This window comes from Haliotis cracherodii, unplaced genomic scaffold (genome assembly GCF_022045235.1).
Source record: "Haliotis cracherodii isolate W230 unplaced genomic scaffold, xgHalCrac1.p SCAF_7, whole genome shotgun sequence".
Lineage (NCBI taxonomy): Eukaryota > Metazoa > Mollusca > Gastropoda > Lepetellida > Haliotidae > Haliotis > Haliotis cracherodii.
This window is the reverse complement of record NW_027266330.1, coordinates 62,453,773-62,558,181: the sequence shown is the minus strand read 5'-3', so window position 1 is coordinate 62,558,181 and position 104,409 is coordinate 62,453,773. Positions and strand designations below refer to the sequence as shown.

Here is a 104,409-nt window from a genome sequence, read left to right as displayed (position 1 = left end):
GACTGATATCATGCCGGATGATGAAGGAATGACGGGGTATATTAACAATCTATGAAAAATGGCAACGCATGAAAAGGTGACTGTGATTTCTTATCACCATGATACAAATAAATATATGATCCTAATAATGAATTGCCAGGCTCCATTACGCAAAGCAAGAATATTTCTACAGCTTTCGTAACTCCAAGGACAATATTAACAACGCTTTGCTTCTATATCTCCCGCAGCCTCTTTTTCATCTGTTGTATCGTATCTCAGTTCCGTGTCTCAGTTCTATATCTCAGTTCCGTGTCTGTTCATTCATCATGCTCCTGCTATTACCAAGGCCAGAGCAGTGTATTTTCGTATTGTATATTTAGACCTACCTTACATTTTAGAAAAGTACAATAAGAGTTGAAAACATAAAAAGAATCTTCATTTAATAGAAATGTGAATATATTTACCATCATTGTGTTTGTATTTTTCACTTTATAATAATAATAATAATAATAATACAATCAACCCAAAATGTTTTATTATGCCTCCTGTCTTCAAAGGAGTGAGTGAGTGAGTGAGTGAGTGAGAGAGCGCTTCCAAGGATATGTTTCTCACCTTAACAAGACGTGCGATACAGAGTGCTCTGTCATTTCTTCATTTGTGTTTTGATTGTAGCTTTCCTCCTATGTGTCGTGATATATTACAATGGGTAAGGAATAGGTCGGCGGGGAAAAATGTTTGTTGTAATCAAGACTAAGACGAGTAATAAATAGACACTTGTCCCAGCCCTGCTTGAAAGTCAATATTTTGCAGTTACCATGGTAACACATCATGGATGAAAGTTGTCATGGTAACACATCTCCACTGAATTTCATTGAATCAAATAAATTTCAAACAGAACTTAAAGTCAATGTAATATCAGTTTGGTAACCACCGTTACATGTCAGATCTCTGCTCATCGAGGAACACATTTCATAATGTCATTATGTGTATTGATAACATACAAGGAACGCTTGAAAATTAAACACGTATATCAGACATAAGTTTTACAAAGTAATGGTAAATTTAAACATATTGATTTAGGTTTTCTGTATTTTTTTCACTGTAAGGAAATTTCTAAAAAGATAATGTCATTTGGTTCTTGTTTGACAATTCGCAATTTGTATGAACAAAATCTTTCCAAAACATTATTAGGACTATTTCATTAATGTAAATTATTTCAACTTAACAAGAAATTGTTGTTTTACATATTGCACATAAAAAACAAGAAAGCCCGGGAGCTATGACAAAAGCACCGTATTTGTTGTATTCAATGCTCTACTCATGAAAAAAACTTATTATATTCATTACACACCATGACATCATAAAGTACTGAAAACTAAGAGAAAATTGCACATTGTTTCAACAATTCAACCACATTAAAACAAAACACACCTCTGACAAAACCAAAAGCTGATTCAAACAGTTCCTAAAGACAGTTCCTAAACTCTTGTGAAGATTTATTTAGTCTCTTGTTACTTCTAATAACCTGGCAAAGACTTGATCTTTTTCGTTCCTGGGTTTGGCCATACTCTAATTGTATTTGCATATGTTGTCCTACAGAGTACTTACCAAAGGAGCTGTGTTTTTACACTTAACTGAGTCTTAAAAAACACTTGTTTTTTGTATCTGTGTCTTAATGAGGGTAGCTTGAAAGTCCTAGAGGAATAAGAAATCAATCGATTTGTCACCTGAACAAAAATATAATACACACGTTAAGCTACTTGTCTGATAGAAAAATGGAAACAGAATATATTACACAAAGTCTTAACATAACAATGCAACACAAACTTTCAACAAGTTTACAATTGAGAGTATTTTTCATTGCACACAAGAACCCTGTTTTCCTAAACAATATATACCCCTACCTATACAACCAAGCATAAGGATTTTGACATATGTTTTACTGTCGATATAAAAATTAATAATTATAATACTGATTATATTTTTTTACACAAATTTCCATTTAAAAGTTTGTCATCCGTAATGACACCAAATGCCAGGCCCCACGTGTGACATTGTCTCAAACTATCACTTACATTTAGTGACTATCCACTACACCAAATACTGGCACGACACGCCTTACCGATTACTGATAATATGAATCCCTATAATAAAATACCCCGGTATACACTGGCCGATCCAGAAAGGAGGGAGAGGGTGTCCGCCCCCCCTAACATGATAACCTATGTTTTCGTTCACTTCACCTCACGTTTGTTCCATTGCCTTTTTAAAAATCCTCCCTCTGCTACAAATATGAGTATGAAATCGTCACAGCCACTTGGGATTCTGCTGCAGGCACAACCCCATCTGTGTGTATCAGGGTGTAGCCACCAAGTATTGTCTACGTGGTATACACCTGACTTACAAGGATTGTACAGTGATAGCAGCCATTCTAAATTATCTTAATTTACATTGAAGAGATTCCTAGTTACTAATATCACGCTCCACAGTGAATCAATCAGTTCAGTTTACACTCCTAAGACCCACATTTCAGTCACATCACTGCGTTTGAGATTAATGTGGGAGGAAAGCCCAAAGTGATGCAGGTCGTAGATGTCGGTTACCGCTTTGATGAAACCCACAATGATCATGATCAGGGAGAATCCTGGCTCGACAAAGGTACACAACTCTGCACAGCGAATTGCAGCTCAAAGACCACTGGGCTTGCAAGCAAATCTCATGCTCTATAGAATTCAACTTGACAATATCTTTCATCACAATCAATGTTGCATCGCTAGTCTTGTATCATATAGTCACATATATATCATATAGTCACATATATATCATATCATATATATCATTTCATATATCACATCATATCATGGATCATACCATCTTTGTATGTCATACCATACAGCTCTTGTAGTACATCAACATGTGATAATTACGCCAAGCTTGTATCAGAGCAGGAAAATTAACACATCATCTTGCCTGTGATATTAATTCATAACTTCAATCTAAACCAACATTTCCGACAGAAATTTTAACATTGAGACATGAGAAAAGTGTAGGTGTATTACAAAGTGAAATCATTGTGGTGGGGAATAGGGCACAAGTATTGTATATCACTCTCAAAGACGCTACCCTTGAATCGCAATATGTATCATATAACTCCACTCTCTCCTCTGTAACTACCACAAGCAGCTACGGCCAGAAGCACCATCATATAACTCCACCCTCTCCTCTGTAACTACCACAAACAGCTACGGCCAGAAGCACCATCATATGGCTAGTTCACAACATCCACAACGCCTAGCTACGGTCTACATCCTCACACCGACAACTGACAACACCTAGTGCAACCACAGCCGAACTGACATCGAAGACCAACCAGCTTCTTTACCCTTTCATAAACATCCACCACATCTCTGCCAAGGCATATTTCATATCCCAGCTGTTTATATTTGCAGACATTCCAACAATTAAACAGACATAGATTTAGAGAGCAGATGGTAATGAAATTTACTGCTTATTTATTTACTTGCTTAATCTGTGTCTAAAAGGTTAAATACTTGGTCCTTTTGCATCCCTTTCAAACCTTTAAGTTTTGCTTGCAGACACGTCTTGCGACGGGGATGCACACTGGCAGTTTAACTTTAGTCCTGTTTGAGAGCTTGATTGCTACATCATTTAATGTCTACTCAAGACCTCATCATCGACCATACCATCTTGTTGTGTAAGACTCACTCTGTGATTGTCACCCCACATAATGTCCTGCTGTCATTGAACAGCTCTTCTAGCAGACATATGGTTCATTATCTGTGTCATTCATGGGCTGGCTGGATGTTTGAGACAAATGATCCCATCGGATGGATGTCTCATTGGCTGGCTGGCTGGCTGGATGTTTGAGACACATGGTTGCTATCACACACTATGTCCCATTCATTGTGTCCCAAGGCCGTTCCTAATTACCAAATGTAAGTTGTAGAGACATGATCCTGTTGCCTTATTCTGTCTGGCACTGTCAAAGTCTATTTCTATGACACATGGTCTCTTGGTTAAACATGCTTTCTTTGGCTGTCCACAACACATGACAAAAATGGTCAATTCTATGTCTAAGACACACAGGGTGGGTGCTATTGGCTGATTCTGTCTAAACAGACAAGACACCATTTCTATGTCTAAGACACACAGGGTGGGTGCTATTGGCTGATTCTATGTCTAAAACACACATGACACCAGTTCTATGTCTAAGACACACATGACGCCATTGGCTGATTCTATGTCTAAGACACACATGACACCAGTTCTATGTCTAAGACACACATGACGCCATTGGCTGATTCTATGTCTAAGACACACATGACGCCATTGGCTGATTCTATGTCTAAGACACACGACGCCATTGGCTGATTCTATGTCAAAGACCCACTCCAACCCATTGATTATCTCTAACCCTATGAGAAACATGATTCTATTGGCTGTCTCCAAGGAGACCATAACCATGGTAACATGCACGACATCTCTGTATCCAACAGCAACACTTGTGTGTCAGCACCTGGTTCTAGAGACACGTCTGTACTTTCACTGAAAGTCACACGTCAACATAGCTGATCCCCTTTCAAAAGTCTGTATTTCAGAGAGACATCACATGATCCATGTGAAGCCTGAGACGTCCTGTTTACACACACAGAAAGTAGGCCATGTCACCGTGACGCTCACTTGAAACCATACACCTCCACCACTTTACAGGTGAAATCCTGCTTTTCACACAGCGGGTCGTTGTCAAAGGTGTCACACTTTTCTGTACGACAATGTACCAGGTTTTCATCGAGTTGGATAGCTTCACCTTGGCTGAAAAGACAAATAACAGGCATGGCAACAACTTGTGCTTTAATGTTGTCAGAGCTAGGTTGAAAAAATATAAGCAAGTAGCTTCATTACTCATTTCAAAATTATATCTATAAATCAAATAATAAGAAATAATAGGTATGTTGACATTGTATGCTGACATTGTATGCTGACATTCTATGTTGACATTGTATGCTGACATTGTATGTTGACATTGTATGTTGTTGACATTGTATGCTGACATTGTATGTTGACATTGTATGCTGATATTGTATGTTGACATTGTATGCTGACATTGTATGCTGACATTGTACGCTGATATTGTATGCTGACATTGTATGCTGACATTGTATGCTGACATTGTATGCTGACATTGTATGTTGACATTGTATGTTGTTGACATTGTATGTTGACATTGTATGCTGACATTGTATGTTGACATTGTATGCTGACATTGTATGCTGACATTGTATGTTGACATTGTATGCTGACATTGTATGCTGACATTGTATGTTGACATTGTATGCTGACATTGTATGTTGACATTTGCCTAAAAAATATGTGTAGGAAAATAACCCAAATAAAATCATACATACTCATGTATCCATCACTATAATGTTAATATAGATTTGTACGTTTGTTGTAGGGCTGTGACAGATACGTGAGTACCCTATAAACAGGTTGGGTATAGATGGGCTCGAGTCAGTTTTCAAGTACCTAAGAAAGGGAGATAACTCTACATGAAACTTGTTGACAAGGACACAGAACTCTCCTAAGCAGTGAACCCAGCCACAGCAGGCCGAGGAAACGGAAGAGAAATGTTCAAGCATGTTCGTCTAAGGCGCCTCGATTCGCTGTGCAGAGTTGTGTCCCTTGGGCACGCCAGAAAACTATGATTGTCGGTTCAAATCCCGCTTCCCCATGATTATGTTTCTAGGTTTGTCAGCTCTATACCCGTGCTCGTGGGTTTCACCAAAGTGGTAAAGGTCTGAGACCTGCATCACCTCGGGCTTTCCTCCAACATTAAGCTGTCATGCCGTGATATAACTGGAATACTGTTAAAAGCGGCGATGAACCCAACTCACTCACTCACTAACTTTGACCTTGATACACGAGAACTTCAAACAGCCCAATAGATATGAAAAACAGATCATTCCTGGTCAAAGTAAACACAAAACTCACTTGGCAACTTTTGAACAGAAACCAGTGCACAATGCTAACGAGAGTTCTATGTCCTTGACAACAAGTTCATTTAGAGTTATCTCCCTTCCATGAGTACTCAAGTCCTTGCAAACGGACTTGAGTCCATCAATACCCGACCCTTTATTATTGGGTACTCTAGTGACCGTCAAAGCCCTATACATAAGCACCTGATCCATTTGGTTACCTCATATTCTAACCCATTCCACTGAAGATTCCGGGGTAGAATAGGTCTTCAGCAACCCATGCTTGCCGTAAAAGGCAACTATGCTTGTCGTAAAAGGCGACTTACGTTATCGGGTGGTCAGGCAGCTGACTTGGTTGATACATGTCATCGATCCCAATTTCGTGGATTGATGCTCATGATGTCAATCACTGGATTGTCGGGTCCAGACTTGATTATTTTACAGACCGCCGTCATATAGCTGGAATATTGCTGAGTGCGGCGTTAAACAACAAACAAAACTAACCCAGTCCACACAGGGTCACATCTTATAGCCAGTGAGAGTGGTAAAGACTTACCCGCCACCAATGGTCAGGATAGAGGTGTCACCGGCCAGGAACATGTTTGCTGTGTTGGGGATATCTTCATACAAGAGTCCCACCCAATCATACTTTAACTTGATCGGGTACAGTGTGAAGATGAACGTCTCGCCGGTGCCAAAGTATGAGAGATTCTTCTCCTTTGACTTCCTCTGCTGCCATGAAGCTGAACAGAAGGCGCCAAACACCTGCAAACAGAGAAAACGACGATGAACAGAAGGTGTCGAACACCTGCAAACAGAGAAAACGACGATGAACAGAAGGCGCCAAACACCTGCAAACAGAGAAAACGATGATGAACAGAAGGTGTCGAACACCTGCAAACAGAGAAAACGACGATGAACAGAAGGCGCCAAACACCTGCAAACAGAGAAAACGACGATGAACAGAAGGTGTCGAACACCTGCAAACAGAGAAAACGACGATGAACAGAAGGCGCCGAACACCTGCAAACAGAGAAAACGACGATGAACAGAAGGCGCCAAACACCTGCAAACAGAGAAAACAACGATGAACAGAAGGCGCCAAACACCTGCAAACAGAGAAAACGACGATGAACAGAAGGCGCCAAACACCTGCAAACAGAGAAAACGACGATGAACAGAAGGTGTCGAACACCTGCAAACAGAGAAAACGACAATGAACAGAAGGCGCCGAACACCTGCAAACAGAGAAACCGACGATGAACAGAAGATGCCGAACACCTGCAAACAGAGAAACGACGATGAACAGAAGGCGCCGAACACCTGCAAACAGAGAAACGACGATGAACAGAAGGCGCCAAACACCTGCAAACAGAGAAAACGACAATGAACAGAAGGCGCCGAACACCTGCAAACAGAGAAACCGACGATGAACAGAAGATGCTGAACACCTGCAAACAGAGAAACGACGATGAACAGAAGGCGCCGAACACCTGCAAACAGAGAAACGACGATGAACAGAAGGCGCCAAACACCTGCAAACAGAGAAACGACGATGAACAGAAGGCGCCGAACACCTGCAAACAGAGAAAACGACGATGAACAGAAGGCGCCAAACACCTGCAAACAGAGAAAAAGACAATGAACAGAAGGCGCCAAACACCTGCAAACAGAGAAAACGACGATGAACAGAAGGCGCCAAACACCTGCAAACAGAGAAAACGACGATGAACAGAAGGCGCCAAACACCTGCAAACAGAGAAAAAGACGATGAACAGAAGGCGCCGAACACCTGCAAAAAGAGAAAACGACGATGAACAGAAGGCGCCAAACACCTGCAAAAAGAGAAAACGACGATGAAACAGAAGGCGCCAAACACCTGCAAAAAGAGAAAACGACGATGAACAGAAGGCGCCGAACACCTGCAAAAAGAGAAAACGACGATGAACAGAAGATGCCATATCTTTGTACATCTCAACACCAGCCCTCTATCTGGCGACCAGTTTTGTGCCATTGTTGTCACCTTCATTATACCTTGGAAGCAATGCGGTACTGATGTTACAAGACATAATCTGTGAACAAACAATGGCATTTAGAAAGTGGTCAAATGTAACAAATGTTACATATGGGATAACACTTTTCTGAGTAAAGTACAGGTTCTCATACTTTTTGGGGTTGAATCCTGTCCTGGACTCGAACCTACACTGCCAGAGTGGCAGGATTCAACCCCAAAAAGTATGAGAACCTGTACTTTACTCAGAAAAGTGTTATCCCATATGTAACATTTGTTACATTTGACCACTTTCTAAATGCCATTGTTTGTTCATAGCTTTAGGCCATGGGAGCAGTGCCAATTTACACTTGTCAGGGGGCTACACAGAGTACTGATCTGGACTACCAGTTGTCAGACTTTCATTTTGTGGAAGCCTCGGTGGCTGAGTGGGTTGGATCGCTGACTTTGTGTGCTGGCGATTAGGTGCCCCACTCTGGCAGTGTGGGTTCGAATCCCGGGCGGGACTCAACCTCAAAAATGACAAGAATCTATACTTTACTCAGAAAGTGTTATCCCAGACGTAACATTTGTTACATGACGTAATCTGTTTTTATCAGATCCTGTCACAATAACATCATACAAATGCTGAAGTATATATGGATCAGGGCCCCATTCCACAACGACAATTGTAAGCCTTATTATTAAGTGTGGGAATGACGATTATCTCAGTCCTTTGATCGTTTCATGGAACCAGACAATCCAGTGACTGACATGAGTATCGACCTTTGCAACTGAGATACGATGACATGCATCAAACAAGTCAGCAAGCCTGACCACCCGATCTCGTTAGTATGGGAATGACGATCATATTCGTGGAACCAGACAATCCAGTGACTGACACCATAAACATCAATCCTCGCAATTGGGATACGATGACATGCATCAACCAAGTCAGTAAGCCTGACCACCCGATCCCGTTAGTAGGGGAATGACGATCATATTCGTGGAACCAGACAATCAAGTGATTGACATCATGAGCATCGATCCACGCAATTGGGATACATTGACATGCATCAACCAAGTCAGCAAGTCTGACCACCCAATCCTAGTAGTCATGTCTAACGACTGTCGGGCTGGTCTTACATATTTATGCACAACATTTTCTGTGGTGAATACGTAAGCTTGCACAGAAAATAACAAATATTGCTTTGCAGATAATATGTTTGTTTTCATGTTTTTAGTTCAGGGGAACTGTATTTAAACAATACTTTTATTAAAAGTATCACCTAAATTGCAGATTATTTTCAAACGCTACAACATTGGAATATATTAACCTGATTCACATCTATCATGAAACAGCTGATTAAAACATGCTAAACTAATGTGCAACAATGCCAGGCCCTTGTGGGCTTATACAGAAAATCAATATCACCAGCCCCCAACTGTTGCAAGTAGTGGCGCAGGCTAAAGAGACATGTTTTTTACTGACCCAGCACAAAATGATTATTTCACAGAATATGTGTGGTATTGATTTGTTGGGGCGGCAGAAATGTATTAACCTGTTGCTCTTGCTGACCTATTTGATGTTCAATGTAAGACCCAAATTACAGACACTTAGCTTTCCATACAACATAAATGTCATACATGGAGTCCCAGTCGGAGATCTGTATTCACCCTGATACACACCAGCAGCCCAAACTTCTAGTGTCAGAAATAAACATAAAATATTTAAAAGCTATACTGACTCAAAGTCACATGACCAAAGGCTGTTAATTTTATCAGCCTCATGCCAGGACTTTTTTTGGGTGGTGAGGGTGAGGACGGGGATGGGAGCGGCAGGGTGGAGAGGGTGAGGACGGGGATGGGAGCGGTAGGGTGGTGAGGGTGGGGATGGGGATGGGAGCGGCAGGGTGGTGAGGGTGAGGACGGGGATGGGGATGGGAGCGGCAGGGTGGTGAGGGTGAGGATGGGGATGGGAGCGGCAGGGTGGTGAGGGTGAGGACGGGGATGGGGATGGGAGCGGCAGGGTGGTGACGGTGAGGACAGGGATGGGAGCGGCAGGGTGGTGAGGGTGAGGACGGGGATGGGAGCGGCAGGGTGGAGAGGGTGAGGACGGGGATGGGAGTGGCAGGGTGGTGAGGGTGAGGACGGGGATGGGAGCGGCAGGGTGGTGAGGGTGAGGGTGAGGACGGGGATGGGAGCAGCAGGGTGGTGAGGGTGAGGACGGGGATGGGAGCGGCAGGGTGGTGAGGGTGAGGACGGAGATGGGAGCTGCAGGGTGGTGAGGGTGAGGACGGTGACGGGAGTGGCAGGGTTGAGAGGGTGAGGACGGAGATGGGAGCGGCAGGGTGGTGAGGGTGAGGACGGGGACGGGGATGGGAGCAGCAGGGTGGTGAGGGTGAGGACGGGGATGGGAGCAGCAGGGTGGTGAGGGTGAGGACGGGGATGGGGATGGGAGCGGCAGGGTGGAGAGGGTAAGGATGGGGATGGGAGCAGCAGGGTGGTGAGGGTGAGGACGGGGATGGGGATGGGAGCGGCAGGGTGGAGAGGGTAAGGATGGGGATGGGAGCAGCAGGGTGGTGAGGGTGAGGACGGGGATGGGGATGGGAGCGGCAGGGTGGAGAGGGTAAGGATGGGGATGGGAGCGGCAGGGTGGTGAGGGTGAGGACGGGGATGACAGCGGCAAGGTGGAGAGGGTTGAGCTTGGGGTTTTTGACCCAAAAACTCAGGTCAGTAAGTTAAAAAAAATGTAAAACAAAAATATTTCCAATCATTTTTTCATTTTCCCAAAATGTTATGGAATCGTCCATTTGATATTCGGAGGGGGGCTCAGATTTTGTATCGAGATTAAAGAACTGTCGGAAACGCTAGACAAATGCTTTTCTGGCTTTATTTCATAAATACAAATCAGGCTATCATGGCTATAGCATATATCAAATTAATGCAATTCTACCTAATCGAGTCTGCCCTAACTGACACTGGGATTAGCCTCAAAATGTACTTTTACAGGTAAAATGATGATAAACTTAGAAAATATCCGTGTGTTGTCATGCATGTATGAAATGGTTTAAAGCCTGGTATGATTACCTGACACCTGTCCCGAGGTGATGACCTCACACCAGCCATGCATTCTCATATATACAATGTCACCTGAATTGGGGGTGGTCTCAAAATATTGCTGTTATTGTACTATATTGATATACATATATGCGTTGACAGTGCAGCAATTAAGATATGTACTGCATTATATTCGCTTGGAATAATTATGGAATAGTTAAAAGCTATGAAACGAGAGTATTGGAAGGCTGGGGATTTTGAATCAAGAAATATTTGTTGACATTCTATTTCAAAACACGATCTTCAGCCTTTGCCATACCTTGGGTGTAATTCTAGCTAGGGCTGTGATGATACCCTTTGACATGTGAGAGTTTGACTGTTGTGTTATGCCTTGCCACGCTCCCTGTACAGTTAGCCTAGATAAACTCAATAGGGTTGAGCTCACAATGTCTGACGGGCGTATGCAAGACAACGCAACCTCTTGTACCGCCAGGACATCTGTCTTTACAGTGCTCTTATTCAGGCGAATATTTTCCATGAGCTCAACTTTCGTTTTGGTTGGTCTGAAGTCGACATAGCAAGATGTGAGATATTTCTGCATGGTCGCCTTCAGACTACTCATGGTTGGCAAGTCCTGCACGTTATGATAACGAGCGGTATCCATGACAATGACCCTGGGGTACCAACTAGTCTATGAACACATCACCAGTCATAGCCTCATGATAATCACCAGTTTTCTTTTAAGCCTTGAAAAATAGCCATCAATAAGCCACAGATAACTGGTTCCGATAACCTGTGGCACGATAACCTTTACCTGATGGTTCCATGGGTGCTTTTTGTCCATCTGACGGTAGCCACCTGTAGTCTGTGGAATGATTCTTATTCACCCCGGGTTCATTAAGGACTGAGATAGTCATGAATAGTGCGGAGATCATGGGACCTATTGGACAACATCAGCCACGTGCAGTGTATCAAAATCCCATCTCTCTAGTGGAGTCCGGGAAACACAAATTGTGTCTTTAATTTCCTCCCGAATTCTACTACAGTGCATGTTGGCACCGTTGTGACCCATCCTTTCAAGATGTCTGCTTGTACACGTAACAACATGATAGTTTCTTAAACAACTGTTTCCAGTGATGGGAATAAAAATAACAAACAGCAGATATTGTTGGGTACAGGGTATTCATTGCCGTTTACCAAACTGACATTTAAAAGACTACTTTGAGTGATTTTGCAATTCATCATTCTCATTTGGAGCCAAAGGGAGTGTACCCGTTATTTCAATAGCAGCACTCTGTGAAAAATTCTATCCTTTTTTAACGGGCAAAACACATTTTTCTAGTATTTCCGACAGCACCTTAGGTGTTTTGCAGCTAAAGCTATGAACCCAATATTTTTTTACTTAAAACTATGAGCCTGAATTTTTATTAAAGAAAAACACACCTGGCAATATCTTTTCTGTTGAACAGTCTGAAGCATACTTATTATTTTTTGAGTCCCCTACAGAATATCAAAATGATTGATCCCTGAGGAGGAAGGAAACCAAAAAAGTATGGGCTGAAATTTTAACAAATTTTCAACTGGTTTTCAATCGATTACTCTAACCAATTGATAAATACAGATTTAGCAAAGTAAATAAGGTGGGTTTTCTCAAACATTTTACTAATTTAGGCAGAATAAAAAAAAACTGCTTTTTTTCATATTTCATTTTATGGGAGACAGCAAATTCTAAAACAAAGATATCAAAAAAATTATGGCTTTAATAGTTTTTGTGTAAATCTCACCTCATTCTCTGTGTTGCGTATAAAGAAGAGTGTCTGTTGCCTGGACTCAATCTTGCTGTAGACAGTTCGTAGACTGGTGCCATGCTCATCCGATGTGAACAGCAGCTCCGGCACACACACCGCCAGCCGCGCGGGCAACCAGCTCCATACGGTGTGCAACTGCAACAACACAGTCCTAGTTGAACATCGACATCGACTGTGAAACCTCTAGACAGTAGCTAGCCCAGCAACATAGTCGGGATTAACAATTTTCTGGATTAATAAATTTCACAATATATAAATCATGGGCAGAGTACTATTCCTTTAACCATAAAAGGGCGTTCCTTTAAGGATTGTTTGGAAGGTAACCAGAATATCTGGGTTTGAGATTATTGCGTTTCTCTGTAGGTTCCCAGTCAATATTGATCCCAGCAATATTCAAGCTATATGACAGGGATTCGAACCTTGGCCTTCACATTAACCACTTGGCTATACCACGACAATAGATTATGTCCTCAGATAGACCACACAAACTCAGGCAGTACTTGGAGTCGTTAGGCAGTACTTGGAGTCGTTAGGCAGTACTTGGGAGTCGTTAGGCAGTACTTGGGATACGTTAGGCAGTACTTGTAGTCGTTAGGCAATTCGTACAAACATGGTGCCTGATCCAAGAAGGTTTTTGCTAGAGGGGGAGCAGTCAGTATTGGGTTGAGAGGGAGCATTCATTTAACACATACTGTTAGTCTCCAGCAGATCAGACAAGGTGATAAGGATGTCATACAAAATGCATCAATGTGCGTCAAACTTCCGCAACATTCAATGTTCAAGTTGTAGAACAGGAAGACAAGAAAGTTCAAATGAATACACCATGTTAAACATATTAAAGAACAGAATATAGGAAACATTTTGATTGGTCAACATGCAAACTTGTAGACATCTACAAGAATCAAAATAAACACTGACACACAAGACTGATTAATACCACATCAGCATATACTTTACCATACAGCTACACAAACAATACTTTGTGGTAATATTTGCAATTTCTTATTTTGCCATGTTCATGTCACACATACTGCATAGAAACAAATAATGATGGATTCAAAAAGAGTGTGTGTGTGTGTCTGTGTCTGCTTGTACTAGTCACAATTAATGCGTGTTATATAGTGCTAGCCCACTGAGATACCATGCCGCAGTTTAACATGGATACCCTACTCAGACACAGTATACTGACGCCAACCAACCACACCTTGTCTTTCAGAAGCTGAATCATTTCAGAAAGCTGAGATCTGATTGGCTCAGGAACCCATGCATTCTTCATGAGAACTGGGTGGGTAAAGTTAACAATGGGATCACCCAACACAACCTTCTATCTAACCAGGTATCTTCAGCTATCATATGAGAGTAAAGGGACCAATTTTACAATCACTAACGAGGCACTACAAGTTATCTTTACAGGAAGTGAGTGAGCGAGTATGCATTTACACTGCTGTAAGCAATATTCCAGCAATATCACAGCAGGGAACGCCAGACACTTCACATATTGTGCCCATTTGGGGAATCAAACCCAGGTCTTAGGCGTGACAAGCAAATGCTTTAACCACTAGGCTACCTCACCACCCCTTATCTGAAGAGATATGTAGCAAGAGAAACTACTATATGTACAGAACGTTTCCTCTGGCTTCTTTCTCCGAGGTAACGCTATGTGTTGCTGCAACAATATTCCATGCCATAGCATGCCTCTTCAAGGTACCGTATTCGACGTAATAAGCGCCCAGGGTGCTCTCAAAATTAGAAATAGGGAGCTCTTATTAGAATATTATTTTGTTGGAAAAAAAACAGTTGAAAGATAAATTTTGTGTTTTATCATGTTTATGGTGACAGCCTGAAATGTTTATGTACGACAGATATATTTTTCTAGCATTTAATTGCCCATAATTAAGGATGCATATAACACACGAGTGCTTATTATAGGTATTATAAATAAGTCTTGTGTACATTGATCAATTGGAAGGGGTGCTAATTAGGATTGTTTACTAGCCAATATATCAGCAAATAACGCCATGGGAGCTTATTACAGTGGGGCGCTTATTACGTCGAAGACAGTACTCGTTTCAAAATACCAGTCAACAAATCTGAACTGAAGTACACAATTTAATCCCATTATTATACTGTCTGGTTATAAAAACGTGTTCATTGTATATCTTGACTTATGTTCATTGATGTTTGTAATATATTTTATTAATTTTATTCAAAATTTCATTCAACATTGTTAACATTAATTTCGGAAAAATCGTGTGTGAAGTGATCAGTAGAATGCACAACTCATCGTTCTTTACAGCAAACACGGTCAGATTACCACTATTGACCCTTGAAATGAACCTTAGTTGCCATACATATATCATAAATGCCATACTTTGACTCGTGAAAGGACATATTTGTGGCAATTTGGCTATTGTGTCAACATAACATTTCCGAAAACAAAATACATGAAGAGAAGGAAGTCCCTATGGTGACTCGTCAAGTTGTTCCATACGAAAAAATATCCTGCAATAGCAATCACCTGTCCCAAAGTGCTACTCTAATGGTTCTTATAATTTCAAATATATTTTGTAAAAGCTGCAAGTAAAATAACATGACATTGCAATATACTATTCCTGATAAAATAATAATTTCAGACACAATTTCTTCCAACCATTGCATCAAAATTCTTTGAAGTTGTATCACTGGGTATTCCAATAATATCACAGCGTGTCAGCTTAATGTGGGAGGAAAGCTCAAAGTGATGCAGGTCTTAGACATTTACCACTTCGGTGAAACCCACGGGCACGGGTATGGTGCTGACAAACCCAGAAACATAATCGGGGTAAACCGGGATTCGAACTGACAATCATAGGTTTCTGGCGCGCCCAAGGGATGCAACACTGCACAGCGAATCGAGGCGCCTTAGATGACTGGGCCACCCGTGCTCCCACAGCAAAATGGTTGGTTGGTTATATATTCCAGCTATATGACGGCGGTCTGTAAATAATCGAGTCTGGACCAGACAATCCAGTGATTGATATCATGAGCATCGATCCACAGAATTGGGATTGATGACATGCATCAACCAAGTCAGTGAACCTGACCACCCGATCCCATTAGTCGCCTTTTACGACAAGCATAGTCGCCTTTTACGGCAAGCATGGGTTGCTGAAGACCTATTCTAACCCGGAATCTTCACGGGTCTCACAGCAAAATGAGACAAGTTTACCTTCCATAACGAAAACAGCTGTGTGAGTGATGTAAAATATTTTTAGAGACAGTCAGTGGCCCCCATAATTCTATAAAATAAACCTAGCTACACAAACACGCTAATTATGCACCAATAAAAAAATGATAGCAAGAAAACCATGAGGCCGCAGCCTTGGCAGAACAATGAGTATGAGATCAGTAAAAGTTGGAAAGAAGTGGTGCCTTTTGACAAAAATATAAACAAAACTAAAACTTTTCACATCACAGAAAAAAACCAATCGCTGTGCATGAAGAAAACAAACTGAAAAGGTAGCAGAAGCAAGATGTCCGCCAATGACGTGCCCATGCTACATTGACAGAGTTGTTTCCCCTGATACTCACTTCTTCCTGAGTGATAATGCTACTTTTGAAATTTGGGAAAACGTGAATCCCGAGAGACCTGGACCTACCCCGAGAAGTGGAGGGCTGCTTGTAACAGAAGTGAGTGAGTGAGTGAGTGAGTGAGTTAGGTTTAAGGCTGCTTTGAACAGTTTCTCAGTTTTATCACAGCGAGTACGCTTACTTTGGCTGGAAAGCCCAAAATTTGACAGGTCTAATAGTCTGACCAGTGGACTACATATCATGGTTGTCTCCCTTAGTCCTGCCAGGATGCGTTGATCATAGATTAGAATACCAGATTCATTCTGATTGGGATCAATGGCTTGTCAGAATTATATCCATTCTGACATGTTTGAGGGGAGTTAAAAGTCACGTCAGCAATATCTCAGCCATATTGTGAATTGACATGTTGGAACTTGAACTAGAGATGGTCCAATCTTCAAAAATTGAAACAAATCCAAAACTGAAATTCAACATCCAGGGGGAGAATCTCAGATTTGAACCTTTGATCAGAGGTTTCTTGCCTACCTAAGCAGCGTTAGAAATTGGCACTAGTCCTGTAGTCCTTGACAATCTGCCCAATAGTTAAGGCATCATAAGGACTAGTAGAAATTGGCACTAGTCCTGTAGTCCTTGCCAATCTGCCCAATAGTTAAGGCATATAAGGACTAGTGGAAATTTGCCATTTTTAATGGTTTTGCTATATGTAATCATTATAAGGACTAGTGGACTAAAAATGTTAGTTTTACCCCTACTAAGTGGCGTAACTCTTAGAGTGATTTGCGGTACTTTAAACAAATACGCCACCAGTGCTCCTTGTGCCAATTTGAAAACAGAAATGACATTGTCTGAACAGACTGGGTTTCACATCCCCCTACCAGACAAATGAAGAGTTTTTAATTACCTGATTAAAATCAATCTTTTCGGAATGGACAGCTTCTGTTTCTGAGACTAGATAATTTCCAACAGCTATATAATATTCATTTATAGTCATTATTTATGCACAATCTCAAGCGGGTACAGAGTTTCATACACTGGTTTAATAATTTCACATTGCAAATTTGGCACACACACAAATCTTCCAACTACTCACCATATCGGGCGTGAGAACACTTGACCCTTTCATATGCTGCATGATGATTGGTCCACTAAATGACCTTGACATTGGTACTCCAATGGAGTGGGTGGAAGCCCGTCTCATCATAAGGTCGTTCTTGGCAGAATGGATGTGAATTCTGCTGTTTATGTACATCTCGTGTTTCAACTCCAAACGTTTGATTTCCTTCCGAGACAAACCACGTATGCCAAAGGCAATCTGAATCATGAACATTTGAAGAATATGTATTGCATGAAGAGGTTTCTCATCTTATCTATCATCACATGTTATCTGCCACTCAGTGTATATCATCACGTTATCTGCCACTCAGTGTATATCATCACGTTATCTGCCACTCAGTGTATATCATCACATGCTATCTGCCACTCAGTGTATATCATCACATGTTATCTGCCACTCAGTGTATATCATCACGTTATCTGCCACTCAGTGTATATCATCACATGTTATCTGCCACTCAGTGTATATCATCACGTTATCTGCCACTCAGTGTATATCATCACGTTATCTGCCACTCAGTGTATATCATCACATGCTATCTGCCACTCAGTGTATATCATCACATGCTATCTGCCACTCAGTGTATATCATCACGTTATCTGCCACTCAGTGTATATCATCACATGCTATCTGCCACTCAGTGTATATCATCACGTTATCTGCCACTCAGTGTATATCATCACATATTATCACTCAGTGTATATCATCACATGTTATCTGCCACCCAGTGTATATCATCACATGTTATCTACCACTCAGTGTATATCATCACATGTTATCATCCACTCATTGCATATCATAATGTTATTGTCCACTCAGTGCATATCATCAGATGTTATCTGCCACTCAGTGTATATCATCATGTTATCAACCACTCAGTGTATATCATCACGTTATCTTCCACTCAGCGTATAACATCACATGTTATCTACCACTCAGTGTATATCATCACGTTATCTACCACTCAGTGTATGTCATCAGATGTTATCTACCACTCAGTGTATATCATCACATGTTATCTTCCACTCAGTGTATGTCATCAGATGTTATCTACCCCTCAGTGTATGTCATCACATGTTATCTTCCACTCAGCGTATAACATCACATTATCTACCACTCAGTGTATATCATCACGTTATCTACTACTCAGTGTATATCATCACATGTTATCTACATTTCAGAATATATCATCACATGTTATCTACCACTCAGAATATATCATCACATACTATCTACCACTAAGTGCATATCATCACATGTTATCATTCACTCAGAATATATCATCAGATGTTATCTACCACTCAGAATATATCATCATGCTATCTACTACTCGGTGCATATCTCACCTTCAAGAATTTAGTGAGATCCACTGGCATCTTCTCACAGAATCGGCTGATGTTGTTTGAGATGTTGACGCTGACAGGTTCTCCGTTTGAGGCAGCTCGCTTACCTGCAGCATGAACACCAAGAGCATCACCCATCTGATCACTGGTATCATCACATGTTAGTATTCTTACCACAGAGAACTTTCCAGATCAGAAACCCAAACAATCCCCAACAGGGAGGGAGTCAGTACCACATCATCTAGAAATAATTATTTCTGGGAGTGAGACACATCCTCATTAATCCAGGGTATTATATCTTTATTCTTTCATGATAAAGACCCTGGAGCCATTGGCTACATAGTTTCCTGCTGAAACGTAATCAAGAGTATAATGGTACAAGCTGGAGAAGGACCGTCAGAAACGAATGGGTCTATCCTCACTGTTCCCGTTTACCGGTAATTACCAGTTTTGGCTTGGACCGGTAACCCCTGTGGACGGCAAATACAGTATCTTATAAATCTTTGTTGTTGAACAAAACATTGGCGAGATTCATATATATATATATCATGACATATATAAAGCATATTTTTCAAACAAAGTCAGGTTGTCTGTTTCCATCAGGGTTTCCCCTTGTCTATTTTTTGTGCAAGTAAAATATATATTTGTAGCGACTCGAAATATTCAAAAAAAGAGAGAGAAAATTGTGACTGAACTTTGTGTGAATGACAAATAGATTTGACTAAGTTACTTCATAGATGCATTGAATTTTCATACAGTTTTTTATTGGTAATTTTTAGCTGCCAGTTTCGCCCGCATACAGTATGAGGACGGCTAGGACCGCTCTGTACAGTGTGCAGCTCACCTGAGTATTTGGCGTACAGTATGAGGACAGCTAGGACCGCTCTGTACAGTGTGCAGCTCACCTGAGTATTTGGCGTACAGTATGAGGACGGCTAGGACCGCTCTGTACAGTGTGCAGCTCACCTGAGTATTTGGCGTACAGTATGAGGACGGCTAGGACCGCTCTGTACAGTGTGCAGCTCACCTGAGTATTTGGCGTACAGTATGAGGACAGCTAGGACCGCTCTGTACAGTGTGCAGCTCACCTGAGTATTTGGCGTACAGTATGAGGACGGCTAGGACCGCTCTGTACAGGACCTTTACACCTTCCACCAGGAAGCAGTCCGTTATCTTCACCTGAAACACAGATCCCAAGTTGACAAACAGAATATTACCCTCATCAGTAGCAACATCCAGTAACTGACTTTAAGATATTTGCCCATGTGCACTTTTGTGATTCTCAAACCTGATGGGTCCGTCAAAGAGATATGCCGTCAAATTGCTACAATGGTGGGAACAATGCGATATGGCATCATCCATTGCTCATGACTTCAAAAATATTCATGATGTCATGTGAAAAAATCAGGACAACAGGCTGACTTTAGTGAAGGTTCTCTGCAGGACTGACATTTCATACAATTTTCGTTCTACAAATGACAATCAGTAATACATTTAACCAACTGGGATTTACAGCTTATCCATCCCGTGTGAAGGAAAGGTGTATCTCCAGCATCAAAGGCTCAGGAATGTCCGGCACCAAAGGTTCAGGAATGTCCGGCACCAAAGGCTCAGGAATGTCCGGCACTAAAGGCTCAGGAATGTCAGACACCAAAGACTCAGGAATGTCAGACACCAAAGGCTCAGGAATGTCCGGCACCAAAGGCTCAGGAATGTCCGGCACCAAAGGCTCAGGAATGTCCGGCACTAAAGGCTCAGGAATGTCCGGCACCAAAGGCTCAGGAATGTCCGGCACCAAAGGCTCAGGAATATCCGGCACTAAAGGCTCAGGAATGTCAGACACCAAAGACTCAGGAATGTCAGACACCAAAGACTCAGGAATGTCCGGCACCAAAGGCTCAGGAATGTCTGACACCAAAGGCTCAGGAATGTCCGGCACCAAAGGCTCAGGAATGTCCGGCACCAAAGGCTCAGGAATGTCTGGCACCAAAGGTTCAGGAATGTCCGGCACCAAAGGCTCAGGAATGTCTAGCACCAAAGGCTCAGGAATGTCCAGCACCAAAGGCTCAGGAATGTCTGACACCAAAGGCTCAGGAATGTCCGGCACCAAAGGCTCAGGAATGTCTGGCACCAAAGGCTCAGGATTTACTCCTTTCACCCATACAGAGGAGATGTTCAAATAATTCCCTGTGGCCAGCTGGTTATTTTCTAAATATCTGTCCCATGCCCACTCGTACTACTCTGCCACATGATCAAAGAAGGCATCCTTCCTGCATGTGGATATTTTCCCAAAGTGGGCCCATGTTTATCATTATCAAGAGTGAGTGAGTGAGTGAGTGAGTGAGTGAGTGAGTGAGTGAGTGAGTGAGAGTGAGTGAGTATGGCTTGCTCCACCATTCAGAAATATTCCAGCAATATCACGGCGGGGGACACCAGAAATGGCATCCCATGTTGCACTCATGTGGGGAATTGAACCCCCGTTGTTAGCATGACGAGCTTACGTTGTAACCAGTAGACTACCCTACTGCCCCATTATTAACATGGTGCTGTGACAAACAAGTCCCTGCCAAACAAACACAATCCATACACAATAAAGTCAGAGCCGTAGTCCCCCTGAACAGCCCAGGGCATCCACAGAGGGTTTAAACAATTCACATCAAACGAAATAAAATAAACAAAACAAAACATATCAACCAATTAATAAAATAAAACGACAAGTTCCTTTTCACCTGTTTTCCAAGAGGAATATAATACAAATTGTCAAAATTATGATTAAAATCATGAATAATTATCCAGATCATAAGACATGTTCAAATACTAACCCCACTACTCACATCAAATAACTACCAGTATCAATAACCCAGGTAACTAGACATGATCAATATTCATATCAATTAACAAATTCATCATTCCAAACTATCCACATCAATCATCCAGATAATTAGAAAGAACCGATACTAATTAATCCACTACCCACAACGTCCACAATCTAACTGAGACGGCGACAGTATTTCTATATATATATATCCTCCAGACAAGTGGATAAAGTACAAGGCTCTTAAGTCCTTTAATCTCAGACAAATATGTGCCCATCAGGAGGTGAGCACTGCCTCCTCGATCATGCCGCTGCCTGACACAGCGAGGTGGCGGGATGTCGACGTGTTGTGGTCAGCTAGACATGCCTAAACAAACGCTTCTCTGCAGGAAGAAGATTCTCATTGCCAGCCATCTCAACACATGCCCTGTTGCTCAATGACCCTTGTACAAACAGACTCACGTTTTTATGCTTGAAAATTCTTTTTATCTTATGCATATTTTGGTATCAAAAGAGACATGATGTGTCTTTGAAAAAAATAGATGTTTGAAACTTGAGTCATAAGTGTCTATCTTTGTCTGAAAGAATATTTCTGGTACTAGAAACGTAGAAACTAGAAACATTAGCAATACAATATATCCACATTTGCTGCACAAGAACATTATGCACTAGAGTCCTTTTGTGTAGGGATCGGTATTGCAGGTTTAAAATGTATCACAACATTTTGCGATGCACAAGGCCATATTGTGATAAGCATCATGATATATTGTATTATTATAATCTTTGAATTCAGCAGCAATCTGACACATTTAGGTAGGACTTGAAGCTCATAAATGGAACAAGACAAAGATGCCGGTACAACATGATGTTTACTCAGTCAATAAATACGCAGCCATCTTGGGGTCCTGAATGCATGCTGCGGAGCACCTAAGTCATTTGGCAAAAAAATAACATTAAAAAATTGCTATTTGACATCACCCAATATATCAAGCATGAAATAATGATACTGTATAATGTATCAGGGAAAGAATGAACCTCAATTTACCGATAACTGATATTACCACACACATTTACTTATGTGTATCTCAAACTTGGACATAATTTTTTTTTTATTTGTTCAGGACAGATAATCCTCATTGTTTATTCTCAACATGTTTGCATGGTGTGTTCCATCAATCTTGAGGAAATACACCACAGCCCCAGCAAACATTTGCGCTGTACATGAATCCCCAAATACAATACAAAACATATAATGCGCCGTGCGTCACTTTTTTTTTAAATTGAATATCTAAATGAATGTATAGTGTCCTTGTCTACCCATTGTACCCTGATACCTGAACTCCCCAACTTGACGACGTCTTAAATTGGACACATTTTTTTTAGAGGGAAGTGTCCAGTGAGTTGTTCCCCATAGATGTACCTGGGCAGCACAGATGAACGCAATGGCCGAACGATCGCACCAAAAAGTGGAAGAAATAACACAATCCTTCTTGGGATATAAGGTGCACTTGTGCATGTTGTGAGAATACCAAACTAAATCCGCTTGTACATAAAAATGGAGCTGCCCGACATTGACTCGGTCGGATTGGTTTCAGGGAGTCATCATTATTTAAATACAGGTACAAGCTTGTACAATTTATTGACATCCTGAAAAAGGAGGTAATTTTCATTTTATGTTGCATAAGAGTCTATATTACTGGTGGGAGACATAAAAATTCCTGTAGATCCACCACAGTGACAGGTGGAGTGTAGGTGCTACCGATATAAGGGAATGGAAGGTCCCTGTAGATCCACCACTGTGACAGGTGGAGTGTAGGTGCTACCCATATAAGGGAAGGGAAGGTCCCTGTAGATCCACCACAGTGACAGGGGGAGTGTAGGTGCTACCTACTAGGTAAGGGAAGGGCAGGTCCCTGTAGATCCACCACAGTGACAACGGAGTGGGGGTTGCTACCTACCAGGTAAGGGAAGGGCAGGTCCCTGTAGATCCACCACAGTGACAGGTGGAGTGTAGGTGCTACCTACCAGGTAAGGGAAGGGCAGGTCCCTGTAGATCCACCACAGTGACAGGGGGAGTGGGGGTGCTACCGATGTAAGGGAAGGGCACGTCCCTGTAGATCCACCACAGTGACAGGGGGAGTGGGGGTGCTACCGATGTAAGGGAAGGGCAGGTCCCTGTAGATCCACCACTGTGACAGGGGGAGTGGGGGTGCTACCGATGTAAGGGAAGGGCAGGTCCCTGTAGATCCACCACAGTGACAGGTGGAGTGGGGGTTGCTACCTACCAGGTAAGGGAAGGGCAGGTCCCTGTAGATCCACCACAGTGACAGGTGGAGTGGGGGTTGCTACCTACCAGGTAAGAGAAGGGCAGGTCCCTGTAGATCCACCACAACCAGTTCTCAAACACAGCCTCCGTGTTGCTGCTCTGTCTCACGATGTGAACATAAGCCGATTTCTGAATTGAATCAAAAGATTTCTTTACTACATCTTAATATATATATTGAACAGTGAGTGAGTGGGGTTTAACGTTGCTTTGAACAGTATTCCATGACCATGCCAGCTTCATGTGGGAAGAAACCAGGAAATGCAAAGCAATACATCAGATTTACTGTCTAACAGCTGAGCAATTCTTAAAAATGTGTGATGTTATTCATTCTTATAATAAAATATAAATATTTGAAATTCAAGCAAGGCAACATAAGCATGTCACTGTATAAGAGCCTCTCCTCTATGGGCCCTGTCATCAATACTAGCACCTCCACAAAGCTCAAACATTAGTTAACCTATTTAACATGAATTATAAAAAAAATTAAAATTAAACTTGGGAACTACTGACATGTCCTGCAGACTTGGGGCCAGATATCAGCCTCTGAGCAGGTCTAGATAAACTTCTGCCTTGGTGCAGACCTGGGACCAAATATCAGCCTCTGAGCAAGTCTAGAAAAAGCCTTCCTTGGTGCAGACTTGGGCCAAACATCAGCCTCTGAGCAGGTCTAGAAAATCCCCTGCCTTGGTGCAGACTTGGGGCAAATATCAGCCTCTGAGCAGGTCTAGATAGAGCCTGATTTGGTGCAGACTTGGGGCCAAATATCAGCCTCTGAGCAGGTCTAGATAGAGCCTGATTTGGTGCAGACTTGGGGCCAAATATCAGCCTCTGAGCAGGTCTAGATAAAGCCTGCCTTGGTGCAGACTTGGGGCCAAATATCAGCCTCTGAGCAGGTCTAGATAAAGCCTGCCTTGGTGCAGACCTGGGACCAAATATCAGCCTCTGAGCAGGTCTAGATAAAGCCTGCCTTGGTGCAGACTTTGGGCCAAATATCAGCCTCTGGGCAGGTCTAGATACAGCCTGATTTGGTGCAGACTTGGGACCAAATATCAGCCTCTGAGCAGGTCTAGACAAAACCTGCCTTGGTGCAGACTTGGGGCCAAATATCAGCCTCTGAGCAGGTCTCGATAAAGCCTGCCTTGGTGCAGAGTTGGAGCAAATATCAGCCTCTGAGCAGGTCTAGATAAAGCCTGCCTTGGTGCAGACTTGGGACCAAATATCAGCCTCTGAGCAGGTCTAGATAAAGCCTACCTTGGTGCAGACTTTGGGCAAAATATCAGCCTCTGAGCAGGTCTAGATAGAGCCTGATTTGGTGCAGACTTGGGGCCAAATATCAGCCTCTGAGCAGGTCTAGACAAAACCTGCCTTGGTGCAGACTTGGGACCAAATATCAGCCTCTGAGCAGGTCTAGATAAAGCCAGCCTTGGTGCAGACTTGGGGCCAAATATCAGCCACTGAGCAGATCTAGACAAAACCTGCCTTGGTGCAGACTTGGGGCCAAATATCAGCCTCTGAGCAGGTCTAGACAAAACCTGCCTTGGTGCAGACTTGGGGCCAAATATAAGCCTCTGAGCAGGTCTAGATAAAGCATGCCTTGGTGCAGACCTGGGACCAAATATCTGCCTCTGAACAGGTCTCGATAAAGCCTGCCTTGGTGCAGACATGGGACCAAATATCAGCCTCTGAGCAGGTCTAGACAAAACCTGCCTTGGTGCAGACTTGGGGCCAAATATCAGCCTCTGAGCAGGTCTCGATAAAGCCTGCCTTGGTGCAGACCTGGGGCCAAATATCAGCCTCTTAGCAGGTCTAGATAAAGCCTTGGTTTACTGTGAAGAGTCTTTGTAGATCACCAAATATACAACATCAAATGACTGTTGAGCCAGGCTCAACTGAAGCACAGTGAGACCAACCCAAAGCTTATCCTAGCAGGTGCCCCTGCCAACACGACTCTAACATCATCATTATGCAGGACATCAATGGTTATGTCTGTGTTACATCAGTGCTGGGATACTTCAACAGTCAATTACATAACAGGTGCACTTTGTATGCATTTTTACTATCCATTTTACCTTGAACTAAATGGATAATAAAAGGACATCACATACCATCCCTCCCAATAGATTTTTTTCTAACAAGCATTAGTTAAATAGCTTTAGTGTATTTTGCATTTGATTGCTAAAGAAATTGTCTCTGCTGTCATGCGTATCAAAAAAACCATGCAGGTGAATCCAAATAAACAAATACAACCACCTTTGAAGTCATAATTAAAATTCAAAATAAAAATGATGAAAGCTTAATCCATGGAAAACTTACTGCATATTTCTTGGTTAAATCCCGCAGTACGAGTTTGGATGCATCGAGAGAGATACTTGTCTGAGTGAGATAGCGGGTGTCTTTGCTTGTAAGTAGAGCGTAGATGCAGTTGTAGACGTCGGAGGGGCCCATGTAGTGGAGAAATAGACTAGCCACAGAGAACGCGGCGGGGCTGTAGCTGACGTCGGGGTTGGTGTGGTTGATGACGGCGACGATCTTGGTGATAAGCCGCATCCCTTCATGGGAAAGATGGTACGAGGTCAGGTTGACCTGGTCAACGAACCCGGGGAGAGGGATGTCCAATGCCGTCACTGGGGAAAATACAGGAGTGAATGAGTGAGTGAGTGGTGACTGGGTGAGTGAGAGAGTGGGTGGGTGAGTGGTTGGGTGGGTGAGTGGTTGGGTGGGTGAGTGGGTGGATGGATGAGTGGTTTGGTGGGTGAGAGAGTGGGTGGGTGAGTGGTTGGGTGGGTGAGTGGGTGGATGGATGAGTGGTTTGGTGAGTGAGAGATTGGGTGGGTGAGTGGTTGGGTGGGTGAGTGGGTGGATGGATGAGTGGTTGGGTTTGTGGTTGGGTCGGTGAGGGGGTGGATGGATGAGTGGGTGAGTAGGGTTGAGTGCGTGAATCAGTGGATGAGTGGGTGAGTAGGTGAGTGAGTTGGACGGGGTATGTCAAACTGAGTGGACAATGAGCATGATTTTAGAGTTAGTGAGCTTTGACCAGGGATGCAGGTACAAGAGTTACCGCCACTCCCCCGTCACCATGGGTATAGTGCTAACAAGACAACGTTCATTTGGAGTGTTTTGTTTTTTATGTTTGATGTTTAACGCCACACTCAACAATATTTCACAGGGGGAGACAAGCATGGGTTGCTGAAGACCTATTCTACCCTGGATCTTCACGGGAGGAGACAAGCATGGGTTGCTGAAGACCTATTCTAGCCTGGATCTTCACAGGGGTTGACAAGCATGGGTTGCTGAAGACCTAGTCTAGCCTGGATCTTCACGGGGGGAGACAAGCATGGGTTGCTGAAGACCTATTCTAGCCTGGATCTTCACGGGGGGAGACAAGCATGGGTTGCTGAAGACCTATTCTAGCGTGGATCTTCACGGGGGGAGACAAGCATGGGTTGCTGAAGACCTATTCTAGCGTGGATCTTCACGGGGGGAGACAAGCATGGGTTGCTGAAGACCTATTCTAGCCTGGATCTTCACGGGTCTCATTTGGAGTGTACCGACTCATGACGTTATATAGATATTATTTGCAGAGTGTGTTTCTCTACCATAAATAGCATAGAAAAGTCAGGTACCAAAATTGCATTATGCAAGTCTCTGGCTTGTTCATCAAGCATAGTACATTTTATTTATTCCTAAACTATGATATTTATTGTATGGAAACACATGAAGGTTGTAATCTGTTTATTATTTAATGACATTCTTAAAAAATTATAATTGATGTTCAAGACCTATATTTACTCAATATAGTAACTTTAAAAGCTGTGTAGTAATACAAGGTGTAAGCACATGGAGTAAACCGCCCTGTGTATCTTATAGTGCCAAGTGATTTACAGCCACATTTGTCTACACAACACCCACACATTAGGAAATCCTGGTCTAAACTTACTGGGAACATCAGCTGATATCTATCAAGCAGGCATTGCTTTGATGTATGGAGGTTTAGAGGGGTTCCTGCTTATCATGTTTATCGCATCCCTAACACTATCCATCACTTGACAAATAATCTCAGCCAAGGGACTTTTGATATCAACTTTGAAGAGGCCAACTTTTTCAGTTTGTAAAACGTAAAATCCAGTGTTTTGACACCTGACCACTATCAGTGGCAGAAAGATTAGTGATGTGATGTGATTGTGACGTCATGGTAACTGATGATGTCACAATGGTCTGCAGTACTCGTGATGTAATTACTCTGTGATCTGATTGTGATGTCATGGTAACTGATGATGTCACAATGGTCTGCAGTACTAGTGCTGTAATTACTCTGTGATCTGATTGTGATGTCATGGTAACTGATGATGTCACAATGGTCTGCAGTACTAGTGATGTAATTACTCTGTGATCTGATTGTGATGTCATGGTAACTGATGATGTCACAATTGTCTGCAATACTAGTGCTGTAATTACTCTGCAGGGTTATATCCTAGGAGAAAACGCCTGAATTCACTCAAGTGACATCTCCGGTGGAGGCTTGTATGGGATAAGAAATTAGTTAACATTCCGACACATCTTGAAGTCTAATTAGTGGACTAGTGGACTAAACTGTTCCTTTCCAGCCCTGCAGGCTCACCCTATTCTCTGCAATAATTAAGACATGTATATAAAGTGATCATTTTTATTTAATCCTTTCATGAAGACACAAAGAGAAATGTTTACAACATTAACTAACCTGATCCCCTGGCAGTTATGCTTCACACATCTCAATACCCCTGACAGGTGCTTAGTCAGGCCCATCTCTTAATGCCATTAACAACGCTATCTCACATTGTCGGAGAATTAACGGTGAATCACGGCTATCTCACATTGTCGGAGTATTAACAGTGAATCATGTACACAGGCAACTCTTCCAGAATAACAGGACAAGCCTGTCTAACCCTAGCTGCATACCCAACAGCAGTGGTCGGATGAGTGAGCCGCTTAACAGTATTCCAGTTATATCGCGGCGTGTCAGCTTAATGTGGGAGGAAAGCTCGAAGTGATGCAGGTCTCAGACGTTTACCACTTCGGTGAAACCCACAAGCACTGGTATGGTGCTGACAAACCTAGAAACATAATCGGGGCGAACCAAGATTCGAACCCACAATCATAAGTTTCTGGCGTGCCCAAGGGACGCAACTCTGCACAGAGAATTGCGGCACCATAGACGACTGGGCCACCCGTGCAGTAGAAATACTGCATGATTTTTCTTATTTTTCAGTTTACAGATATTTTGGTGAAACTTCTGAACAGTAGCAATCGTAGGTCATCTTCCTCAGGCAAGGGAGTTAACGGACGATAAAAGCCCAGTTTCCACTCTTGCCGAACTAGGCTAGAATTGTGGAGTTATCGGTATATTTTGGCCACTGCGGTGCAGATTTCGGTGGATTGCAGGACTTGCATAGCATGTGTACCACAAAGGTCGTCAACAGTTATTATCCAAAATCGTTTCATGTTTTAAATCAAGGTGCTCAAGTGATTTGATGCACTTCACCATGTTCATAGGATAAGACCTGTTTTATTTCAATAAAGATCTTAATGATCGATCAGATTGTCTTGAATGGGGCTGCCATTTTGTTTGAAGCAAATGCAAGTGATATTAGAGGTAGAATCTGATTGGCCAATAATAACTTGTAATAACTTGTAATAACCACAGTGGCACTACGATCAAACCTAGAAATTCCAGGCTAGTTCGGCAAGGGTGGAAACTGGACTTTAATAGTGAGTTACCTCCCTTGTCTTTGGGAAGATGTGTCAGGTGGGTAAATATATAAATAGACAATCTCATCCGAGTGTCTTTGATAAAAAAAAAAACACGAGGGGGAGATCTTTCTTCTAACTTTTTTAGTTTGAAAACAGTAAATGTGAGTGTAAAAGGTTTAGCAAATTAGCTTCAGTGGCAGAAAGATCAGTGATGTCATCAGGATTGATGTCACAATGGTCTACAAAGCATTCTGTGGCAATTTCACTGTATGGCAATACCCGTAAAGATTCGGGTTAGAATAGGTCTTCAGCAACCCATGCTTGCTGTAAAAGGTGACTAACACGATCAGGTGGTCAGGCTCACTGACTTTGTTGATGCATGCCATCGTATCCCAAGTGTGTAGATCGAAGCTCATGATGTCAATCACTGGATTGTTTGGTCCAGTCACGATTATTTACAAACAGCCATTATATACCTGGAATATTGCTGATTGCGGCATTAAACAACAAACAACAAACAAACATTGTATCGAAAGCTTCATTTCAACAGGGGGCACGGGTGGCCCAGTCGTCTAAGGCGCCACGATTCGCTGTGCAGAGTTGCGTCCCTTGGCACGCCAGAAACCTATGATTGTGGGTTCGGATCCCGGTTCGCCCCGATTATGTTTCTAGGTTTGTCAGCACCATACCCGTGCTCGTGGGTTTCACCAAAGTGATAAACGTCTGTGACCTGCATCACTTCGAGCTTTCCTCCCACATTAAGCTGACACGCCGCGATATGACTGGAATACTGTTAAAAGCGGCGTTAAACCGAACTCACTCACTCACTTCATTTCAACAAAGCAATCTGCATGAAAAAGTCAGTTTCGGCTGTTAAAACTGGGTATGTTGCTTTGTGGCACAGTTAGCCTTATTCCTGCTCTATCATGACTGCCTGGGCCAGAAAAACCAGTGGTAGACCCTGACCACCTCGGCCAGTGTAGCTGGTCTGACAGTAGCCATGTTCACCCCACGATGTCAGCAACAAGACGTCAGTCACTCCACCGTCAGTCACTCCACTGGCTTTTCTGAGCCCATCTTATCCCTGTGTGACTGGCGTGATGACAGAGAGAGCCTTCATGTTTGTGTGCTACACACCCTGTGGGCCAGCAGGAGGCCAGCAGGGGTAGCCCTTGGCCAACATAACAGTCACAGTCATGCTGACAGAGGCAACCCTCCACACTACCAGGGGGCATCTCATAAGTAAAACAGTGGATAAATTTGTCTGTTGTTCAATAAATTTTCAAAGCTTGTTTGGACTCTACTTATCATGCGTATTTGTTCCATAAGATGATTAAAGAAATCATGAAATCTGTGATCAGTTTGTTTCCAATTATTTAAGTTTATTTTAAAACTTGTGTCTACCAGTACTACAATCAAGTAAACAGTGGCAGAAACTAATATGTTTAATCCACTAGTCCTTATAATGATAACATATAGCAAAACCCTTATAAAGGGCAAATTTCTACTAGTCCTTATGATACCTTACCTATTGGGCAGTTTGGGAAGGACTTCAGGACTATTGCCAATTTCTACTGCTGGTAGGCATATCAAACTCCAGGAGATTTATGTTATCCCATGAAATACCCTGACCGAAAACAGAGGTAAGGATGCAATACAATTCATGATTCACAATGCTTGTAACCATGGTAACCAATATTCCTTTGACATAGGTTTAGTAAATATGTTTTACTTGGACTGAGTCGAATAAACTTAAGTAGTGAAGAAATCACTCATGTTGCTTCTACTTCTGCATGTTCTGGAATCAACAGATTCAGCTGACTTCTCTGACTTAAACCATGTTATGCCTGATATATAATTTCCCTATAATTTTGCATAATGACCTTACATTGTTGTCTCTCAGGGGGGCACGGGTGGCCCAGTCGTCCAAGGCGCCGCGATTCACTGTGCAGAGTTGCCTCCCTTGGGCACGCCAGAAACCTATGATTGTGGGTTCGAATCCCGGTTCGCCCCGATTATGTTTCTAGGTTTGTTAGCACCATACCCGTGCTTGTGGGTTTCACCGAAGTGGTAAACATCTGAGACCTGCATCACTTCGGGCTTTCCTCCTACATCAAGCTGACACGCCACGATATAACTGGAATACTGTTAAAAGCGGCGTTAAACCCAACTCACTCACTCACTCACTGTCTCTCAGTTTTACTTGTTTACAATTTGTTCAGAACAGCCAGTCAGAAAAGCATGACATCATCGTAATGGTTTAAGAACTACCTAATTTTCCTTCACTGCTAGTCATAACGATGTGCCCTTTGGAACTTAAATGTGTTAAGCATCGCGCCTGTGTTAATGCCTCAGTCACAATTTCCTGTGGCGGCCGTGGGGTCTTAAATATCTACGACCAATAGCAATTATAGGGCCGCTGCAGCATTCCCACGGTCACATACTGTAGCAGTCACATATGTTAGGGTAGTCGCACGGGGTATTTTGAATTTGTTGAGACCTTTAAACCTGCGGCTGCCGTAGCCTTTGAAGTGATAAGTTATAACTCTGTTATATACGGCCTGTAAAAGATAGGGATACACCCTAGGGTGACCCTGAGGCCACCACAGATCCTCTGCAGCCCACACACACCGCAGATCCTCTGCGGCCGCCACACGTATCTCTCGATTTCGGAGGGCTACGGCTGCCGTATCCAAGCTGTACAGCAAATATGACTGAGGCCTAAAGAACATATGTTATACCTGTATTCCTTTCAATGCGATAAACATTAAACAGCGACACAGATACCCGCACAATGGACTCAATAAGACCAAGAGTACACTCCTAAGTTGTTTACCACCATCACAGTCACGTTTTCCTTTAGAGTTGCATTTGAGACTGTTCAAACACACATGCATTATATCATGTTACATATCACCATATTGAACTCAGGTTTCTAAAGATAAATCATCATAAATCAGTGCATTTACATTTACCCCACGTCCCTTGTGGAGACCATAATATATCATTTTATAGTTGTATCCGCCCAGGGTTAGAATGAGATTAGTGAAAGCTGTTTTCTTGCAGAATCCAAAGAAACATGTACCACTGGTCTGAAATGTACAGTGGACTAGTTTGACTTAGACCATGATGTCAACCCCGGCTCTCTCCTCTCACATTCACACACTGAAAATCAAATCAAATGCTTAGAGCAGTTTTGAAACTGCCCCTGAGCTTCTCAGTTTTGTGTGTATAAACACAAGCAGTTAGCTCAGTTGGTCTGCCAGCAGTATGTCACCCACTGGAGACTGGGTGTCATTAATTGACCTGTCTAGAGAAAATGTTCACATGCTTCACAGCCAGAAGAATGTATACTCCCTAGGGAGCTGAGAAAGACAATCAGGTGTACACTGATCTATTGACCGAAGTAATAATGTTCCACTCTCCGCATGCTTTAGAAGATGGATTTGCCGCATCATAAATAAATATTCACATTAAGAATCTATAGACCTGCCTTTGAAATTCACGCTAGTCCGTCAGCCTGAGACTACTAAATTGTGCTGAGGACAAGTTAAAATCCATTGATGGTAGTCCTCATTTACTTAGTAGCTTTCGAGGGATCTCAAGGATTGCTACAAATAGTAAAACTGCCAGAAAATGTAAACATCGTAAATGTTTTCTTGTTTCGTTGAAGCAGGACTTGCTTCTAATTCTGAGCACTAGTTAAATAAGGTTTACTCTGGTCCTCTGGACCAGTCTTAAAAGAAGCAAAGTTCTAAGGCTGTAGATGAACTTACAACTCTGAGATGTTTGGAAAACATAGAAAACAAGGAAGTTCAACAGTCTCATCGAAATATGACCACGTTAACTTTCTGTCAACATGATTTAATAGTGTTGCCAAAATACCTTGGAGCTCTGACAGTATAATGAACTCATAAATTAAAGATAAGAGACACAAGAGTGACTGTGTACGGCTTGACGAGGTCAGGGTAATAAATACCGTCCAATAGTAATATACATCATGTACATGATATAGGCCAATGGGAAATTCTTAGGGAACGTCCTTCAAACTTCAACATGCAGCATCACTGCATCTCGCATCATCTTAAGCACATAGGAAACTGACACTGACTTCCGACCTGTGTACATACAATGTGCCTTGATTGTCTGTTACCAGCAATAAACATACATCTGTGTACATCTGCATATCTCCATCCCCAACAATGTCTAACACAGGCAACTTTCCACATAATCAACTCTTGCAAGTATTACATTTCTTCAAAAATAACACAAACCAATATTACCTTGTGACAAGTTGAAGATTAAACACATACAAAGTAAATGGGAAACTGTTGACATAAGTGAAATAATTGCATGAAAGCAAAATAATATCTTACCGTCGTCTCCAAAAAGTTCTTTGTCCATTTCATCATAGAGATCTCCATCAGCTCTCAGTAAGTGCTTGCACAGCGACGTCCACAACGAATGTCGGATCATGTGGTCCGCCGGCCACATCGACTGCCGCAGCAACTGTTTCAGTTGTTTCTTCTCCCCCAACTTGTACAGATTAAACAGTATTGACAGCTGATCTCCTTCTTCCAAGTCATCAGAGGTAAACGATGATGCTGACTGCCCGAGGTCGCGGCGTATAGCATCCATGTCCACAAACTCGGAAAAGATATGCGACGATCCGTCCGAGTAACTATCAAGAGTAGCGTCTTTGAGCACAACACCTGTGTTGGTGGACGACCCTTGCACAGTGCCCGGGTCATCCGTGTTGACATTCATAATGAATTGTCTGTCAGTCCCACGTGTGCCGGAGGGGGCGTGTCAGCTTACGTCATGGTCCCATTGTACCAGCAGCCAGTCGTGCCATCGCTTCCCTGCCGGGTCTGGTCATGTGACTGAGGCAGATATTTGGCACATGTCACACTTGTAAGACTGAAAGATAAATAGGAGAGTGAGCGATGTTAAGACGGTAGTACTTCCTTTCTTACTTAAACATGTCTTTCATCTGTCACTTTACAGGTTTCAGAAAAACACTAGCTTTTTTTGGGACTGACATTACTTAAGCCTTCCGGCATTTTCTAATAAAAGCATGTAGCTCATTGTGTTTAATATTGTACACAAGACGTATGAGGACATTAACGGCTACAAATGCTGATGTCTAGCAGTGTAGAGGAGGCACAAACGTACGTAGTGGCTTAATCTGGTGATTCAACATGTTCTCTCATACACGGTGCTCCGGTATTGGAGAGTGCTATCACAGAGTGAGCCTTCGGAAATATACCTTAAAAAAACGGGGTTTGATGTTGAACAAATGTATTTTAATACACATGGGTTTTTGAGTTCAATAAATGTATTTAAATACACCTCGGTTTGATGTTCAACAACTATTTAAATACCTTTCGGTTAGATGTTCAAAATTTATATTTTAATACACCTGACTTTGGTGTGCCACAAATGTATTTTAATACACCTGACTTTGGTGTGCCACAAATGTATTTTAATACACCTGACTTTGGTGTGCCACAAATGTATTTTAATACACCTGACTTTGGTGTGCCACAAATGTATTTTAATACACCTGACTTTGGTGTGCCACAAATGTATTTTAATACACCTGACTTTGGTGTGCCGCAAATGTATTTTAATACACCTGACTTTGGTGTGCCACAAATGTATTTTAATACACCTGACTTTGGTGTGCCACAAATGTATTTTAATACACCTGACTTTGGTGTGCCACAAATGTATTTTAATACATCTGGGTTTGGTGTTCAACAAATGTATTTGTTTGATTGGCATTCTTAAAGTTTGTGAGTAAATAAGATAATGTACAACTTTGTATAACTTTACATACAACAAGCTGTATGTTTCAACAAATGTACTTTAATACATCTGGGTTTGGAGTTTAACAAATGTACTTTAATACATCTGGGCTTGGAGTTTAACAGATGCACTTTATTACATCTGGGCTTGGAGTTTAACAAATGTATTTTAGTGGAGGGTGACAACATGGACAAGAAAAGGGCGGCGGGGTAGCCTAGTGGTTAAAGCAATTCCCCTCATCATGCTCATGGGTACAATGTGTGAAGCCCATTTCCGGTGTCCCCCGCCGAGATATTGCTGGAATATTGCTAAAGGCGGCGCAAAACCATACTCACTCACTCACTCACCACTCACAAGAAAGAGTCTTTACACTATGTATACAGGGTCACAACAAAAACATTTTTAAACAGGGTTCAACAAAAGTACTTTAATACAGGGTCCAACTAATCTATTTAACACAGAATTCAGAATTCAACATCAGTTTTAAACAGCATCATGCTAAATTTTCATATATTTACGACCTAAACATGCTAAAGGCAGGTTACGGCTCAGGACTAGAAATATTTTGGCACAGACTTTACACAGGGTACATACAAAGAGGAAAGGATATTTATATAAGCAATTTCTGTCCATTTCAGCTATATGACGGCGCTCTGTAAGTAATCAAGTCAGGACCAGACAATCCAGTGATTGATATCATGAGCATCGATCCACGCAATTAGAATAAGATGACATGCATCAACCAAGTCAACGAGTCTAACCACCTGATCCTGTTAGCATGGTTAGTCGCCTCTTATGACAAGAATAGTCAAAAGAATAGTCATGGATTCATGGTTATATACTAAGGACCCATGAAGATTCGGGGGTTGAATAGGTCTTCAGCAACCCATGCTCCCATAAAAGGTGACTATGCTTGTTGTAAAAGGCGACCAACGGGATAGGGTGGTCAGGCCCGCTGACTTGGTTGATGCATGTCATCGATCCCAATTGTGTGGATCGATGCTCATGATATTAATCACTGAAATGTCTGGTCCAGACTTGATTACTTACAGAGCGCCGTCATATAGCTGGAATATTGCTAAACAACAAACAAAAACGAACTAAGGAAGAAAACATGAAAAAAATGTATATGTTCTTAAAAGCCCACATTCAGACCGGACAGCAGCTCAACAAAAGGACAGGAGCCATGAAGAAAAATACCTAACAGAATTTCTAAGGCTGCTTTTATCATAATAATGTAAAACAAAGTGACTTGAGCTAGCTGCTAATTTCTGTTGGATAAACATATTGTCGTGTTATTGTATAGAGGCTGTTGTGTCATAATTAGTTTTTTTTAATTAGTCCACAAGTTTGTAGCTACTAGTCCTGATTGAAATTGATGATAAGTTAGTTACACATAACATCAGGTTGTAATTAAGAAAGAAACTAGTGATGGAAACATTTAATATAGTAGAGAGACAATAGTCAGCGCAGCTATGTGACTATGGAGTCTGCTCTTGTGTTATCAATGGTACATCGGGACAGGTCACTTATTACAGGGGCAGGGGTCAGTGAGATTGGCCGACTATCTTGATAATATCTTGCCGACCTCGTAGAATATATTATACATGTAATACAAAACAGGCTTCATCTTCTACCTTGTTGAGTTGGCAAAGTTTGCATGAGATCTGATCTGCTGGAGGCTTAACATACATGTCACTTTCCAGTACAAGACTGTGACGGCCGGCTGTGAGAGACAGCTCTCTGTATGTCCCATCTATCAGCAGCCTGTTGCCTTCCAGGAATTACATCACATGGAGGGACATCAATCTGCGTGTTTGTCTCGTGCCTCTGTCACGTGTCAACTCACAGCAGGACAAACATGATAAAGGGACCCTCTATCAGTCTCGGACATGTATAGGCTCTTGGATACAAATAGTCAGCTGATATCAAGATAAACATGTATTCAGCTGATATCAGGATAAACATGTATTTAGCTGATATCAAGATAAACATGTATTTAGCTGATATCAGGATAAACATGTATTCATGATATCAAGATAAACATATATTCATGATATCAAGATAAACATGTATTCATGATATCAAGATAAACATGTATTCATGATATCAAGATAAACATGTATTTAGCTGATATCAGAATAAACATGTATTCATGATATCAAGATAGGCATCTATTCATGATATCAAGATAAACATGTATAATTGTATTCAGCTGATATCAGGATAAACATGCATTCATGATATCAGGATAAACATGTATTCAGCTGATATCAGGATAAACATGTATTCACCTGATATCAGGATAAATATGTATTCATGATATCAAGATAAACATGTATTCATGATATCAGGATAAACATGTATTCATGATATCAGGATAAACATGTATTCAGCTGATATCAGGATAAACATGTATAATTGTATTTAGCTGATATCAGTATAAACAGGTATAATTGTATTCAGCTGATATCAGGATAAACATGTATTCATGATATCAGGATAAACATGCATTCATGATACCAGGATAAACATGTATTCATGATATCAGGATAAACATGTATTCAGCTGATATCAAGATAAACATGTATTCAGCTGATATCAGGATAAACATGTATTCATGATATCAGGATAAACATGTATTCATGATATCAGGATAAACATGTATTCAGCTGATATCAGGATAAACATGTATTCAGCTGATATCAGGATAAACATGTATTTAGCTGATATCAGGATAAACATGTATTTAGCTGATATCAAGATAAACATGTATTTAGCTGAGATCAGAATAAACATGTATTCAGCTGATATCAGGATAAACATGTATAATTGTATTCAGCTGATATCAGGATAAACATGTATAATTGTATTCAGCTGATATCAGGATAAACATGTATAATTGTATTCAGCTGATATCAGGATAAACATGTATTCAGCTGATATCAGGATAAACATGTATTCAGCTGATATCAGGATAAACATGTATTCAGCTGATATCAGGATAAACATGTATTCATGATATCAAGATAAACATGTATTCATGATATCAAGATAAACATGTATTTAGCTGATATCAGAATAAACATGTATTTAGCTGATATCGGAATAAACATGTATTCAGCTGATATCAGGATAAACATGTATAATTGTATTCAGCTGATATCAGGATAAACATGTATAATTGTATTCAGCTGATATCAGGATAAACATGTATTCATGATATCAGGATAAACATGTATTCATGATATCAAGATAAACATGTATTCAGCTGATATCAGGATAAACATGTTTTCAGCTGATATCAAGATAAACATGTATTCAGCTGATATCAGGATAAACATGTATTCATGATATCAGGATAAACATGTATTTAGCTGATATCAGGATAAACATGTATTCATGATATCAGGATAAACATGTATTGAGCTGATATCAGGATAAACATGTATTCAGCTGATATCAGGATAAACATGTTTTCAGCTGAAATCAAGATAAACATGTATTCAGATGATATCAGGATAAACATGTATTCATGATATCAGGATAAACATGTATTCATGATATCAGGATAAACATGTATTCAGCTGATATCAGGATAAACATGTATTCAGCTGATATCAGGATAAACATGTATTCATGATATCAGGATAAACATGTATTCATGATATCAGGATAAACATGTATTCAGTTGATATCAGGATAAACATGTATTCATGATATCAAGATAAACATGTATTCAGCTGATATCAGCACAAACATGTATTCAGCTGATATCAGGATAAACATGTATTCAGCTGATATCAGGATAAACATGTATTCAGCTGATATCAGGATAAACATGTATTCAGCTGATATCAGGATAAACATGTATTCAGCTGATATAGGGTAAACATGTATTCAGCTAATATCAGGATAAAACATAAGGGGCCCTCTATGGGTTCAATAAACACAATTAATCAGCTGATATTAATATAAAACATAAGGTAAGTCAAAAATGCAACTTCCCCTGGCATCAGCATGATCAGTGACGCAAGAAAGGGGGTTCTGGGGTTCTTGAGAATGAGATTGGACCCCCTAAATCTTAACCTTAACCTGCATTCCTTACCCACCGAGTGATTTACTCCAGATTTACTTAGTAGTGAATCCAGGGTCCATGCAGTCCTTCACTTTCACCCGTAGGTCATGACAAAAACCTGGACTCTCATGCTTAACTTGGAACACTGAAACAACTGCCCACAGTAGTCCCACACACCACAGTAGTTTGATGTCGACAATGGCATGGTAGAAACCATCACCAGCTGGAGACACATACCAGCAAAATCACGATCACAATCAGGTGCCCGAGCACTCTCATCAAGTCCTGCACTGTGGAATCAGCTCCAACTCAGATGTGCCAAAAATCTAGAAACTTTTCGAAGAATGTTGAAAACATACCCCTTTTTAGAAACATACCGAGTGTAGATTCAATAATGGTAAACATTATCAGAATAGTACACAAACAAATGCACACACCACTGAACAGCTATAGTTGGGAGATTAGTCAGTTTATAAATAAACAAATTATTATTATTTTATTTCAAATGAGGGCAAGTCCTGACTACTGTGTGCACTGGTCCACTAGACTTGAGCACTTCTTCAAGTTCAATACTTGTTTCTCCCCCAGTCTAGCTTTGTTTCATCATGGACCGCTATAACCTTTTATAGGTCCGTGGTTTCAGACACCACCTATAGGTATGACCTGTGGACTTGTTAGACGTAAATCATGGTGTCTACCCATGAATGTTACACAATTACTCAGAATATGGCTACATGTGCAATTCAGTTGAGAAAGTATGACTCTTCAGGGAAAATTAGGTCACCCAGATTTCCTGGAACTTTTTTGCCTTTAACATGCTAAATATTTAGTTGTCATCTCTTATACATGACAACTGACATCCCTAAATATAACACCCTCAGGCCCAGCCATAATTGCCTCACTTATAACTGTCTTACTGAACACAAACAAACATTACAAGATGAAGACATTCTGACATTGTGATTGAGGTGGACATTTTCATCATTTTGTACTTACAATAATGTAATCATTTCATTGTCTGCCTTGTGGAACAGGCTTATTAGGAAGACATAGGACAAATAATTATGATCATCAGACAGTTGTCTTGTGGTAGCATCAAGATGACAGCGTCCTGAACCAGACACTTTCTTAGTGATATAAGAGAACAAGTTTATTAGGAACACATACTGACATAGGACAAATAATTATAATCTTGACCATCAGACAGTTGTCTTGTGATAGCATCAAGATGACAGCGTCCTGAACCAGTCACTTTCTTATAGATATAAGAGAACAAGTTTATTAGAAACACATACTGACATAGGACAAATAATTATAATCTTGACCATCAGACAGTTGTCTTGTGATAGCATCAAGATGACAGCGTCCTGAACCAGTCACTTTCTTCTGTGGACAGCCTGGAGCTCCTCCTTGTCATCCCGAGGAGACACCAGCACAGGATAGAAGCCCAGACCAAGAAACTAGGGCTGGAGATGATGTGCTAGATATTTATAAACATTTCTTGACAGAAACCACTACCTGTAAGTTAATAGTGTTTTAGGTACAGCTGCTCCAGAGAACGGTCAACATTGCTCTTAACATGCTTAAATTGAACAATTTTCGATCCATATATATAAAACCATGACAAGAGTAATAATGATGAGGATAACCTGAAATGTTTTAAGCTTTCTTTGTTTGTTGTTTTAGGGCCCAGTGACAATACTTCAGCCATTTCATTCACACATGCCGGAAAACAATCATGTGTGGGTCAGCTTAACCGGTGGTTGATAGCATGAGCAACAATGCACACATTCATGGCACAACAATAATACAGTCAGTTCACCCATGTGACCACCAATCATAAAGTAGCTTTTCCAACTAGTATGCAGCGTTAAAAAATGGCACTAGTCCCGTAGTCACTGCCTGGTACAGTGGCTGTCTCATGCCCATCAACCCTACATAGCTGACCATGCCAACAGGTGCACCGTTAGGTGTTAACTACAGTTTATACAGTGTTCCCGCTGGCTTTTGAAACTGCCAGTCCACCACGACTGGCAACTCTAAAAATTACCATTCCCCCCTATTTTTTGTCAGTCCCAACTTTCAACAAATGAAAAATCATGAAAATCACCTGGTTTTAATTCTTTCAACTCTCTTTTTATATACAGTGGTCCCTCGCTACAACGCTACCAATGGGGTCCAAATAATTGGTGGGCGTCAAAGACGATGAGCCGTTTAACCGAGGCCGAGGCGGGGGAGCGCGCTCGGCAAATCTCAAATCATCAATATGTGTTTATCTCACGTCACGTCAAAATAGTATATATTTTTATGGACCTAGATCTACCTGTAATATAATTCATTTATTAAGTCTGTCACATTTCACAACGTCTGAAATACGTTTTCCATTTCAATTTATCATTTTTTATTGATAAATTAAAGAATTATTCACTATTTCCCGCGATGTTATTGAAAATAAAATTCTCGGACACACAATTCGACAACGGGCCCACATCGAACATGTCAAAGGGCAAAATAAAGACGTTTTAAGCAAATCTTTAAATATATTATACAAAGTGATAAATAAAATCAACAAAAATATATCTATAAGTAATCAAACTTACATCTAAGTTATTATTTCCATCGTTTCGTGCGATCGCGTGTAATGTAAGTCAAATGACATCTCGGCTTTCGTCGCCTTGAATTCTCGGTATATTTCAAGACTAAATCACTGCAAATATATATTTGACCTTGAAGCAAAGCGAAAAGTTATTTAATAGCACTAAAAACAGACTGGGGAAACCAAGAAGTCAACTGACAAGTTGATTTTGATCGAAATACTTATATGAATATTGTCAATGTTTTGTTCAACAACAAAGATTTATAAGATGCTATATTTTCCGGTCCACAGGGACTGGCAGTAACATGAATTACCAGTCCAAGCCTAATTTTACCAGTAAAAAACTGGTAATTACCGGTAAACGGGAACACTGGTTTATACATACAGTATATTGTCCATTACCTTCAACTCCAGATAAGCAACAGATGTCTGCACGACAGTGTTGCATCCAGGATCGGGCAAATGTGGGGAACTCCCCCACCCCTCATCTAAAAATGTGGGCGTCGGCTACAAGTGGGAGTCTCAATGCTGTTTGAACTATATAAATGTAATACATTACCTACTAAGATAAAAGGTCCCCACTTGCACAAACTGAAGGCACTGACAAAGTCATGCTTGTGAATGGATTATCCTTCGCCGATTTAATGAAAAAATCACACTGCATGTTTCCATAATTATTTCGCTTCAACCATGAATATTCTTAGTCCAAGACATTTTGATATTTTGTTTCATATTTAGCCTTTTTCTCTGCTGTAGGAGATCCTCTCTTGTGCCATCCGCGAAATTATTAACAATGTGATCAGGAATCAGGTCGGGTGCGTGACAGAATGTTCCTATTCATCCGTACTTTCTCCATCTATATTTACATCATCGTTCACCGAGTTTTTTCGGTTTGCTGTTTCTCCTGAGAAAGTCTGTTATTCGCTTTTTTTCTGTTAGGTAAAGACATTTAACTCGAACAAATGTGACAGAGCAGACAGCAGACGACAAACTTCAAACGAAGACAATTGTCGCTATCCCTCAATAAAATGAAAACTGATAATTAATTCATTGTGGCCTATCATCTAGTCGGACCGGATTGTCAGTGGCAGTATTTGCTGTAAGCAGAAAGCAGGATAGTGTCAACACACACACACACATCTCAGGAAAACCTGTCGGTGTGTGCATAACCTACATGCGTGACCTTGACGTGTTTTGCAATATGTGTAGAGATGCATTCTTTGTTGTACACTACTCATCTCCAATAAAAAAGGCCTCACAGTTCACAGTGTGCCCTTGAAACCATGGTAACCTGGCTTTTAGGGCTGCAACTGTTCACTAAGGTCTTAATGTATTGCAGTACATTACAACAGTGTGTGCTTTGAAATGAGTATTGAATTCACATCTTGAATAAAAACATCGTGGCAGAATTATGACATGTGTATTTGAGTATGACATCTTAGCCATGTTGACAGATCAGTGTGGATTAATAAGTATTTTCAACTCCCTGGGGATCATACATTCCAACCTATTTGATACTACTTATACAATGTCACCCTACCGGGTACCCATTTGCTGCTGGATGACTAGTGATAGTGAGTTGGGTCTGACGCCGCTTTTAACAGTATTCAGTTATGTCAGCTTAATGTTGGAGGAAAGCCTAAAGTGATGCAGGTCTTAGATGTTTACCACTTCGGTGAAACCCATGAGCACAGGTATGGTGCTGACAAACCTAGAGACATGATCATGACGAACCAGGGTTTGAACCCACAATCATAGATTTCTGATGTGCCCAAGGGACGCAACTCTGCAGCACTGCGATTTTACAGTGCCTTAGACGAGTAGGCGACCCGTGCCCCCTGCTGACTGAATAATTTCAAATGATTTACCAAATCACACCACATTGTTATGTATTTTTAATATTTCAGCCAGTGTAAATGATCGAGTGACCAGGCAATCCAGTGATCAACACAGTTAGAAAATGTGCACTAGTCCTGTAGTCTTTGCCAAACTGCCCAATAGTTAAGGTATCATAAGGACCAGTGGACAAAAACTGTTAGTTTCCAACGCTGAATCAATATTGTGAGCAATGATCTACGCCATCGATGGACAATGACATGCAACCAGCCAACGCCTTGAGCCTAACCATTGATCCATTTGGTCGCTTCTTCAAGCATTGTATTTAGAGAATTTATGGATGTCAACATCTTTTTTATGACAAAACACACTGTTTCAAGGTTACAGTGTAGCCCACACCTATGATGGTTACAGGGACAATCGTGCTAAACAAACTTAACTGCTATGAATGACTGCAGTGTTCTGGTTGACTGAATCCTTTCTAGTTCATGTTCCAGGAAGTATTTCTACAACATGTACGTGGTGTAGAACATGCAGTGGAGATGAACAACAATCTTGATGGGCAGAATTATTAGCCTGAAAAAATGAAGTCTTTGAATGGGATTTAGAAGTGATGGACATAAGGTAGAGAATTTAAGGATGTCATCTTCTTTGATAGGACGAAACAGGGTTAGAAACGAACAGTTTTTGCCCACTAGTCCTTATAATGATAACATATAGCAAAACCCTTAAAATGGGCCATTTTCTACTAGTCCTTAGGATACCTTTACTATTGGGCAGATTGGTAAGGACTACAGGACTTTCTGACTCTAACGCTGCGAAACACAACATTTCAGAGTACCCCCGCCTCGGCCTCGGTTAAACGGCTCATCGTCTATAACGCCCACCAATTATTTGGACCCCATTGGTAGCGTTGTAGCGAGGGACCACTGTATATGCTTACCCCTTCACCTGAAGAGTGAATACTTTGTTCAAAGGATTAGCCGATAATACATTGATTGATTGATTGAGTGAGTGAGTGAGTGAGTTGGGTTTAACGCCGCTTTTAACAGTATAACAGTTATATCACAGCGTGTCAGCTTAATGTGGGAGGAAAGCCCGAAGTGATGCAAGTCTCAGACGTTTACCACTTCGGTGAAACCCACGAGCACGGGTATGGTGCTGACAAACCTAGAAACATAATCGAGGCGACCGGGATTCGAACCCACAATCATAGGTTTCTGGCGTGCCCAAGGGACGCAACTCTGCACAGCGAATCGCGGCGCCTAAGACGACTGGGCCACCCGTGCCCCCATTGATTGATTGCTCATTGTTATCTAACTGTACAGATTTTTTGAAGAACCACAGACATAATGAATTTTGTCATGAGTTGCCATATGTGCTGTCTCAGCTGACCAATGAGACTTGAAGTTGACAACTACATATGTGAAACACCTGAAACAAACTTACGTGGTCAGTTGAGAAATGAACATGGGTCATAATATCCCAAAACACTATATCTATTTTTAAATATTAGATTGTTACTAAGACGTGTGACAGCGGTCAAGGTTCTTTGTACAAAATGTGTGGGAAAATGTTCCTTTATACGGATATCTGCTGATGCATTCCTCAAAAAGGGAAGTGCCTGATATTGTACATTTAACTTTTTTAGGTCGTAACTACAATATTATTATTTTGTTTTCATAGCAAGAACATGGAGGCCACAACAGTGACTGATCAAATTGTTCCATACATTAAACATATACGGCAATAGCAATCAGTTGTTCCAAAGTGCAACACTTATGATTATTTATGTTAAATATATACTGTAAAAGCTGAACTAACAATCAACATAACTCGATGTTGGAATATTTTATATCTGATAAAATAATAGTTTCAGATACTATTCATCTAAACATTGCCTCCAATTCTTTGAAGTTATATTAAATGTATTTTTTAATCAAATCAACAGTACATTGGTAGAAAATGTGTACACAGCTGATTGCTATTTCCAGCTTGGTTTACAAGAAAATACACATGGTAACTGTTTTTTCTACATATAAAACAATGCCTAGCAGAACAGAAAATACAACTTCAATGGCAAAGTATAATGTTTAATGATAACTTATCTGAATTTTACATTTTTATTGATCAAGTTTGTTATCACCTGTTCGTTTACCTGAATTCTCTGAAGGGATGCTACATGTACTAAGTGATTTTTTAATGTACGATGTTGACCGATAGCTTCATCCTTTCAAGTCGTACATGCATTAATCAACAACAAAACAGTTGTCAGTTGTAGACTCCCACTTGTAGCCGACGCCCACATTTTTAGATGAGGGGTGGGGGAGTTCCCCACATTTGCCCGATCCTGGATGCAACACTGTCAGTTTGGCTCATTATTGTATATCTTTTGTGATGATATACAGCTTCTCATTCTTTGATCCTCTGATAGGTGTCACTTTACGCAGAGCAGTGAGAATAGTGCCAAACATAAAGTCAACCCAGTCGAAATTATAGTCCATTATAAGCAAATGTTGAACCCGCGAAAATACCCATCCATATTTCAAGACTTTCAAATTGGAGTGTCTAGATAAATTTATTTGTTTCTAGCAAAATCATAGATTTTGAGAGACTAAGCGTTAGTCTACCATGTCTACATTCACGCTTTCACGCCACTCACTGGTTATACCCACAGAACTAGGGTTGGGACGGGTAACGCGGGTACTCGGGTCGGGTGGGTACTGAGTGGGACCCAGGTACCCATTGCACTCCCCGGACCCGTGGTTAGTCACGTCATATATGGTTTAATGACAAAAAATTATCTAAAACTCTACTATAAGTTACTAATGTTTGCATTTTCTTTTTGACTATGCACCCATTCCTTCTGACTTTACATGTATGAATAAAGATAAAACTGAAGTCAACTTCGTTTTATGCATGACGTGTATCTAAATACATTTTGGCAGGGCTACAGTCAAACTAGTCCCAGTCGGACACATCTCTTGAGACCTACAGCAGGTACCCGGTAGGGTCGGGTAATAGAGGGGTGGGTACCCGGGTAGTAAATCTGGTCTCGTCCCAGCCCTACACAGAACATTACAGCCTTCGCGGTTTGTGAGGAATAATTAGATTTAGGCAAACACGAGTAGTCCCTCTCGTTCTTCACTTGTTTTGGACTAATGACCCAGTGGCCATGTCTAACCCTGTAGTTTGGGAATCCCATATCCAATCACTATGAATGAGATCGTGATATGACTATTTGTTGCCGTGTGGGTAAGGTGGCACTTTAACACAGTGGCGGAGTGACTTACCTCCTAACTCACAATTTGGTTAATATTTAATTCTCCCTTACTTTGAGACCGGATGGAGTAATGGAGACCCCCCGCCCCTTTATAACACCCCTCCCCTTGACCTAATAATAGCACACTCCCTCAGGCACAGCTAATATCAATATCAAAATATATTGCCAAGGGCTATCGCATCCAAACAGTGGTGTTATATACATTTGTCAGCTTCATTGTCTTTCTGACATGTTTTGTGTTAATTAAGTATTGTATCGACTTAAATCCTGCAATTAAAAATGAAACTGTTTCATCACTGATCGGTTTTCAAAAGCGAGGAAAATATAAAAGAGCTTTTGTTTACCTTGAAAATGTTGATAACGATACATCAAATCATCACATAATCTAGTGCATAATCGGGCAATTGTGACGCTAATATAAGAATCATATATTTCGTACACCTACCTGTAAAGTTTGAGTTCACAAGATTCTTTATCACCGGGGAATTCTCAATGAATCTTGTGCAAGATACACCAGAGTTTCAGCACTCAAGCATTCGTCGCGTGGTACCGCGAGACAGCGCGAGATTTCATTGACAGCCGGTAAACAAAACCACGTGAGCGTTTGGGCGTCTGCTAGTCGTAGATCCACTTGTAGTTTGTGCTTTAAAGGGTCAGAAATCTCTCGTTTTGGGTACATTATGTACCTATTATGTTCTGTGTCAGGAACACGAGACAATGAAAAGTTAATTTCAAACATTATTCACATAAGTGACATATGGTATTACTGGACTGTATGTACAGTTCTCGAGGCACTGAGTCATTAGTAACGTGAGAGGGCTCGTATCGCATCAGCTGATGATGCGTGTCAGTCAGCACATATGTTCGTTCGTTGAACATAATGAATACGAGACAAGTCACACCGACCAGAGACCATATAATAGATATTGGTCTCTGCACCGACGCATCTGAAAACATTTGAATCTTACGTTGATTAGTAATTATGAATGATTGCGTATATTATCCATACACGCCCAAATTGTAGTGACAAAATATCGTCATCTAACCATGAAATTACATCTTGTTGTTATGTCAGTGTGTCTTATGATATATTGGCACATGGATGCACTACAACGAAGAAAAAATCAACCCATCTTAAAGAGTTCTGTCTTATGCAAAACTAAATTATTATTTTTTTAATCAGCATTTCTTTGGTCAGCTTATTTGTTTCGGAAATATCACAGCTACAATGGCATTTGTTATTATATATTTATTAAACCATCTATGAGCTATTAACTAAATTATACTTCCAGATTTAATTAATTTTGTAATATCCAGGTCCTTGGCAAGGAACTTATTGCACATATTTATTATCTACATTCTTTTAAGTAAGGATAAGGGGGTGTAGGTTCTAACACCATTATCAAGCTAGTGATGTACGTAGTATGGCTGACAAGTATTTATACAGGTAGGAGGAAGTGGTTTTACAATAGAGTAGATTTAAGATGTAGTTACACTGGGGTGGGGAAGCCTGTTATGTCCACAAAAGGGTAAACATATAATGAATAGGTAATATGTGCCCAATATATAATTCCTGTACATCCGAGGGGGCACGGATGGCCCAGTCGTCTAAGGCGCCGCGATTCGCTGTGCAGAGTTGCGTCCCTTGGGCACGCCAGAAACCTATGATTGTGGGTTCGAATCCCGGTTCGCCCCGATTATGTTTCTAGGTTTGTTAGCACCCTACCCGTGCCCGTGGGTTTCACCGAAGTGGTAAACGTCTGAGATCTGCATCACTTGGGACTTTCCTCCCACATTAAGCTGACACGCCGCGATATAACTGGAATACAGTTAAAAGCTCACTCACTCCTGTACATCCGTCATTGTAAAATCCCATTATATTAATTTGTTTTAATGACAATACTTCCTTTAAACGAACACACACACAAACATACCATGAACTGATATTGTGTTAGATTATAAAAATCTTCAATTAGTTCAATTAAACTACCCTCGCCCACAAAGTGTACTGTGTAGATACATTTATAGAAAGACCGGAATCTGAGGGGAGTGCAAGATTTGCAGATAAACAAATAAAGCCCATTGTGTAGGAAACAGGAGAGCAATCCTTATTATGTAACATACTATGTAGATTACGTCAGCGTACGTGACACATTCCACGTGGTTCCTCCTCGATTATCCAGTGTGTTGCATCTCCTTATTATAATAGAATGGATATTAAGTACACTGGATAATCGAGGGTGTTCAAACTGTGCAAACCCGTTTATCCAGACGGTACCATTCCAATTGAAATCGTCCGAGTACACATTTACAGTTGGTGTAGACGTCATGGTTACGTAGTAATGTCCCATTTATTATGCATACATACCAACCCCCAATCAACCGGAAGGGAGGTTTCCGGACTAGCGGGTTTCAAGTGTACACGAGTCGCTGATACACCGCAAAGCAACTCCCAGTATTCAGTGATAAATAATAAAAACGTAATTTATATAGTGTACATGGGTCAAAGGCAATATTATTCATAATTAGGTGAGGCACACTCACTGGCGTGTCCGGTCTTCCAGCTATTGATTGGTAGCATTGTTCCGACCGTCACCCTATGTTGAATGTGTCACATTGTTTCCGTAATTTGATGGATATATGTTGCTAAACAAGAAGGGATGACACATGCATGACGAAAGACATCAGTGATATAAGTTACGTGTGTCAATAAAGGGTGCGGGAATCTAACCGCGAGACCAAGCAAGCTGTTTTGTCCTATGTTAACAAGGTGAAATGGGGTTTAACGTCGCGTCCAAGGTTATTGCACTTATATAGCGACGTGCATGTACGTGTGTGTGTTTGTGTGGCTGCTTGTACTAGTCCGGACTGATGCCTATTTATAGTGCGAGCTCACTGAGATACCATGCCGCAGTTTAACATGAATACCCCACTCAGACACAGTATACTGACTCCGAGCCTACCAGTCCTTGTTTTAGCCCCTTAATGCCGAGCGCCAGGCAGGGTAACAACAAGTACCATCTTTTAACGTCTTTGGTATGACGCGGCCGGGGATCGAACGCCGGACCTTCCGCTCTCCGGGCGGACGCTCTGCCACTATACAACGGAGGCGGTCTTATATTACCAAGAGGGTACACTAACACGTAGTCGATGGAAATTTATATTACACAATACATTTCTGTCCTCTGAATGTTTTTCCTGATGCTGAATAGAGCTGGCGAGACTAACCTTTTTGTTTTCACAAAATATATATAGTCGCCAGTCATTGTGAAGGACGACCAAGAGGTGTACTGTATCGTTAAGCATTATAAATTGTACTTCATGCTGATTGTTGTATTCAAGCAAATTGTTCCATTTTCCCCCTTGTTTTAGAGGAGGCAACATGACGTCACATCAACGTGTTTTAAGATGATGTCACTCATTGTTCAAGACATCACAGACGATCTTTCGTCGTTGAAACAATAGATTGACTGAACTAGTTGTTTCCAATTTTGATGAGAACCAACATTTCTTACAAGATTGAATATGGGTATTATCTAGAATAACCAACCCACAAATCTGACAATCTGACAGACAATCTATAAATCTACGTAGCCTGTTGTGTGTTATTCTCTAAGTACTCCCCAGTGCCGAAGGGCGACTGCCTTATAATATTATGAATGCTCTGTTCGTAATATCCGTTCAATCAACTGCGGTTAATTGGAGCGAATTCATAGTAACTAGTAAACGAGGAACAAGCATTCAGTTTCAGTGAAATATATTGGTGCAGCAATCACATCTACTGTCAGTATGGACATCATGGCCTTTCACAGTGCGAACAGAATCTATTGTGACGTCATGAGCAAATACCAGCACATCCAACATTTCTGACGTCATAATAGCATTGTCAACAAAGACTGGCTACCAAAGTTCAACGACAATCAGAAACAGAAACATAATTACGATTAGGAGATAAACATACTGTGTTTTCAATGTAGAGCTAGGTTACCTGTAGATTTAACCCCGCTAAATTGAATTTGGAACTGAACGCGGTGATGCGGCCGTCAAACCAGCTGTTTCAATCAGAGGGGGTTTATTGTGATTTAATAGCATCTGATTGACCAATCAGAATCGAGTAAATTCCAAATTCATGGTAGAATTAATGATAATGAGTCACATGCACTCAAAGATTATTACATAAAATAGGATGCTACGACTTTGAGGGATTCTGTATTTCCCGAGCGAGAGCGACAATTCTGACAACTTATTTAGATCAGAAGGATTCACCCACGCATGTTATAATCTCTATTAGGAGATGCATGTTATGTAAAGTGAGTGGGTGAGTGAGTTAGGTTTAACGCCCGCACTGTCGGTCCGGGTAGAAAATAGGTCTGTAGCAGCCCATGCTTGCCATAACAGGCGACAATGCTTGTCGTAAGAGGCGTCTAATGGGATTGGGTGGTCAGGCTCGCTGACTTGGTTGATGCATGGCATCGTGTCCTAATTGCGTGGATCGATGGTTATGATGTCAATCACTGGACCGCCATCAAACAGCTGGAGTATTGCTGGAGTGCGGCGTTAAACAACAAACAAACAAAATCACTGTCGGCGACCAGCGTGGGATACGAGCAGGAAGATGCATGGGCAGATTGTTACCATAAGGTGATGATTGGCCAAGGACTGATCATGGCTGTTTCAATCCCAACATAATACACATAAAACGGGTGTCTTGGTGTGAACTGAACATATATTAAAACACGTAGAAGGATGGATCAATCAGTCGCATTAAATTGTTGTAATTAAATTCTTTAATACGCTTCAAGCCAACATATGAATGTTGCTTTGCAACACAGGAAGAAGCGTCGCGCACAAGCTTCGTGTAGAGGTCATTAGCAATATCATACTTACAGTTATCGGCCAATGGCGAATTCTGTGAAAACTTAATATAACAGATCCCTCGTGTTGATATGAGCTGTCGCTTTGTGCAAATAAACTGCACGTTTTGAAGTCATTGTGTTCACGGTAAATAGTTATACGGCGGTCGGACGACAGATGTCCCGGTATTGATTTTTGTAAGTAGACTATTTCCCCCTGGCATTAGCATGATTAGTGTGTTGTGATATTACAATTTATACTTGTACTCCTCTCAATAGAACCGTTAATTAAGACCAGAAACTGCCAGATCCCCCCTGGGCACGAGTAGATAACGTATTGCAATCGGGGCTGTGGTCGTATTGAAGAATTGTATAGTACATGTGGTCCTTTAAAATGTTTGTTTGTTGTTCAAGCCGCACTCAGCAATGTTCCAGCTATATTGCGGTGGTCCTTAAATTATCGAGTCGGGACTAGACAAACCTGTGACTGACATTATGAGCATCGATCCACGGAATTGGAACGCAATGTTTAAATATAAGTGATCTGCTCCATTCCAACCTAAACCGGTATACTTTATAATTTAGTGCCATGTGTCAAACTGTCACGTTTACTATACTTTATTCGGGTAAGCATAAGGCGATTGATAGACATTATTAAATGTGAGTTCGTAAACAAAGTGGACTTTAAATCATTTTAATCCAATTGACCTGATGCTATCTTTTAAATACAGGTAATTGTTGACACGTGTCTTTACAACCAAATCGTCTTGAGGCGTTGCTTAAAATAATTTTATTTATGATACTACTACGGTATGTTTGTATTAAAACATTTAAATCATAACACACAAATATAAAACCTTGAGAAATCAAGACCCACTGCAAGGTTCAATGTAAGTTAATGAAACGTCCCATGTAGGAACAGAGTTACGTCCCTTTGATTGATGCGGTCGGCTCATACTATCTTTGAAATGACTTGACAAGACTGATTTATGTTACCAGAAATAAAACAAACGGAAACATACTAATTCTTCAGCCACTGATTATCTTTTACTTGTTTATTTTCTGCCTTTGGCATGTTTTACACAATTTACCTTTCATGACCTTGACCTTCAGATATCCTTTGACCTTTGACCCAACATGTCACCGTGTGAAGATGTAGAACGGGTGCTTGCACGATGTCTTTTTCTGTGATGCTCGGCTAGAACAATGTCGACAGCTGTGATTTTGGGTGGGGGAGTAAGCGGACTAGCGGCGGTGTACTATCTACAAAGACAGACAGCCGCAAAGTTTGCTAAGGTATGGAGTAATCCCCGACATCGCACCGACTGTAGATATGACAACTCACGTGACAAGTACTATATAATTGTTGAGTCTGTAACTAGTATTATTAATAGGATTTAGTCATTGATAGTCATTGATAGTTGTAGTAATGGGAGCATATGCTACCAGAGACCATAAAATCTAGTTTATTTGCTACCTTACTAATTACATTATTGTCTGAACTTCAGAGTAGCATTCACACAGGACAAGACTCAATTTTAAATAATATTAATGTTCATATGTTAATAACTGCACGCATATAGTCAACATTTACTCATTAAGTATGAACTAATCACCATAATTACGTGGAAAACTTGTTGGTAAAGTTCTATGTTAGGGCTGGGACGGGGAAATTGGGTACTCGGGTCGAGTGGTTCATGAGTAGGACCTGGATACACACAGGATATTGTTTAATGGCAAGAATTATCTAGAACTTCCACGGTTACACTATAAGTGACTGATGTTCGCATTTCTTTCTGACTATGCACACATTCCTTCTGACTTTATGTTTGAATAGAGCTAAAACTTCAGTCAACTTCAGTGTATGCATGACCAGATTGTTTTCTATGAGTATCTAAATACATTTTGCCAGGGCTACGGTCAAACTATACCCAATCAGACATTTGTACCTATCTCTTGTTGCCCAACAGCGGGTACCCGGGTAGGGTCGGGTAATAGGGGGGTGGGTACCCGGGTGGTAAATTTGGACTCGTCCCAGCCCTATTCAGTATCAAGTTAGCAAGTACACAACTTGAATGACTCTCGCTCATGATGTCGGCATGGCATGATGGTCTTGTCAGATCGAATGTCTATGATCACTAATTTTTCTACAAATGTTTGTGGGATAAATGAAGTTCCAATGTAAAGATATATAGCTCCTCTACGTGATTATTGTGAGAGAAACATTAAACTTGTTAAAATCTATATCGAATTGGAGTCTGTATTTGAAACACAAGTGTATCAGGCCATTTTGTGACTCCCCTTCCCCAGTGTCAAATACAGGGACAGTGTCACAGGTCGTCATGAACTCTCACAACAAGGAGGATAGATAGTCAAAATAATGGTGGTTGTTGCAAGTTAGTCACAGGATTGACAGGAACCAGTAGTCAAAGAGAGTTTTAGGTAAATATTTCAGCCAGACTTTAATTTAGTGATTTTCAGATTTTTTGCTAACAATTTAGCTTGGGTTAGTCATAATAAATTAAAAATATATTTAAATATATTTGGGTAGCTCAATATTTGTATATTTTACTTGGCATGGAGTTGGTTTGGTTGGTGAGTTCAGTGAGTGTAGGCTAATACTGTATGAAATGCATGTTTTTTTATTTTTATAGTAATGCCAGACTTTAGGGCCTAACGTGTATGTATTTACTTTAGAAGATGGCTTTGTCCTCATTGTGAGACATTTACAGTAGTCAGAGACTATATGCTGCATTTGAGGAATTATTTTTTAAAGTCAGTACTTACTTTAAGTTTTTATGTTCTTATTCTTCTGATCCATCAAACATAGAGCGTCAGAGCAAATATACATAATTTTGAATCGTTTTTTATTATATTTTAGCATTGTAACATTTCAGTTTACAGACAAAGTGAGTTTGGAGTCATTAAGCAAATGTGTTGGGACAGACAACTGGCCCGAGCCGAGTCTCTCACTTCCTCACTTTATTGAACTGAAACATGTTCAGATGTTGAACCCTTATGTGTAGATAATTCTCCTGGAGGGGTCCGACCGCCTCGGCGGCTGGGTGAGGTCCACACGGTATGAAAATGGAGCGGTGTTCGAGCATGGCCCCCGGAGTCTACGACCAGTCGGAGATTCAGGAATCAACTCACTCTTGCTGGTAAAGGATGTGTTGAACATCTACTGTTTAAGCACTGTATTGAAAATTAAAATTAAATTAGTTAAAATCAAAATATAATTAAAAAATCTAAATTCTTTTAAGTGGTTAAAAGGGTGTTTTTAACTATTAATTGACACAAATTTGATTGTCATTTTTGAAAAATTGTAACAATTGTTGGTCGCAGTGTTATACAATTACTCTTAGAATGCCCATCACCTGAACATTTTGCCCGTATTAGGGATGGGTTTTGGAGGTTTAAAATGTATCACAATATTTTGCAATGAACAAGGCCGTATTGCGATACCTATCACAATATATTGTATAATTCTACATTTTTAATTGAGAAGCAATCTGACACATTAAGGTATGAATTGAAGTTCCTAAATGGAACAAAACAAGATGCTGGTACAACATAATGTTTACTCAATCAATAAATACGCAGCCATCTTGGGGCCCAGTATGCTCGGTCCTTGGCAGCGAAGGCATTTGGCAAGTATATTACATTAAACACATGATAAAAACCCCAATTTGAAATCACCTGATATACCGAGCATGAATATATGATATTGTGATACGTATCGTGGAAAGAATGAACCTCAATTTACCGATATACTGGTAATATCGCACACCTTTAGCCCGTATGTATATATGTGTTGTGTGTTGCAAAAAGTTCGGGGAGGATGCACCCCTGCGCCGGATGCGCTCCCTCCCATGTGTGATCATGTATTGTTGCAGGCAGAGGAACTGGGGCTGACCAATCAGATTCTTCCCTGCCTTTCTACCAGTGCTGCAGCTAAAAACAGATTCCTGTTTATTGACGGTCAGGTTCATGTCCTGCCAAATAGTAAGTTCTGATTAATAAAGTTATGAAAGAGGGGTTTTGATTGAAAAAACCATAAATTTCATAAACACCAATATAGCATATCGGCATATGGTCTGTGTGGGATGAGGTAGGGATTTCACAGTTAATACATACTTTGGTCAAACATCTTGTGTATGTGTCCAAGATTTAATTTGATTCCAAACCACAGCACTTCATGTAACAACACTGTCTTTTTATTAAATATTTTTTGGTCTTCTAAATTGTCATGAGTATATGATGTAGGATTTATTGATCTTTCCTCTCTATTCCAGTGAGTCTGATGGTGATGGTGATTGTTTTTCCTCTATATGAAAGTACACAATTAGAAACATCATCATGGCGCAGGTTGGCCAGCACTTGTCGTGGGGGGGGGGGGGGAATGCAATTAGCTTTGAAATCTTAGAGTTGCCCTTATTGTGAATCTAGGTATGTTTGGACATTTCATCAAACTGGTAAATGTCGATGACTTGCTTCATATTTGCTCTCTTCCCACAGTAAACTGACAAGCTGTGATTTGATTGAAATGTTCACTTATTTCTCTTCTGTAGGTTTAAGGTCCATCATGACAACACAAGCACCCTTCTCCAAGCCAATGATCTTCAGTGGTCTGAAAGAACTCCTTACAAAGAAGGGAGATAACTCCGATGAAACAGTTCATGGTTTTGTCGCCAGGAGATTTGGGTCAGAGGTGAGTGGGTTGATATAGCACTATGTACAACTGAACTTTTTATCATGACAACTCAAGGATTCTGATATATTTCATACATTGACAAAACCTTTACCAGCAGCTTAACAGAATGTGATATAAATGACTTATAATAGTGTTTGACGAGACGCGTCCAGTACGCACAAATGTATAGAATGGACGCAGGAATAAATATAAATTGCTTGCTTAAAGGGGCACACAATAATATTCATTGTACTAAATCCGTAGCTGTCAACCCCAGGATGTCTGAATGAGTGTGAAGCCAGGTGGGTGGGCGCAAGATGGCAACCCCCCCCAGGTTTTGAATGATTTTTCTTGCTGTTTGTTGCAATCGCGATAAATTGAAAGAGAAAAGCGTTTCAAAATATTTTCATCTACATTTTATATGAATGCCTGAGAATTTCTCAAGCCTGTGTGTGAGCGTGACATAGGTGATAAATGCGTGAGACTCACGAGAGATGCGTGAGAGTTGACAGGTATGCACATTTTCGACAAGTAATTAAAGTAATTATTAAATCTTACAGTTCAGTACACGACACAATTTCATTACTTTACAGGACCCTCCTATTTTCTGTAAGAACCCTTGAAATTAGTAATTGGTCAAGGTAAAATCCTGTTATAATTTGTTATGATTTTGAAAATGAGACACTTCCAAGGCAATATTGAATGCTATTTGTATGACGACTTGTCAACATGCATCTCCTCTAATGCAGATATGTTAGTGAAAATATAGACACGAATGCAACTGTTTCTTTAGGAATAAGTTTGTGTGTTGCAGCTTGCTGACTACGCTGTTGACCCGATGTGCAGGGGCATATTTGCAGGAAACTGCCGGAACCTGAGTATAGACGCGTGCTTCCCCATACTGACCAACCTGGAGAAAGAGCACGGGTCGGTCATCAAGGGCATGCTGAAACCCAAAAGTAAGATTTGGTCAGAGTAGAGGCAACAGTACATTGATTACTTTAATGTGTGAATCTCTGTTGCCTTTTGTGAAAAAATATAATAGTGAAATGTAATTGCAAACCTAAAAACATCATGTATAGTTCTCCCCTGAACTAATATGACGTCAAAGCAATGGAACGCAAGGTTTCTCATACTTTAACTATAATAGTTCAGGGCAAAACTATACTTATTACACTTCCCATGAATCTTATTGAGGCAAGGGAGATAACTGACTATATAGTCCAATTTCCACCCTTGCCAAACTAGACAGGAATTTCCAGGCTCGATCGTAGCGCCACCAGTGGCAGTTATGAGTTATGTCCCTTCTATGTCCCTCCTTTTGACCAATCGGATTCCACCTCTCATATCACATGCTTCTGCTTCATTCAAAATGGCGGAGCCCAGTGATGATCTGATCGATAATCAAGATCTATATTGTAACAAAACGGGTCTTACTTTTTGAAGAGCATCAAATCATGTGAGCACCTTGATTAAAAACACAAATATAGATTTGGAAAATATCTGTCGATGCTAAGTTGATGGTACACATGCTTTGCAAATCTTACCACCGACCGAAATCTAGACGGAAGTTTACGAACCGGATGTTATTTTGTTATGGGATTTTGATTGGACTATACATAGATGCTTTAGTCCAGCTAAAAAGGAACTCCATAACTCCAGCCTAGTTCAGCAAGGGTGGCAACTGGATGTTTATAGTCAGTTAACTCCCTTGCCTCAGGAGGGGGGCACAGATGGCCCAGTCGTCTAAGGCACTGCGATTTGCTGTGCAGAGTTGTGTCCCTTGTGGGTTCGAATCCTGGTTCGCCCAGATTATGTTTCTAGGTTTGTCAGCACCATACTTGTGCTCATGGGTTTCACCGAAGTGGTAAACGTCTGAGACCTGCATCACTTCGGGCTTTCCTCCCACATAAAGCTGACATGCCGTAATATAACTGGAATACTGTTAAAAGCGGTGTTAAACCCAACTCACTCACTCACTCACTTGCCTCAGGAAGATGCATTTCCAACATTAAGTGATTTACCTTTTAAAAAATCCCCAAAACACAAGCCTTTGATGTTTGTTATCACTTGATGCAGAGAGAGACATTCCATCCTCGTCGCTGGTGCGAGCAGCCAAGTTGGAGAAGTGGGTGTCATGGTCACTGAAGACAGGCCTGCAGCAACTGACCGATGCAATGTCCACTGTGATTGGCCAGAGCAGTGCAACAGAGGTCAGGACCTCAACACCATGTATGGGCATTGAAGTGCTGCATGATGGGAGACTGAAGGTCAGTCTACAATCACTAACATTAATGCGTTGACTGATTTGATGGAACTATTCAGAGTGATATTAATAATTTAGTCATCTTGATTTGTTATATATGCACATCTGATATCCATATTTTCACATGTCAAATGTTGAATTCCTTCCTCCAGTGAGTGTGTGTGCTGCAGAATAAGTGAGGAATATTTACATTCAATTTGATCAAAGCAAATGTTGTTTGTTTGTTTGTTGTTTAACGTCGCACTCAGCAATATTCCACCTATATGATGGCAGTCTGTAAATAATCGAGTCTGGACCAGACAATCCAGTGATTGATATCAGGAGCATCGATCCACGCAATTGGGATATGATGACATGCATCAACCAAGTCAGCGAGTCTGACCATACGATCCCAATAGTTGCCTCTTAAGACAGGCACAGTCTCCTCTTACGGCAAGCATGGGTTGCTGAAGACCTATTCTACCCCGGATCTTCATGGGTAGATAATGTAGCCGATGTACATTAAATATTAAATGTAGTTTCTCCGTGATTGTTGTGCAGGTGAAGACAGAGGGTGAAGACATTACAGCTGACCACATCTTCTCCGGTGTCTATTCGAAAGGTATCATAACTTTAAACGCCAGGCTTTTTTTTACACTTGGTTAACAAATCTGCTCAATCGAAAAAATTTAAATGTGAAAAATGAAAATGAAACTTTTGTTTTGCAGACCAGAAATAAGTAAAATGTTAGAAAACAAACTTGTTTGCTGTTGCTAACAATATAAGTAAAATACTTTTTTAATTTAAAGTACTTTTTTAAATCTTGTGAAAATTTAAAAATGTATCTTTAGAAAAGTTTGAGCAACTCAATATAAAATATATTAAACTAAAATATATTTGAAATTTGAATTTTTATGTTTTCTACTATTTAACTACTGACCTGAATTTTGGGGCAGCTAAATTAGTCACTAAATAAGTGCTTGTCTTCAGGTAAAAATATTTAATGGACCCACACCCTTCTCAACCAATATTTTCTTCCAGTCCCCATGGGATGATTGGTTGCATTGGCGCCACACCACTTACTGTGATTGTTTCCAGATTTGGGCAGCTTGCTGCCACCCAGTCCCTTCAAGGACAACTTGATGCAGATTCCAGCAGTGTCCGTCGTCGTCATTAACGTGGAGTACGAGGGACTACAACTACCGCACGAGGTAGGTTCAGCTGCTTCTTAGAACCAACCTCCTTTGAATCCTGGATCTGCCCCGAAACTACAAGCTCCTCAAAGCACTAGCCTGTTCCCGGAGCTCTCTATACCATCTTTATCACCATCAGTCAAAGCTCCCCACAGTGATGGTAGGACACAACCATGTGTGGAGTTAAACTAGCAGCCAACTGACCGTTATGTTTACAAACAAGTGATGACTGTTGTGACTCCAAATACATTAGTTTCTTTCTTTGTCAACTGGAATTTCTGTTCTTAAAGGGGGATAATCACAGGCAGTACCAGCAAATTGTATTCAACAACACACTCAAATTGTCTGACGTAAATTAACCAGTTAATAAGTTTTACACTTGAGATGATTTTAACATATGAGGTTCAGGTCTCATTTTGCTTAAGTTTCTTTCTACATGTGTTTTTGTGTAACGCTATGAGTATGCATTCGTGGGTGGATATTTCACATACATGACATGAATTGTGCATCTAGACGAGACTGTAAAGCATAGTGCACCTTTATATACTTGATCTTGACCTACTTGAACACTGTGATTGAGACTGTTGTTAGTTTATGTTCAAATATGGGAGTTACAATGGTCGAATCTAAGAATTCATTTATGTTGGCTTGAAAATGATAATTGATGATCAATTTGGTAAATCCAACTGTAATTCTGAAAATATACTCTTATCCTTTACACATAGCTTTTACTGTTGTATAACGCCGCACTCAGCAATATTACAGCTATATGATGCAGGTCTGTGAATAATTGAGTCTAGACCTGACAATCCTGTGATTGACATCATGATGAACACAACTGTGTAAATAATTGAGTCTGGACCAGTCAATCCTGTGATTGACATCATGATGAACACAACTGTGTAAATAATTGAGTCTGGACCAGTCAATCCTGTGATTGACATCATGATGAACACAACTGTGTAAATAATTGAGTCTGGACCAGTCAATCCTGTGATTGACATCATGATCAACACAATTGTGTAAATAACTGAGTCTGGACCTGTCAATCCAGTGATTGACATCATGATCAACACAACTGGGATCGATGACATGCATCAACCAAGTCAACGAGCCTGACCACCGGATTAGTTGCCTCTTACGCCAAGCATGGGTTGCTGGATACCAAATCTAACCTGGATCTTCATGGGTATCTTCTTAGTTATTTGGAGGCTGGTAAACGCCTGGTACTTCTTTGAAAACTGAATTTCTGCTTCCAGGGTTTCGGACACCTTCTTCCGTCCTTCGAGAGCGGCCCAGTTCTGGGCGTGATCTACGATTCCTGCACCTTCCCTGAACACAACAGAGCTGACATGACAGACAGTACACGGTTGACGGTGAGTAAAATATACCCACCTTTTTACGTTTTGATTCCCTAACTGAAACAATATGTTTACCAAGACATCTGTAGTGTGAAACCAACAAACAGACAACAAGTGGTATACAATCAACAAACATATTTTAAAATTCACTAAGTTTACGAATCCATTCAAATTACTAGGTCTTTGAAAGGCATTTAGAAGTGATACACATAAGGAAAAGAATATATTGATGTCAACTTCTTTATTATTAGGAACACGTTTCGGAGACTGCTTACTCCTTCATCAGGTGAATGAATGCCAGGAGGCAGAGAGCATATATATATATATATATGTACATGTAAGGACAACAAAATTAAAAGGATAAAAAAAGGTGGAAAAACAATTACTGCCAAGCAGGGAATCAGGGAAGATGAGCAATCCTCACATGAAAGCTGGTTCCGATGTGATGAAATGCATGAGAGATACGTAATACATGCTATTGTCGCCTTATATAAAACCTACCCAGCCACTGGAAAATTCCACACAGTGCCCTCACCAGTCCATTGGCACTAGAACATTAATGAAGTTTCCATAACATACTATCACCATCTGTAGTATACTGGAGTGGAAGTTTACACACCACACAAGCATCTAAATATAGTAACTTCCTGACAACTGATCACAGCCCAAACACAATGCAATGAGCGTCTGCCGAATCTGCCGAACAGAAACAATGTAACACAGTTATGATCATTGTCATACAATAAAATACACTGCCTTATAACAACCTTCCCATCTTTCGTGAAGATCCAGGGTAGAATAGGCCTTCAGCAACCCATGCTTGCCGTAAAAGGCGACTATGTTTGTCGTAAGAGGCGACTAATGGGATCAGGTGGTCAGGCACACTGATTTGGTTGATGCATGTCATCGTATCCCAATTGCGTGGATCAATGTTCATGTCTGGTCCAGACGCGATTATTTACAGACCGCCATCATATAGCTGGAATATTGCTGAGTGCGGTGTTAAACAAGAAACAAACAACCTTCCCAGAACACAAGAGAGCTGATATGACAGACAGTACTCGTGAGACAGAGGGGATGATAGCCTACACCTACTTTACAGTAGTTCGTATGTGGCTGTTTGCTGTGATGGGGATACAGCTAATTCTGTTGTTATTTATGTAGATGTAGTCGATGTTGTTGTAGTCGATGTTGTTGTAGGTGATGTTGGGCGGAGCTTGGTTTGACGATCTGGTGAAGTTGACCAACCTGGATGAATCTCACTTGAATCAAATTGCACTGGACACACTGAAGACACAACTTGGCATTACGGAGAAACCAACACGTACATACGTCACGCTACAGAAGGTGGGTAGTGAAGGGCGTGTCACTGCATCCGCAGTGGGATTCCGCTTGGAATTGTTCCCTGTTTCATGTCGCACAAGCGATAGTCTGGAAGGTAATTTAAGGTACCGACGTTTACTACAATATCTGAAAAACTATCGGACCTACTCCAGTCAAAGTTGGCATGAGATTATTAAACAGTCATTCATAACTGGATATTACATCTAAACACAATCGGTGCATGTATAAAAAATCTGTCTATTTAGCTATCACTATATTTCATCAACAACCAGACCTGTTCGTCACTTGTGGAACGAGCATTCATTGAAACAGCCATCTGCATAATGCTACCAACTCAACTCGAAAGGTTGCACGGGAATCACGCATGTTGACTCCCAACGCTAACACCGTATTCATGCATCGTGATTCCGGTGCACCCTTTCGAGTTCAATAAGTGCCCCCTTTTGTCAAGGGTGTAGGCACCTGGGGCACATATTACAACAATGGTATTCTACCCTCTTAAATTGAAGATACACATCATCTCTTCAAAACTACAATTCTTCTACCATGTAGTAAGTTCTCACATTTGTGTGTTTTATAGGACTGTATTCCCCAGTACGTGCTCGGCCACAACCAGCGGCTGTCGTCCATGGACAGGTACTTGGCTGACACGAGGTTGCCCCTAAGTCTCATTGGCTCCTCATATCGAGGTCCGAGCGTTAACGACTGTATATACAACACTCGACAAACTGTGGAGACAATATGCAAATCATGATATACATGTATACGTATCATACTACACAAGATATACGGCTCATTTTACTTGATGCCATGGGTTTTCTACCAATACTTTTGATCTACTGAATATTTTTATTTAGCAACCATGAAGGCATTGGGTAAAAAAAGGGTTAAAAAAAAGGGTAAAAAATGAATATGCAACTGTCACTTGTGAAGGACAAAGAATCGGTTATTTTTATGTGAAGGGATTTTAAGAAAGATGTGTCTGGTTTTGTTAGTTGTTGCCATGACATTTGTGCAGCTAATTCTAGAAAATGGGTTTCTGGTATTGTTCATCATAGTATTTGATATGATCAAAGAATTATTTATTTAACTAAGGTTGAAAGACCGGACTTGTTTCTTTCTTTGAGCAGAATAAAATGTATCCAAGTTGACAATTGTTTGTTTTATGGTGTCAAGTTCGAAGTCTTCAGTCAGCCTAGAAGGCAGAATAATTTATTTAAATTATTGAGTGAGTGAATCATTTTGAGGAGAATTTATGTCAGTTTGTGTCTGAATTTCTTTTTACTTCAGCATTTGTGCAACCTATTACTTGAAAACTACTTCATGGATTCTTTCCTAATTGGGGGTCCAGTTTCTATACCAATAGGAGAGGTGCAGTGCAAAGATTCATTTTGATAAGGGGATTTTCTGAGGATATATTGCTTTTTTTATGTTTTGTACTTAGAAATATGTTGGAGTCGAAGTCGGAGGTTTTACTGAGCCCTGCTCACTTTTTGCCTTGTGAAGTATGACCAAACCTCCTCTGGCGGTCCATACTCCACTCTCTGATTTGGTAATTCATGGATACTATTCCAGTTTTAATAGGGATGGTTTCATCCTTCCTTGATACACAAAACTGTTTCTCACAATATATCAAAAATATATTTAAATAGAATGGCATATCTGATTCGCCCTATCTAAAGTTGAGTAGTACACAGTGATGTATCACAGCTGTTGGGGCAGTGGGTAAAGTGTTGATCTATCTAGCCAAAGGTCTGGGTTTGATTCCCACAATGTTGAATGTGTGAATAATAAAAATAATGATGTGCATATTTGTTGTGCACCAAATCCCCAAGCTGAAAATGCTACATAATAAAAATCAAACGTGGGAGTGGAGAGGGTCTTCTAAAACGTATTCATAGAATAGGTCTTCAGCAACCCATGCTTGCCTAAAAAGATGACTATGCTTGTCGTAAGAAGCGACTAACAGGATCGGGTGGTCAGGCTGTCTGACTTGGTTGATGCATGTCATCGTGTCCCAATTGCGTGGATCGATGCTTATGATGACATTCACTGGATTGTCTGGTCCAGACTCGATTATTAACAGACCACCGTCATTTAGCTGGAATATTGCTGAGTGTGGCATTAAAACAACAAACAAAACAAAAAATCTCAAACGTATTCACATATTTACAATATGGATGAGTGTAAACTTGGTTTTCATTGTCACAACGGGAAGTGCACAACTCAAGCTGCCTGTGAGGCACTAGAAGGTTAACGATCATAATCATCATATCCTACTGGGTACCCATTCACAGCAGCTGCTAACATGGTCACCAATCCATCTACTCCCTGCAACCATCATTGCCTAACTTCACCTGATTCATGGGGCGGTCGGGTAGCCTAGTGGTTAAAGCGTTCGCTTGTCACGCCGAAGACTGGGGTTAGATTCCCGAAATGGGTACAATGTGTGAAGCTCATTTCTGGTGTCCCCCGCCGTGATATTGGTGGAATATTGCTAAAAGCAGTGTAAAACCATACTCACTCACTCACTAATCTGATTCATGACCTGTATGCTGATTGTTGTGGGTCAAGGACGATACAATAACGACACAATAATGTAAATTAATTTATTCACAGGTTAAGGACAACAATTACAAGAAGAGACATGAACATGATTGAATAGCTTCATGATTGGGACAGTTTCCATGTAACCATGGCAACAACATCAGTACCATAACAACTACAGTTTCTGTAGTCAACTGCTGATGACTGATGCTAAACCATTCCACAGATGCCCATGATGTCAGCATGTGCAGAGATGTGGTTCCTGGGAATTTCGGTTAGCTTAAAAATCAATATTAATACATGTTACTTCTGTGACTTAAACGTTGAATCTACATACCAAAAAGATTTTATCTGCATCCCGCATACCCTCTAAATGGACCCCCAAATCTCAATACCAAACATTCTGCATAGTGTGAGATCGCCTAACAGCAGTGTGACACCGGTCTTACAAATACATAACAGTTATTCCATTAGAAAGGCCTTGTTTGGTATGTGTGATGTTGTGGTTATAAACAATGAACCCAAAGTTAATCCCTCAAATGTGATGGTTCATATGAATAGTAAACTAAACATATTCCAGCTATTACAGCGATAGAAACTAACAGTTTTAGTCCACCAGTCCTTATAATGATAACATATAGCAAAACCCTTATTAATGGCAAATTTCTACTAGTCCTTAGGATACCTTAACTATTAGGCAGTTTGGCAAGGACTACAGGACTAGTGTCAATTTCTAACACCGCATTAACTGATTTCTAAGCAGTTTGTTGTATTTCTGGTTGTCTGATGCATAGCAAGTATTAAATCTTCATACTTCTCCTTCACAAACCCTATTTCACAGTGTCATTTGTCGACTCAAATAACATTTACAATTAAAACATATTCCTATGACAAATAGTCGACTTGTAGTGGAACAACGGTTTATGTGGTGACGAAATGATGTCAGTGAAGAACATGCCTCAACATTTAGGGCAACACGGTCACTTCTTCCCCTCCACCATGATCACATGATAACCGTGCTTGGTTTTGATTGGAGGGTCGGTGTAGTTGGGTTTGTCCACGGTGCTGTTGGGGAGTTGAAAGGCGGCTTCCTGGAACGGTCCAACCATGGAACCCCGGGTCATCCAGCCCAGGTCGCCCTGAAGGTAAACACATGGCGATAAACGGTAAACATGGCGATAAACGGTACATACATGGCGATAAACGGTAAACATGGCGTTAAACGGTACATACATGGCAATAAACGGTAAATACATGGTGATAAACGTTAAATACATGGCGATAAACGGTAAATACATGGCAATTAACGTTAAATACATGGCGATAAACGTTAAATACATGGCGATAAACGGTAAATACATGGTGATAAACGTTAAATACATGGTGATAAACGGTAAATACATGGCGATAAACGGTAAATACATGGCAATAAACGGTAAATACATGGTGATAAACGGTAAATACATGGCGATAAACGGTAAATACATGGCAATAAACGGTAAATACATGGCGATAAACGGTAAATACATGGTGATAAACGGTAAACGCATGGTGATAAACGCTGAACACTTAAGAATTGACTTTCCCTTTATGTGAGTTCATTGGAGTTTGAACCTTCATAGAGTGAGGGCCAAACAATGTTTCATACTCCAATGAACTCACACAAAGTGAAAGTCAATTCTTATAATTTTGTTATCACAATTTCTTACCTCAAAGGATGTAGGCCAAGATCTAAACATAATTTTATTTTGACGGGAGAGATTTCAGGAATTGCTAATGACCCCATGGCAGTTACATGTTTTAGTCATCATTGATCAATTAGGCGATCATTGAAAGTTGATAGAGGATGTGTCAAATAGACACTAAGGTAAAGTCATAGATTGCTGTAGACAGTCACTGCCAGCCTAGACACAGATCGAGTCGATACTACCATAGTTTGGATGAGCAGTGCTTTGTTTTGTTTACAAGGATGGGTCGTAGCGAGGATATTAGTGAATGATCGTGCAGTCAAACTCTGACGTTTCTCAATGCACATGTATTCTAAAAACTGAGTTCAAGATTAAAGGGTCTAAATGATCAGAAAGAACGCTTCTGTGCGTATTCGTGCCAGGGAATTCCCCAGGAATGTGGAAGTAGTCCGTCAGTGTTAACATCATTTCAAGAACACAGTCTCTTGAAAAACGTATGAAAAATGTCAAATTGCGTCGTACATACACTTATAAACATTAATTTCAGTCATGTGACCGATCTCTCATCCAATGGTAAAGCCGCATATCGTGTTAACTTCAAATTAAAAAATTATATGGTGATAAACAGTAAACACATAGTAATAAACGAGATCACTTCTTGAACAAAGCTAGTGGCGTAATGGAATGAGGGAAATAATAGTTGGTTGGTTGATTTGTTGTTTTACGCCGCACTCAGCAATATTCCAGCTATATGACGGCGGTCTGTGAAATAATCGAGTCTGGACCAGACAATCCAGAGATTGACATCATGAGCATCGATCCACGCAATTGGGATCGATGACAAGCATCAACCAAGTCAGCGAGCCTGACCACTTGATCCTGTTAGTCGCCTTTTACGACAAGCACAGTCGCCTTTTATGGCAAGCATGGGTTGCTGAAGACCTATTCTACCCCGGATCTTCACAGGTCGGGAAATAATAGTAATTATAGTAAGAGAAGCAACTATGTGAAGCAATCTCATTAAAATCAGATCTTTGTTTTCGCTACCGCTAAACAAAGATCTGAGGACATCCCATTACGGGTCTCGTCAGAACGACATTTCGCAAATTTTGACCGACCAATGAAATGACTGACAAGAAATCGACAGTAGCCAATCAGAAGGCAGCTTTCTCGAGCTTCACGACACTAGTTTCAAACTGGTGTAGTCTCGATTAAAACAAATAAAACTGATAAGAAGAACATTCTGGAATGGCTTATAGATGGCCTAGATTGTATGGATATAATCATAAAACCCGTAACTGTCGTTTGGAATACCCCATGTTAAATATTTCGCGGCTGCATGATAAGAAAACACATTCCGACTGTCACTTTCATGATCTGGTAAGCGACGCTCTGATTGGTTGGATGAAAGGTCGTTCTGACGTGACCCTTAATGGGATGTCCTCAGATCATTGTTTAGCATAGCGAGAACTAAGATCTGATTTTAATGAGATTGCTATGTGAAGCATTCTCTAACTGAAAACGTTGTACTATTTTCGGAAAAGGTGTACTTAATCAGTCTCTTGAAAAGAAAACAAACATTAAAATAAATAAATATATTAAAGTGCTGGGATTAAGATTCTGTAGACAATTACCCCTGATCTCGCTTTGTCTTCACTGTATTGAGCCGCCACTTCACTGAATTTCATTCCACTTTTAATCTTCTCGATGGCTTCAAGAGCCTTGGACTGCTTCTCACACAGAATGTGCCGCACCTGGCCAGGGACAAGAAGGAAAATGTTTGTCAGGGTGTGTCGGATTGTTGTTTAATGCTGCACTTAGTAATATTCCAGTATTATGACAGCGGTCTGTAAATAATCAAATCTAGACCAGAGAAATTTGGAGATTGACATCATGAGCATCAGTCTACTCATTTTGGATCAGCCAAGTCAACGAGCCTCCGACAGTTGCCTCTTATGACATGCATTGGTGAAGGCCAATTCTAACCTGAATGGGGAGTGAGTGAGTGAGTGAGTGAGTGTTGGTTAGTTGGTTGGTTTGTTGTTTTACACCGCACTCAGCAATATTCCAGCTATATGACGGCGGTCTGAAAATAATTGAGTCTGGACCAGACAATCCAGTGATTGATATCATGAGCATCGATCCACGCAATTGGGATCGATGACATGCATCAACCAAGTCAGCGAGCCTGACCACCGGATTCCGTTTGTCGCCTTTACGACAAGCATAGTCACCTTTTACGGCAAGCATGGGTTGCTACCCCGGAATCTTCACAGGTCGAGTGAGTGAGTGAGTGCTGTGTTTGGAATTTTTTATGTATATTTAACATATTCAATCTTTGATTATTACAAACACAATGCTTATTCAAAAACAAGTCAGGGCGTGAATTTGGGTTAACATGGTTAATGTCACCACAGTCAGCCGCATTCAGCTATAACATGGCAGGATAATGAATAACTAATTTTGGAGAAGTATGGAAACACAGATTCAACTGAATCACAGAGGCTGACCAACTGATCCAGTTTAGTCGCCTCTTACTTATACCATGCTTACAACCAGTACTGGGGTACTGGGGTACCAAGGTCCCCTTTTGGGAATGCAACAGTAAAGCATCTACAACAGCTTCAACAGCTTCACTATCTTTGGGGGCAAAAAGCGGATATTTGTTGTTTGTTTGTTTTTAGTTTGTTGTTGTGGTGGCAGTCAGAAATATTCCAGCCTGTAAGGAAATGGGCCAGACAAACCAGTGACTGAGTTGACACGACCTACATGTTGTAAACATCGCATCTCTGGTTGCTATCGGGGATATCCCAACCTGGAGAATAAATTCATACTTAAAATTATAGGGCGTTACGCAGTATATTTCTTCCGAATTCGGATCGCAGAAGAACTTCACACATCTGAGTAATGGTCTTATGTTAAAAGTCAAAGCATGAGGAAGCAATACTACATTTGTACAAAGTTCAGTCTTGATACGCACCTTGACAGCAGTGCCTCCTTTCGCTGCTTTCGCCTCTTTGGCACCACCTTCAGCTCCTTTCGAACCCCCTTTGGCACCTCCTCCCCCTTTAGCCCCTCCCCCAGCTTTTGCCCCTCCTCCAGCTTTTCCTCCGCCACCACCTTTGTTTTTGGGCATAGTGTTAATCAGCTGGCGTAGTCACTTCTCCGTTTTGACTGTTGTGTTGTGATTGCAACACGTGTTGAAAAGCGGAAGTGGTTCATACAGTTTACATTTGTAACACGGGTTTCTATTGGTCAAATCCCTGATTTCAGCCAATCAATGTCCATTTATTACAACATCAAAGGAAACACTATATTCAATATGGCTGCAAGTTTAGTGTTTTGGAAAGTTTGCAAATGAAAAATCCTGGTTTTGTTGGAAATACATTACTGTTTGTATATTACAGCGATGGACGAAGACACGTATATGCCGGCGCTTCCTCCAGGTTCGTAAATTCGACCGCGGATCAATAGGTTTGCTACACGATGATAAAATCGGACAGCGGGAGAAAACGGGAGTCTAGCTACTGTCAATTTTTTTCCGCAATACTCGAAACTTAATTGAAATTTACCTCAAGTTCCTCTGGATTAATTCCTTCAAGGAGGCGGGATAGCTAACCCAGACCCTAATCCACTAACCCTAAGGATAGTAAGCGGGTTTTTTTTTTTATTGGCAAGGGGTACCTAACCCTAATGGTCGTAATGGGGTGCTTCATTGGTAAGGGCTATAAGGACAGAGTTTTGGTAACATACCCTAAGTCAGCTAACACTTATGATCAATGATTCGTGGTTTTTGTGGTGCCATTTGTTATGCATAATTTCAAGATAAAATGGTTGAAACACATACTATGTTAATAACACAGAATGTGTAAGTTTTGGAAATAGGTGGGTAGAAATAAGAACATGATGTACGTAGTGTCTTGCTTCCTGAGAAAGGACCCGTGAAGATCTGGGGTAGAATAGGTCTTGGTTGATGCATGTCATCGAAAACCCAATTGCGTGGATCGATGCTCATGATGTCAATCACTGGATTGTCTGGTCCAGACTCGATTATTTACAGACCGCCGTCATATAGCTGGAATATTGCTGATGCGGCATTAAACAACAAACCAACCAACCAACCTGAGAAATAGATATGTAGAAAGTGGTGTTTAAATCACATTCTGCTACCCTGTATTGTCCTCTGTCCATGCTCTCTGTCTACAAAATAATTCACCAGTTTGTGACTTCCTTAAAAAAAAATAGTCATACCTTGTATCATCATATTTAGTTGATAAGAGACGGACGCACATACCTGCATGTACTCATTCACTCCCCAATATGCTGATGACGGCATGTTTTCAGAACTTGTTCCTAGAAGCAGCTGTTTGATCTCTAATTCCAGGATACAAACAAAGGAAGACCAGTTATTCTTCAAGTGATGGTGAAGATGTTGTAGGACCAAGCTTGCCGTCTCATATGAGGAAACGAAAACACACTGACTCTGATGATGAGAGAGGACAAAACTCATCTATAGGACCAGCACTGCCCCCACACTTAAAAATAAGGAAAGAAACTGATCTTAAAGAAACTGCAATAATAGGCCCAGTTCTTCCTCCTCATCTTCTGAAATTAAAACGTTCAGAAGATGTCGACATTAGTCCAGTCAGGGGTAGCAGCAATGATGAAGAGGAGAGAGAAGACATAGGCCCAGCTCTTCCTCCAGGCTATAAGAGTAGAAGTGACTCCAATCTTGTTGATCAAGCATCCATTGGTCCCATGTTGCCGCCTGGTTTTAAGAAACAGACAGTTGATGTTGGTGACGAGGAGGACTGGTTTGGTCCATCCTTGCCCCCGGGGTTTAAACCTGTTCAACAGCCAGAAGGTGGGTTTGAAGAGGATGTGATCGGACCTCTGCCTTCTGAAATGATGACAGGTGATTTGAGTGCAGCTGCAGCAGCCGAAATTGAGCAGAGAGCGAAGAAGATGAAAGAGAAGCTCACAGATGATGTATGTTCATATCAGTTTGGTGAAATATGTATAAGAAAAAGAAATGTATACTAAACTTAAAATCTTTGAAATTCATGCCAGTCTGCTCGCCTGAGACTACTTAATTTTGCTGTGGACAAGTAAAATTCAAATTATGGTAGTCCTCTTTGACTAGTAGCATTTAAGGGTTATAATTCTGAACCAATTCTCAATTCTTCAATTTAGCTACAAATTGGAATTTTATAAAACAGACAGAAGCTGTAAACATAGTACACATGAAAACATTTTTGTCTTGTAAAGCAGGACTTGCCACGAACTCAGTGGAAGAACTCTGACTTAACTTGCTGTAGAAGATTACTATAAGTTAACCCTTGATATGTTAGTTCTCTGACTTGTCCGTCAATATATTGTTGACCTTGTCAAAGTGATGATTGTTTAATATGGACACTCTGCTGTTCTGGAGCTACAGATAATAGAATATAAATTAGCTGATCTTCAAGATTTTGAGTTTACATCAGTTCACTGGTCATGCTGGTGGAAGACTTTCATAAAAAGAAGATGTGAACTAAATGGTTAAATTATTATCCTTATTAGTTCTTATTTGTTATTTCACACTCTGATGATTAGAATACTTAATATTGGAATTACCTCCCTTTTAAACTGGGAAATGACCGCCAATTAGCTCATGAAATTATACACATTATCCATAAGTTCATGAAAATATACACATAATCGATTAGCTCATGAAATTATACACATAATTGATAAGTGCATGAAATTGTACACATAATTGATTCGTTCCATTGGTTCAAGAAACAATACACATAATCAGTCTGTTCATCAAATAATAACATAAACCATTTGTTCATCAACTGTTAAGCATAATCAATGAGTTCATTAAACAAGACAAATAATCTATTAGTTCATGAAACTACACATAATCCATTAGTTCATCAAATAATACACAATCCATTAGTTCATGAAACTAAACATAATCCATTAGTTCATAAAATTATACACATAATCGATTAGTTCATGAGCTATTACCCACAATCGATTAGTTCATGAAATTATACACTCCATTCATTCATCAAATAATAAACATCCATTAGTTTATGAAATTATACACAATCCATTCATTCATGAAATATTCACATAATCCCATTCATTAAGAATGTAGGGTAGAGAGGCCTTGGTCATCACTGTGATGTGAAGTATAAGGGAGTCCCCCCCCCCCCCCCCCCCCCCCGTAAAACTGATGCTGTAATTGTTTCACTGATGACAAACCAGCATCATGAACATGTTTCAGCCCGGGAAGGATGCTCCGAAGCAGAGAGAAGCCTGGATGACTGAGCTCCCAACAGAAATGAAAAAGAATTTTGGTTTAACAGCTCGGACTTTCAGGACTCGAGTTATCCCTGAGAAAGACAAGGATGCATCTGTGTGGACAGACACTCCAGCTGACAAGGCAAGGAAAGAAAAGGTAACACACTGTCCACAATATGTCAGTGAAGCCAAGTGAATGCATTCTTACTTAGTGGATGCTTACACTAGACAAGTCTGTATAACCATGGCCATTGGTCAGATCAGTTATGTGTCATGGTAATGATTAGTATTTCACAGGATCAACAAGAAGGTATGCAGGTCTGGTATTTAACATAAATCAAGACTAGTGATTCAGCCTTTAAAATTCATGCTGGTCTGTTAGCCCGAGCCTACTAGATTGTGCTGAAGACAAGTAACAATCCTCACTGATTAATAGCATTTGAGGACTATATTTCTATAATTAATCATGTTTGTCTTGTTCAAGCAGGACTACCATATTTTCTTGAGTATAGTGCACAGCCATGTATAATGCGCACCCCCCTCTAGCGGATTCAATATTTTGGATTTTTTTTTTTCGAATACCAAGCTTAGAAAAAAATTTACGCAGTACCCCTTTAGCGAAATCCGGTAGCTGTTAAGTCAGAGGAACAGTAAAATCAGTTTTACTAAGTCCTCTGGTTAGACTGAAATAAAACCTAATTTCTGAGGTTGGTGATCTGTTGATCTTAATGGTTCAACTGGCTATATATTGGCAAACATGGTAAATGTGACTGCTCAATCTCCTTGTTTTGTATACTTCAGCAAGATGAACATTGGCTGAATATTGTCACATAAACGTGACATGGGTGTGATATTATCATCTCAAGGTGACAGTAAAATAATTATCAAAACAGATGATCATGATAACACATTGATTTTCATGGTCAGAACTTTGCTGAAAACAAATGTTTACTTATTGGAACCAATTCAATTTCTGAAAAACAATACATAGAAAACCACGCCTGAGCATCTCCCAAGATCAAATATATATTAAGAAAAGTAGATACAAGTTACACATATTTTTACTTTTATCAACAAGTGCTGAATTTTTCAGTCTATAAACAGTAATAACCATTGTCATGCATATGTCAGATAACCAGCTTCAGTGGCAGAGAGAATAGTGATGTCATTTGATTTTGATGTCATGATATCCGATGAAGATCCGGGGTAGAATAGGTCTTCAGCAAACCATGCTTGCCGTAAAAGGCGACCATGCTTGTCGTAAGAGGCAACTAACGGGATCGGGTGGTTAGGCTCACTGACTTGGTTGATGCCTGTCATCGATCCAAATTGCGTGGATCGATGCTCATGATATCAATCACTGGATTGTCTGGTACAGACTCGATTATTTACAGAACGCCGTCATATAGCTGGAATATATTCTGAGTGCGGTGTAAAACAACAAACCAGTCGATATCATCACATTGGTCTGCAAAGCATTCTGTTGCAGTTTAACTGTAGCAGTATCTCCTAGGAGATATTACCCAAGTGATATCTCTTGTGGAAGCCAGTTTGGGATGACAATGACCTGCTCTGTGTCAACCAGTACAGACAGTCACAATCATTTCATACCGATTCAGGGGCACAGCTGGCCCAGTCGTCTATTGAGTTGCAATTCGCTATGCAGAGTTGCGTCCCTTAGGCACGTCAGAAACCTATGATTGAAGGTTCGAATCCCGATTCGCTCCGATTATGTTTCTAGGTTTGTCAGCACCATACCCGTGCTTGTGGGTTTCACCGAAGTGGTAAACGTCTGAGACCTGCATCACTTCAGGCTTTCCTCCCACATTAAGCTGACACGCAGTGATATAACTGGAATACAGTTAAAAGTGATATTAAACCCAACTCACTCACTCATACCGTTTGTTACAAGCCTCGAAGATGGGCCTCTATCTACAACACAAAATTGTTCATTTGGAGAAAATTCGTGGACCCTCCGGCAGGATTAAGAAATGACAGTATTTATAACTTTGATTTTATTCCAGCTAAAATGTGTGAAATTTGGCTTGGTGAATCAGTTAACGAAGGAATTAAAAAACAAATGCCTTACTGATGTGAGTGCTTTCAGATTCATACTGTAGCCAAATCATCTTCATGAGGCAAGGGCGTTAACTGACTATAAAGTCCACTTTCCACCCTTGCCAAATTAGGCTGGAATTTCTGGGCTTGGTCGAAGCACCACCAGTGGCTATTACTAGTTATGTCCCTTCTATGTCCCTCCAACTGACCAATCAAACTCCTCTCGTATCACTTGCATTTACTTCAAACCAAATTGTCGACCCCCATTTAAACCCCTTGCCTCAAGTTGGATTTGTCCGTTTGGTTCGATAATAATCTTTTCTGAATTTTAACTAATTATATTTATTTTGTATTTTAATGTTTTCCTCAGGAAGCAAGAGAGAAGTATGAGAGAAGAGGATCATCTCGAGAAGCAACCGAGCCATCATCATCATCATCATCCAGCAAAGACAAGGCTCATGCCAAGGCTGTCCACAAACACAACGTAGGTTTCTGAGGAACTGTAGTACAGGAAGTAAGAAGCCTGTTTTCTGGGCAAGAACTCTTGGATTAATGTTCAATCAATGAATTTAAAGATAAGGTACCATTAAGAGCAATCAGTGTATTAGTTAGAATTGATTTTCCATGCTAAGTGGAAATGTCTGAATGACTCTCTGTTTATAACTGACGCTTCACAAACCAGTGGCTCTAGATGTGGTTTTCGTTTTGTAATGTATGCATTAGGGCAGGTATGTAAAACAATTTAGTTTCCAACACTTGAGGCCTACAGAAAGTATACAGGTAGGTCAGGTAACAGGGTCTAGGGTAGACAGGTTGGTCAGGTAACAGTGTCTAGGGTAGACAGGTAGGTCAGGTTACAGGGTCTAGGGTAGACAGGTAGGTCAGGTTACAGGGTCTAGGGTAGACAGGTAGGTCAGGTGACAGGGTCTAGGGTATACAGGTAGGTCAGGTAACAGGGTCTAGGGTAGACAGGTAGGTCAGGTAACAGGGTCTAGGGTAGACAGGTAGGTCAGGTTATAGGGTCTAGGGTAGACAGGTAGGTCAGGTTATAGGGTCTAGGGCAGACAGGTAGGTCAGGTAACAGGGTCTAGGGTAGACAGGTAGGTCAGGTTATAGGGTCTAGGGCAGACAGGTAGGTCAGGTGACAGGGTCTAGGGTAGACAGGTAGGTCAGGTGACAGGGTCTAGGGTAGACAGGTAGGTCAGGTTATAGGGTCTAGGGCAGACAGGTAGGTCAGGTAACAGGGTCTAGGGTAGACAGGTAGGTCAGGTTATAGGGTCTAGGGCAGACAGGTAGGTCAGGTGACAGGGTCTAGGGTAGACAGGTAGGTCAGGTGACAGGGTCTAGGGTAGACAGGTAGGTCAGGTAACAGGGTCTAGGGTAGACAGGTAGGTCAGGTGACAGGGTCTAGGGTAGACAGGTAGGTAAGGTAACAGGGTCTAGGGTAGACAGGTAGGCCAGGTGACTGGGTCTAGGGCAGACAGGTAGGTCAGGTAACAGGGTCTAGGGTAGACAGGTAGGTCAGGTAACAGGGTCTAGGGTAGACAGGTAGGTCAGGTAACAGGGTCTAGGGTAGACAGGTAGGTCAGGTGACAGGGTCTAGGGTAGACAGGTAGGCCAGGTGACTGGGTCTAGGGTAGACAGGTAGGTCAGGTAACAGGGTCTAGGGTAGACAGGTAACAGGGTCTTGGGTAGACAGGTAGGTCAGGTAACAGGGTCTAGGGTAGACAGGTAGGTCAGGTAACAGGGTCTAGGGTAGACAGGTAGGTCAGGTAACAGGGTCTAGGGTAGACAGGTAGGTCAGGTGACAGGGTCTAGGGTAGACAGGTAGGCCAGGTGACTGGGTCTAGGGCAGACAGGTAGGTCAGGTAACAGGGTCTAGGGTAGACAGGTAACAGGGTCTAGGGTATACAGGTAGGTCAGGTGACAGGGTCTAGGGTAGACAGGTAGGTCAGGTAACAGGGTCTAGGGTAGACAGGTAGGTCAGGTGATGGGGTCTAGGGTAGACAAGTAGGTCAGGTTACAGGGTCTAGGGTAGACAGGTAGGTCAGGTTACAGGGTCTAGGGTAGACAGGTAGGTCAGGTTACAGGGTCTAGGGTAGACAGGTAGGTCAGGTTACAGGGTCTAGGGTAGACAGGTAGGTCAGGTTACAGGGTCTAGGGTAGACAGGTAGGTCAGGTGTTGGGGTCTAGGGTAGACAGGTAGGTCAGGTGTTGGGGTCTAGGGTAGACAGGTAGGTCAGGTGTTGGGGTCTAGGGTATACAGGTAGGTCAGGTAACAGGGTCTAGGGTAGACAGGTAACAGGGTCTAGGCCAGACAGGTAACAGGGTCTAGGGCAGGTAACAGGGTCTAGGGTAGACAGGTAGGTCAGGTAACAGGGTCTAGGGTAGACAGGTAGGTCAGGTAACAGGGTCTAGGGTATACAGGTAGGTCAGGTAACGGGGTCTAGGGTAGACAGGTAGGTCAGGTAACGGGGTCTAGGGTAGACAGGTAGGTCAGGTGACAGGGTCTAGGGTAGACAGGTAGGTCAGGTAACGGTCTAGGGTATACAGGTAGGTCAGGTAACGGGGTCTAGGGTATACAGGTAGGTCAGGTAATAGGGTCTTTGGTATACAGGTAGGGTACAGTTTCATACAGTTACTATGAAACTACATCATGTGTATCCTAAAGTGTATGATGTTCAGGAAACAAGTGTGTTTATATGCTCTGATTTTTCTTACAGAAGTCCAAAAGGCAGGAGTCACTGCTAGAGATACACCAGAAAGAATTGAAAAAGAAAAAGGTAAAATATGACCCATTAACATGAGTGTCCATAGCTTTTCAGAATTTTTCTAAATGATGTATTTTGAAATCCACCAATCACGTTTTGTGTTGTGCTTTGTCCCCGCTGAAGGCATCACTTTCTTTACAGATACAGTGAACTATGTTTATAACGAACACACTTATAATGAACTGACGGATATAACAAACTGTTTTGGTCCTGTCCATTTGCTGTATATGCTTATTACGAACTACGGTTGTAACAAACTATAATTAGTGGTCCCTTTGAGTTCGTTATAATCATAGTTTACTCTGCCTATTTTCAAAACATAAAGATAGAATTGCATATCATATTTGTACTTTTAGGTATTTGTTAAAATGGAATGAAGCAATGTGTCTCATTTTGTTTCTTTGCATGACAAGAGTTACCTCCCTTCTCATAATGCTCATGTCAAGAATTGTCTTTTGTTATAGAAAACTGCCTTATCCAACTGCTGCAAACGATCACCCTCCCTTATCCACGGACCCCAACCTTCACCTTAGAACACCCGACCCCCACCCTAGAACACCCCAACCCTCACCCTAGAACACCCCACCCCCACCCTAGAACACCCCACCCTCACCCTAGAACACATCCACCCTCACCCTAGAACACCCCACCCTCACCCTAGAACACCTCCACCCTCACCCTAGAACACTCCACCCTCACCCTAGAACACCTCCACCCTCACCCTAGAACACCCAACCCTCACCCTAGAACATCCCCACCCTCATCCTAGAACACCCCACCCTCACCCTAGAACACCTCCACTCTCACCCTAGAACACCCCAACCCTCATCCTAGAACACCTCCACTCTCACCCTAGAACACCCTACCCCCACCCTAGAACACTCCACCCTCACCCTAGAACACCTCCACCCTCACCCTAGAACACCCAACCCTCACCCTAGAACACCTCCACCCTCACCCTAGAACACCTCCACCCTCACCCTAGAACACCCAACCCCCACCCTAGAACACCCCACCCTCACCCTAGAACACCTCCACCCTCACTGAGAACCCCCCACCCTCACCCTAGAACACCTCCACCCTCACTGAGAACCCCCCACCCTCACCCCAGAACACCTCCACCCTCACCCGAGAACCCCCCACCCTTACCCAAGAACCCCCCCACCCCCATCCTAGAACACCCCACCCTCACCCTAGAACACCCCACCCCTATCCTAGAATGACCCCACTCTCAACCCCGACCTAGAACACCCCACCCTAGATAATTTAGTCTTTCAAACAGGTCCTGGAACAGAAATCTAAAAACTTCCCAGCAAACCCACAATGCTTGGAAGAGATTGTCTTGGTTCCTTTCTGCTATGTATTAATAGAAAATAAAAAAACCCAAATCTTCCATACTTGAGACTGACTTAAGAGTAAACTCATTTTAAATGATGAGGCATACAAAGGTAGATAATCCATGTGTTCGTGTTTACAGAAGAAAGACAAGAATAAGGACAAGCCAAAGGAGAGACGACCTTTTGACCGGGACAACGACCTCCAGGTCAACAGATTCGATAATGCACAGAGAAATTCAATCATAAAAAAATCTCAGCAGCTGAACACACGATTCTCCCATGGGGGTTCCACATCATCCTTCCTCTGAGGAGACGAGTGACCACATCCTTGGTATCAGCAGATTCAGGAGAAGGACTCACAGAACTTCAATAAGAATGTGTGGGATAATTAAGAATGGGCTTAACAATCGTCAATATAAAACATGTGATAATTAATTTACACATCCGAGAGCATTAATGACGTAATAGAGACATCATTGGTTATGAAATGTTCACAATAGATGATGTTGGGGTTCTGACGTCAAAATAGATGATGATGGTGGTGTTCTGACGTCACGGTGATGTTGGTGTTCTGACGTCACGGTGATGGTGGTGTTCTGATGTTACAATAGATGATGACGGTGTTCTGATGTCGTAATAGATGATGACGGTGTTCTGATGTCACAATAGATGATGACGGTGTTCTGATGTCACAATAGATGATGGTGGTGTACTGACGTCACAATATATGATGACGGTGTTCTGATGTCACAATAGATGATGTGGTGTTCTGACATCACAATAGATGATGATGGTGTTCTGACATCACAATAGATGATGGTGGTGTTCTGATGTCACAATAGATGATGTGGTGTTCTGACATCACAATAGATGATGGTGGTGTTCTGACATAACAATAGATGCGGGATGACGGTATTCTGATGTCACAATAGATGATTACAGTGTTCTGACGTCACAATAGATGATGACGGTGTTCTGACATCACAATAGATGATGTGGTGTTCTCACATCACAATAGATGATGTTGGTGTTCTGACATCACAATAGATGATGTGGTGTTCTGATGTCACAATAGATGATGGTTGTGTTCTGACATCACAATAGATGATGTTGGTGTTCTGACATCACAATAGATGATGTGGTGTTCTGACGTCACAATAGATGATGATGTCACAGTCTGTCATTACTGATGTCATGTTGACACAGTTTGCTTCTGGGTACAGTTTTGTGTAAAGGAAATGTTACTTTGTAACTAATGTTATGTTTGTCGATGTGCATTTTTATGACTTAAGTGGTGGGTGTATCAGACTGACTTTACAAAGAAGAAATTCACTACTTCACTCACTTTGTACAGGAAGTCAAAACTTTTTTATACGAGTTTCATAAAATGAGCATGACATTCACAACGTAGAAGTCTGTCTATATTTTCTGTAAATAAAGAAAAGTTTCTTGCATACCCACATGGAAGTATTTCAATTACGAAAATAAAAATTCAGTGCTGCATTGCCTCCCTTTGCCGTTCCAAGATCCGCTTATCCCAGGTGACACAAGCTACATCATCGTGGCGAATCTGGGATTTCTGGCCTCACTAAGGGACTCAACTCTTTGCAGTGAGTTGTCGTGTACCTTGTATACCACAGAGCCCCATTCCACACAGCAATCGTAGCACTAATGTGATCGTAGCACTAATGTGATGGTAATGTGATCAAATACCTTAACCATGTTAACATAGGCTTACGAACTGACGTAGCGTTGGGCATTGTGGACTGCCCAGGTCTTAAATGTAGGCGGAATATTTAGGTGTTATGTTCTTACCGAGGCGGTTGCCTGGTGGTTAGAGTGTTCTCTCGTTACACCAAAGGCCGGTTCGATTCCCACATGGGTAGAATGTGTGAAGGCTTTTTCTGGCATTCCCCCAATGTGATGTTGCTAAAAGCAGCGTAAAACCATCCTTACTCATGCTCTGACCACTTCGTGATGTATACAATGTGAATATCTCCAATGTTCGGTGCAGGGGCACGGGTGGCCCAGGCGTTTACGGCGCCGCGATTCGCTGTGCACAAATGTGTCTCTTAGGCACGCCAGGAACCTATGATTGTGGGTTCGAATCCCGGCTCGCGGGACTATGTTTCTAGGTTTGCCAGCACCATACCTGTGCTCGTGGGTTTCACCGAAGTGGTAAACGTCTGATATGCATCACTTAGGGCTTTCCTCCCACATTATTCGATTCCCGACATGGGTACAATGTGTGAAGCCCATTTCTGGTGTCCCCCGCCGTGATATTGCTGGAATATAGCTAAAAGCGGCTTAAAACCACACTCACTCACTCCTCCCACATTAAGCTGACGCACTGCCATATAACTGGAATACTGTTAAAAGCAGCGTTAAACCCAACTCACTCGCTACTCACTATGACCTAAGGCACCGCAACGAACTGTGAAGAGTTACGTCCCTTAGTTGACAGGGTCATATATATATATAGTCCAGGGCCTCTCGGCACCATGCTAATTCTCATTGGTCAATATGAGGTTTCAAGTCCCAAGAACCCCATAGACTGAAACAGTTGGTTTGACAGCTGCATCACCGCTGCCTGTTCGACCCGATTATGTTTCTAGGTTTGTCAGCACCATACCCGTGCTCTTGGAATTCACTGAAGTGGTAAACGTCTCAGACCTGCATCACTTCGGGCTTTCCTCACTCATTAAGCTGACACGCCGTGATATAACTGGAATACTGTTAAAAGTGGCGTAAACCCAAACTCACTCACTCACTCCAACGCTGAGGCTGACATTTATAGTCAAGTACTCCTTTCTCTATCTTCATTGGTTACTACAGTAAACTGGTTTCGCTGTTGGTACGCTGCATACTTAGCACTTTTAGTTTAGGTAGACAGGAGCCCAGTCAATGTCGTTGGTTATTTTAAACTAACGCTATTTACAATTTTTGGTTTCAAAATGCCGAGTTGCAGTTAACACTATTCATTGTGTGTTTGGCCATACATTTTAAACAGAAACTCTATCACAGTTGACTGTGAGAATGTATTTCTTGTCTATGTTTGTTTGTTTGTTATTTTTTGCTGCACTCCAGCGCTATGACGGCAGTCTGTAAATAATCGAGTGTGGACAAGACAACCCAGTGATTGACATCATGAGCATCGATCCACGCAATTGGGATACGATGACATGCATCAACCAAGTCAGACAGCCTGACCACCCGATCCCGTTAGTCGCCTTTTACGGCAAGCATGGGTTGCTGTAGACCTTTTGTACCCCGGATCTTCACGGGTCGCCTGTCATTGATGCGAATGAAATACAACTGTGTTAAACATGCTTGATTATATACAGCTTCATACCTTGTTTAAGGCTGTTGTCAGCATACTAAAACCACTGGACTTAATATCGTTTGCTACATGTGAGTGTGAGAAATGTTACATGTGAGTGTGAGAAATGTTACATGTGAGTGTGAGAAATGTTACATGTGAGTGTGAGATATGTTACATGTGAGTGTGAGAAATGTTACATGTGAGTGTGAGAAATGTGACATGTGAGTGTGAGAAATGTTACATGCGAGTGTGAGAAATGTTATATGTGAGTGTGAGAAATGTTACATGTGAGTGTGAGATATGTTACATGTGAGTATGAGAAATGTTACATGTGAGTGTGAGAAATGTTACATGTGAGTGTGAGAAATGTTACATGTGAGTGTGAGAAATGTTACATGTGAGTGTGAGAAATGTTACATGCGAGTGTGAGAAATGTTACATGTGAGTATGAGAAACGTTACATGTGAGTGTGAGAAATGTTACATGCGAGTGTGAGAAATGTTACATGTGAGTATGAGAAACGTTACATGTGAGTGTGAGAAATGTTACATGTGAGTGTGAGAAATGTTACATGTGAGTGTGAGAAATGTTACATGTGAGTGTGAGAAATGTGACATGTGAGTGTGAGAAATGTTACATGTGAGTTGAATACTGTAGTATATTCCAGATGTTTTTCAAAACAAATCTCGACTTACAGTTAAATATGTTCAGCCATACTGTATAAATACCGCAACTAGGGTATATTTTAGATGCAAGACATTTGTAAAATAAAAAAATATTCCTGAGGATTTTTTTGATCAAAGTACCTGATGTCATATGCGCAGTCTGATTGGTTTGTCGTATTTTCGCACATAACATTCGTCGATAGAGGGGACGAGTCTCCTTGCAGGTTACGGTAAGGGACGAGCGGTGACGAATGAAACGGATACGTCACTACTCCACATGAACGAAGGTGGAAGTGAGTTCACGGGGCTCTCAGTCGTCGGTCCGCAGCCTCCGACTTGTTCAGCGAATCGCCCGGAGGAAGAGCCTGTGACTGTTGAGAAATCTTGTCGGAAACCAGAGACCACATAATAGATCCATTTTATGGTCTCTGCTGAAACTACACGACCAAGAGGAAGGACACTGTTAAATTTATATATATTTTCAAACATATTTTATTGATAATCAATGGGACTGAAAAAAAATATCCTTGGTGCGTCCCTTTTTTAAAGTACAGAATGATCAATAGATCAATACATGCAGTCAACAATATTATTTGCAAAAAAGATAATTGTCGACGAAGGCATGAGTTTGTTCAAGAATGTAATTATGTACAACTTTAAAAAGGAATTCATTATGAGTGTCAAACTAAACCTGATGCAGCAAAACAATTAAACTAAAGATCAAAAACTATGTTATTAACATACCCCGGGGGTAATGTATGCACCAGAAGCAGTGTGTTGAGGAGAGTAGCTTCACACTTACTGTTCTTAGGGGCGGTCGGGTAGCCTAGTGGTTAAAGCGTTCGCTCGTCACGCCGAAGACCCGGGTTCGATTCCCGACATGGGTACAATGTGTGAAGCCCATCTCTGGTGTTCCCCCGTGATATTTCTGGAATATTGCTAAAAAGCGGCGTAAAAAAATACTCACTCACTCACTCCAGTTACCATGACACGAGTGATACCATTCTCACAAGGCTTGATTGTTTCAAACTTGGTTTACAAATCCGCCCACTCCAATACATTTGAATGTGAAAACAAATTTTAGAAATGAAAAGCAGTGGGTTTTTTATTCTGCTGACCAGAAAAAAGTAAAATGTTAAAAGAAAATACCCGTTTATCGTCGGTATCAATAACAATGAATTATCTAAAATACTATAATTCAAACATATTAAAAATGTATTTTAAGAAAACACAAAGAATTATGTCGAATCGCGAAAGAAATACCTTTTTAAATATTAAATTTGAATTATTTAATTGTCATTTTTTCGACCCACCGACTTAGATTTTTTACTCCGTAATACATCTAATTTGTTTGTTTGTTTGTTGTTTGACGCCGCACTCAGCAATATTCCAGCCATTTGACAGCGGTCTGTAAATAATCGAGTCTGGAAAAGACAATCCAGTGATTGATGCCATGAGCATCGATCCACGCAGTTGGGATACAATGACATGCATCAGCCAAGTCAGCGAGTCTGACCACCCGATCCCGTTAGTCGCCTCTTACGACATGCATGGGCTACTGAAGACCTTTTCTAACCCGGATCTTCACGGGTGCATTTAATTCAATCTGAATTAAGAAGTTACAGCTGAGGAGTGGAACATGTTTTAACATCACCAAAACCGACAGGTGAGTGAATTTTGATTAAATCCGCGTCGGCAATAGTGGCGACCCGAATATCAACATTTGGAAGTAACACCCACTCAAGACTTGCCTTCTTCCGGATGAACGTCTTTACTTAAGTTCCGCGTATTTGTCCTCCTTTCACCTCTCGCATCTGTAATTCAGGTGAACTAAGTTCACGACAAACAATACATAACAACACCATCTGAAGTATTATTCAGTTAAATATGGATCGGATGTATTAATAATCTCGGGCAATGGGACATCATTATAGTAACACTAGCTAGTTGAGCGGCGTGTCGAATGTTCCCTCGGGCGGTCGGTTGATAAAACGATGATAGCACAGCTGTGTATTGACTACTTTCTAGTACGTGTATTTAATCCTTACAATGATAAACACTCGGGTTGTCACTATTGCAAATCGACTATTCCCAACTTTTTGTGCCGCTCTGTACAATGATCAGCAACGCGGTCGATTGTTCCCGCTTCTCACCAGTAAACCGCTGTGACGGTGTATGACGTTATCGATCGGCGGCTAGAGTAAACTGGGAATTGGAAACTTGTATAACAAACCAACAAGCTTTGATCTCTTGTTAGTCAGGGACACTCCATTTGCTTTCGAGAGACTTAATTGACGTTTCGTTACATAATGATCCGAATCGATCGATACCGTTGAACAGTGATTGATTGTTCGATTTCCAGATCGATGTCAGTATAGCTGTATCAATACCCTGTCGCCCACTTTGTTGGACGCGGGCGGAAGCTCTGACAAGAGAAATCATGTTGGTGTTTTCCGCCTTGTTGCAGTTTGGGATCATACATACTCCGGGGGCATGGGTGGCCCAGTCGTCTAAGGCGCCGCGATTCGCTGTGCAGAGTTGCCTCCCTTGGGTACGCCAGAAACCTATGATTGTGGGTTCGAATCACGGTTCGCCCCGATTATGTTTCTAGGTTTGTCAGCACCATACCCGTGCTCGTGGGTTTCACCGAAGTGGTAAACGTCTGAGACCTGCATCACTTGGGGCTTTCCTCCCACATTAAGCTGACACGCCGTGATATAACTGGAATACTGTTAAAAGCGGCGTTAAACCCAACTCACTCACTCACTCTTATATACTCCGTAACTTAAACAAGATGAATACTTTCAAATATGTCATTACTAGTTTTTAATATGCAGTCACAGAAGCAATACCCTCAGGATCTCCAAAATGTATTTGGAACTTTTGGAAACGCTCTGCACAAAATTCGGCCAGATTAAAAAAATGCGCGTGGACTTTCTTTTCCTCTTTTTAACTCTTTACCCATCTCAAACCCCTCGTCTTTCTTTGTCTGTTTTGAGATTACTGTCCAGGGTCTGCTCTTTTTGTAGTTACCATACTGTTTTCGACATAGAGGTATGTTTAAAAAATTAGATTAAGGAAAATCACCGAAATCTTTTAATAGCTTCAAATTGCTTTAAAGTCATTATGTTTGTGGTTTTGATTTAATTTAGTGATACTGTCGAATGTATATTTCCAAGAGCTGTCCATATGTGTTATATAGTTATGGTTTCAAAAAGAAGGCACGTGACCTAATGCGTTATTGTCGGAAATGACGTTTGAACCGGGCTTGGACGTGTGTAGAGCCAAATTAAATTATATTTAACGCCACAGTCAGAATTATTTTAGTTATATCAGGGCGGCTTGTAGATAATGGATCCCCCTGGACCAGGCAAACCAGTGATTGCCCGAATACATTTAGAACTGTCATTTTCAAATAGTAATAGTCGGGTCCCCGGACAAAACTGTAATACTGCCCGCGCGTCATTTACAATTTTCACTCACCTGTCGGATGTAAAACAGATTTAGTTCCTCAGCAGTAACTTCTCAATTCAGATTGAATAAGATTCATGTATTTGTTTGTCTGTTCGTTTGTTTTTTAACGTCGCACTCAGCAGTATACCAGTTATATTACGGCGGCCTAATAATCAAGTCTGGTCCAGACAATCCAGTGATCGATATTGTGAGTATTGATCCACGCAATCGAAGCACGATCTTTGTGTGTGACGCGGTTGGGGATCGAACCACTGGCATTTCTATCTCCAGGCGGGGCGGTCGGGTAGCCTAGTGGTTAAAGCGTTCGCTCGTCTCGGCGAAAATCCGCGTTCGATTCCCGACATGGGTACAATATGTGAAGCCCATTTCTGGTGTCCCCCACCGTGATATTGCTGGAATATTGCTAAAAGCGGCGTAAAACCATACTCACTCACTCACTCACTCTACATCCGTCTACTGCTGATACCTTTTAATGCCACCCCGATTGGGAATATTCACTCACTCAATATCTCCAGGCAGACGCACTATCCATTACACCACAGAGTCGGTGGTTCTTTACTCCCAGACCCGTATATTAGCATGAACTTACGATAGTCGTAGCTCTAATATTGCTTTATCTGATTAATAATTTATTTTTATTTTTGTTGCATTTTTGTACAGGGTTGCATGCCCATGTTTACATTTTACATGTGAATCCGATCCGTGAAGATCCGGGGTAGAATAGCTCTTCAGCAACCCATGCTTGCCGTAAAAGGCGACTGTGCTTGTCGTAAACTCACAATTAAGATGGCATGGGAGATCAATATCATATATATTACAATGTTCACACGTTCTCCCTCACGACCGGGGGCACGGGTGGCCCAGTCGTCTAAGGCGCCGCGATTCGCTGTGCAGAGTTTGGCACGCCAGAAACCTATGATTGTGGGTTCGAATCCCGGTTCGCCCCGATTATGTTTCTAGGTTTGTCAGCACCATACCTGTGCTCGTGGTTTTCACCGAAGTGGTAAACGTGTTAGACCTACATCATTTCGGGCTTTCCTCCCACATTAAGCTGACACGCCGTGATATAACTGGAATACTGTTAAAAGCGGCGTTAAACCCAACTCACTGCTTCCCTCCCTACTACCCACGTTTATAGACTAGACTTGCCTGAATGTATCTCTACCCATAAAGGCAAATACTCGTATGTCTAGACAAAAACATCAATTTTCGGCCGTTCTTTTCAGGTAGATTTTGTTTTAATTGCTAAGTTATTATTGTTTTGCCAACAGAGTTTAGAATAAGTAAAACAAGAAACTACAGTGAGTGAGTGAGTGAGTGAGTGAGTGAGTATGGTTTACCAGAAATGGGCTTCACATATTGTACCCATGTCGGTAATCCACACATATATCAATCAAAATATACATGCATCTTTTTCTACAGCTTGTACTTTATTGACGGGAAAATCGCTCCAAGCTTGCTATATGGAGCAGAAATATGGGGCGCAAAATATAACGACGCTATTGAAAAAGTACATGCTTCCTACTTTAATTGTTTTTAATGGTTGGAAAATATGCTTCCAACAAAGCTATTTTAGGTGAAACAGGACGTTATCCCATTCATGTATTAAGTCAACTTCGAATGACAAAATATTGGTTAAAATTACTGAGGATGGAACCGCAAAGATATCCTTACCAATGTTATAAACTACAGAAAGCTCTTAATGACAAAGGCAGAACGAATTGGGTATCCAGTATCACATAGTTATTACTTTCATGTGGTTATTCCTTTGTGTGGAGATGTCGGGGATACACATTTGTTCTTATTCTCTTTTAAACAAAGGTTACAGGATATGTAAAGTCAAAACTGGCACGATAGTATATCTTCTTCTCTTTTTCTTTGCCATTACAAGGATATCAAGTCTGCTGTAGAACCAGAGAGGTATGTAAGTATGTTAGATGATAAACCGCTTGTTAGGGCATTATGTAAATTCAGAGTGTCATTACACTACGTGTAAATTTTTAGACGTAGATGTGAAAAGGGGACATTAAAATGGGTATCTGTAACAATTGCCAATAAGTAGAAATTAAGGATGAATTTCATGTTTTATTAGTATGTGATAAGTATGAACATCTTAGAAAAAAGTATATTCCGATGTTTATAGGCATAAAACAAGATGTTAATGATGAAATCCAAGACCTCTGCTGTCATACGTTCATTAGCCATATTGATTAAACATATATTCTGTCAGATGGTTTTTATATATCATGTATATCACGTGACTAAACAAATTAAACTGAAAACGTCAACTGTATAATGGACCATGTGGCATTAAATACCGAATAACATATCTATCTATCTATCTAACTTTCTATCTATCTATCTATCTATCTATCTATCTATCTATGTCGGGAATCGAACCTGGGTCTTCGGCGTGACGAACGAACGCTTTAACCACTAGGCTACCCCGGCCTGCGCCCCTCAAGAAACCATAAAAAACGATTTAATAAATCATGTTCTTCCGACCCCCCGCTCCATCTCCGATCCCCTGATTGTCTGGCCCTGACTCGGTTACTTATCCGCTGTAGTACATAGCTGGAATATTGCTAAATGCGGCGTTAAACAACATAACAAAAACAAGAAACAAACAAACCACCATTCCCTGAACCGTACAATGCTTAACAAATTAGCGCATATTACCAGTTAGTTCAAGAGAATACTCGATTTCCTGAATCCTGTTTTCAAATTTCCGTTAAGTGATTTATAGGTTAAAAACCCTTCACGATCAAGCCCCAACAGTAATTCAGCCCGTGTCTACTCTATTGACCGGTCAGCTGGGAAAGATAGAGGTTGAATCACTGGTAGGAATGCTGTTTGAGACCGTACAGACATAAAATATTAACACAACAATAGATGTGGGAAAGATTGTTAAGGCTTCTTTGTTTGCCGATGAAACCCCTCTACAAACGCACCTGCTGGCGAATCACTCCTTCCCATACCGGCTGATTTTTACCTGCTTCTCAAACAAGCATTTCTTCTCTGTATCGTGCCGATAAACGCCTTCCATTGATCGGCCTTGTGAGCGCCGCGAGCTCCCGGTCGAGTAACGTTTTAATGCGTATTAAATACACTAAAGAACTTTTGTCAAGCGTTGCGGATGCATTAAGATTTTTATAAGAGAAATGAAGAATAAAGGGAATACAAGGGTTCTAAGTTTAAAGTGCCTTACCAGCCTCTTTAAGATGAATAGCTGGTCAATAGACCCACTTAATTGAATTTTGTCTTTACCGTTATCCCTGAACGCTAATGATATCAATGATATATATATCGATCAGTTAGAGAGGTTTTTTTTCTAACGTTTTATTTCTCGTTAAGAAATCATCGAGCTGAACATTCGGCTTAGAATGCAGATCAGATAAGAAGAAATCTCTATTTTTTTTCAACGCTTGGTTTTGATTGTGAATTATAACAGTTTGGTTGTTTTCGCACCAAGTACTGTTAAATTAAAACATGCATATAGCATAGTTCGTAACTGTTTGAATCTTCGCAAGTTTTCTTCTCTTAAGATTTCGTATGAATGATTAAAATGTTTTCAAAACTTTTGTTAACATTTCAAAGCATCTCGGTAGTGTATATACACGAACATAAATTGAATATTCGTTCTTCCTTTGCCTGAAGTGGTAGTACGAAGTCCGGGGTTTTAAGAAATTATGTTTCTGTTTCAAATCGCAATGTTTAATAGTTCTTGGTGCATGGTAATATCTTAAACTAAAGGGATACCTATGACATTACTGATTTTAGATCAAACGCAACGATTGGGTGAAAACTGAGGTTCAAAGACCAACCGATCGTGGCAGCTCAGGCACAGAATAGTAAATAAAGCGGAGCAAGGTTGACCACAGTTTTGATTCGCTCGCGCTTTCAACTCGTACAACTACATGCATGAGTTTCACCTGGCCATAACTTTATGAGACATACAGACTAGAGTGTAACTGCATGCCTAGAAATCCATTGAAGTGACCAAGTGAGAATGGTAGCTGAGGTTAACGCCGCTTTGAATGTATTCCAGTTATATCATGGCGTTTCAGCTTCATATGGGAGGACAGTAATGCAGGTCTCGGGTGTTTCACGCGCACGAGTATGGTGCTGACAACCCTAGAAACATAACCAGGACGAACCGGGATTCGAACTCAAGATCTTAGGTTTCTCACACTCTTCTTACACCCGTGATCTCGATGCTCCACACAGCTCGTGCAACTGTTCTGTGATATCTGTAACACAGGCGGTGACATTCAAAATCTATGAAAATAAACACCTTTTTTTTATCCGAATGCGAAACAGGGGCGGTGGGGTATTATGGAATATTTCTAAACGCTGCATAAAACAATGCCAACTCGAATGAGAAACAATGAATGAACGTCATACAACGAAACGTGGAAGAGAGATTAGTTTATCAACCTTTTGGACAGAATTTAAAAAAATCTCGTACAGTCACTTCAGGCAGGCGTTAAATGATATAATTACAAAACGCCCACGCCTGACATTAGCTTCATTATACGCTGAAGCATATAAACTTTATATTGAGTGAGTAAGTGAGTTGGGTTTAACGCCGCTTTTAATAGTATTCCAGTTGTGTCAGCTTTAAATGGAATAAAAGCCCGAAATGATGCAGGTCTCAGACGTTTACCACTTTGGTGAAACCCACGGGCATGGGTATGGTGCTGACAAACCTAGCAACCGGGGCAAACCGGGATTCGAACCCACAAGCATGGTTTTCTGGCGTGCTCAAGGGACGCAACTCTGCACAGCGAATCGCGGCGCCTTAGACGACTGGGCCACCCCTGTAACCGACCCAACACTGATTATCTAGACATTATCTCTGAAGAAAACAATTAGATGATGCGAATAAAAATATTTTTGGAATCAATTATCCCTGACTGTAAAATCCACTAAGCTAATGGTAATTCTACCATGATACTGGAGAATACTTGTATCACGTCAAAAAAATGAAATCAAGTTTGTAACTCCAACAGAAACTTCAAAATTAACATGCAGTTTCACACAAAACGTTGCGTATGAGAACTCCAGCCTGTCGATTACATATCGATGTAATTAACAATGGCTGCCAATACCCCATTAGAACTGTATACGTTCGATATCGAAACAATGGCTTATCAAACAAGATGAAATCCATTTCAGAAAAAAGAACAAGTGGACCATCGACTTACCTCGGTGTCAGGGCCACACACTCATCGGTCATATAAATGAGCATTCTCTCAGACTTCCCCATCTCGTCTTCACCTAAACAGCCGCGGTATTCAATCCTACTTGTGGGTGGTTCAGTTCGGTATGGTTGCGCCAGGAGGATCACTTCCGCCTGTAGCTCACCTGGTTAATGTTGAACATAATTACAGATTGGGGTATCTCATTGGTTCATGTAATTGGTTCTTTTTGTCAATCGCACTGTCATTGTGAACAACACACAGTGCCATTTACAGTGAAGAGTAACGGAAGTACCGTATTTCCTCGATTAAACGCTGGAAATCGAAGAAACGCCGGGGTCTCGTTTAAACGCCGTGGGCTTCGATTAAACGCCGGTACCTTTTATGCAGGGATTTCTCCCAAGAATTAGCTTTGCGATTAAAAAAGCGGGTATAAAGAGTGTATGAAAGAAACATACGCCGGCGGTTTAATCGAGGAAATGAACCGTGAAGATCCCGGGTAGAAAGGTCTTCAGCAAACCATATTGCGTGGATCTCTGCTCATGACGTCAATCAGTGGATTGTCTGGTCCAGACTCGAGTATTTACAGACCGGTATATAGCTGGAATATTATTGAGTGTGGCGTTAAAAAACAAACAAACAAACACGGAAAAGAGATTTTTATGGAGGTCATCACAAGTCAGTCAAACCTCGTTTTTTCTTTAATTATTTTACACCCAAAGATAATCCATACTTCTATATGGCCCAAGGGTGTGGTGCGTTCAAAGATTGTAGAACTTAGAAAACATGTTATTATGGTATGAAGCCTATTTCTAGGGGTGCTGGTGGGGTAGCCTAGTGGTTAAAGCGTTCTCTCGTTACGCCGAAGACCCGGGTTCGATTCCCCACATGGGGGCAATGTGTGAAGTCCATTTCTGGTGTCCCCCGCCGTGATATTGCTGGAATATTGCTAAAAGCGGCGTAAAACAATACTCACTCACTCACTATTTCTAGGGGTTCTCCAGACGCCCGCTAAGTTCTGTTGTAGTGGAATATGCTCTTGGTAGATATCGCCTTATATAGATTTTATAAGCCGAGTTTAAAATGCGGGTTGAAACCTGCGGACACACATACCTCGTATTCCCAGGAGTGTATACAGTGTTTATGCACCACGACAATCTAGGTTACAACAATTATGCTTCTCTAATACGCCACATGTTGTAAGAGCTCGGTTTGTGATTTGTGTAGATCTCTCCCATTGTAGGAAAGAAAACTGCCTTCCTGGGAACATATAATAATGTTCCTATCAACATCTCCTAGACCTCGAACAGTGCTCTACATAGCAGTTCAATATATAGTATATATAAAACAATTTAAACTGAGTTATCGCGTTAAGTGAGTGAGTGAGTTGGGCTTTTAAAAGTATACCAGTTATATCGCGGCGTGTCAGCTTACAGATGTCTCAGATATTTACCACTTCGGTGAAACCCACGAGCACGGTATGCTGACTATACCCCGCCCCCCCCCCCCCCCCCCCCCCCCCCCCCCCTCCCCACACACACACACACACACACACAAACACACACCAACACATAATGTCATAAGCCAATAGGATTTTATGCAAAACTGTGTCGTCCAATTATAAAGCCATTCTAAGACTTGCATGTACTTCAGATGCGAGAAAATATAATCCTATAAAATATGCAGACCTTGGCTTTTTAGCATACATCAGGATTAGTCACTGAGTTTGACTGAGAATGCCCGAGAATAATGTCGCTACGACCTATCTCAGTGAACAAGAGGCGTAAGATGCGACTAACGGGATCGGATGCTCAGGCGCGCTGACTTGGTTGATATATGTCATCGTATCTCAATATTCCAGCTATATGACGGCGGTCTGTAAATAATCGAGTCTGGACCAGACAATCCAGTGACTGACATCATGAGCATCGATCCACGCAATCGGGATCGATGACATGTTTCAACCAAGTCAGCGAGTCTGACCACCCGATCCCGTTAGTCGCCTCTTACGGCAAGAATATATAGTAAACTACGGTTATAACGAACCCAAAGGGACTACTAATTTTTGTTCGTTATAAACATATATACAGCATAACTACAGCAAATGTTAGGGACAAAAAAGTAAGTCCGCTATATCCGTCAGTTCGTTATAAGCCTGTTCGTTATAAACGTAGTTGACTGTAGTCGCCTTTTACGGCAAGCATGGGTTGCTGAAGACCTCTTTGTACACCAGATCTTCACGGGTCATGTGATGTTACTGATTATGTTATGAATCTATTTTTAACTTCACTGTCATGGAGGGGCTAAAAGCTTGCGCCTGATTGACTTGACATTGTCACGATTAAATTGACAAGATGTGGTCATTTGACCATCCAATTGTAAACGGAAAAACATGTTTTCAAAGGTATGAGTTTTTTAGTGTATTTAGCGAGGATATTCAAACCACTGCGCCCGTGCCACAGCATGAAGTCACAAACTTGTTGGTGCCCTTCGATTTGTGTATGTCTCTCATGACAAAGGAGAAGCAATCCTTGAAAAGTTTCATAACCACACGTTCATCTGTTGATCAGTGTACGGCATTTAACAATATACGGCAGTCAAACACAACGGCGACTGATGCTGTTCCTCGCCTTGCTCGTCCCAAGGCAACGCCATATCACGCCCCAGGACGTCGGTTACGTCAAGTGGCTTAACCAGCTCGGTAAGAACACTATTTCATGGCCTGCAGTGGCTGCAGTCGGCTAACATTAGTCGCGGCAACAAAGGTGCATCTTGTACACGGAACAACAGAAAACACCAGCGACACGGAACTGCCCACTCTCCTACCCAGAGTTCCATGCGACCACTGCGCCGGAGTGTTGGAACTTCCGGTATGTTTACATGATACATGTAACTCGACCCCACAATGCACTTGTGAAATATTACGAGTCACGTGATTAAATTGATGCAAATTAATATAAAACTTAAATTTATAATTCTTCCAATTGCTGCATGGGTTAATGGATAAAAACACACTGAGCGGAAAATGGCGAATGACATATTTAAATGATAAACTACCCATTTTTGGGTGTTGGCATTTTGTCTATAACGTAAATATATATCTCTTAACGTAGGGGTACCTGTTCGTGGATTTACAATTGAGGGCACCGTTCATTGCAGGTTTCATTTTGAACTCATCTCTGTTAGTTTGTCTTAATTATATACTGAACCGCAAAAGAAACGGATCCAGATCGGATAACATTCATTCGTTATTGAATTGCTACCACATGCCAAGATTGACAAGAAATCAGCGACACCAAGCCCTTGGACGATTGCAAGCTGGACTAGCCGCCCGTCAAGTAACCAATGCATTTAAAGTCCACGTAAGGACCATATTCAGGCTCTAGCAACGGTACCAGACCACCAACACTACAGCTGACCGACCGCGTAGTGGAAGACCAAGGGTCACCACCCGACGTCAGGATCGTCAGATTGTGAGACAGCATCTTCAAGGTTGCTTTGTTACTGCTGCGGAAACTGCTCGACAGACCATGGGGACACACCAGAGACATATTAGTGTTGACACCGTGCGTCGACGATTGACGAGCAGACACCTCCACTGTCACGGGCCACATCGAGGACCCATTCTGACACCACGTCATTGCCGTGACCGTCTTCAGTGGGCAACACAGCACCAGTATTGGCGCCACCAGCAGTGGAGAAGAGCCCTCTTCTCAGACGAGAGCCGTTACTGTATCTCAACAGCAGATGGCAGAGAGAGGGAGAGTCTGGCGACTCCGTGGGGAACGTTATTCGGATGCTTGTGTTGTTGAGAGAGACTCGAGGGGTGGTCCGAGCATCATGGTGTGGGGTGGAATTGGTCTTGCACAGAGGGTCGGCCCTATGGTCTTCCAGAACATCGGTCCAGGGAGAAGCAATGGTGTCACAGCAGCTCGGTACATTGATCAAGTCTTGAGACCACACACCATACCTCATTTAGCACGTCGCCGCAACCACGAGTTTCAGCATGATAACGCCCGTGCCCACACTGCGAGAGCAACAAGAAACTTCCTCCAGCAGAATGGCATCAGAACCATGCATCGGCCTTCCCTCAGTCCCGATTTAAATCCCATTGAGCACCTGTGCCACGAGATTCAAAGCCGGCTGAATGACATCCGACCAAGGCTGACAACTGCAGCTGAACTGCGTCAGGCGTTCCTCAGAGTGTGGGCTCAAGTGCCTATGGCCTTCATCAACCGCCTCATCCATTCCATGTATCGACGTTACACGGCAGTCATCAATGCACATGGCGGACACACGAGATACTGACTTGTGATGCCATTTTCTCAGCGACTAGTGTTGTGTTTCACTTTAAGATCATTTGACACTTTAATTTCAACGTTGATTTTGCCAAGTTTCATCTTTTTGATAGGTCTCAAAGTATGTTTGGACAAATAAGGTTTCTCATATATCTATCCATGGTGAAGTTTCTTTTGCGGTTCAGTATATAATTCGGCATCTTTGAAGAGTAAAATGCAGGCGTCCTCGTGCTTTAGCTATAATAGTTCAGGGCAAAACTCTTCTACATGACACTATACATGGGGGGTAGAGCAAACTTTACCAGATACGGGGAATATTCTTTTGAGGCACATTTCTACTGACTTTATACGAAGCCAAACTGCCCGGGAAAAGAACATGCACCCATGTTTGATGGTGGCTTAAAATAAAAAAGACCGCCTCCGTGGTCCTGTGGTAGAGCGTCCGCCCGGAGAGCGGAAGGTCCAGGGTTCGATCCCGGGCCGCGTCATACAAAAAGACGTTAAAAGATTGTACTTGTTGTTACCCTGTCTGGCGCTCGGCATTAAGGGGCTAAAACAAGGACTGGTCGGCTCGGAGTCAGTATACTGTGTCTGAGTGGGGTATTCATGTTAAACTGCGGCATGGTATCTCAGTGAGCTAGCACTATAAATCGGCATCAGCCCGGACTAGTACAAGCAGCCACACACACACATACACATGCATGCACGTCGCTATATAAGTGCAATAATCTTGGACGCGACGTTAAACCCAATTTCACCTCACCTTAAAATAAAAAAACAAAAATTGGTTATTCGATGGTAATATATTTGATGCATAATTGTGGTTTGGACCTTAGTTGCAGGGGTTCGGTGATAGTTTCCATCCTAGTAACGTTTCAAAACCATTCGTATTTTGGGGTATTCATTCTTTTGTCCGGCAATTTATTTTCTTTAACAGCTTTATTTGTTAACTTATGTGGAATTTGGTATTATAGAAATAAATCTATTTCTACTATTACAGAAAGAGTATCCACGCCGTCGGAATGAGTTAACGATATATATAAGCCCGTTATACCGTTATACCTTAATTTACGCTATATGAACACAGCACTCGGTTAACCCCGGTTGAATGTCAGTGAATGTAACGCTCAGCGTCATCATCTGCATCACCTACGTCACCGTACTCCACTTGGCAGTAATGTATCCTGCTGTGTGTCTAACATTATTGACCTGATCTACTTCAATGATTTCTGCGTCAACCGCCATGTTGAAAAACTATACATTTGTCTTTTTCTGCCTGCGTTGTACTCGTTTTATCGATTGGCCAATCACGATTAGATCGATATTTCAAACAACTCGTGTAATTCTACGTTCGCAGTATCGATTCACAATCAAAGTCCTTCGATCTACGTGTGTCAGTTTTTGTAGAAATCTGTCGCGAAAAACAAAAAAGGGCGATAATCAATACTTATAAGTAGCAATGATATTATTGACATAAACAAACAGCGAGTATTGGAAATATTTTGTCTCCAACTGTCAAGACAATCCATATATAGATATCATTAATATTTAATCCATCATAAATACGACACGACATCCTCAAAAGAATAATGGTAATATGGCACGCGCGTCACCAGGAGCGAAGAATAAGGAATAACTCTTCAACATTGAATTATTCGGCCGTTTTGATCAAAGGACGTTTGGGATTAAGCTGGAAAAATATCATTTCCTAAATAAACTTAGCAATCAATGACATTTCAGAAAGCCACCGTTGTCTCACTAAACTTGTCGATTTCCTACAGCGGTCTGGACCGCATTCATATATTTTCCCATTCGTAATTAAAATTAATCATTTCCAAATATACTGTTTTCACAAGGATGATATAAATGATTTTTGGATTAATTCCGATGTTCAATTGTTCGAGCAATAGACAACAAATAGTGGTTCTGGCGATTACAATAATTAAATATGAAGAAAATAATATTTGACTGTCGACAAGGGGCTAACGTCGGAAAGTGAAGCGTTTCATACCGGCTCTCCCGCCGTGCTTCCATTGTTGAACATTTATTCACAGGATTAATTAAAAAGTGCATCGTCTAATCAGACTGCTAACATATATTACCTGAAACCACGAAATGGGATAATTGTTTATATTATGTAATGATTAGATTTAGATTTGAAAAGATTTCTTGGTACAGAACTGAAATATGTTGCAATTGTTGAAACAGTAATGATTACCACGGGTCTGCCATATTGAAAGTGAGACTTTTGTCTGTCGAAAGCGTCGTGTGGCGTTATACGTCTTGTGTCGTAAGAGGAAGTTCTTGTCTTGTAGCTAGGGGCTAAATATTTAAAAATAATATATGTAGAAACAAGAACAAGAACAACAACACTACTACTACTACTACTACTACTACTACTACTACTACCAGGGTATGAAACTCCCAAAGATTTCAGCCAGACCACAGGACTGGCTAGCTGAAATACTTGCCAGCCCTGACCAAAACCTGCCTGCCCACTATAGTCATATGTTTCCCAGGATAATTTGGTTAAAAATATGAAATCTGATTGCTTGTAGCATAAGCGCATCGCTAAATATTAGGTTGTCTAAAAGCTAAAGGGGTTTCTTTTTGGTTACATTTTATCATTCATCTTTACATCTGAATTAATGCTTATCATCGGGAAATATTTAGAATATTTTCACCCGAATATTTTCACCCGAAATATAACCCGACCGTCGGGCAGGGGGATTTGAAAATCTCTAAGCCCGAGTTGAAATCAGCCCGTCTCTCGAACGGTTTGGCAGGCAGGTATTTCGAACACTGCTACTACTACTACTACTACTACTACTACTACTAGTACTACTACTACTGCTACTGCTACTACTACTACTACTACTACTACTACTACTACTACTACTACTACTACTACTAGTACTACTACTACTACCACCACCACCACCACCACCACCACTACTACTACTACTACTAATAATAATATTTACTAAATTACCAATTATGATGGGAGGGAGGGCGTGGATTGATTAATGTGGAAGCTCTTTTACGAAAGAATTGTTTTGTGCACTTTTGCACACATTTATTTGTCTGATGATCCCTTGTGAAGCATGCCAAGACTCATGATGAAAACAAAGCATTCCACAGTTTTCTAAAACGAGCCAAGGATGTGGGACATAATCTCAATGTCAATGTTGAGTTTGTTGATGGTTCTGTAGAGCTGGACGGTACAGAAGGTAGTGTCAACCAAGCGAAGTGCTATATCAAGTCGGCCCAGATTCAGTTTTATCAAGGAGAGGCTATCTGAGCGACCACTGCATCGAGTTTATGTGCAGTGTGTTGAGAAGATCAGCAACCCTGCAGAATCCTTCGATTGGATGAAGTCGTCTGGCCTGAAAAGTGAAACAGAAAGTTTCTTGTTTGCTGCTCAGGACCAGTCAGTTCCCACTCGAAACCGTCAATGTGTGATTTTGCATCAAAATGTAAATATGAAATGTAAAATTAATTATGTAATGAATTTGATGAGGCTGCCCAACACATTGTCAGTGGATGCCCAGCTTTGGCACAAACACAGTATCTTAAGCGACATGATGGATTGGCGCGATCATTTTATTACCATCTTTGCCATGCTTGTTGTTTTGACACGGAGGTCCACCCATGGTATGATCCGGAATATGTAGAGGGCGTCTTGGAAAATGATAAATACAAAATTCTTTGGAATAGGCCCATATACAGCCACAGACGTATCCAGGCCAACAAACCTGATCTTGTCCTGTTTGATTGTGGGTTCGAATCCCGGTATGTTTCTAGGTTTGTCTGCACCATACCCGTGCTCGTGGGTTTCACCGAAGTGGTAAACGACTGAGACCTGCATCACTTTGGGCTTTCCTCCCACATTAAGCTGACACGCTGCGATATAACTGGAATACTGTTAAAAGCGGCGTTAAACCCAACTCACTCACTCACTCACCTTTCCCTCCCCCATCACTCGAGAGATGAAGTAATTTAAGGATAAAAGTTGTATTTTCAGCTGATGAAGACAGTGCCTCACGTGAGCAAATTCCACAATGCTTATATTGACAGATAAATAAATCAATCCTTTTAAACACAAAACTTTAATTGTTTAAATCGAATTATATTAACGCGGAGAGTTGCTTTTGTCGTGACGTCATCCGTCCCAAACAATCCATGGGAGTACCGTCACTTGGTTTTGAAAAGTCATAAAATGGCGGCTACAACGATGTCATTCATTGGAAATAAAAGTTGCACCCAGTAAATAAAACGACAAAACCGTTCCATATCCAATAGAAATTTCTGTACTAATCGATTATACGATTCCGGAGCATGTGTTTATGAATCACTCATTAAAAGTGACGATTCCAAGTGTTCGCGAAAAGGTGAGCGTATTCTGCTCCATCGATGGCACTCATCACAAATACGTGCAAAGGCAAGTCAACCGTTCACCTGAGAAAAAGACACAGTAAAGCTTTACGAAGGCCTTAAATTTTGTAACGCTCTTGGAATATTCGTAGAAAGAGAAACCTGGCACCCGTCACAAACACATGCAAAGGCAAGTCAATTGTTCACGTGAAAAAAAACACGGGAACATATGGTACAAGTTAAAAGAGGGAATAGCATCGAACATCATATTTTGTCATCGATGCGTCAAATTTGGAAATGTCCTCCACATGTCTACCAAAAAACGTTTTGAAAGCTTTACTGAGGCCTTGAATGTTGTAACCTTGATCAAACAACTTCTGAGCAAGAGTCGTATGACGCTGAAATCTTTGTAGAAAGAGCATGCTCGATTGTATCTCAAATATTGCGAAATGTAAACACCAAAGGCTGGAGCTGCTGGAATATTGCTCGACATGAAGGGAAAGCTAGAATTGGAAAGAAATCCAGACCCGGTTGATTCTGAAAATGGATTAATATGAACGTTCTGTAAACTTTGTTTGAGTCATACTGTGGCTAGATTACCTGCTGATGAAGGGGATTGCCGCTAGAGGCGGCGCAGCTTGAATTCCAGATGCATATTGGCCTACACGACAGTGTGGAGCTTAGTCATTTCTTTTGGTAAGTAGAGCCGAGTGGACGCTTCATTTTGGAGACCCGACATGTCTGGCTTCAAAGTCTGCATCATTCGCCTGATGACCCCGGCCCTATTTGACGTTATTTTTAGTCTTTGAGGACTTTCTTTTCTCTTCGGCTCGACTGACAACGTAATCACGCGTCATGGTGACGTTCATCGGGAATTCTACCATGACATGGAAAAATGCTTGATTCTGATTGATGAAAAAGAGGTTTCCTTCTTGCTACGGAAACCTCTTTTAAACATAGTTAGCCTTTTCACACAAAAACGAGTGTACGAAAACATCGATACCCTACATATCGATTCTTAAAAAATTGGCTGCCGATCGATCACCCACAGTAACTGTATAACGTATTGATATCTCCACGGTCTCTAATACAAGCCAGGTTTCTAATACAATCCAGGTTTCTAATACATGCCGGCTCAAAGACTCTCGCGAAATTAATAGACGGCCTTGCGTCAATTAGAGGACACGGTATGCTTCTGTCTGTCTGACTGTCTCGATGATGAAATTTGAAAACTTAACGAAGGCATATCTTTTGCATACACGCTCAACAGGAACGACTTTCGTTGTTACTGTACAACAAATGTACTCAAATAATATCCTCATTAGATGAGAAACGCCGAACCCCACGCGGAAGGAACACAGAAATGATATTGAAGTGAAATGGTGTTTAATTTACGTCGCATTCAAGATTATTGCACTCAAAATTAAGAGACATGCATTTATTTGTGCACTGATACCATGCTGCAGTTTAACATGGACACCCCACTCAGATACAGTACTCTGACCCCGACCAGTCCTTGTTCCATACCCTTAAAGCGCAACGCAGGCAGGGTAACAACAAGTATCTTTAACGTCTTCTGGTATGGTCAAACCACGGACCTTCCATCACAATGGCTGTGCATGTCTACGTGCAGATTACCCCCGATTATCCAGTGCGTTATAGTTTACGAGTGTGACATGATGCCTGGATAATCGAGGATAGTTCTGGCGCACAGTACCGTTATAAGATTAACAGTCCAGTTCTCACTGTCGCGGCTTTTGTACGAGTGAGTGAGTGAGTGTGTTTTTACGCCGCTTTTAGCAATATTCCAGCAATATCACGGCGGGGGACACCAGAAATGGGATTCACACATTGTACCCATGTCGGGAATCGAGCCCGGGTCTTCGGCGTGACGAGCGAACGCTTTTACCACTAGGCTACCCGACCGCCCGGCTTTTGTACGAATTATCCCAAATAATATGTAGGGAATGAGGATTGTTTTACGCCGCTTTTAGCAGCATTCCCGCAATATCACGAATAGAGACACGAGAAGTTGGCTTTTCAAGTTATGTCCATGTGTGGAATCGAACCCGGGCCTTCGATGGAACCCATCGTCCCCCTAAATAATATGTAAATAATATTGAAAGACACCCCCCTCCTGTCTGCGAATTTGATCACAACCAATGGGAGAAAAGTCACGTGACAAGGAAATGGCAAATGTCAGTGACGTCATAATGAGCCATTATTGCGCCGCGGTAAGGCAGTGCTTGCGCTCGACTTGAACTCCCGGGACGACTCAGATGAACGCGCTTTACCAGGGTATAACCCAATGTTAGCCCAGCCGTGCAAGGCGCCGCGATTCGCTGTGCAGAATTGCGTCCCTTGGGCACGCCAGAAACCTATGATTGTGGGTTCGAATCACGGTTCGCCCCGATTATGTTTCTAGGTTTGTCAGCACCATACCCGTGCTCGTGGGTTTCACCGAAGTGGTAAACGCCTAAGACCTGCATCACTTCGGTCTTTCCTCCCACATTAAGCTGACACGCCGTGATATGACTGGAATACAGTTAAAAGCGGCGTTAAACCAAACTCACACACACTCATATACTTTATACGTCGATTGACCTAAGTTGCCTATACCTACTGAACCCCTGGGTGCGGTCTGTGGGTAGCAGCCGCCAAGTGACGTCATCGGTAAAGAAAGTTTTAATTTATTAATAATTCAATCACGAATAAAAACATTTTAGGGATAGTATATGTGTATTCTGATATGCGTACGCGTCTGGGAAATTTAACTTTCGATTGTTCATATAAATTCTTTGGAATTAATAATGAAACTTTGATGTTATGGTGAACTGTTTGTAATATACGTGAAATGTATGGCAGCCTACTAGTGCCACAGTCTAACTTTTTTTATTCTACGTAGAAGATACTTTCATCTACGTAGAAGATACTTTCATCTCCGTGAGTGATATTATAACCGTACGTATCGTTATTCAGACGGTGATATTGTCTTGTGCAGTTGATACAAACATTTATATTTCAAATAAAGGTGATTTCTTAATTTGCTGTTAATATAATTAAAGGGTTGGGAGCATGTTGGCTGTTTATTTTCACCTGCCTTTTCCGGGTTTTTTTAAACATACTGAGATCATTTGAACTTGTCAAATGATCAGCGTAAAATAAAAACAAAAACTGCAGAATTGTACCTTCAGTGCTTATATACGATGATGACGAGTATTGGTTTGATATAGTTTGTGCTTGTCGTAAGAGGCGACTAACGGGATCAGGTGGTCAGGCTCGCTGGCTTGGTTGATGCATGTCATCGTATCCCAAATGCGTAGATAAATGTTCATTTCATATAGCTGGAATATTGCCAA

General features: G+C 41.3%; 4 protein-coding genes across 6 annotated transcripts; 2 read left to right on the top strand and 2 right to left on the bottom strand.

Annotated features, from left to right (window-relative positions):
- Window positions 1-3,193: 3,193 nt before the first annotated feature.
- LOC139449082 (GTPase-activating protein skywalker-like) lies at window positions 3,194-47,870 on the bottom strand. Of its 3 annotated transcripts, none has more exons than XM_071230544.1 (11): window positions 47,778-47,870; window positions 34,105-34,648; window positions 26,315-26,625; window positions 24,029-24,130; window positions 19,949-20,039; window positions 18,864-18,967; window positions 17,494-17,715; window positions 16,404-16,490; window positions 12,810-12,968; window positions 6,532-6,740; window positions 3,194-4,812 (listed from the first exon to the last, which is right to left on the bottom strand). In XM_071230544.1, the coding sequence occupies exons 2-11, from the start codon at window positions 34,493-34,495 to the stop codon at window positions 4,677-4,679; spliced, it is 1,812 nt and encodes a 603-aa protein (XP_071086645.1). In that variant the 5' UTR covers window positions 34,496-34,648; window positions 47,778-47,870; the 3' UTR covers window positions 3,194-4,676. The 3 variants fall into 3 exon arrangements, with proteins under 3 accessions (XP_071086645.1, XP_071086646.1, XP_071086647.1); XM_071230545.1 differs by having other exon boundaries at window positions 16,404-16,487; XM_071230546.1 differs by lacking the exon at window positions 16,404-16,490.
- Window positions 47,871-53,323: 5,453 nt separating this feature from the next.
- Window positions 53,324-64,153, top strand: LOC139449084 (protoporphyrinogen oxidase-like). The gene is made up of 11 exons (XM_071230547.1): window positions 53,324-53,481; window positions 55,212-55,346; window positions 56,082-56,190; window positions 56,757-56,896; window positions 57,693-57,837; window positions 58,958-59,148; window positions 59,685-59,745; window positions 60,222-60,334; window positions 61,576-61,692; window positions 62,878-63,024; window positions 63,602-64,153. Exons 1-11 carry the CDS (start codon window positions 53,392-53,394, stop codon window positions 63,773-63,775), a joined length of 1,422 nt encoding a protein of 473 aa, XP_071086648.1. The 5' UTR covers window positions 53,324-53,391; the 3' UTR covers window positions 63,776-64,153.
- A 1,488-nt stretch (window positions 64,154-65,641) lies between these two features.
- On the bottom strand, window positions 65,642-70,470 carry LOC139447614 (peptidyl-prolyl cis-trans isomerase NIMA-interacting 4-like). Its single transcript, XM_071229021.1, has 3 exons — window positions 70,237-70,470; window positions 68,891-69,010; window positions 65,642-66,707 (listed from the first exon to the last, which is right to left on the bottom strand). Exons 1-3 carry the CDS (start codon window positions 70,390-70,392, stop codon window positions 66,549-66,551), a joined length of 435 nt encoding a protein of 144 aa, XP_071085122.1. The 5' UTR covers window positions 70,393-70,470; the 3' UTR covers window positions 65,642-66,548.
- A 107-nt stretch (window positions 70,471-70,577) lies between these two features.
- LOC139447726 (GPALPP motifs-containing protein 1-like) lies at window positions 70,578-80,760 on the top strand. The gene is made up of 6 exons (XM_071229197.1): window positions 70,578-70,702; window positions 71,641-72,245; window positions 73,534-73,707; window positions 75,979-76,092; window positions 78,332-78,391; window positions 79,857-80,760. The coding sequence occupies exons 1-6, from the start codon at window positions 70,666-70,668 to the stop codon at window positions 80,022-80,024; spliced, it is 1,158 nt and encodes a 385-aa protein (XP_071085298.1). The 5' UTR covers window positions 70,578-70,665; the 3' UTR covers window positions 80,025-80,760.
- Window positions 80,761-104,409: the final 23,649 nt, after the last annotated feature.

Coding starts and splice junctions, on each gene's coding strand:
- LOC139449082 (XM_071230544.1), bottom strand. CDS start 34,495: ATGAATGTCAACACGGATGACCCGGGCACTGTGCAAGGGTCGTCCACC. Junction 20,040..24,028: donor ACCTGCCCTTCTCTTACCTG/GTAGGTAGCAAC, acceptor TCTGTGTTTCAG/GTGAAGATAACGGACTGCTT. Junction 12,969..16,403: donor GCATTATCACTCAGGAAGAA/GTGAGTATCAGG, acceptor GTGTTGTTGCAG/TTGCACACCGTATGGAGCTG.
- LOC139449084 (XM_071230547.1), top strand. CDS start 53,392: ATGTCGACAGCTGTGATTTTGGGTGGGGGAGTAAGCGGACTAGCGGCG. Junction 59,746..60,221: donor CTCCGGTGTCTATTCGAAAG/GTATCATAACTT, acceptor GATTGTTTCCAG/ATTTGGGCAGCTTGCTGCCA. Junction 61,693..62,877: donor CAGACAGTACACGGTTGACG/GTGAGTAAAATA, acceptor ATGTTGTTGTAG/GTGATGTTGGGCGGAGCTTG.
- LOC139447614 (XM_071229021.1), bottom strand. CDS start 70,392: ATGCCCAAAAACAAAGGTGGTGGCGGAGGAAAAGCTGGAGGAGGGGCA. Junction 69,011..70,236: donor AAGGAGGCACTGCTGTCAAG/GTGCGTATCAAG, acceptor GTCCCTGGCCAG/GTGCGGCACATTCTGTGTGA. Junction 66,708..68,890: donor AAGACAAAGCGAGATCAGGG/GTAATTGTCTAC, acceptor GTTTACCTTCAG/GGCGACCTGGGCTGGATGAC.
- LOC139447726 (XM_071229197.1), top strand. CDS start 70,666: ATGGACGAAGACACGTATATGCCGGCGCTTCCTCCAG. Junction 70,703..71,640: donor TATGCCGGCGCTTCCTCCAG/GTTCGTAAATTC, acceptor CTCTAATTCCAG/GATACAAACAAAGGAAGACC. Junction 78,392..79,856: donor AAGAATTGAAAAAGAAAAAG/GTAAAATATGAC, acceptor TCGTGTTTACAG/AAGAAAGACAAGAATAAGGA.